Source organism: Thunnus maccoyii, chromosome 4 (assembly GCF_910596095.1).
Source record: "Thunnus maccoyii chromosome 4, fThuMac1.1, whole genome shotgun sequence".
In the NCBI taxonomy this organism is placed as follows: domain Eukaryota; kingdom Metazoa; phylum Chordata; class Actinopteri; order Scombriformes; family Scombridae; genus Thunnus; species Thunnus maccoyii.
Window position 1 is genome coordinate 5,752,562 of NC_056536.1, and position 121,896 is coordinate 5,874,457.

General features: G+C 39.3%; 3 protein-coding genes and 1 long non-coding RNA gene across 8 annotated transcripts; 1 reads left to right on the forward strand and 3 right to left on the reverse strand.

Annotated features, from left to right (window-relative positions):
• The first annotated feature begins 29,286 nt into the window (after positions 1-29,286).
• Positions 29,287-33,474, forward strand: pim1 (Pim-1 proto-oncogene, serine/threonine kinase). The gene is made up of 6 exons (XM_042410318.1): positions 29,287-29,738; positions 30,003-30,109; positions 30,230-30,280; positions 30,461-30,827; positions 31,353-31,529; positions 31,643-33,474. The coding sequence occupies exons 1-6, from the start codon at positions 29,657-29,659 to the stop codon at positions 31,855-31,857; spliced, it is 999 nt and encodes a 332-aa protein (XP_042266252.1). The 5' UTR covers positions 29,287-29,656; the 3' UTR covers positions 31,858-33,474.
• A 27,239-nt stretch (positions 33,475-60,713) lies between these two features.
• On the reverse strand, positions 60,714-99,849 carry LOC121896398 (glutathione synthetase-like). Of its 5 annotated transcripts, none has more exons than XM_042410262.1 (14): positions 99,716-99,849; positions 83,572-83,618; positions 83,335-83,479; positions 75,529-75,674; positions 73,451-73,526; positions 69,021-69,160; positions 68,791-68,907; positions 67,469-67,549; positions 65,566-65,643; positions 65,039-65,105; positions 64,362-64,556; positions 62,166-62,247; positions 61,750-61,939; positions 60,714-61,611 (listed from the first exon to the last, which is right to left on the reverse strand). In XM_042410262.1, the coding sequence occupies exons 3-14, from the start codon at positions 83,467-83,469 to the stop codon at positions 61,488-61,490; spliced, it is 1,431 nt and encodes a 476-aa protein (XP_042266196.1). In that variant the 5' UTR covers positions 83,470-83,479; positions 83,572-83,618; positions 99,716-99,849; the 3' UTR covers positions 60,714-61,487. The 5 variants fall into 5 exon arrangements, with proteins under 5 accessions (XP_042266196.1, XP_042266192.1, XP_042266193.1 ...); XM_042410258.1 differs by lacking the exon at positions 83,572-83,618 and adding an exon at positions 92,410-92,506 and having other exon boundaries at positions 83,335-83,501; XM_042410259.1 differs by lacking the exon at positions 83,572-83,618 and having other exon boundaries at positions 83,335-83,501.
• A 6,250-nt stretch (positions 99,850-106,099) lies between these two features.
• Positions 106,100-107,410, reverse strand: LOC121896191. The gene is made up of 3 exons (XR_006095936.1): positions 107,211-107,410; positions 106,656-106,717; positions 106,100-106,417 (listed from the first exon to the last, which is right to left on the reverse strand). It is a non-coding gene; the product is annotated as an uncharacterized LOC121896191 (long non-coding RNA).
• A 4,073-nt stretch (positions 107,411-111,483) lies between these two features.
• Positions 111,484-121,182, reverse strand: sars1 (seryl-tRNA synthetase 1). Its single transcript, XM_042410221.1, has 11 exons — positions 120,985-121,182; positions 119,906-119,976; positions 119,655-119,735; positions 119,322-119,480; positions 117,487-117,630; positions 117,140-117,295; positions 115,862-116,083; positions 115,458-115,587; positions 113,644-113,801; positions 113,361-113,490; positions 111,484-112,417 (listed from the first exon to the last, which is right to left on the reverse strand). Exons 1-11 carry the CDS (start codon positions 121,118-121,120, stop codon positions 112,257-112,259), a joined length of 1,548 nt encoding a protein of 515 aa, XP_042266155.1. The 5' UTR covers positions 121,121-121,182; the 3' UTR covers positions 111,484-112,256.
• Between the last annotated feature and the right edge of the window lie 714 nt (positions 121,183-121,896).

Genomic DNA, 121,896 nt, shown 5'->3' on the forward strand with positions numbered 1-121,896 from the left:
ACATCTGACAGATACACTTCTATTTTAATTAATATAGCTGTCTACACTGGCCGCGTGTTAACTGGTGTTCTATTGGCTCTATATGTTGGTAATCATGACCCAAAGTATATTTTTACACTAGAAGTCTATTTTCCTCCATTTTACACGTGTAACTACAGTGATTGTGTGTGGGCTCGGAGTGCTGCCAGAACTCAGGCAACCTACACTCAGTACTGTGCCTGAATGCATCATGTGTAGACCAAGTCTGCAGGACTTTGAGGCCAATTTGACATAGTGGCCAAACCGTGTAATTACAACTTCCTGGTCTGTCACATGATGCATACTGGCCCAAAAAGCAATTTTCCAGCACACAATCATTGAAAAAGGAGTGGTTGTAAAATTGTGAATACATTTTTTGAGCGTCACAGCCCTTGTGAAATAACTCAGAATTTGATCCATTTGGTCCAATAACACTTCAAAATCTAGAAGAGCCACACAATTAAATTATTTCATCCCCATTCAAGTGAGCGGAGAGTCAACCAGAAGTTAGCCAGCTCGGCCAGCAGAAAACTCTAGTGGGCTCTATGGCCCCAAAATTCAGAAAGCATGAGGAACTGACTGATGAATAATTGACTCCACTGATGGCACCATACCTGAAAAAGTCATTAAACGTGGTACTGCAGATCAGAAATTATGGATTACTAGGGGTATCTTAAAATCCATCAATCAAAAGAACAAACTTTATAAGCAGTATATCAACAGTCCAAGTGATGCAAATAGAGAATCATATACAAAATACAGAAATAAGGTCACACATGTAATATGACCAAGTAAGCACAGACACTATGCTGAGCTTATTAACACTAGAACCACCAGGGGTCACTATATACCTAAAATCGCCAACGGGTAAAATTTACCCGCGCACCTGACTACCACATTTCTAATACTAAAAATTTCACTCTGTCATTGCATTAAGGCATTGTCTTCACAAAGGAATGTCTAAAGTCACAAAATGAGTTTGTCTAATCGTCAGCTGTGTTTTTGTCCTCTTGTTTTATATTCTAAGTATCATGGCATTTCCGTCAGTATAAATCAGTCTAAAAATACACTGAAATTGGGTATTAGAAGGAAACATTTGCATATTTGGGTGGTGTGATATTATTATAAAATGACATTCATTACATAATGAGATAACCAATGTTATTTAAATTACCAAAGTAGCCTAAATATCCCAAATGGACAATAATGAGTAATAATAATAACAAACAACCACCGCAATCATGGGTGATTTAATGTCACAACAAAATTGACATGACAAAGTTAAGTACACAATTTCACCTAATCAATTATTAATTTTGAATAAGGTTTTGATTTTGAATAAGAGAGCATCACCAAGAAACTTGAGGTAACCATTAAAGCTTTTTTTTTACACTTTTAAGATCATAACACAAATACATATTTCTTTTTTGGTTCTATTCATGAAAACAGAGTAAGGCAATGGACAAATAAGGCTAAATAGCCTGTAAACAATAAATGGTAACATGTCAAAACAAAAATGAATGAAAAATAAATTAACTAAAAATAAGTTTAACATACAATGAACGTTTATGAGTAGGCTAAATCATCTTCATTTGAACACTGCATGTCCCTCAAACACACTTTGAGCAGACATTCAGCATCTTAACTGCATTTTTCACACACAGCTTTCCTGCACTTCAGGCTGACAGATCACGCAGTCCAACAAATGCTGTTGCCTAGCAACTTAGAATGTTTAAACCACGTGAAATTCAATACATTTCATACAGGTTATAGGTATAAATAGTATAAATATATATATGTGTTTTTCATCTGGATTCCTCTTCACTATTTTGAACAATAGGGGATGCTACAAAGCATTATTTTAGGAAAAGTCAGAGACTGGGGGACATGAATATTTTGTTAAAACACAGTAATGTACAATTGAAAAACCACCTTCTCGGGATGATGTCACATCCTGCGTGGACTTTGGTTTTTGGACTTTTTGTATTCTTTTGGGTTTCCGGTACCTTAGAGTATGGTGTTTTTTGGTTTCCTGGGGGGTGTTCCATGAAGCTGGCTAACGGGATAGCCTGGCTTATTTCGATAAGCCTCGCTAATTTAAGTGAAAGTTCCGTTCCATCACTGCGGCTTATATGAGTCCCAGCTCAGTAACCAGCAGAACTAGCCTGCTCTGTGGCAGGCTAACGGTCAAGCTTAACTCAGCTGCATGTCAAAGAATGTCCGACAGACGGAAACAGACTCTCAAAAGACGTTTCCATCAAGTGTCTGACATAAAATAGAAGTGAGGGATTTTTACAAAAACATTTAAGTAAGTCCCCATTTTATTCGTGGTCACTCCTGTATTGGACCGGACCCCTTTATTTAATAGCTTAGCGTTTATAATTTAAGAAATAAAAGTGTGCCAGTGTTATTTTGTAGTTATTTATTTATTCATCCACTCATTTTGTTCAAGATGTGAAGACAAAAAGAAAATTAAATTAAGTCCAAACCATGTCCTTCTGCTGTGTTTAAATGTATATAGTGTTAACTGCTTATAGTAAGCAAAATTCACCGCTCTCTTTGCCTGTTCTGCCGCTGGGAAAAGAAGGAACTTGTCATTGGCAAAACTCAGAACCTGCTGCTTCAAAAATGCGCACAATGCGTTTGAAACAGCTGTACTGCATTTTGAAACAGTCAATAAAATTCAGTAACTCTATATTCATGTAGGGTTATAAATATACAAATGTCAATTAGATGGTAATCTGCATGAGAAATACAGAAAAAGAAATGGTAATGATATTATAGTGATATTTGACCCGGACAGACATGGTCAATATAAACAGTTTCCACTGTATTCATATCCTTCTCCAGTTTCTTCATCTCCAACTGCAACTTAATTTTTAACTTTCATTGACGCTTGTAAATGTACATTTTGTGAAAGAGAAAATGTGTCAAAGAGTACAATAATGTCAGTAATAGTAAGTTGGTTCTCTTAAGTTCCCTACACCATAATTCTAATTACACATCTGATATTATCTAGCCTAGTGATAATATAACCACAGTCGCTGATCTGAATGCTCATTTATTAACAAATAAAGATAAAACCATGAACAGGGACAAGCGCTGCTCTTTACTTTCCCCACCCAGACTCATCAAACTGGATGTGGAATTGAACCATCAACCTTCTAATGATTAGTTCACTCCTCTAACCTTTAGGCTATCACTGCCCACCTACATGTATGCATTTAATCTGTCATCAATTTTGTGCCATGCCATCTCCTTCACCTTTTTAATTGAAGTAGTTTCGCCCTTTTTGGTAAAAACTCCTTTATATTCTTCATATAGTTTCATCAGCAGGTTTGTTCTGCTGCGGAGAAGACCACCACTCTAGTTTTCTCTTCTTCTTGCGACATAGTATCATCTTTTCTACAATCGACTGTTCTGGGCTGCTTATGTACTCGTGCATGTGCACACTTCAAGCTTAATCCAGTCTGGCTAGACTTAGCATTGACTAGGAACAGCTTGAGCCTCAAGTGAAAGTTGACGTTAATTCTATTCAGGCTTTTTCAAGTAAGCGCAGCTTTCTCTAGCTGCGTTGATGTAACACCCCTCTGGTTTCCCTGTGTTTCCTCCTCCTGTGTTTGTGTGCTCCTCCCTTCACCTGCCCTGCATCACCCTTGTTAGTCCTGCCCTGCTCTGTTTTCCCCACACCTGCCCTGTGTTAGCCTCATCAGCTCTGCCCTGCTCCCAGTGTTTCCCCAGCCAATCAGCTTTGTCTGTTCACTCCCTTCTCCTGAGTTCTCCACCCATCTCCACACCTGTACCTCATCTTCTCGTTAGTTCAGTTACTATTTAAGTCCTGTTTTTTTTGTTCAGTCTTTGTTGGATCATTTGTTTTGTTTTGTCTACCCGTTCTGTTCTTGACCACTTCAAGATTAAAGGAGCTTTTCGTCAACTCTGCATTTGGGTCTACTCCTGCTTCCCCAACCTGACAGGTGATCAAAAGCGATTCTGCTTCCTGACACCAAACCAAACACAACGCCAGAATTGCCAGCGATGACTGACAATGACAATCTTGCTAACAGTTTCCATAGGTGAAAATCTCTCTAAAATCTCTTTAACAAAAGCCAATTAGAGGGTGCTCCTTTCAGACAATATCTTCAAGGCAATTATTTGAATTCATTCTTTTTAACACCAACTGACATAAATGAAGTCTCTAAAATTATATTAACATTGATATTATTGATTATAAATATGAAAAGCTCCCATACAGCTGGCGTAGATGAAATCTTTAATCACTTGTTTACTCTCAGTCCCTCTCTCTACTTTGTGGGGTTATGCTTAAAATGACAAAGATTGCTAGAATTGTACTAGTCTTTAAGTCTGGTGATAAATGATATGCACAACTACTGACCTATATCTATATTGCCTGCTTTCTCCAAAGTATTGGAGAGAATTGTGTATAGTAGACTTAGTGATTACTTAGATACATCAAATATTCTTGTCCCATCACAGTATGGCTTTAGAACAAAGAGCACAATTTGTATGGCAATTCTTGATCTCATTGAAAAAAATCAATGACGCTATTGATACAGGCGACTGCAGCATTGGAATTTTCCTTGATTTATCAAAAGCATTTGACACTATTGACTTTGAAATTCTTCTAAGCAAACTAAAACATTATGGTGTCAGAGGCACAGAACTCAGTTGGTTCTGAAGCTATATGTATGGGAGGAAGCAATTTGTATACCAGTAAGTAGATGATCACAAATCTCTAAGTAAAACCACCAAATATGGGGTCCCCCAGGGATCTATTTTAGGGCTGCTCCTCTTCATTCTGTATATAAATGATTTTGTGAATTCCTCTATCATTCTACATAAAGTATTATTTGCTGATGATCACACACAAATGTAAATGATCTGCAAAATAATTCAAATGAGGAACTGGTTGAGGTGGGTACATGACTTAGATGTAATAAATTATCCTTAAATATAAGCAAAACAAACTTCATTGTTTCCCGCTCTAACAGAAATCGAAATAATGTTGAACATATTGTATCAAAATGAACAGTTGAGTTATTCAGAGATTACACAACAGGTAGTTCTGACCAAGCAGTCATCATTTTCAGCCATGTCTGTAACGTTTGAATATATATATATAGTTAAACATGGTGGTCCAACCTATCTGATCTTTACCCAGAGCAGACTTTTGAGTTGTTTCTTTTATGTTTGTGAAACTGGAGTGAACTGAACTGGTTTGGGGTTGTGGGGAAAACAAAACGGACCCTTTACCAAGTGGATTGAACTCTGAGAGTGTGGGACGAGTTACACACTCACACACACTGAAAAACCCGAACCCTTCTCTACTCTTTATCGTTACCCGGCATCCCCACACACAGCAAGACTTAACCATTTTCCCTTCAGTTGACAGTATATCTCAGCCTCCAGTCTGGCATCCTCCATCAGCTGTGCTGTTGAGTCAGTGACACAGCACTACTAGCTTAAAAATGTATGTGAAGTTCACGGATGTAGTAGCTAAATCTGTCGGTTTTTCAGCAGATATCTTAGTTACAATAAGACTGAGCTAGCAAAACAGTTTTGTGTTTACAAATGTGGTATTTATTCAGTTTGGGAAACGCCATGATCACTAGAAACCATTGGCTCAAGTTAGCTGAACACTAGCAAAAAGTTTATTTTTAGAGCGAATTGCCCCACAATATGAATACATTTTTTATTTTGTTGGTAACTGCTGTTTTTATAATCACAATATTAAACTCGAGGGTGTGCTTTACTGTCATTGATGCTTACAGAACTCGGCACAAGCACCTCCTTTCTGACCGTGTCACTGTCGTGCCAACAATGACGGTAAAGCACACCGTTGAGTGTAATATTGCTTAAATGTTGTATATATGCTCAACGACTTTGTGACCTTATTCCAACTTAGTCTTTTTTTTAAAAACCATAACTACATTCTTTTCCTAATAGGCCTTTTTCTTAGCAGACATTTTGACTTGTCATAGTAGGAAAACTTACAGGTGTTATTAATAACATTAACAATGGTTCTGTTCAAGTGTCTCAACAAGTCATGACAGTGGGACAGTCAGCCAGCATGCACAACACCAGTAGCCTGAAACTGAAGCAGCTAAATGGAATTCAGCCATTGCTGATGTTATTTACACCTGCAATTTTGACATTGACATGTCAATATGTCTTCTGTGAAAAAGGCTTAACCAAGTGTTTTAGTCTCCTAGCCCTAACCAAAACTTAACATAGCTTATTTGCCATAACCACTGATCTTTTCAGAATCTGCCCCCTGTCTGTCCCTATTTTTTTTCTTCTTCTTCTTTGTTGCTTTTTATTGGATTAGTCACATTAGAGTGCAATCACAGTATATGGTATGCATCTTAACCAATAGGCTGTCAAACACTGCAGAGAGGTACAATCTTTGAAATGTTGGCTTTGAACATTACAATTTGTTGTCATAAAATATTATCCTCAGACTTATCCATTATCAGCATTTCTATGATATGTGTCCAGATATTTCTCTAGAGCTGATAGGTATCTATCAAAAAATGAAGTAAATTCTATTTACCAACCAAAGGTACCTTTTACATGTGTTCTGTGATATAACAATAAAAATTTGGGTTGACTGATTTTAGGAGAGTTTATTCTGTACTATAATGATGTTAGACAGAAGCATGTATCTTATGCATGTTTTTTTTTCCGTTACAGCCTGGTTGTTGTAGAAATATAAAATAATAAACTTGTAAATTACTTCTTAATGTTATCTCTTAAATTCCAAGTAGAAATCACTCAGACCCTACATTTTTTCAAAACTTTCATGAAATGATTCCCTCCTGCTTTGTCTGTGTACAATGCATGTTATAGTCCATGTTTATCTAATGAGGAAGGGGACTATGAGTTATAAGTCATAAAGCAAAATAACCCTGTTCTTTTCCAAAGCAGGGTAAAGAGCCTTTTGCTTGCCTCTGTTAATATTCTGCATCTAAATGGATTTTTCCTCACTTATGCTTTACAGATGTAGCCTTTAATGCGACTGCTTAATCAAAAAAAATTGGCACCAGGGCTTGGGGGCTCATCACTTTCAACTTAGCAAATACGCTAGCAGTATGAACACAGAGGTGTCACAGGGATGGCCACACTCTTCCAGGAAAACTATATTGACTGCAGGCCACCATTGCTGCAATATTATAAACAAACAGATGAGGATGTGCAATATCAGTCGCCCATAGCACCCCTCCTTCTCTATGTACACACACCATACACGCAGGCACTCAATTACACACAGAAACATGTACGCAGTGGAGAGTGTGCACACAGGAGCAAATTTACACATGTCTATGGCAGAGGGCTGGGGTGCGTTCGTTTCTTTGGAAGTGGGAGGGCGAGATAAAATTGGACTGGGGCTTCCACAGAACAAGTATGACACAGCCACATGGCAGCTGAATAACAGAAAGCGTAAAAAGAGAGGAGGAGGAGGAGGGAGCTGGATGTAAACAAACCCCTCCAGGACCTGTTCATAGTGAATGAGTGGAAGTGGTGCTTTGTTTCTGTGGAAACATTTGACACTGTTTGCTGAGCACATACAGATGAGTTACAATGATGAGGCCAAAATGTTTGCCAGTATGAAGTTTCCTTACAGCTTAGTAAACCTACTCTACAGCTCCATGATCTGTTACAGCTACAAGAAACCTGCTGAGCTTAGAAGTAAACAGTTTAATTGCGGTTGGATTTAGTCTCAGAATGACAAAATATAAATTGCCAGCGATTTGTTGCATTTATTAACAATCCCCATTTGTGCTGACGGTCAACTTGCCATCACTATAATTCAATTATGAACAGACTTGTTTTAAAATAAACCTGTGTCATGATACAACTTGTACCTGTGCTCTGAGCCTTTACTGAGCAGAAAAACCAAAGTGCATTCTGTCTACAACTCTGCTCTGCAAACTTATTTGCATGAAAAAAAGGTCTTTTCCATTGTGATTTATCGGCTATTACATGCGAAATACAGTATATGTCAGAATCAGAATTTCACCCTTTTTTAAATGTATGCAAAGATTCAATTCAACAAAAGGTGACCATAGATTTTGGGGCCTTCCAGCCAACCACTCCTATCATGCAGATCTACTGTTCATCCTTAAAGGACAACTCTGTTTATTTACAACCCAGGTCTTATTGTTATAGTTTTGGCCAGTATTCCTTTCAGGTATGATAACCTTTTACTCACCAACTTTAGTGCTGAGATATGGTGAGGTGGTGACATCTCTAATGGAGGGCAAGAGTGGTGGAGTGATGGCCAAAGACTATAAAATGAAGACCCAGGCTATAAAATACCAGAATTATCTTTTAAGTTGTCAAGTATAGAGATGTATATTTGTGTGTGATTTTGAAGAAACACTGTATGCACACCCCAACTAGCTGTAAATGTGACTTGAAATTATTTATTTTCATGTGTGATGACTGCAGTTAGGTGAGGGAAACAATTCTTTAACATCAATTTTCAAATCAAGTCCTTCACATTTCATATTGGACATTAATTGTGACATAAAATGTGCATGAAAAGGAAAAAGAAAACGGCTGATAATATTAATGTTGTGTCATTCATACATATATTTATAACCAACTTTTTTGACTTCCATTCTGTTGTTCTAATTGTATATGTTGCATCTATTTCCTTACTGGCATGATGACCGACATGATGACTATGTGCTATATTTATTTCCCTCTCTTCTATGTCCTTGTTCTGTGAAGATATTTGATACTCTGTGAAGCAATTATTAACTGATATCTTAAAACCTCCTATACAAATGTGTGTTTTACATATGCATACACAAATAGACTTAATAACTCATGAATACACACTTCATCACTAGAAGTAACATTGATCACATTCCACATGCGCAGCCTGTGCTAATGTCTGCATGCCAGATCTGCAGCACACACTGTGTTCTGCCAACTCTGTCTGGTTATTGCTTCTGGAGTCACACCCAGAACACTAGTGCTGCCAGTCACTATGGTATAACACTGATAACCTTTCGCTCAGGTTATTGGTTTCATAAAATATAATCGGCTTCTATCAAGTGGCTGACAGTTAATGAGGAGGGATTAACTCAGCATCTCTTGTTAGAATGCAGAAAAATCACCTGCAGATTTGTTGATATGCTCTGTGGCATTACAACACTGAAAATTGAATAGTTTGCTTGTGCATCAACTGAGTTCATTAACAGCCTGATTTGAACCAGGGCTAATATCCCCCGAGGAGATAGAGAGAATCCCTCCTCTGAGATGTCCAACTTGTCAGTTGGTAGACAGCAGCGTCCCAGCACTCTCACATTATCATGGCTGCACACATGTTTGACATGGGCGGGCCCCATGCAAATCGATCCTTTGTATCAATGGTAATGATAACACCATGCCTTACCCTACATGCACAAGGTTTCCATGGTCCCTGCTGGCTTTATATAGATGTTTTTATTGGATTGAATAGAACTAAATAAGTTCTATTCAATCCAATAAAAAACTCTTTTTAGCCATGATAGTGACGTGGCTCTTGGGATGACATTGTCAATCTGTCTGTTAGTCAGTAGCTCCGACACTTTGGTCCACACTTAAATATCTCAGCAAATGTCTGCCAGGAAATTTGGTACAGACATTTATGTTCCTCATATAATGTATCACATTTAACCTTAGTGGAATTTTGGTGGAAAGACATGAGAGAACCACTTCTGTATCTGGTGCAAAATCACTCCACTTCCACTTTGGTGATTTTATTAACAAGACCAAACCAAATACTTGTTGCAATATGTGCTGCAATAATCAAATAATACTTAAAATGTCAATATACTTAAATTTAACACTCTCTAACCAGTGGATGTGCCTAAATCACCATTAAAATTGTATGTTTACTGTGGTTTAAATAAGACATCTGTAAAGAAGTCTGTGCAAAAAGTCTGCATTTATCTATAGGTGATTCTTACAGTATCTGTTGTCTGCAGCTGCTGTATACTGTACTTTAGTTCATTAAATCTATGTAGCCTCTGAAGGCTGCAGGACACATATGCACATATGCACATAAATCTGCAGCCTCAAATTTGAGAAGTGCTGCACGGACATCCACTGTGTTTACCTTCATTAAATCACATGAAAATGACACCGGGCTCCTACAAAATATCATCACACAACTTTACACATGAGTCTGATCAATTATAACTCACCATTCTGCCTGTTTATGTGGGCAACATCATATATATAAATCCTGTGCATCATGAGCTGCTTTCAAACTTTTTTGCAGATTTCATGTTTTCATGTGTTTCATGTCATTTCATGTTTTAATTGTTGAAATGCATTGCAGTGCAAGTGCTGCCGTATCGCATTTTACATCATTAAGTGACCTCTGAGAACATGAGTATAATAAATTGATTGACACGATCAGATAAACGGCTTCACCAAACAATTCCCTCGTTATTTATCTCTATCATCATTTTCTTATTCATTTTCTTAACTCTTTCAATAAAACAACACATTGTGTTGGTGTTGTTGTTGAGGATGTGCCGCTCTGAACCATCCTGACAACAATATGATTTCCTGAAGAAGATGGGTGAAATTGTGTTTATTAATCACCACACCATCTGATATATATTCCTCTTAACCCAGCATTTTTGCATTTTAGCTGCTGCATCTATGAAAGCAAATAGCAGGTGTGCTTGAAGATGGCAACACAGTCTGTGCACGCCAGACCTAACACTTTGCATTTGTTGTTGCACCTGTACAATTAAAGTAGTCTCGACTAGTTTGAGATTTTGATATAAGAATGTAAAAGTTCAAGGTTTAATCAGCGAAAGCTCCTAATGGTTTGTTTAACTTTCTATGGTTTATATGCCACAGTAGTATATGAAAGCTTTAATGATTATTTTGCCACCAGCATATTTAAACCTTCACGACTGTATGAACATCTTCAAAATTCCAGTTTATCTTGGAAGTGAGTCTGCAGGCAGAGTAGTGTGGACAATTCCTCACACGGCAGTGTGTATGTGTGTGTTTGTGAACGACAATTAAGTCTTCATCTATTTGCACAAACAAAACATTGGTCTAAAAAACCAAAGTGTGTATCTAAATTGACAAAAAATTTGCCACACCCTACCTCTCCTCTGATTCCTCTTCTCACACTCCACCTATCCCACATACATGTACACACACACACCCCAGGTAAGTTATCCACTTATGTAACTCATGTCCTTTGTTGGCTGGCCCTTTTCATGTGGTTGAAAGGTGCAGATCTATTGTTAACCGGTGCTTTACTTTCACACTTGCACTATGACTCATAAACAGAAAGGGGTGTGTTTATGTGTGTGTGTGTGTGTGTGTGTGTAGCCGTTGCTGTTTTCATACTCGTGGCTGCACATGAGTCACATCCTCTTTATTTGACTGTCTTTAAGTGGACGCTCAAGTGTTGTAGTGCAGTTGTGGGTGTACATGTAAAAACATGAATTTAAAGCCCTTGTGGAGGTCTACTTCTCTATTCCTGCATTCTCAAAGTCTTAAAACCACCTCTGTCTTTTTTTCTGTTCCCATTTCTCTGTCTGTCATTTTCCACCTGCCTCCACCTCCTTCACTCTTGTTTACTCTTAAGTAGGAATGAAGGGGAAACTCTCAGTCCCATTTTCCCCAGAGGACCATTCTTATTCTGCAGGCTTCAGTTTCCTGATTGTAACATATGCATCTGTTTTCAAAGCATTAAAAGGCCTTTTCTGGGTATTCTACATGTAAATCAATAATATTTTGTTCTTCTCTGTTCATTTTAGTCTAACTCTTTGATTGGGGAGAATAAAAGCGCACAGCATGTTCTCTCTCTCCTTACCACATAATGAGCCATCGTTTATACCTGTGCACCTCAAGGCAAAGTGGAAATGATATGATAATATCTGACAATGAGCTTTTTGTTCTCACAGTGCCAGTCTTGTTTTATTTGTCTGCACTGTTTCTAATTATGTCTAAAAGCTGAGATTAGTAAATGCCAGTGAAAAAATAAAAACTTTTAGTCCTGTCCTTGACCTCAACGTGAGCGTCAGTGTTACACCTGATAATAACACCAACTTCCTTTTAACAGTACAGTGTACTCCATTGTTGAACAAATGGAAACTAGGCTGAAAGAAATCCCCATTGACAACTGCTGTCCAGTTCCCTTCCCGAAATGTAGAGTCACTTCCTCATACTGGGCCCTCCGGACAGTCAGTGACCCACTAGTAAGGGTGTTGCTGTTGACTGGGAGGCAGCTGTTCCGCATTGTTCCCCTATGTCACCACAACTTCTTCCCTAATGTGACGCACATGAAACCAAAACTCTATGTTTGGGATGTGTTTATATCTCATCACACTTAGTGTCTATTATAGCTTTTATTTAGTGATTCACTATGTACTAGAATACTTTTTTTCATTTAAATATTAGGAAACACTTTATTTCACAGGGACAATGTATGAGTCTAATGCAATAATATGTTCTATTGTGTTTAACTCTTTGGTGAAATTCTACAACATTCTGTGCTTAATGTGCTTACCAGTTTTGGGTAAGTTACTTGTTAAATGTAATCAATTACTCATTACATATTACTAATTGAAAAAAAAATACTTCACTAATTACTCAATAGCAAAAGTAATTTGTTATATTACTTAAATTATTGTATACTTGGGTTACTCAGCCAGGCTCCGTCCAGCCACCTACCTACCTACTTCAACAACCTACTTCCTCCACATCCTCACATCACATTCTATATTTAACACGTGTAGAAATAGAAAATGGGAGATTGTGATTTAACAAGAAGCCAGCCTACAATTTAGAGGTATTAACTGTGACCAACAGCTAGCTTACTGTTAGCCTCGGTGACTGCATGCAGCAGTTGGGTCCTCACAACCAAGGTGTGCCAAGCTCCCAGGAACAGTGCTGGGATTTGAAGCCAATTTGACATAGTGGCCAAACCGTGTAATTACAACTTCTGCATCCATCACATGATGCACATTGGCCCAAAAAGACTTTTTCCCATAGACTTACATCATGAAAGAGACGTCTGTAAATCACCGGAAAAAAATTTTTGAGCGTCACAACCCAGATCATCAATCAGAATTCGATCCATTCAGTCTAATAACATTTGGAAAGTCTAGAAGACCTGCACAATTGAATTATTTTAACCCAATTCAAGTTAGTAGAGGGCTAAACCAGAAGTTAGCTGGCTTGGCCGGCAGAAGTATCTGGCATGCTTGCTTTATGGGCCACATGATCCTGGAAGATTCAGGTAATTTTATACCCGGATGTCGAACTTTTTTGGCTTCATGCACCACTGAGCAATTTTCATAGTAATGAATGGAGCCCTGCATCCAATGCTGTATCCAGCTCTCTTAATACATCCATGAGCTTGTACCGTCCAGCTCTGAACAAAACCCTGAATGTAGCCTTACCAGTGGCTAACATTAGCTACCCTGCTTAGAAGGCACAATTTATGAGTTACTGACATACTTCTGTCATATTTCCCTACTTCTGGTAGAAGCTAGCCACCTCCAGCTGCTGCGCCAAGCTAACTCATACTGGAAGTATAGCCTTATTTACATAAGTATTTGTATAAATGCACATGAAGTGAAGGAATTTGTGTGCTTTCACTGCTCACCCTGACTCTCAGAATCTCGTAAGAGAATTCACTCTCTTATGAATTACAAACAATACATCATATTAATTCAGCTCAGCTCTGTTGCATATTCGGTATTCAGTTCGATTTACAAAGCCCCCACCGGGTATCCAAAATATTCAACTCCCCTGGTGTTTCGGCAGTACCGTCATTACGTGATTGCCAAAGTAATTGTTGGAAAAGCATCATTAATTGATGAGTTGCACAAGCGACCTGATTCCCAAGTAGTTAAATGGGCTCAGCAGGGTGCCACAGCAGCCAGTAGCACTGAGGCTTCTGCACAGATCAGCATGGAGGCATTGTGGTGCTAACTGTCTGTGATCCGCTTTTGTTGCTAAATGGCCACTGTAACAATAGGTCACATTCCAGTCCTGCTGGGCCCTGCAGCCGGAGCGAGCTACTGTATCTGCACAGGCACAAGAGAGATGTGAGCGCCTGTGTACGTGTATGTGCACGTGCATGTAAGGTTTGTGAGTTCATGCAAATGCGTTGGGTCCTGCGTGCCTGCCTACAGTGTGTGAGTTTGTCTGTGTGTGGTCTGGCTGTGCACTGAGACCACGCTGTCGCTAGAGGAGCTTGTCAGAGCTTCACATGGCTTAACTCGCCCTTGACACTGTTATGGCTCCATGCTGGGTAACCCGTTCATCCGTTGCCATGCTAAATGGCCTCCATCGATAGAGAAAAGAGGTGAGAAAAAAGACAAACTACAGGAAAAACAGCAACGTGATTCCAGGAAAGAGGACACTGCTATTCACGAACCTTCTCCTCAACAACAGGATGCTTTCTTAATATTATATCAAAAGTGCAATGAGTTTTAACTATCCTAAAGAAAAGAAATACCATGATATCTTGAGAGTGTTGACTGTTTGTTGATCACCTGCACTGTGCCATGAATTCCCAAAGTTTTAAGAACCTACTGCCAATCAAACAGAATAGATAAAAGTCATAGATTACCTAAGGCCCTGTTAATTTCTCATCCTAAATCTAAAATTTTGTCTTTTTCCCTGGGACCCATGCTCATTAAATCATATCACCATGAGGGGATCCATCAGTAATAAGCCTACAACCCATTTAGAGTCCTGACCAGGAGGCAATCCAAAAGGAATTTCCCCAGAAAAATGCTTCATTTCCATGAAGAAACACCCCACTGTCATTTACTTTTTGTGATATTCTATTGATCCCGGACGGAGAGATGTTCTGTTCACTTACCCTCCTTCACAGGGAGGTCAGAGGTCAGGGTCAGCAACAGAGCAGCATTGGAGATTGAAGGGATTCAGGGATTCTATTAAAGGACATTTCACCGCTGCCTCAGGGGCCTTGAAACAAGAGGGTGAAATGCAGGCTGCCCACTCACAATGACACTCCTCTACTCTTGAGACCATGTCCACACTAAGGCTGATAAGACAAACATTACAGCGTTCTCATTGATGTATTTTTTTTGTTTCAGTTTAATTTTACTGCTACAATGCAACTGATTGTATCTGTGAAGGCAAAAGTCACTACTTTTGGGAAAACTGGATACTGTACGTTTTCAGATTGATCCATTCTGGACAGCATTTTCAAAAAGCACCATGCCAAAGGATAACGGAGAGGAAAAAATGTTTTTTCAAATATAACCGGCATGGTGCAGATATAGCCTAAGATTTACTGTAACAGCACAAGCACCTAGGCCACTTGACATGCTCTGTCAGTCTAGTTCCTCCTCAGCACTGCACATGTGAAAATCAATATTTCAACACAGCAGGATTTCCAGCATCTGACAGCAACAGCTATTTCAGGTTGACAAGTACTGCAGTGATATAACTCTCGGACCAATGTTCAAAAAAATTAAATGAACTCCTATGATGAGGACTTCTGGTATCAGTTTCACACTCAGGGAATGTTGAAAAGCAAACAATTCTGCAGTGAAATGTGGTGTAAAGGTGGTGAAGAACAATCTATGTCCATTAGTAAACCATGCAATGTAACAGGATAGCCCTGCCCTACAAGTTGTTTCAACTCTTTGAGAAGCATGTGAATGGTAGTTCCAACTGCCTCAGAAGTTTGTGTTAATTTTCTTCAGAAATGTTCAATTTTTTACCTAATGTTCAACAAACTGCTTGATTGCAGTTGTTATAATGATAACAAATGCTTGATTGCAGTTGTTATCATGTGGTTGTGAAGCACACCTGTAGCCAAACGTTATGGTCTGGCCACCAAGAGCAGAAGAAAACATAATTTAAATTAATTGGCAACAATTTTGATAATGGAATAATTGTTTAAAGGGGACATATTTTGCACATTTCCAGCTCTATATTTTTAATGTGGGGCTATACTGGAATATCTTTGCATAATTTACAGTTTTACAATTGTGAATATTTTCTGGTTTTCATACTCCTCTATGGTTATAAAGTAAGCACCTTTGGTTTTTGGAGTGTTAGTCAGACAAAACAAGACATTTTGAAGACTAAACTTGGGAACTTGAGATGGACATTTTTCACAATTTGCTAACATTTTACAAACCACAATTGATAATAAAAACAATCATTTGTTGCAGCCCTACTCATGACCTGTAACTGAGAATCTTTTCTTGGTTCTTCTGCTTTTGTGGACTATTGCATCAAATCAGAAATTTGACTTTTACACAAGTATATTTTAGTTGGCATGCATGAATATCTGTATTTGCTCATTGACTTTCTATATCCACAGTATCCTGTTTGCCTTTTTGTCTTTATTAAATAACCTTCTTATTACTTTTCCCTAAGTAGATTTTACACCAGTATGTGAAAAATGCAACCAAAGCAGCTGCTGGTTACACAGACCCAGACACCAGTGTAAATGTTAACAAGGCTGACAAGTTTCAGTTTAGCTCATTTTGGCTTGTTAATATAGAAAGTCATCTTATCCATTAAATACAATACTCCTAAATGCCTGTCCAGAACACTCTGCCCACTAACGGGGATCATGTTCTTCTATCCCCTTCTGCCTATCTTATCCAACTATGTGTCTCTGTTTCATTGCTCTCTCTCTCTCTCTCTGTGGGAAATGCACACGCTGTTCTGCACAATGTAAGCTGAGTATGGAGATTTTCACTGTTATGGGGAACATCTAGTATCAGACAGAATACAGCAGAGACCTTTCATCAAGGTTAGGGAGTGATGGATAATGTGTTACAGTCACCTCCTGTATCATATATTACGAAGAAAAAATGAAGCAGAATTCATATCTGTATCTGTCTATGTAACTTTTTTTGTAGGAAATGTTGCTTAACCACCCAAATGTTGCATCCAAATACTATTGCCTTTAATTTTGGAAATAAAAAAGGAATTCCTTGTTAAACACAGTCTTCCCAAAACCACAACTCAACATAACAACACCTGCCATTAGGAACTGGGTGTCTCTGTTTTGTTTTCATTATATAACATCTCAAATGTGATGGTACTGTTCTGTAGTGATTATCTTAAAGACCCCCTCTAGACATGTGTAAAAATACTCTGCTATTAACCATATTAGACACAATGACAACCCCTTCTGCTTTTTCCCTCCCTGAAAAATCCAGAATACATGAATGTGCAAATCTTTTCCATTTCAAATGTTTAACTGCTAGATACATTATGTCTCCTACTTCACTGAAAGTTGTATTCTCTGTGTATGTGCACTGGAGGCTTCAAGTTTCCACACCAAACATGTGTAAGTTACATACTGGACCACGATTGGCTCCCGAACTGGTTATGATGTCACAAATGTTCAAATGCTCATAGACACACGTCTTAAACTGTAAGGTGAGCACAGAGAAATTTTCCTCTTCACCAGATGAATGTGAAAGCTGTCTTCTAGTGTCCAACTGCACATACATCATTCTGCACAGAGAAGCTCAGACGTCAAGTGAAGTAACAAGAGGACTAACACAAATTTGAGTGGAGGGGGACTTTAAATACAGTGGTGGAAAGTAGCTAAGTACAGCCAGAAATTAATGACCCACATTGAATACATTTTTTTTGTCAATGTCATTACAAAGTCTGTTTTTCCACTGTCAGTTACATTAATTTGATACATTAATTCCCTGACCATATTACCTTATATAAAAAGGAAAAGTCAAATTGGTGCATCTCTAGATGTGTTTATAAAATAAGACACAAGATATTCTGTCATAGATTGAAATGCCTGGCAGTATATACAGTAGTGAAAATTAGTTCCACCTTGTCCAGGCACAATGTTATTTATATTGTGTGCTTATGTGCTGACGTATCAGTAATAATAACCTTGTGATATTACATATTGTATATAATATCAGTCTGAAAGGCACTCTTATTACCAGGCACTTTTACCTTGTAACTAAGTGTTTTTAAACTGTAGTGTTGCAGCTTATATCCAAACCACTGCCCTTACATGTGGAGGTTTTCAGAGAAAGACCTGCAGAATTAGACATTAGTAAATTAATAGAAGAAATGTTGATGCATATGCCTCCCTCAAAAGGTTTTCTGCTTTTTTAAAAAGCTGTTAAGAAATCAGAGTTGTGTTTAATATCTTATTATTATTATTACTTTACTAAGCAGTGCACTTACATAGACTCAGAATCTCATCAGAAATGGTTTAACATTATAATAGTTTTATGTATTTATATACATTTGCATGACTGAAATTTTTTCTGAGATCTGCACATTGATAAGCTGTCAAACCAAAGTTTTCTGCTTCACCTGACTGAAGTTACATAACCAGACGGATGATCAGCTCAAGGGCCTGAAGTTGTGACAGCAGGTTGAATGAGGAGATTATCATTGGCAGAGTGTTACTGCAGTTCAAGCCAATACAACCTGCCTGTACAGGATTCCTTTTTAAACTACTGACACAACAATGCATGACTAATAGCATAAGGAAGCACACGGTTAAAAGTATGGAATCTGACTTTTTGTGAGAGTTATAGCTCTGACAAGACAGAGAAATGGAGGGTCTGGGTGTGGCTACTCATTCCTTAACAGCTCACCTGCAGTGAAAGTTAAAGGTAAACCAGAAACTTATTGGATGCCCTGCAGCTGTCAGCTTATATTGCATAAGATGAGGCCTCTTTCATGAGAACCAGCAGCAGCAGTAGCACTGTCTTTCCACCGTACCCTGAAGACAATACCTCCAAGTTGAATCATAAATGTCACATTTGTCATCAATATTGATGGAGCTGACGCAGAATAGGCAAGGCCAAAGTAGAAAAATGGCAACAGTCTCACTGCTCCCACGCCTGAATCAGAATAAATGATCCAGGAGGGATGACAGTATGTGTGCATGTATAAAAGGGCATATGTGAAAATGGAGATACAGAGCAGACAGACACACACACACACCAGCGAGAAGTGAGAACCAAAGGGAGTGAAGGGTGATTAACCAAGCTTGGAGTTTCAAAATGGAAATCTCCTGTGTCAGCTGTTGACGTCTGCCAGTGTCTCAGGTTACGAGCTTTACTCGGGCTGATGGGACTTCCAGAGCACTGCTCCACTCTGATGGCCTATATTTGTTTAGCACACCCAGACTGTACAGCTTATCTCTCTCTGCTGCACTGTTGCTCTGAATTCTTCTTTTTGTCACACTGTATTTTTCTCCCACTTCTTTTTGACTTAAACTCTTTTGTTTTTCTTTCTCTGCGTTATATTTTTCCTCATGTCTCTGTCATCTTCTTCTCCCACCTCTTTCCCTCTGCCTGTGTTCCCCTCCTCCCCGTCTCCTGTTTGCTAAAGATGTAGTAGAGTCATACAGTAATTCTCCCAGGTAAGTAAACAAGACCCTTCCGTCCGTCACTGTTGATCCACCAGGCCCTCCGTTCGGTGCTGACGTCAGGGCTGGAGAATGTAAACAAAGGCTGGGACTCCAGGCTGTGCCTCTCCCACGTTCCCCTCACATCAATGGCCTGTGTTTATAGTAGGCTTCCCTGCACACAAGTGTTTGCTGGCGTGTGAGGAGCATGAAAGGAAAGTTACACATCCATGTGTGTTGCTAAGACTTGGTGAGTCCGGCAGTTTTCTGTAGCTTTGTTTGACCTGTCCACATTCTGAAGTACTGCAAGTTTAGCAGGCAGTCACCTCTGGGACAGCAGCAAAGTAAACAGATGGTTTGATGTAAAACAAAGGACATCTTCCTCATAAAATGAAGCATATTTTACATAAAAATGGATATTTCATATAAAACAATCAGTCACACAAAATGCTCACACAAGATACATTCTTGGCATTGTCTTTCCATAATGTTCGCTTTTCCAATATGTTGATTAAATCAGCAACATTGATTTTGGACCCAGGTTACTGAAAGTTATCACATAGTGGGAAATATTAAGCAGATTATGGAAAAAACACAATGTTGCAATCTTTCCTATCTCATCTAAAAAAAAAAGGTTTTACTAGACAGCCACTACTATCATTCATCCAGCCAACCAGCTGTTGTATACTCACTGGATTGCACCGGCAATTTGTGCTTCACCATGTGCTCCCTCTATTATTAACTTCCACAGTGACCCTCAAGGTCACCAGAGCCATAAAGGGTTTAGTCAGTGGCTGAGAATTGAGAGTTGAGAAATGAAAGAAAGAAAGAAATTTGTTTGGTTTGTGCATTCAAGCTCAGTGTCATTCATAAAGCCAAGTACTTCTGAGAAAAAGACAAAGGCATTGCCTTATTTTATGAGCATTGGGATCAAAATCATCTTTTCCTCAACAGTTTGTATAAAGAATACCAGATATTGCGATCCTTGCTGTAAGAGAAAAGAAGACAGGGCGACATGTCTTTCGGGCCTGGCAATAATTAGCAAGAGATGTTTGTTTACAAGAGTTCCATTAAGTGGGTGGTATTCTCATTCATTTCTTTAGAATTCAGGGTATGTATCATCCTGTGATGGAGACAGGATGTAATCAGGAGACAGATAGAGGGAAAAGAAAAGAAAAGAAAAGAAAAGAGAGGGTTAAAAGTAAAAGGCAATGGGACAAGGAAGTGAGGAGCAAAGGAATTTTTGCTGTGCATTCCCACCCTTCCCTCCAGGGACAGCACAGCACACATTAGAGTGCAATAGCCATGCTGAGAGGCCCCTCAGCAGCATGTGCTAGCCACACGTGTGGAGGGCCAGCAAAGGAAGGAGGCCAGGGCCACAGTGGGTGAGGCCAGCAGAGTGATGTCTTGTGTCCCAGCCATTCAAAGGTAAATTCACTCATCAGTGATCAGAAACTGTCAGTCCAGAAAACTCATCTCTTCAATGTGAATGTGACTTTATACAATACATTCATGATTTACATTGTAAAATACAATTCATTTTACAAAGCTGAGTTGATACTGAAGTGAAGAGGGACACTGAATATTCAACATTCTCAACATGAATAATCAGGCTCTTTGTGCTTAAATGGTTTTTGTTGGTGTTGTGTATCAGTAAGGTTTCACTCATGGAAGTACATCCTTTTACTGCACAGTTGCAGGTCAAACACAGTCTTGTAAGCAGAAAAATCATTTTAAAAACTTTATTTACACAATTTGACTAAATAATTCCAAATCAAGATCCACTTGGTAGCTGTTTCTAGAGCTTTCAACTATCAAAGCTCACAGAAAATTTCAAGGTGACCTTTTAAAGTCACACTGAAATTTTGCCAAGAAATCGGTGTATTTGTCCTTTGTGTTTGTTTTTACTTATTTGGTCAAAATTATTATCATCAAAACAAGAAATAGAAGTGTTTTTCTGCCATGGTAGTGTACCTTTGTTTAATTCAGTGGGAGGGAATTTTTGGTTCCAACTGACACTATCAGTGCTGGTAATTTGATTAGTGCAATATCAAACTTTATTTGAATAGCACCTTTCATACAAGTTAGTGCAATTCAAAGTGCTTCCCAGATGAATGACAATCTAATAAGAAGACAGAACAAATGTAGACAGTAAACAGTAAAAAAAAAATTGATACCAATGCACATGAGAAAGAAGAATTATGAAAATGTAATAAAATAATAGATTTAAAAACTTGAATAATAATAGAATAGAGGGAAATAAAAACTAGATTTTAAAATTAGATAAAATATTTAAGACAAATAAAACTGACAAGAGGGGAAAAAATTGTTTTCCTATTTTTATGCTGAAAAATGTTACATCAAGGGCTGTACAATGTTTGAGCTGTAGGATAATTTTCTCACTGCTTGTTGCCCAAGGCTACATGTATACAATGCAGAAAACACAGCAAAACAAAACAATGAATCACACATAAATATCGGTAAGAGCAGTCATTTTTAGTGCAAGGGATATCTTAGCATCGTAGTATTCATTCCAAAAATGATCTGTTTATTCTAAAACAAAGCAATGCAAAAGCAGGGCAGCTGAGCAGTCGAGCCCCGTATTTTGAGTTCAGCGGGTTCACTCTGGCCATCTCAACCGGCAGTGTATGGGAACTTAATCAGAAACCTCACAGTCTCTTCCAGGCTGCTCTGCTATAACAATCAAGGAGGAAGAAAAAAAAATCGTCTGGACTTCCTGATATGGGGTTTCCCAGGGAAGCAGCTTTGAGTAGTTTCTGGGCCATGACATCACCGGCAGCAACACAGAAGTGTTTTGATTCAACCGGAGGAGAGGGAGAAACTGGTGGGAAAACCCCTCTGCCATCACGACAACAACAACTCTTTGAGCTGCAATGCAAATCAACTGTAAACAGTGTAGAGGGGTGGGGGTTGGGGGAGAGTGAGAAAGAGAGAGTTGGGTGGGGGCTGAATTGAGAGGAGAGACAAAACAGAATGTCTGAAAAACTTTAAAATGGAAAGAGAAGGCAAAGCAAAACTAGTGCTAAAGTCAAGGGATTTTTTCAATGTTCCACAAGTTAACCAATGAGACTTATTCATTTGCCACAGGGCTATTTATAGGTGACATCATTGTAACCTGCCTCTCACATGAATAATTGTCCTATTCAGATGGCCTCAAAATGAAAACAGACCGGCTGATTGCTGAACGTAAAGAAAGGGCAAAGGCAAAAACCCCTCGTCTAACCCTGTGGGAAATTTGAAATAGTCCCACCACCAACATTCTTTGACTGTGACTGGCAACAGTGTCACTGGGGCTGTTTGTGCAACAGCAGTTTAATATGTCACTACTGTCTGTTTCCCACGTGGATAAATGTGTACAGACCCCACTCGACAACAACCCCCCCGTGCCCCCGCCCCCCTCTCCTCTTAACCTCCGTGGGAAGGTGACACAAGCAGCCTTCTTCCTGGTTCAGCACATTCCTCATATCTCTTATTCACGTTCCAAAGGCACATGGCTTCCCACTCCCCCCAATCCACCCTCTTCTCCACGACCCTCAGAGCCATTACAACACCAGTGGCAGGGCCACATCTAGGCACAGGCTTTCTAGGCACATGTCTAGGGCCTCATTGCCACTAGGGGGCCAAGACAAAGGGGTAGAGAACATCAACTGCCTACATTAAAAAATGTTTAACATATATTTTAAAATATTTTTAAAATATAAAAATCTGATCTAAAACTTAATTTGAATGTTTATATATTTATTTATTCATTCATTCTTTAAACGTACACAACATTAGGGTGGAGCCAATGTGCAGGAAAAGTATTTCCCGTTCAGTGGAGATCATGCGCGTATGTTAGCAGCAGCGACATATAGGCTAGCAGCTTTTCGGTATGCTTTTGGATGCAGCAGAGCGCAAAAAAAAGAAAAATGAAGAGGAAGAAAGAAAATGACAGAGAGAAGCTTTACACAAGTTTTTCTCCTCTATTGCAGGGTAGCTAATGTAATGCTGGTGTATGTTAGCGGTAACTATTACTTGATTAAATCTATCACTGACAACAAACTTACACTATCTTACACTAGTTATACCCAGTGTTGTAGTTACATTTATTTTTAAAAAGTTATATAAGAGCATCCTGGTAGCCTAGGCCTACTGGTTAAGACTGAAAAAGGATGTTTCTCTTTAGCAAACGTTACGCTATCTGGAGCACAAACATCTCCAGATCCAATAAAAGCAGGACAGAGCTGCTGATTAAACACTCGCTACAGAAGCATCTCACAGGCAGTGTATGTTCCAGTCCTGAACAGGGCTGTTTGTAACATAACCTGTAAAACCAAAACATAATGTGGATAGTGAAGGATATGAATTCATGCTAGGTCACTACTGGAGGTTGTTTAGCTAGTTAGCTGGGCAGCTCAAGTTAGTAACTTACATTAGAGAAGACAAACATGCTGTTTAATCCTTTCCTTTCAATGTTGTTCTTGTTTTCTTGGTTTTGAAAAAACTAAATCTTCTAAACTCTTTGTCAACAGAGCTAAAGTTACTAAAATGGAAATTTACAACTTTTTGACTATTTTATTTATAGGAGCTCATGTAATCATGTGTAATCATTATCAACACCATAGGAATCACGGGGAGGAAGCCTTATTTACTTTCTTAACTTCCACAAGGACAGGTCTGAAGCTGACAACAGTCCTTTCATTGTAACCAATGGCAACCTTAAAAGCATCCTACCCTTTTTAAACACAGATTATACCTACTCCTCCTTAACAAGCACAACAATAGCCATAAACAAACCTTACATGGTACCCTCAGTAGCCAAACCCCTAATTGAGACAAGTGGGGATGATTTCCTGGAAGAACAGTCTGAGTGGCGCTGGACAGGTATGCCAGTAACCTCTGACTCCAGACCAGGCCTGTGTTGACATGAAAGTTGACTCGTGGTGACCCCTAGGGAACTATACAGACCTTCTGTAGTGCTTTCCCACATAGGCCTCTTTGATGTCCACTGGGGCCTTTTCCCATGGCCCCATTGGTCAAGACCTCTCAGGACCTAAGGAGAGGAGGGGGTAAGAGACTACCTGAGGAGAGGTCAGGCCACACCGGAGGTTACCCACCACACAGTGATTCCCTCCTCCTTTAAGACACCTCTAAAAATAATTCACCCTCCCCATCCCTAATACAACCCCCACCCCCCACCCCCTCAACCCCGCCCCCCCTCCCCACCCCACTCCCCATCGACCACCTCCCCCACCCCAGGCACCCCCACACACACAAACATTCACACATGCTAATGCTTTCCTTACTTGGGGAGAGTTAAAAAGACTTTGCGCCTAATTTGGAAGCTTGACAGATAACGTTTCAGCATTTGTGTCTTTATTTGTGTATGTGTGTGTTTTAAGTGTGCATCAGCATGGGGAGGTCGGGTTAGCAACTTCCAGGTCCTGTGTTCAAAGAGTGAGCAACTGCCGACCACAACTTTCTCCTTAATGCAGTGAGATCAGTGCCGAGCGGGTCAATGAGACAACAATCAGTGACGGCTTCAACAGAAAACCAGGAGATATCTTAACCAGAACAACTGATATGTCTTCATCAATGAATTCCTGACTTATCATGTCTAAAGAAATAAACAACGATGACCCCAAAGGTCTCATTGTCTGGCAACCCAATCAACATAACTAACATGGGCAGGTTTTGTTTGTCTGAGAGGAGCAAGGCTGCTCCTCCTGCTGTGCTGCAGGGCAGTTTTAAAGCCCTCCTCTAATTATGGGGTAATCTTTGTCAATCACTGTCAAAGCATGCACAACACCATGAGACACCTGGCTCCATTCCATTTCTGCAGACCGCACTGCCCATCACATCTCCAGGATGTCTGGCTGTCAGTGGAGAGCATACAGATGACTTTTAGGGTGCTGTGAGTGATGTAACGTTAGCGCTTTAGAATGATGGCTTAATGGTTACATTTATTATGCCTGTGTGAAAGAGCCTTTTTGCGGACATAATAGCTTTGTTATGATGAGTGTAGCCTATATTCTTGGTAATATTTCTATTTAAAATCCATGTGTATGTTGTTACTTAAACCTGATGCATGTATGAATTCTAATTACTGCTATCAAATGGTGTAAAAACTGTTTATATGTCATTCAAACCTATCAATAAAGAGAATGCAATTTATCTGCATTACCATCATTACAGTTGAAAGGTTATCTCAGTCTACTGTAGGTCCACAAAGCCTCAAGTAATTATAATATAAAAACAGTAATAATCCTTTAGTTGGGAATATTTATGCATCTGCAGTGCTGAGTTGTATTTATTGTGTGCTCTGAAGTTACCGTAATTAATGACAAGGCTGGCAGTGATGTTAATGAGTGAAATATTTAAAACCATCACAGGAAAATGACAGAGAATGTCCATTAACCTTTAACACAGTCATCACTACTAAAGAATGAGCCTGTAATATTCTGCTTTAACCAGCAGTTAAACAGCAGTTTTACAGCAGTCATTTCCACACAAATAAAACAGCATGTTTCATAATTAGGTTTCCTTGCATATCAGGATGCTATGTGAATATCTGAGTGCTGCTTGAACTTTGCAGTTGCACATAGAGATGTGCAGAGGCCATATAAAAACACATTCCCATGTTCTATCCATTAAACATTGTTCAATCCATTCAGGGTATCCAGAGCCATTAACCCACCCTGTGCAAGCCTACACTTGTCCCATCCACCTCCATAATTGTTTTTCCTGCCACTTACAGAGTGGCAGCAGGTGGGATCTGCAGACAGCTGGAGAGGTGATTGGCTGGCCATCATGATTGATGGACGAGCAATTGTTTTAAGTGCAGACAAGTGGCTGAGCCTTTTACGATATCCATGAAGACAGAGCGGAGTGAAAGAGAGAAAGACAGAGAAACAAAATGCGATAGAAGAAGAGGATTCAGGGAATCTATGAGACCATGCATATAGGGGAAAGTGAATCGTCACCTAATAAGAAAATGTGTGCTTGGTTAATATGTTACATGGAAATGTCATATAAATTTGTGACCAAGAGTGGAAGTAGAGTATCAGGTCAAGGGTGTACTGAAGTGTTGAGCAGATAACAGGGTTTATGGGAAGCTGCACTTGCAAAACAAAGTTGCGCAAAAAGGAGACTAAATTACAGTATCACAGTCAAGTGGAACATGTGCTGCTTACAGTGGATAATGAGTTTGTGTTATCTAGCCATCATATTTTTGTGAATTCATAATAAACGAAGAGATATTACATTTTAAAACTCCATCACAACACAGTAGCTGTTCAAACAGAGTATTACATTAGAAAGAAACATACTTTTTATTGCTCCAAAATGTAAAACCCTATTGAAAATACTGTCAGTTTTTATGCCAAATTACCAAAATGTACATTTCAGAATATGAGATGTCTCTGGGCAGAAACTTGATATATTCCAGTGTATTTTGCATATAATGATTACACTCAAACATTCTACATGGAGAAATGTAATTTGGTGTTGTGAAACTTTCCTGTCCTGTGGCCAGGGTTTCTATTTATCTAGAAAGAGGAAGTAATTCATAGAAATATTATGTAAGCCAAATCTTTTGCCACAGTGCTGTTTTCCCTTGTGACCTCTAAAGTTAATGTTGTGCAGTGCAGGGCAAATATATCAGTGAAAAGGTGGCAAAAACTTGATTGACTGTGACAAAAGCTCTTCAGATGTAGGGTTGCATGGGTCAAAAAACTAGGATGTCCTGCCTTACAGTAAGAACCTGTTGCCATCTCCAGAGAAAACTGAGACTTCCAGCGATTGGACTGAACAGCTGGTCCCAAAGAGAGCAGTGCAACTAATAATCTGCCCCTCTGACACATGGGGTTAGATGGCTGTCATTTGAGCTCTGCTGATCATGCAGGCAGGGATATCTGCAGCCCCAGAGAGATGCACTCACTGGTGGCATTTCATAGGCCTGCGGTCACTGTCACACTCATTGCTTTGGACCTCTCCATTTTCACACACCTCTCCAATGCCCCTGACTGAGCATGAACTCAGTGCACACACCTCTCTGGAGCTTTCAGGACACTATAAAACCACCAAGGATTGCACTACTATTACTGGTGCTGCTACTGTAGCTTAACAAAAACAATAAAAATCATAGACGTTTCACATGCTCAGTAGTATGTCATATGAAAAGCAATAGATGAGCCCTTAAAAGTGACTTAATAGTCTGCTCAACTTTTACACGCAGATTTACAAAAAAAACAGTTCTATTGTTTTAAAGGGCACTTTCAAAGGTGACTAATAGTAACACTGATACTCAGGAGTGTCAGCACCTGCTTTGCATATTGTCTTCAAACATTTACAAACATTACAGGAATTTGCCCAGGGCATCCTAAAAGCAAGTATGAACACTCCCATGCTCTCATTTTCATTATAGTCAGGCAGGGTGACCTGCCAACAGCCAACAAGAAATAGTTCCCATAACCTTTCTTTACAAGTCGGTCTACGTAAATGTCAAGTGGTTTAGGTTTATATTAAAACTATTTATTTCTGTGCTCATGTTGGCAACACAGCTGCATTTTAATAAAGGGTTGCTTATACATGCAACCAAAAAGTAGTGAGTATTAAATAATTGGACTATGGATACAAATAAACTTTATCATTAAATATAGTACATCTGCCAAAAGTCCATTAAAATGAATAAAGATTAATCAAATAAACGTTTATTCCTTGTTAATCATTTCTCCCCCAGTCTGATAGGGGACAATGTTACATTACCCTACATGAGTATTAGTGAAATACACCATATCAGCATTGTGATTGTAAACAATTTACCATAAAAGTAAAACAAAACATAACTTTTAAACTGGAGAAAGAAAGAGAGAGAGAGAGAGAGAGAGAGAGAGAGAGAGAGAGAGAGAGAGAGAGAGAGAGAGAGAGAGAGAGAGAGAATGCCATTCAGACAATAACATGCGCGGGAAAAAGAGGGCTGGGAGAGGAGGAACAGAAATAGGAGGAGGAGGGGGAGTAAATGGAAGGCTTTTTATCTCTAGTTTCCCACATCCTGCGAACGGCTGCAAACGCGGCCACCCAATTAGAAAGAATGAGTGGAATGCGCCTATTCTCCACAGCGCGCTTTGATGCGCAGCCAGTTGAGAGGCATTGTCAGGCAACTCAAATAAAGACTATAGTCCTGATCTTCACTTGGCCAGTAAACCTCTGTGTTTAATGTGAAAATAATCAGGTAAATGGCAGGGGATTAGAATAGCTGGAATGCAATTGATGAACTGCTCTCAGCTTGTGTCTCCTCGGCGCAAAATGTCTTTATTATGCCATGCGGATGCTTTAGTGCAACAGCAAGTCTGTTTCTGTTCTCAATGGCAGACACAACATGTGGAGAGGAAAGCAGAATGCACAACTGAAAAACGCAGTAATGTGAGAATTTCATGCATTTATATGTAAAGAATGTACGACATCTGATAAATGTTATTATTATGTTATATTTTGGACCGGAACAAAATAGAATAAGTTTCAGTGTATAAACACATGATGTATTCCTATTTTGCGAGGTCCACTAGGATTCGTTTCTCGTAGCCTATTCCCTGAGTCAGTTTCCCGCGAAAGGAGGAACCGGGGAGGGAGGGGGATGCACTTAGCTTTGAATTTGCATTTCCCCCAAAGTGAACTCATAATTATTACTTTACTCATCCCTCCTTTTTGGCGCGTTTTGATTCCCGCCACGTTTTGTCTCTGGCCCGTTGGCTTTATTTTCATTCGGTGATTGACGTGCGTTTGGAATGCGTATCTGCATTTCTATTGGTACAGAGAGCGGAAAGGGGCGGTGAGCAACGGCCTCTTACTACTGCTTTAAAAGCATCCTCCCCCCGCCTCTTATTTCCAAAGCCGGTGTCTGAGGGAGGCGTAGGTCTGTACACCGTATTATCTGTTTATATAGTCAATTTTACTGTTTACAAAACACCGCGGGGAACAGCTGTGGTTTCGCGTTAGTTTTTAACGTGAACTCATATATCCATACGCCGGAACGAAGTCTTTGGCCATATTTTCCTGGATCAAAGCGGTGGTTTTTCTTCTATCCGGATGAGAGGATCCCCACCGTATTTTTTGTTCGTGCAACGTGGACTTCACGCGCTACACGGGAGCCGGGAGAGCCGTACTACCGGAATAAAATTACTGTTTTAAAGCAAAAGAACGAAGATACACGTCGTTTACCCGTGGTGGATATCCTCAAAAGGAATGCTTCTTTCCAAGCTCAATTCTCTGGCCCACATCTCCACCGTAGACATGCCGGCGAAGATCCAGCTTCAAGTTCATCAAGGTTAGACGCCCTTTTTTCCACTGTGTTGTCATGGAGGACGAGGCTGCAGTAATGGCTGGCAGCCCGCTTACCGTGACTCAGTCCACATGCTGCTACTCGATCATTTTCAAGGACGGCAATTCATTGAAGCCGTCGTTTCATTTATTTACTATATTAGGAGCATTGTAATGTTTTGATACATTGATACTGCCGTTACTTTGCCACAGATACCGGTGTTTCTAGAGAGATAGCTGGTATTTACTGGCTGTGTTTATGTCGTTACAGTGAAGGAGAGGGAGCCTTTCGAGAAGCTGTACCAGGTCGGCGCTGTGCTGGGTAGCGGCGGGTTCGGCACCGTCTACTCCGGTACGAGGATATCCGACGGAGCTCCGGTTAGTATGCCAGTTGTGTTATAATAAACAATATTTTATTTTTAAGCGCCTGCTTTACGTGTTTGTTTTTTGTACAGTTGAATTTTGTGGTTTGACGCGGTCTCTTCTTTGCCCTGCTAGGTTGCTGTCAAACATGTAGCAAAGGGCAGGGTCTCCGAGTGGGGAGAGCTGGTAAGTAACGTTTTATACGACTGTTGTTATCATTCATATCTACATAATTAACACGATATTATACAATGGAAACGTGTTTTGTTTTTTACATACACTAATGTGAACATATTTGGTTTGATTTGGGCTTATTTTAGCATTTCTGTGTATAATAAATGTTCATTTTTATAATTATTTCTTAAGCCCAACGGCTCCCGGGTCCCCATGGAGATCGTGCTGTTGAAGAAAGTCGGGACGGGCTTCCGCGGCGTTATCAAGATGCTGGACTGGTTTGAGCGACCGGACAGCTTCATCATCGTGATGGAGAGACCCGAGAACGTCAAGGACCTTTTTGACTTCATCACGGAGAAAGGTGCCTTACCGGAGGAGCTGGCGCGGAGCTTTTTCCGCCAGGTGCTGGAGGCCGTGCGGCACTGTCACAACTGCGGAGTGGTGCACCGGGACATCAAAGACGAGAACATCCTCATCGACCTCCGCACCGGAGAGATGAAGCTCATCGACTTCGGATCCGGAGCCCTGCTGAAGGACACCATTTACACAGACTTTGATGGTGAGTTACTCATGCTCAGAACTTCGCATTATTATTATCTAATTTTTATTAGATACAATTGGATGTGTCTAATTTTGAACACCACAGCTATTTGGGTAGGCCAGTGAACCTCCAGTTTAGGATATGATGTGCCCCAGACCCCCCCCAGCACAAATTCCTAGGTTGTGTCATCTCTGACATCCCCCACAGCAGCCTATAAATACAGACTGGGCAGCACTGCCTGCGTTTTGGCGCCCCCCATTGGAAGGAAGTGGTATTTTTACAACTCAAAGTTTGTAAACAAAGTCACATGTCTGCTCCCCCTCCCACACACACTTCTCTCTCACACACACACTGGCACCTGAGCCCAGAAAACAGCCAAAGATACAGGTTCAGCTGATAAATCAGTACTCTTTGTTAATCATTTAACCCCCTCAGCAAGGTTTTCATTTTCTATTTATAACAGATCTAATAACAGATTCTCAGTCAGTCAATATTTTGTTTTCTGTTCATTTTTTAAAGATTTCCTCCTTTTTTTTGTTTCAGGCACAAGAGTGTACAGCCCGCCAGAGTGGATCAAATATCATCGCTATCATGGGCGCTCTGCCACAGTTTGGTCCCTGGGTGTCTTGCTGTATGACATGGTGTGTGGGGACATCCCATTTGAACATGATGAAGAGATCATAAGAGGACAAGTGCTCTTCCGGAGGAGAATCTCCACAGGTAAATTCACACTGCAGTTCATATCTTAGCTTTTTGATCATGGATGTGTAATATTTCATAATCAGTTTATTGCTCCAGACTCATGCGTTGTCATCTTTCTCCTCAACCTCCAGAATGCCAGCAGTTGATCAAGTGGTGTCTGTCTCTGCGGCCGGCAGACCGCCCATCCTTTGAGGACATTATCAACCACTCGTGGATGCAGAGCACATCCTCCTCCGTGGTCTCATCCACAGTGCAGACAGAGAAGACCACCACAGAGATCAGACTGCACAGCATCAGCCATGAGCCCACAGCCTTCACTCCCTCCCCTGTGGCAGTGGCTCGGTGATGGAGGAAAACAGTTCGCTCCGGGCTGGTCTGGTCCGAACTGGACTGCACTGAGGCTATTACAAAAAGACTTAGGTAACAGACTTGAAACAGAGACTTGTCTGCGCCCTTGACGCAGACAAGGTCGAGGTGTAAAGGACCACACGCAAGGTTGTGACAAAACCATCACCCCTTGGTTTCAAACCATGCAGGCCAGACCCAGACCCTCTCCACCCTCACGCCCAACTTTACTTTTTCCCGGACGTTGATCCACGTCAGTGTCAGAACATCATCTTCACTGGACTCTGATCTAGGCAACGGGTGTTTATCAGTCTGTCGGAGGGCGTGCTCTGTATGCACGGACACCTGCAATTGAGCAAATACAGCACACATGCCCACTGTTTTGCTGAATGGCAGGTGGACAGTCCGAGTTATGTAACCTCTCGCTACACTGTACTCTGCTCCCTCTTTCTATTTCTCTGTGTCACAGCAGAGTGGGAAGAGCAGACGTGTTGGCAAAGAGGAGCATGATTTTAAAAAAGTGCCTTCTGTGAGATTGTTGGGGGGGACCCTGAAAATACTTGAATTTGTGAAAGTGAACAGGCTCTTCTTCTTGACGGCCTTTTTGTTCCTTACTCTTCACAAGGCTTTATATTGTTTATTGCTGTTTTTCCTCTCTTCCACTCATGGGCCTAGATCAGTAAAGCCTATGCCATTACAACCACTACTATCACTACTTCTACTACTCCAATGTCATTAGCAACCAGACAACCTCATAGCTCCGGCAGCAACCTGTGCAAAACAATCATAAAAAAAAGAAACACTGGACTTACCTCACTCTCTCTATACTACAGCATCCACCTCTACTCTACTTTACAACCTCCGCTTCCTCCTCTTCTTGTGTTGTACTATATACAGACACACAGCTTAGGTGACCGCTCATTCACACCCACCTGAATGCACACCACAATGCAAACTCAACCATACCAGAATACAACATCTTCTGCTCTTCACTTCAATTTTTTTTAGAACAGTGCCTCACAAAGGTCTTAAATTTGGTGGGGACAAGAATTGTAAATAATAACAATATTTATTATTGCTGTGACACTCAATGAGCTTTTTTTGTCGCAGAATTTATTTATTTATTTATAAGAGAATTTCGGCTGTACGTATATTTCATTCCACAGTCACTGAAGGGCCCACAGATTATTTAAAAGACAAACAAAGATGAATTTTTCTTTTTTCTTTGACCATATTTATGGCTTGAAAATTTTTAAAAGAGCAGATGTGTGTGTGTATGTTTGTGTATGTAATGTAAATAATGTGTAAATAGTCTTGAAAGCACTTCCATCTTAATGTATCTAAACATTGAACGTCTACTGATGGTGACTGGTTTTGTTACTCTGTTGTCCGCTGTGGGAGCGAGTGAATTCTGAATGTTGGAGTGATGTGTGCGTGTGTGTGTGTGTGTGTGTGTGTGTGTGTGTGTGTGTGTGTGTGTGTGTGAGTGAGTGCATGAGAAACTTCTGGGTGTATGATTGTAGCTTGGATTGTTTTTTTTCATCCATTCAAATTAGAATTGTAAATTATGTTAGAAACTATTTTTATACGATTTTAATAAATATTTTTTTAACTATGACACTTGACTCCTTTGCATTGCTTAAAGTGACACCATATGTGAAACCAAATGTCATACATGTATGGAATTAAAACATCAGTGTGCTGGGATAGAAATGCCTAATGAGGTTTAATACCAAACAAAATCTCAACTACATACACTCCATATCAGTTTGTCTATCTTTTATTTAAGAGTTAAAACAACAGCAGCACACATCTTAACACATAAATAGATTTTTTTTCTAGGTTAGAAGGTTATACAATTTTCTCAGCAGGTTTCCTGTGTGACACTTCAGTAGAAAAGCAGCAGATGTGGAAAACAGATGAAGAGATAAGAGACGACGGGCTGGTGGAAGGCAAATAGCAACAGAAAGGGGCAGGGTGCATATATAGAAAAAGGAGAAAACAAGCTCATAACATTCATGAAATTGACTTCCCCTACAAACTGTGAGATATTTAAGCATAGCAAAGACAGGACAGACATCATTATTAATAACATGTTCTTCAGCATGGACTCTTTCCTACTGTGTTTGAGAAGATACTTTATGTAGAGGAGTTACTGTCCTGATGAGTTTGATTTTGCCGAGGTGATCTGACATGGCTGAATGAAAGAACTCACCCAGTGAATTATCTGAATCTATCTGAGAGTATGAAGACAGAGCACATGCTCATTTCAAGAACCAAAAAGAGTCATCTCAGGATTTCAGCTTTGTTAAACAAATCACTCCTAAAGGTTTGAATGGAGAATCTACAATGTTTTTAGATAATAATGTTAACATATGAGCTGTCATTTTTAATAATTTACTAAGCACTGGTTGCTTGTCATCAGTGGTGAAGAGTAACAAAGTGCATTTACTCAAGTTCTGCACATCAGTACAATTTTGAGATACTTGTACTTGACATCAGTATTTAAATTTGATGCTACCTTTATACTTATATTTCTATACATTTCAGAGGGAAATATTGTACTTTTTACTCCCCTATACTTATCTGACAACTACAGTTGGTATGTGGATTCACATTCTAGAGGAGTGGCTGCACTGGGAGTGAACTCCTGATTACATCTCAAACTTGGACCCAAAAAATTGGAACATTTTGCAAATTAACACTCAAAAATCTTCAGAAAGGACTTTATAGCAGAAGTAATATCATTGATCAGCAAGAACAGAAGAGAAAACATCATCTTTGGATATATTTTTCAAATCAGAACAACTAGCTAGCTGTCAATTGCTAACTGCTACCTGCTGTTACCAATATTCCAAAGGAGATACAGCACTAAAGAAGCTAACAGAAGAGTTTTTTTTTTTTTCAAAAATAAGAAGAAAACTTAAAGGATCCTTGCTGGTAATGTAATCCACGCATGCTGGAGCCTCTTTATGCACCTTGGACTCAAGAAGTGATGGCATATAGCTAGGGGTCACTCATCGGGGTGGGGAGATGGTCAGCTCACCCCCCTGCCAGTCCAGGTTTTCAAATGTAAACATCAGATTAAATACCAAATAAGACCATTTGTACATCTATCTCAACATCGAAGGAAACGGTCCTGGCCATATGGATCTTCTGGGGTTCCTAACTGCCCAGATGGCAGCCTTTTCTCCCCGCTGACATCGAGAGTAGGTTCCGGGTGCACCAGGCCGGTGCTGAGGGGCTCAAGAGGAGCTTCTACCTTCTGGCCACTGGGATTCTGGATGGGATTGCTACATAGGACTGTCATCCAAGGCCGTTTATCGTACCACAGGGCATGCCTGTCAAAAACTGCATCAAGTTCAAAGCAGCGTTTCATCAGCAAAAACACCTGGGCTGTGTTTCATGGAGTGCTTTTTGGACTACTGTTGGTACTCATTGCTGTATTGCCTGTATGTGTCTGTCTGGCCAGAGCAATCAACACTGATGGAAAACAACTGGGACACCGAGTGATTGAGCTTGGGACAAATGCTGGCTCATGGCCAGTTGACGCCACTACAGTGAGTTTTCATCATAACGTACTGGGATATTTTGCAATCTATTCCTCTGTCCTGCAGTACGGACGAGCCAAGGTACCAGAGCGAATCACCGATCTAGTGGATCAGTCATCTGCCACCCCATTTCGGAGAATAGCAGGTCTCCTCTTCATGCTGATCCTGCTCTCTGTAGATGTTCAGCTAAATCCTGGACCAGTGACTTGATAGGTCCAGTGTCTCTCTCACAAAACCTGCTGCTGACAGCACTGTGAGTCAAAACCCTGCAGTGAGGAGGCAGAGGTTATTCAAAACCTTCCAAACTGTCAATCACGCAAAAGTCTTGTGCTGTGTTTTAATTGTGGGGGACTACGGATGCAAATTAGCTTCGAGCTAACTCCGGTGCGGTGCATCTTTAATGTTTAAAACTGCACACTGTCCCAATCAATAAATCAAATCAAACGAGTTGCTTTGCAGACCCAGATTTTACATGAAAAACATATTATCTATAAAATGTGATGCATTATTATATGTTAAAATACCCAATGGCATGGCTGAATTAAACTGTTAGAGGGCCATAGGAAAAATTGGTTTTTGGACCCCTACTGCACCCCAACCAGACCAACTAGTACTCTTTGTTCAATTCAATTCAATTTTATTTATATAGCGCCAAATCATAACAATAGTTATCTCAGGGCACTTTTCACATAGAGTAGGTCTAGACTGTGCTCTTTAATATACAGAGACCCGACAATTCTCCTGAATTCCCCTGGTGACAGCGGCAAGGAAAAACTCCCCTTTAACGGGAAGAAACCTCAACCAACAGCCATTTGCCTTGACCGATTGGGTTGAGAGAGAAAGAAGGAGAGAGGGGGAGGGGGGAGAGAGAGACACAGAGAAGCATAATAACAACAATAATAACAATAATAAAGATATCACTAAGTGTGGTAATAATTGTTACCACACTTAAATTAAATAATTAAGTAAATAAGTATAAATTTGTAAAAATGTGCTTAATCTTGGCCAGTTAATTCATTTAAGAATACAATTGATAAACTGTTTTAGGACTGTATCAAACAGCAAATATGATTTTTTTCCATGGGTAAGTGAGGACAACAGAATTAAATTGAGCAACTTACATTAATACAAATTTCACAAAAATTATTCATATATGAAAATGTTTCCTCTGTGTTGCACTAGTGAAAAGTTCAGCTTTCTTCAAGGGCCAAATGTTTTTGCTGGTGGGCCAGATTTGGCTCACGGGCTGCTATTTGCCTGCCACTTTGTTAATGTATCAGTAATAAAAAATGTATAAGCTTAAAAATACTTCCATTTTTGAATGCAAAAATTTGTAATTTGTATATTTTTACACTGTGGTATCACTACTAAAGTAAAGGATCTTTACGTCTTCCACCACTGGTCCTCATAGCATTATTAGGTATAAAGTAATCATCCTCTGCCAAATCATAGATGGTATGTGATCGACTGCTTGTCTTCATGGGTTTAATCCCACTAACACACTACAGACGCTCTTCTGTGCCAATCTAGACAGTCGAGCAGGCAGGAGCCTATCATGGATCTGCTCTCCTGGATAGATAAGACTTGTAGGTTTAATCAGTTGCGATGCTCCCATGGGAGTTCTGGCCTCACCGCTAATCTTCCTTGAGACAGTGCTGAAGGGACCCCACCAACAGAGAAACAAAGATTTACACCACAGCAAATTACATGGAGGTTGGAGACACTGCTGCTCCCATCAGTCCCAGTTAGTGCCTGATAAGTGAAAAAAATGTGTTCACCAGCCGTGATTCCAAGAGATGGATGGGGATTTAAATAAAGAGATGCAGATGGAAGCCACAATGCCTCCATTGTACCAATTCTTTAAAGCGTCTAAAGTTCCCCTCAACTCTACGGAGCTTTTTAGTGTCTTTCATCTCGTTTTGGTTTCTCATACTTTACTGTTATGCTTCACTTCACTGCTCTTACAATTTTATTTTCAGCCATAGCAGGCAGCTGTTTTCAGTTAAATGTTCTGAAAACCCACTGTACACTACTAGCTCAGCACCAAACAGACACAGTTAGTGGTGAACATAACGGAGCATTATGCAGCTAAGGAGCCAGATATTTTGCTCAGGAGTTGGTGGAGATCAAAAACAGAGTGGTAGCCAGAGACACAACTACAAATGAATGCTAATGTTGTATCTACTGGATGTGTCAGTAGGCAACTGTGTGCTAACAAGTTCGCCACATCAAATTAAAAAGGTGATACGTCAATGTTGTGTTCGGTTATAGCACATTTAAACCTGCAATAACTGATAGCATACAGTTAGCATATTTAGCATACAGTACATATCCAGCAGTTACAGAGTGTTATCATTCATTTGGCTTTTTAGCTGCTAAATGCTCCACAATGTTCACCAGCTAGTCTACAACTAACTTTGTCTGTTTGCCATTTGGTGCTGAGCAGGTGGTGTACAGTGGGTTTTTAGAGGGTTTTTAGAGTGAACCAAAACAGTGAAGTTGCAGCCAGACAGCTAAACAATGAGCTGAAACTCACTATAAAAGCTCCATAAAGTCGAGGGGAGCTGCAGAGTCCCCTTGACTTTACTGATAATTCCCTGTAGGGAATTATCAGTGAAGATAATTCCCTACAGGGAATTATCAGGATATATTGTTTAGCCTTAAAATATTGATTAAAGCCACTGTGAGGATAGTTTTTAGCTATGCTATCACTGTGGCTTAATGTCAGCCTGTCGATCCACCACGTTAGTCCAGAATGAAATATCTCAATAAATATTGGATGGATTGCCATGACATTTTGTACAGACATTCATGATCCCCTTAGGATGCCCACTGACTTTGGTGATCCCCTGACTTTTCCTCTTGTGCCACTATGAAGTTGGCAATTTTCTTTTTTAATGAAGTGTTTTGATAATAGTTGATAATAGTAGTTCAATAGTTGGATGGATTACCATGCAACTCGGTACAGTCATGGTTTTGGTGTCCCCTTGTCATCTAAAATTGATTTAAAAAAAGAATTCCTGAGGAAGCCAGCTCAAAATGAAGTCATATTACACTGTTATTACTTACTTTTCAATTTGGGCAGAGCTGCCGAAGTGACACATGGGTAATTAATGTGTACACACAGCATCTCTCATTTGTGATAAAGGCTTTAAGTTAAGATCATCCCAAGGGTTTTACTTACACTCACAGTCAGCCTCTGGGAGTCACATTCCTTGAACACTATCTAATCCTCAGCCTATCCCTGATATAGGTTCCCCCGATCAGCCTGTGCAAGCCTCCAGCCTGTGCAGCTAATATACAGCTTAATCCTTCAAAGCACATCCACGTTTTAAAGTCACAAATGTATCAAATCAATATCCTGCAGTGGTTCCCCACAGCTAGCTGTATGTATTTTTATATCACATAATAATAGACAGAGGTCATCAGAGGAAACCAGCTCTAAATATAAAATGTCGTCTACAGCAGGGATTCAAAAACTATAGTGTCAATCTTCTGTTCCCTCCTCCAGTAATCCTTTGATCTGACTCTGGCTTTCTTCTTCAGGTACTCAGACAACATACAATTTCCCTGAAGAGATTACAGTGTATCAGAGACCACAGGTAGTTTCCACGAATGACACTGCCATTCATTTCCCCTCTCATTCTGAGAACCACATGCCACATCAAATTGCATGTCAGCACGTGTTGTTGTGAACGGCTAAAATACAGCCAAGAAGTTGCTGCTGTTCTAAATGTTCAAAGTATTAAAAGCTGCAAAGAAGGTCCTCCAAAGCTTTTATTCAGTTGGCTAAATGGGTGACAGGTCAGCACTGAATGAAAACTAAAGATAGATTTTTAAAAAATATTTTTATTAACTACAAGTTTGACCCAGTTGTATTTAGGTCTACTGTCTTCTTCCTGTTGTTTATACTATCATTGTTTGTTGACGGCAATTTTCCCCACACATATGGATGAACTAATTACGCAAACTGTCTTTAGAGTCAAATACAGAGTCGGTTATTTGCATGAACAGTGAGTCACTGCCCTCTCCACCCGCCACCCTCCTCCGAGTTCATTTGACTGTTTTAGTTCACCACTGAGTCATCACAAAAATGGGACACATTGAAATAGCGACCAGAGACATTTTAGAAGAACATGGTCTATGTTTAGCTTTCAGAAGAAAAGACACATTGAAAACTCATTTGTGTTTCCGTGATGAGACCCAAATGAGTTGCATCACACAGGGCCTGTGATACAATATGTTCAATCAAGTTTATTTGTCACATTTAATCATATAAGGTACAATCATAGTGAAATGTAATGAATAAAAATGTTAAATAAAAATATAAATGTTCTTTTCTTCTGTGTGTCCTCAAGCAGCCAGAGACTTCTCACTGCCTCACCCATAAGAGCTGATTGGCTTGTCTTTGCCTTGTTCCTGTAAGTCATGTACTACAACTTCTTCCTGGGAGAACGCAAAAGCCCAGCTGTTGCATAATCATCCCCTGTTAGACACAGAACCAGAGCTGTTGGGTAATGTTGTCAGGAACTTCCTTCAGCACCCCCCACCCCATCTCTCTCTCTCTGTCTCCATCTGTATGTGTTGGTCTTCTGCCTATCTGTCTGCTTGATAAATACACCACAGGCACACATTCACATTCTAACGCAAGTACTCACAGATGAATGGGAAATCATGTGTGCACTAGTTTAGCCGGTAAATCACGATGTTGAGAAATGGGCCAACACACATGCACTGTACACCTAAGCATCAGTTGTGAAATATATAGTGTGATGCAATAATACATGCCCAAAGAATGTGTCACAGATCATAAACAATCATAAATCAAGAATGATAACACGCATCACTCTATTTGTAATAATGTCAAATTGATCTTAAGTCATTCCTCCTACTCCTTACCAATTAAATTGAATGAAACCTAATTACATTTACCCAAGTACTGTACTTAAGTGCAGGTATTTATGTTTATATTTTTATTTTGTTCATTCTAGTTACTGCAAAGATAAATATTTTACATGAAAAACATATGTGGTCATGATATTGTTAAGATTAAACTACTGTGAAAAGGTTGCTCCTCTCCCTTTTCACATGCGCCCTGGTTCCCAAACATTACTAGTGTTTTGTGTATTAAGTCACTAATTCCAGTTCAGTGTTTCTGTTACTAGCAGTAACAGAGAAATTCACTGTTGTTCTCTATGTTTGGAAGCTTTGTATCTGTCCAGCTCACCCTGTGGTAACCTGAGTAAATGGTTCCAGTTAGGTGAGGCCGAGAAGATAAAAGGCTGCTCACTGTCAATTGAGGTAGAGTAGAGAAAAGAGTAGGTGGCAGCTTGCTGTGAGGCTGCAGATTTTATTTGTTTGTTTGCTTTGGCCTAAGTTATTTTTGTTGAATTTCCCGGGGTTCATTTTTGCCTGTTTCATCAGTATTTTTGGTAATAAACATCATCTTTTGTTTTGCACGTACTCCTGCCTGCCGAAATTCTTCTTTAAAATCCCTTTTAAGTTTCCAGTGCAAAATAAAATCATCTGCCCTTTCTAAGGGATGGCAGCACTACAACTACCTCGGTTTGATTGAGTCCATGCGGCGTCTATTAGTCCCAACACCAGCTGTCAGTTATAGATGTAATGCACACGTTCAATACAATATGTTACACAAATCAATCATGTTTTTGCTCAATCATCCTAATGGAAAAGTTGGAAAAAAACAAAGTTAAGTTAAGTGTTAAGATTTAGAAAGCTTAACATTGCAGCACTACATGGTGTAAAAATTACATCTAACCAGTGGTTGCACATTTCATCTCCTCTATTCTGATTTAAAATATTTTTACTTCTAATTTATAATGTTTTTGCTTCTTTGGTCTAGACCCAAATGATGATTTTCTGTGTATGATTTGTACATTTTACTAGTAATAAATGATATTTGATATTTACTCTCAGGTGATATTGACCAAAATATAAAGACAGGACCAAAATTTATATATTGTCATATTGTCTACTAAAAAATCGGCTAAGACAATATGCAAATAAATGGCTGTAACTTACTGAGGAAAGATGGATTTGCACCAAATTTCACAAGCAGCTCCAAAACACCTAAATACAACTTTTCACATGAGAAAATAAAAAATTCCCTGGTTGACTGTGGAGTTATTTTTTTTAAGTTTTTTTCACTGGGCTTTTTTCTGGTCAAATATGGTATGCTCACACCAAGGTAATGCATGATGGTGACTTTACACTGCACCAGAAAGAAAGGGCAAGTTCCCCTGAATCATATTATGTATACCACTTGATACTCACTGTAAGAATAAACTCATAATTGGCAAAAATATAAAACTATGTGCTGGTGCTTCTTTGTCTATGTAGGTTTTAGAGGGCTAAATATACTGAATTTTGTCATTTTTCCAGGGTGAACACACTATGTACACAAAACCTGCTTCTAGAATACATGCAATGATTTTCACAGTAGTGCTACTCTTGACTGGTAAACTGAGCTTCTTGTATAAAAATAATTGGTGGACTGCCCCTTTAACTCTACAGCCAAATTCTAACTCTAAACTAACCCTCATTAAAGTGAGAACCAGCAAATTGTCCCCATTTTCGAGAATTCCCCTCATCTCTTCTGTGTACATGAGGTCACTTCAACCTCACAAAGGCAGAAGTACAGGAACAAACACACACACCAGTGGCGGCTGGTGACTCAAAATCATCATTATCATTGTCTCTACCTGATGAAATCGGAGGGGTGGGGGGCAATTTTATATGCCAATAAAACAATTTGCTTTCAAAAACAAAAACCCCTGAGTGGTGAAGACATAGCATATACATATTGTTTCTAAACAAAGAAGTGCTCATTTTAGCCGTAGAGTGGTTCAGAATGCGTCATTTTACCAACAAAGCAAAATTCAAATTTATAGTATTGTTCTATTGTTACAACAGATTTATGTTCTCATCAGAAACAGACAACATATCACATGGTTTACACTTACATGTCTCCTATGTATGTTCTTAGTATACAGAAATATATAAAGTACCACAAAGCTTATAATCTGATACAGGTACAAATCAGTCTTGAATACTAGAAAGATTTAACACTAAAAACATTCACAGATCTAAAAGTGTAGGTACACATCTGAAAGTATTAATGCATGTATCAAATACATGACTTACACACTCTTATCTATATGCACGACATACAAAATATAGTCTACAAAGCTGACATGTTAACACTTATTCTGGGTACTGTAAGCTTATTACTCAATATAGACTCAGCTTAAAAACGAACTCAAGAAATTCTCACAAGCCAGCAGCCAGACCTCCTGCATACTCATTCACAAATCACACAACATCAACAGCTGACTGAACAACCACTCAATTCAAAACGGGATCAATTCCAAATGAATGAGTGAGTCCCGACAGCTCACTGTAACTTCAACAAGCAAACTACCCACAGCACATTATATGATCTCTGCTGCATTCTTGTTAAGGAGATAAATTGACACAACATCCACAGAGATATTTTAACCATCAGAGATGAAATTAGCAACCAAAGAGACAGAGAGAGAAGCTGTATCTGACTCACGTTATCTTACGTCTTCCTCTTTCTTTCATGGAGATGAAGTATTCATGTCATAGCGTCCATTTGTAGCTGTTGGTCATCTTGTTAGTAAACAGAACTTGGTGGCTGCTGCTTAACCAGTCTGATATCATTAGCAACAATGACAAACAAGCTAACTCTCCTGGTTGTTTCTCCGGTTGCTTCTCTCTCCAGCCTCCCCAGTCGCGTCCTGCCGCTGCTGTGCTGCACAGTCCAGATCATTTCTCCCGTTAGCTTAAGAGTCCTTCCATGGATGTATAAAGAGTCCTTCAGGCTGCTTCAGGCTGCTACAACAAGCCTGGATCACCATCTCTGATAACCAGCTACAACGCCTACAAACAATCCAGAACAAAGCACTCAAACTAGCACACAGACTCCTATCCTACATCAGCAATCACTACATACACACCATAACAGGAATCCAAACCTTAAGACAGAGACACCAAACAATAGCACTGAAATATCTGAGGACAGCGACAAACAATCCTTCACTCCAAAGAACCATAAAGGAAGCAAAATTAACAGTTAACACCCCCTCTCATTCATTCTACAGCTAACCAAAGCCCCTCCAGCCAACAACCCCCCATGACTGACTAACCAAACCTGGATACATAGAATATTATTCCACCTCTGCTGCTTAATATCACCCACATGCACACAGTTTTTTTTTTGTTTGTTTGTTTGTTTGTTTTGTTTTGTTTCTGTTCTTGTTTGTGCCTTGGCCCACATGTGTCCTGAAATCTCATGAGTCCCCCCACGTCCTTCTGCCTCTCCTCCGCCGACCAAGACCAAAAGGACACAAGACCACCTACTATGGATAGAAAAGGGCATAAGCCCTGAGCTATCCCTCCAGGCTGATGATCTTCTAAGTCTAAGTCTACAACAAGCTAACTGTTGCGTAGGCAAGGAGCTATCTACTGCTCGTTATGTACTGCTGCTACTCTGCCTCACAATGGAGTTGTTGATTGGTTAGGGAGGATGTCTTCCCTTGGAGCGTCATTTTACATGTCTTGGCCAATCATAAATTAGCATGAAAAAAATGAAGTACATTAAATTGACGTAAGAGAGCCCGCCCTCCGGAGGACAGCAGGCACCCGTCCTCCTCTGCATGGATGTATAAAGAGAACTAGATACAGGAAGAGCGCCAGGCTTTGAAGCAAATTTGACATAGCGGCCAAACTGTGTAATTAGAATGTCATGTGATGCACACTGGCCCAAAAAGACTTTTTCCCATAGACTTACATTGTGAAAGAGACGTCTGTAAATCAGTGGACACATTTTTCTGAGCGTCACAACCCCCGCGAAATGACTTGTCTCACTATCAGAATTAGATCCATTCGGTCCAGTCACAATTCAAAAGCCTAGAAGAGCCGCATGATTGAATTGTTTTATCCCCATTCAAGTTAGCCGGAAGGATAAACCGGAAGTAGCCGACTTGGCCAGCGAAAGTCACTAGTACGCATGCTCTATGGGCTGCACAATGCAGAAGATCCGAGTACTTTCATACTGGGAAGTCGATTTTTTTTTGTTTCATGCGCCACTGAGCAACTTTCAGAGGAATGAACAAGGCCCCGCCTCCGATGCTGTATCTAGTTCTCTTTATACATCCACGCTCCTCTGTCCCCCACTCCCCCTCACTCCCCCTCACTCTCCCCCACAGCCCCCCACCACCACTTCACACACACTGCTCTTTCTCCCCCTGCCCTGCAGGTGTCGCTGCCGAAGCATTTTAACCAGAATTTCAATAATGGATTTTTTCCAAAGAAGAGAGAAAAAATATTTTATAAATAATACTGAGATTTGATAATGATTTATTTCAACCAAATATTCTTTTTTATATTTTGATCTCCCTCTTGCCTCTCAAAAAATAGAGGAAGAGAAACCTCCTCTGCCTCTGTGGACTAGCCTCCACTGACACACACACACACAGACAATAAGTGAGTAATGGATGGTAGCCAGCCAGCGTCTGTGTCACTTGTTCCAGCAAAACTGAGGGTACGGTGCTCTAGTAAAGGTCAAGTAGAACTGTCTCCTTATGGAACAACACAGTGTTCCAGATGTCAGTGCTCGCTTGCAGCCCTGGTCTTCCTCACTGCTCGTCTGGCAGTCAATCCATATATGTGGGGGGAGGATTCCGGGCACCAGACTGTCGGGCCGTCCTGGCTGCTACACTCAATCAAATTTAGGCTCTAAGGAGTATTTGTCTGTTGCCAGATTGACAATTACTTTCCACAGATCAGGAGCTCACAGTTCCATCTCCTCACACTGGAATGAATCACACACAATAACATAAAGGTGGGTGAAACTACTGTATGGCCACCAGTTGCTAATCAAGCCTCAATTTAGCCCATTCTTCTTTAAAAAAAAAAAAAAAAAAGACCATAACTTAAGTTGTTTTTTAAAGATCCCTCCAAACATGCATTAAGACATATAAAAAAATGTTGTGCTTGGAACAATAGAGTGAGTCTGATATGTTTTTTTTCCACAAAAAGTATAATTACTGTGAAAAATCTTTAAACTGGCATTTCCTCCCAATCCCTCATTAAAAAAATCCTGATTCTATGAATATTTGCAGTTTCAAAAGTTTAACTGCTGGACACAAGATGTCTCCTACTTCACAGTAAAGTCCATTCTCAGCATATGTGCACTGGAGGCTTCAGGTTTCCACATCACACTTATGTAGGTTGAATATTGGACCAAGATTGGTTTCCAAACTAGTTGTGATGGCACAAATCATGTTCGTAGGCCTTAAAACCAGATTTCCAATGAGCTCAGGGAAACTTTCCAAATCCAGCAGATGAATGTGAAAACAGCCTTCTGGTTAAACTCTGTACATACAGACAGCTGAAAAATCGGTACAGGCCTGAATGTTTGACCACTACAGTGAGGTGATCTGGTGGCTCTGTTATGCTTTGGGGGACATCTTGCTGGCATGGTTTGGGTCCACTTGTCCCCTTAGAGGGAAGGGTCACTGCAAATCAATACAAAGTTGTTCTGAGCCAATGGTGTTCATCCCTCCAGAAGAGTTCCAGAGACTTGTAGAATCAATGCCATCTCCCATAGGTGTTCAACTGGGTTGAGATGTGGTGACTGTGAATGCCGTAGCATATGATTCATGTCATTTTCATACTCATCAAACCATTCAGTGACCCCTTGTGCCCTGTGAATTGGGGCATTGTCATCCTGGAAGCGACCATTCCCATCAGGATAGAAATGTTTCATCACAGGATAAAAGTGATCACTCAGAACAACTGTGTATTGATTTGCAGTGACCCTTACCTTTAAGGTGACAAATGGACCCAAACCATGCCAGCAAAATGCCCCCCACAGCGTAACAGAGCCACCAGATCCCCTCACTGTAGGGGTCAAGCATTCAGACCTGTACTGGTTTTTCCTTTAATTTGTCACCTGTCTGTATATCATTCTGCACAGTGAAGCTCAAACATCCAACTACAGGAACAAGAAGAAAAACATATTTAATGACATTCCATCACAATGATCTAAAAATGTGGGTCATTAAAAGCAATTTACATGCATTCATTTGGCAGATGCTTTTGTCCAAAGTGACGCACACAAATGAAGTACAATCCAAGCCACAGTAGATCAAGGAGAAGCTTTCAAAAATAAGTGTCACAACACTCAGTTCCAAGTTTTGCCTGACACAAGTGCCATAAGGTTGTAGGTGCATGAAGTAACAGAGAAAGATGGAGAGAGAAAGAGCGTATAAGTTCAACATTTGGGAAATGCACTTATTTGCACTCTTGATGAGCTGGATGAGTAAACTGATACCACAGCCAGCAGCCCGTTAGCTTAGCTAAAGTAGACTAGAATCAGGGAAAAACAGCTAGCCTGACTCTATCCAGTTTTTAAAATATCCTCTTACCAGCACCACTAAATTTGACTAATTCACACATTATGAGAGTATACATTCACATGCAAACCAAAGAGGGCATGTGCTGGGCTGAAAGTGAGCAAATGTAAAAATAAACAAACAGCTCACACACTGCAGGGCTCCAATGTCCACTTATTATTTATTGCACCAAGGTGATGTTTCAAGCACCACTGCTCTTCATCAGACTCAAGTCAAAATTCACACATTGTAATTAGTTTCTTTAATCTGTACACAAATCAAAGCATGTTTCAGGTAAAAAAAAAAAAAAATGTGGTCCACAAAGTCACTGAGCCCAGCTAAGAAATAGTTCCAGCACATAACCGCCTGTAAAACTGCTTTAGTCTTTAAGCTAAGCTAATCACCTGCTGGCTCTAGCTTCATATTTAGCATATAAGCCTAAGAGTTGTATTGATCCTGTCATTAATTCTAAGCAAAAAAGCAAATTAGTATATCTACCAAAATGCCAAACTGTTTCTTTAAACATACATTTCAAGCAGCCAATTTCTAAATAACACAACAAAGTTCTTTTTTTAATTAAATACTTTTCATATTTTTGCAGACTCCTCTGTACAGTGTCAGTTAGGCTCACCCATCTGCTGCCCCAAGCAGACTAAACATAGAGAACAAAAACATGAATCTGTAAAAACAAATGTAGAATCAAAAAGAGATGGACTGATCAGTGTCGGTACAGAAGAACCTGTCTGCCCTGTTACATTTTATCAGATGTTTTTGTAATTAATATTGCATTATCCCTAGGATGTTCATTTGCAATGTTAGCTATTGCAGAAATCATCCTATATATCCTTAGTAAACCTTCAGCACAGAGCAATAAAGTATTCTCAGAGCACCAATGATGATAATTGTATTTTCTGCGAGGATTACAACAGTAGATTGATTGCAAATAGAAAACAGCAGAGTGTGAAATTAATGAAAGCAAACACGGCAGCACAGCATTTGTTCATCAACTGATGTTCCCATGATGGTGTTATTTATTGCCTCATTAAGTAAGAATGTTTTTCTCTGTCTTGTGCATAAACTTCTCCTGTTCAGTTTATCTGCATGAGAAGACAGCCGGCAGTCATTCTCTTTCTCAACTTGTAGTCACATGAAGGCAGTTATGTTGTTGACTTTGTTTTCACATTTTTGTGAATGACTCAGACTTAATAATGAGAGAGGAAACGAAAGAGAGGGCGGACTGCTCTCGGCCCCACCTCAGCACTCTCTCAACGGCTACGCTGGATCCCACGGGTTGTGGCCATCCCTGGCCGTGTTACACCTCCATGAGTAACAAGCCTGGACATGGAGTGAGCAAGGAGGTTTGGCATGGATAAGCTAAATAAAACATACAGATATCACCATATTGTGAAAGCACTCCTTTTGCAACCCTTTTCCCCACCCAGTTTGTGCGTTTTTAGTTTCCAAGAAAACCACCAGAATTGCTGATAAGAGATTATGAGTTCATAACATTGCAGTAATGTCAAAAAGCATGCAGGCCTTTTGACATTACTGCAGAAAATCTCAGTTTTTCTGACAGACAGTTAACATTTTTGCAACAGTGACTTCACTTGACCTTAAGAACATATCAGGTGAATTACAACTTTTTATGATTTTGGCCACCGTTTCTATTGGTTATGATATCATCGTACTCACTAAAGTAACTGTTGAGATTTGGGAACACAACAAAATTTGTTCCAAAAAGAAATACAAGCGGTCAGGCAATCAGACAAATTTCTAACAAGCTAACAGTTTAGCCATATTATCTAAACCACTTTATTCAGATGTAAAACCAAAAGTGAGCACCCTTGAAATGTCTGTAATAATCCTTCACTGCATAGGAACACTGTATGCATGTACAACTATGGTATATACAGTAGGTCAAAGATGAAACATGACATCAAACGGACAGTTTGTGTGATGATTTTACGGTTTTCTCTTCTAAGTTTGGCTTACCTGGGCGTTTGTTTAAAACTTGTGTTTATAAACTTATATTAAGTGATGTCACCATGTTCCCAAATCTCAGAAATTGACATTGTAAGTATTATTACCAATAGATGAAAACAAACAAAACAGGAAAATAAGACCCATTTAGAATAAAACCTTAAACATATTGACAAGAAGTTCAGCATTTAGGCTTCAAGGAAGTTCATTTGGATCTGATAGACAAGTAAGTAGTCAAGCCACTAGAGATGAGTGAAACTCCCCTCTGTCTGCCAGAACAAAAGAACTGATAGGACAGTCAAGCTAAGGAACAAATTAGGAGCTCTTTGCCAGTTGGAGCTTCTCACCGAACACACTTGAACAGCCTCTTCTCTTTTATTTTGTCTTAGTTAAAACATTGTCAATGAGTATTTTCCCAGGCCTGGCTGGTATCTGTGGGAGTCCAGGAACTAACTGTGGTAGCTCAGTGGCTCTGTGTTTGTCTCCAGGATACCTGTTGGGTTTCCAGGGTAGTGGGAGTAACTTGTCTGAGCCAGGGGTGACCCTGACTTTCTCTTTGTCTAATTCCCTGAGCAGCTGATAGGCTGTGAGAGGGGGAGGCAGTGGTGTCTTGAATCTGAAAGGTTATGGGAAGGGGAGGTTGAGGAAGTTCAGCAGAATGGATTCAGACAAAATCACCCCAAAACAGGGTTCTGCTCTGCATTCTTGATGGTGTGTGTTTCAGTTTATGTCATGACCTGTGCCATGTCATTTTCTTTCTTGTACCTATAAATGTCCAATTACTGAACACTGTCACCTTAAAGGAATGGGTTGATATTTTGGCAAATACACTTATTCACTTTCTTGCAGCTTTCTGGAGTTAAATCAAGTAAAGTCAATTTTGTTTATATATATTCCCAAAATCACAAATTTACCTTAAAGGGCTTTACATTTTCTGCAGCATACATCACCCTCAGATCAAAGGCTAGACAGAGAATATAAGCCACACTCATGTCTGTGTTAAGTATGAAGCTGGAGCCAGGAAGCGATTAGCTTAGCTTAGCACAAAGACTCTACACATGTGGAGATGGCTAGCCTGGCCATGTCCAAAGTGCAAAAATACGCCTACCAGCAACTCTATATTTTACCAAATAACATGTTATATCTGGTTTGTTTAATCTGTAAACAAACAGAAGTCTTGCCGTCATTGTGAAGTTGCCAGGCAACCAGCGGAGACTTCAGGAAGTCACTGTGCCTGGTCGCTGTTTGCCAAGAATAGTTACAGCGTGTAAGTCCCTGTAAAACCACAACTTGTTACATTTCTGTTTGTGCACAAATTAAACAAACTAGATATCATTTGTTAATTGGTGAGCTGTAGTTGTTTTGGTAGACATATTGTTAAGCTTTGGAGGGAGCCAGGCTAGCTGCTTCTTGTGTTTATGCTAAGTTAAATGCCTCCTGGCTTAACGGACACATATGAGAGTGGTATTGATATTATCATCTTATATTATCATCAGTCTCTGCAAGAAAGCAAATGCACTTTTTCTACCCAAATGTTGAACTACTCCTTAAAGCAATAAATTAAGCAGTATGTCTTAGCAGCATATATAGTGTCACCTACACCAGCTACAATGATGCCAAAGTCATCAAGACAGAACTGTTCTTCTGAGCTTCAGCAGCATCACCAGAGTGATCTGTCTCTACAGAAGCTGCTGTTGGTATTTGGTTCCTGACTTGCAGATCGAAGTTAGACCTCAGATTATGGGAGTGGCAACATCCAAAGGACTAAACAAGCAGGCTTGCGACCAGGTTGACCTGGTTCAAGTTCCTCACCTAGTTGGGAGAATCTGGGTGGGGCTAATGAGTTGCAAATAAACCAACGATTATGTTAAGGGTCATTGAAGCAACTGCCAGATCAACATACAGGAAAAGGCCTGTGTTAGTTCAAAGTGGAGAGTCCATAGAATGTGTTAGCTCCTGGTTTTGGGTGATTGCTAATCTGCTAAAAGGAGGATTTTTCATGAGAATTAACCGAAAATATACTTTTATGGCCAAAATGTCACCAGAGAAGAAGAAGAAGAAAATTAAAGCTGCAAGCAGCATTGGTTGGGACCTCGCACTCTGGCCCGTCGGGATCAGATCATTTTGCTTTTTAAAAATGAGGGATATTTCTTACAAGTGTGGCGTGCTTTTATTTTGAGAGTTTGATTGAAATGTGTACTGTCAGGTGTGTAGAGACAATAAGTAACTGCAGCTGGACACAGAAAAATACTCATTTGAATGGAGAGTGTGAGTGAACCCACGCCTTTTTGAACATTTACTGTTTCCACATAGTTTTAGATACAAACTTCATTTGAACTTTAAATGAATCATGAGACTTTGACCTACAAATCTTGAATTTACATGTGTTTTCTATCTTTTACTGTTTTTGAGATATCAGAGTGTGAGTTTTAAAGTCTTTTCTTGCAGAATGTTTCACAGCAATAGGGGAGTGACATCACCAGGAGCAGTTGGAGAGCAAGATTTTAGAGTACACTTTTTGTGAAATATCCTTATAAATCCCATGACTGTCAGGTGGAGAAGCAGGAGTGGACCCAAATGCAGAGGCTGGAATGCAGATATGACAAAAAAAATCTCCTTTAATGATGGATGGTCAAGTACAGGCAAACAGAGCTGAACAGAACTAGCAGATGCAACAACACAAATGATCCAACAAAGACTCAACTCAAAACCAGACCTTAAATACAGACTAAACTAACCAGGGAATGGGGAACAGGTGATGAGACACAAAGGCAGGCTGGGAATGATTGGCTGAGGGAAACACAGGAAGCAGGGCAGGGCTGACGAGACTGATACAGGGCAGGTGTGGGGAAGACACAGAGCAGAGCTGGGCTAACGAGGGTGAAGTGGGGCAGGTGAGGAAGAGTACATGAACACACAAGGGAAACACAGTAACAAAACTAAAACCCAGAAAACACAATACTCTAAATACAACCCACACGAACCTGTGCAAGAACCATAATGAACCTAAACTAAAGTATACAACACACTAGGCTAAACAACAAAAGGCAGTCCAAACCCACCACCCAAATATAACAAGAAAACCCATATGAACCGAAGGACTAAACAGAAGTGCAAACCAGGAGACCCCAAAGAACACAAGAACATAAAAAGACCAAAAAACACCCAAAGTCCAGGCAGGGTGTGACAATGACTTTTGCCAAATCTAACATTAAAAATCATATTTTTGTAAGAAATTTTGTTGTGAATCCATTGATACAGATTTGAAAGTGGTCAGACTCATAGTTTAGACATCAGAAGCATCTGTTTGACACAAAGTCCATGCCCAGAGATTGCCTCCCCATTGGTTTACATTGTAAGGTGCAATGTGGCACTTCAACTTTCAGGGCATATAAAATCTAAACTGTTCGAGTTATTCGAGTTATTACAAAGTTTTTAACAACTTTTGTTCAGCACGATGTCATAAGTCATGTACCAAAGTTTGAAGCCAATACCATTAACGCCCTCAGAGGAGTTTGTTCGGTGTCCAAAATTGGGGCAAAGTCTTATTTTGAAAGTGAGATTGCGGACTTCCTGTTGGATTTAGGTCAGGGGTGTCAGCATATGATTTTTAAGTCTTACATAGGTGGCGCTAGTGAGCACATTTTGGCACTTTAGGGGTTAATTTTTACATTTTATCAAATTTTTCACCAGACCTGATGTGTGTGCCAAATTTGATGAGTTTTTGAGCATGTTTAAGGGGTCAAATTTAGGGTTTAAGTGGCGTAATAATAAAGAAAGAAAGAAAGAAACAAACAAACAAACACACGAAAAACAATAGGGTCCTCGCCCTTAGGCGAGGACTACTGTTTTAGAGTAGTCCTCTGCCTTTTGAGCTCGGTCCCTAAATATAGTTTAGCAGAAACAGAGGGTCATTCCTCAAAGAACTCCCTTCTTAAACTCTCCATCTCTCTGTGAGAACCTTTGTGAGGTTTCCAGGAGATGCCAGGGGAGTGCTGCATTCCTTCTGGCTGACTCACCACCTTACACATCATACCGGCTGCTGCCACGTCCTTTAAGGGAGAAGGTCAGCCTGCTCTCCCTCTCTGTCAGAGTGAGAAAATGGACGCAGCAACACCAGATATGGACCTAAAAATACAACCACAGACACTAATACACACACACACACACACACACACACACACACACAGTGCTTCAATGCAGGTTGAAGGGTGAGGAGACTAGAGTCTTTTTATACAGAAAACACACATACACACAGCACTGGTACACAGATCAATAGGGTGGTTTAGACATGTGCATGTCACTGTGAATTCTTCAGTATGTGATTTTGCTCTCTTGCATTGTGCTGCGTCGGTTAACTCATGCTTTCCTTCAAATAGCACATATTTTACCAAGTTGTCATGACATTGTGAAAGAGGACACAGTGTACCATTGCCCCAAGCTACAATAATTCCCTTATTGAATAATCCTTCACTTTTTCAAATAAGACACTGGTATGAAATTTCCTTTCACAATAAGCATCAGGTTTGCCAAGACACCGCAAGTAGTGACAGTAACAGTGATAATCTGAAGGCTGAGTGGGTACACAGAGGCGGCAGAGTGAGTAAGATGAAAAATGTGATTACCCAGCCTAAAATGTAATTAAGGTTTTCCACCTTTGCACTTTGCCTTCCTTCTCGTCCTCTCTTCCTGTCCTAACAAATATTTGTCATAACCTCCCCACCCACGTGCATTCCCATTAGCCCCTCCCTCACACACTCGCTGGCTTCCCGTAAAGATGCTGCCTCACACACTTCCTCATTCCTGAAAAACCAATAAAGAACATTGATGTGGCAATGCTTAAGCTTCTGCTTGCTAGTATTGGCTTGAGGGGGGGTTTGATCAACAGTGACTGTGTGTTTGGAAAAGAGATACTTGGCAGTAATGTTGATACACTACATTTCTCAACCATGTTGTGGTGATTCTTTGATGATTTATGATTAATAATACTACTTGAAAGTGATGCAGGTGCAGTAAAGAGGTTTTATTGAGATACAGCCCAGTGTGTCATAATGTCCTTCACAATGAAAGGGAACACCCTCTGTGTTGTTGCCCTTTGCACAATGTCTTTACCTTTCAGATACTAAACATTTACAATATAAGCCCTGAAATCTCATTTGCCATGGTTTCACATGGTTCATATTTGATACACAGACACATATCCTGGTTAAAATTTGCACTCACTATATAATTAGCATTCCTAGTAATCCCAGTAAAGCTGCACATTTGAAACTCCTTTTGTTTCCCTCTTTAAACACCTAATTTTCCAGCAGTGACGAAAATAATGCAATGAAGTTCCCGCTTATACACAATTGGTGAGCACAGGCTTTCCGGCTCCATTTGGGCTGATGGTAACTGCTGAGTAGGGAGAGCCTGTCAGTAGCCGCTGACCATCAATTATATAAAGCTCCCCTGACTGTACTCTCTGAACTTTCCGTTGGGCTGTTTGTTAATCAGTCATTAACAGCAGAGGAAACTGGGGATTATGCAGCCTGCAGTTTATTGTAATGAAGAACTCAAAAAGGTTCAAAAACAGGAACTGACCTTGACTCTTCCTGCTGGCTGTTTGTGTTTGTGTGTGTGTGTGTGTGTGTGTGTGTGTGTGTGTGTAGCTGTACAATTCTGCTTTCTCTGAGCCAACTCAAGTGGACAAAGCTTTCTGTGTGTGTGTGTTTGTAGCTGGAATGTACATGGAAGTTCCTACATGTTGAAATTGTCTGTCACAGTCTTGACTGTTACTGGATCCATTCACAACAGTAGACAGAATATTATCATCACACGGTGGTGAAAGAGCAGAGGGTGATAATTAACTACAAACCATGCAAATAGGCCAAGTGATATTAGCACTAAAAATATGAATATACACACACATGCACGCTGCACTGTCAGACACTGTTAACAGCGAATGCCGCCACACATACACACATACATGCAGACGGTGATAATGAATGACAGACATAAAAGTCAAAAACCTTTATTCTGATATAAAGGTTGTGCTAAACATTATTATCAGCACTCAGTAGTGTCTCTTGTCAAATCACATAGCACATGAACACAGCATTCTAATCTGTCAGGGTGCAAGCAGAATACACATGCGGGAAAAGTGAGTGTAAATGTGAATTACAACCTTGCATAATCATTTAATAATTGTTTCACTTCAGGGTGACATGTCAGGGTCAGATAGAAAGAAAATGTATCATGACCAGAAGTCTGTAATATGCTGATTGATTTTTTCATTTGTGTGTTTTTAGAAATTTTAGGAACTAACAAATGACTTAGTTTTTTACTTGCGGATGTGACCTTGGATGTGGAAGGTCAAGGTTCAGAGAGTTTTGTAAGCTCATGTTTGTGTGTGTGCAATGAATAATAATAAATTCTTACAATTCAATTCCATTTGAACAAGACTAAGGTTGTGTCTGAAATCACTACTTATTTACTATATAGTGCACTATTTTTACCCTCCGCCATTTTATTTGTGTCCGAATGTGTAAAGTTCCCTCAAACATTCCACAATGGAACAAAAAAAGTGTCAATGGCATGTACATGTGCATGTACTGTCTACTAAAAATCTTGTGATGCAATGCACTGTATTTTAGTGGATGCAAAAATTACCACTGTGTGACTCTACAGTTGACACAAAGTGATGATGATTAGTGACGCTCAATTGCCTGCTAACTACAGAGTAAACCATTTAGTGTCTATTATATAGGGAGTATTGAATGAGTGAACGAGGGAGTGATTTCGGACACAGCGTACAAGTCAGCCATGCAAGCAGCTCTGTGAGGCTGAGACACAGCAGTGCTTGTCAGCACGCTAACAGTGATATGTAATAACACAATAACATAGTCGTATTTAGCAGGTATAATCTTTACTTTATGTGGCATCTTAGTTTAGCGTGTTCACATTTGCTCATTACTGAGGCTGATAAGAATGTGATTAATTTTGGAATATTTGTATCTGAACCTAATTAGACAAGTTAAAATCAATCAATCAATCAATCAATCAATTTTTATTTATATAGCGCCAAATCACAACAAAATTCATCTCAGGGCACTTTTCACATAGAGCAGGTCAAGACCGTACTCTTTAATTTACAGAGACCCAACAATTCCCCCATGAGCAAGCACTTGGCGACAGCGGTAAGGAAAAACTCCCCTTTAACGTGTAGAAACCTCAAGCAGAACCCGGCTCTTGGTAGGCGGCCATCTGCTTTGACCAGTTGGGTTGAGAGAGAGAAAGAAAGAGGGAAAGGGGGCAGAATAACAACAATCATAACAATAACAATAACAGCAGCAATAGCAGTAGCAATAGCCAGGGAAGGATGCCAAAAGGACTGCGAAGGACCACGAAGGCTAGGCCTACAAAAAACTCCGGGGAAGAAGCCAAGTTAGTGACATGCATTGATGTTACATGAATGCATACAGATGGAGAGGAGGAGGAGGAGAGAGGAACTCAGTGCATCATGGGAAGTCCCCCAGCAGTCTAGGCCTATAGCAGCATAACTAAGGGCTGATCTAAGGCAGCCTGGTTGGCCCTAACTATAAGCTTTATCAAAAAGGAAAGTTTTAAGCCCACTTTTAAACATAGAGAGGGTGTCTGCACCCCGGACCGAATCTGGAAGATGGTTCCACAAGGGAGGAGTCTGATAGCTGAAGGCTCTGCCTCCCATTCTACTTTTAAAGACTGTAGGAACCACCAGTAAGCCTGCATTCTGGGAGCGCAGTGTTCTAGTGGAATAATACGGTACTATGAGCTCTTCAAGATATGATGGTCCCTGACCATTAAGGGCTTTGTAAGTTAGGAGAAGGATTTTAAATTCTATTCTAGATTTTACAGGAAGCCAATGTAGTGAAGCTAATATGAGAGAAATGTGATCTCTTTTTCTAGTTTTTGTTAGTACACGTGCAGCTGCATTCTGGACCAGTTGGAGAGTCTTTAGAGACTTGTTAGGGCAGCCTGATAATAATGAGTTGCAATAATCCAGCCTAGAAGCAACAAATGCATGGACTAGTTTTTCTGCATCTTTTTGGGACAGGATGTGCCTGATCTTTGCAATATTACGTAAGTGAAAAAAGGCAGTCTTTGAAATTTGATTTATGTGGAAGTTAAAGGACATATCCTGATCAAAGATAACTCCCAGATTCCTTACGGTGGTGCTGGAGGCCTGGATAATGCCATCCAGAGTAGCCATATCATTAGATAATGTGTTTCTAAGGTGTTTAGGGCCAAGCACAATAACTTGCCTTCATGGAGGATTCATCATTAACATGTACAAACTGAAATCGGTCTGATAAATAGGACTGAAACCAGCTTAATGCAGTTCCTTTAATGCCACTTAAATGTTTCAGTCTCTGCAAAAGGATTTGATGGTCAATTGTGTCGAATGCGGCACTAAGATCTAATAGGACAAGTATGGAGACAAATCCTTTGTCCGATGCAGTTAGGAGGTCGTTTGTGACTTTCACCAGTGCTGTCTCTGTGCTATGATGCGCTCTAAATCCTGACTGAAAATCCTCAAATAAACTATTGTTATGTAGAAAGTCACATAACTGATTAGAGACTGCTTTGTCAAGGATCTTAGAGAGAAATGGAAGGTTAGATATAGGTCTACAATTGGCTAAAATGCCTGAATCAAGAGTAGGCTTCTTAAGAAGAGTTTAATTACAGCTACTTTAAAAGACTGTGGTACATAGCCTGTTACTAAAGACAGATTGATCATATCTAGTAAAGAAGTGCTAATTAAGGGTAAGGCTTCCTTAAGCAACCTAGTTGGGATGGGGTCTAAGAGACAGGTTGATGGTTTAGCTGAACAAATCATTGAAGTTAGTTCAGAAAAGTCGACTGGAGAGAAACAGTCCAAATATATGTCAAGATTTACAGCTGTTTCTAAGGTTCCTGTGTTTGGGGAGAAATTGGTGCCTGTTGAGGGCAGGAGGTGGTGAATTTTGCCTTTAATAGTTAGAATTTTATCATTAAAGAAGCTCATAAAGTCATTACTACTGAGAGCTATAGGAATACATGGATCAATAGAGTTATGACTCTTTGTTAGCCTGGCCAAAGTGCTGGAAAGGAACCTAGGGCTGTTTTTATTCTCTTCTATTAATGCTGAGTAATAGGCGGCTCTGGCATTACAGAGGGCCTTCCTATATGTTTTAAGACTATCTTGCCAGACTAAGCGAGATTCATCCACTTTTGTGGAGTACCAAATCCTTTCCAATTTTCCGCAATGTTTGCTTTAATTTGCGGGTTTGGGAGTTATACCATGGAGCTAACCTCTTATGTTTTATTATCTTCGTTTTTAAGGGGGTGATGGAGTCGAGTGTTATTCATAATGAGCCTGCAGCACTATCAACAAGATTATCAATTTGGGAGGGACTAAAGTTAACATAAGAGTCCTCTGTAGTATTGAGACATGGCATTGAACTCAGTACTAATGGAATTGCTTCCTTAAATTTAGCTACAGCACTATCAGAAAGACATCTAGTGAAGACATTTTTGTCTAATGATGTGTAATCCAGTAATAGGAATTCAAAAGCTATTAAAAAATTATCTGATAAAATAGGATTTTGTGGGAAAATTATTAAATGTTCAATTTCAATCCCATAAGTCAGAACAAGGTCAAGGGTGTGGTTAAGACAGTGAGTGGGATTATTTAGAAACTGAGAGAAGCCAATTGAGTCTAATAATGAGATAAACGTGGTGCTGAGACTATCATTATCAACGTCCACATGAATATTAAAATCACGTACTATAATTACTTTATCTGTACTAAGGACTAAGTCTGATAAAAACTCTGAGAATTCAGATAGGAATTCAGAGTATGGGCCAGGAGGACGGTACACTATAACTAATAGAACTGGCTGTAAAGTTTTCCAGGTTGGGTGAGAGAGGTTAAGAACCAGGCTTTCGAATGAGTTATAATTAAATTTAGGTCTAGGGTTGATGATTAGGCTTGAGTTGAAAATGGCTGCAACTCCACCTCCTCGGCCAGTGTCTCGAGGAATATGAGTATTAATATGACTGGGGGGAGTGGATTAATTTATGCTGACATATTCTTCATGACACAGCCAGGTTTCAGTAAGACAAAATAAATCAATATGATGATCTGAGTTTAAATCGTTTACTAATACGGCTTTAGATGACAGAGATCTAATGTTCAAGAGTCCACATTTAATTCTCTTATTTTGTTGTACTATTGCAGTAGTGGTTTTAATTTTTATTAGATTTTTATGAATGACTCTTCTTTTGTTTACTTTGGATTTAATTCATTTAAGTGGTCGGGGGACAGACACAGTCTCTGTGTGGTTTTGGGTGGGTAACTGCGCAGAGAAGCATGTAGGACTGCAGCTCTGCCTCCTGGTCTCAACTCTGGGTTGTCATGGTTTTGGTCTACTAATAAACTCAGCCATATTTCTAGATATGAGAGCAGCTCCATCAAGAGTGGGATGTATGCCATCTCTCCTAATGTTGATGAAAATGATGAATGATGATGATAAAACATTAAAGGATTCCCTTAATATTTATATTATTACAATTCATCCTAAGGGGAACATGAATGTCTGAACCAAATATCAATGGCAAACCATTCAATAGTTGTCAAGACATTTCACTAAAAAACTAAAATGTCAGCCTCATAGTGGCTCTACAGGAAAAGACTGATCATCTTGCAGCTAGCATGGCTAAAAACAATTGAATTTTTGTACAGGATATCTTTGTTTCAATTTAATTTTAACTGTCAATCACTTGATCAAGTGGGCAGCAGAGTGTTTGTTCTAAGCAAGGGAGATAGGCCTATTTTAGCACAGCTATGAGTGGGATGCCGGTAATTCTGCATTTTCCTGGACAGAAGGTAATAAAGGTAAGCTGACATCAGCTGTTGGCTTATTTCAACAATGTTCTCTGGAATTCAGAGAGGAAAGCCAACACTGATACCACAATAGGAAATTGGGAGTTGTGGTCTCAGTAGAGGATGTAAATGGCAAAGGTATACAATGAGAGCCAGGGGGGCACATGTTCCAGCCACTGACAGCGGTGCTTTTACTTCCAGCTATTCTTGTAAATAGGATGTGGTGGAAGTCAAAAGAACGAAGCATCGAGTGCTATGTGGCTAAAAACAACTGCCTAGCATGCTGCGTGTTTTCTTTGTGTCTCCCCATACAGAGACAGAGGATGAGTACACAAACACACATACACAGATATCCAAATCTTGCTGACGTCGTTGCTCCCTGCCTTCCTTTTTACAGAGCTGGAGCAGAAGAGAGCAGGGTGACTCTGACCCACTTCCATCCTGCCATGACCCACATCCTTACTCTTTTCCGTTGTCCTCTGCCCGTGCAACACACACTGTAATCCACACGCTCTCTACTCACACTGAAGAGAGAGAGGTCATTGGCTAGCTGGACCAGCGCTTGTGTAACTGGCTTATTACACCGCAAATGTTTTGTCTGGAGCTGGATTGTAAACGGTTCAAGCTGTATGCTGTGTAGAAGTGTTCCCCTAACATGACCATGTGAAATTAATCAAATGTAAAAAGGAAAAAAAAATCAGCATAATTTAATCTATCAGCGGGCTGTTAGATTCTAATGCCATTGTTCTCATTTGATACTGACAGTTGATTTAAACGTACAGGGAATAACATGCAGAGGTATTTTTGTTTAGCGGCTCCGGCAGTAAAACAGCTGGAGTGTTTCCTGTGGGAGATGTTGTGGTGCTGATAGCCCTCGCTGGCAATGACCCTTGTTTCTGTTTGATGACTCCTGGACACATAATGGAATTTATCACACTCGCAAGTCAGCACAAAAGATTTCTAATCTCGAAGAATGAATAAAAACAGGAGGTGGACAAAATAACAGGAAGACTTTATTTTGAATCAATGGTAACGTTTTAGTCTGTGTTGTATTGCTTTCAACTTTATGTCATTTATACATAGTATTATTGTGGGTTTTTTATGGTTTGACATTTAAATAGAAATAAAATCATTCAATTCATATTGATACAGAATGAGTTGCTGCATATACAGTAGGTCATAGAAAATGTATGACTAATGACATTATTACAGGGTTTTGTTTGCCTTCACAGTTTACACAGTTCACATTTGAAATCAGAGTTGTATACTGTCTGTGGAAAATCTTATGATAATGTTAAAATCGAAGACACATTTAAAATCAGGTTCAAAATGTGTTTGCATTAATATGTAAATGGTGTATGTGTCCTTCTTGCCCTGTTGAATCTCAAAGTATTGGCATGTCGCATATCTCACATGAACCCTGTTACCTCCTTTGCCTGGCGTGAACTCTGTAGATCTGCTGGTGGGTGTTTACTTCATGTGGAAGATGCCTTTGGCTTTACTGCCACCTAGTGTTGAATCTGGCAAACTGCAAACTGCTACATTTTTATAAACATATTTTCTGAACATGAATGAAAAAAACACTAAACTAGTTCTAGCAACAAATAAGCATGTTATCAGTTAACAGTATGGGGGAAGACAGTGACAGAATGATGATAACATAAAACTCATTTCTGTTCATTTGTTTCACTTTGTGTTCCTGCCTTTAGGTTGATGGTGCTCCACAGCTCGTGTTGTATGTGAAGCCTGGCAGATCACATGAGACAGGGAGTGTTCAGCTGATGAGTGCATTGTCAAACACAGTCACTCCACCAATTACCCCCGCATCGTTGTATTCACTGTTCTTTGTCCTCAAAGTGTGACCGCAAACCTCGTTGAGAACCATTTCTCCTCCATGCCTGTATAGAGTTACAGGTGCATCATGATTACATGCAAACAAGACACATTTGTTATGATTATCAAGCAGTCTGTGTCTTTATATGATTCTTTTTTCATTTATGCCACAATCATGCTGTATGTCTCTGTGTGTACTATACCTCACATAGGCTCCGAAAACTCCTATTTCATAACAAATAGAAGCAAGTGTGATTGGAAGGTCTTTCCTTAGCAGGATGTTTTGTTCTGTTCTGGGTCGGATCCTATCCATTAGAATATAGGCAGCTCTCCTTTTATCACTTTTAACCTCCTGTAGTAGTCTCACCATGTCCTCTTCAAAATAATTGTTCCCTGAAGTTAACAGAGATACAGTTTGTGAGGTCACGTGTAGTGTTTTTGCAACAATAACTAATACAGTGTTACATTGAGTGACTTGTAAAGATGAACTATAGAAAACTGTACCCCTGTTGCATACAGTATAAGTCATTTTGTGGGAATACCATCAAATGGACATCTTAAAGAACACCTAAGAGAATACCAACACACATCACGTGAGGGCATGCTGATGTCACCTTACCTCCTCCTTCTCTCTGAGGCTTCAGTACAAACTTATCCGGGTTGGCCAAAGCCATGGCCACTGTTCGGTCACCTTCTGGACCCTGGAGCCCAAAGAAGGGAAAACTTATTCATTCTAATTTTGTGACAAACCAGAAACAGGAACAGCACCAGCATTTCTCTCTCTCATTTCTCTGCTGCATAATTATTTGAGTGCAAATTAGAATTTTAAGATTTGAGCAAAGACAACATTTCAGAGAGCATATTTGATTGAGATTCTATTTTTAAGAGTCTATATAAATACCCCAAACTTAACATTGTAGCATTGTATCTCTTACACAAGGACACAGGGGACACAGTACACATTCCTGCTGAAACATTCATCCTATTCCACAAATTGACAGTTGGTGGCAGTAATATGCCATCAAATGTAGCAATGCCCTATCAAAGGCAGCAAAGAAGAAGACTACTAGCTGACATACTCTGAACTACAACCATGGATGTATCATAAGAGGTGGATATGGTGCCACCGCTCAGCTTTGAAGCCAGTTTTTCACAGTGGTTACTTGCAGTATTGCAGTGAAAAATCCCCATGCGCCCCAAAAAGCATTTTGTGCGCCACACACCCCTGCCCTTATAATATATCCATGACTACAACCAGCAAGGAGAGGATCACGTGACCGACAGAGACAGTTGAAGGCGTTAGTGGGCTAGTTTTGTTTAGCTTTGCTAGCTTGTCTAGTAAGATAAACACTGAAGAAGCACAAAACATGACTGCCACTGGAAAATGAAAAAAATCTTTGCAGCAAAGAGAAAAACAGCAAAGTTTGTTAATCAACCTGCTGCATTTCTTTATTCTTTCACCTCTGGTTTGGATGAAATGTGATTTGAACAATGCAAAACATTTACAAATGTTTAAACAGAAACAAACTAAACACTTAAAGCAGCCAACCCCCCATAACACATTTTAGGATCCTTTAGCATTCATTACTTTCTCATTTCTGTATCACAATCTTAAAAACAGAATTTTCCTTCACTCTTTTTTAATGTGTGGATCTGTTGCCCAGTAAAAGACTTCCACCAGCTCTGATTCAAATGACTGTTCAGAGAAATGTCAGATATGAATTCTTACTTAAATATGTCTGTTGTAAAATTTTAAATAAATGAACAGCAAACCCACAGTCAGTGTTATCTATAAGATAACCTATCGGCTTGCACAGTGTTTAGTTGGTAGTAAACAAGCTAGTAGATTAGCTTGCTAACAGAAGTGCTGGCTCAGCTATGCTTGTCGGTCATGTGATCCTCTCCTTGCAGGTTGTAGTTATCCATAAAGAGTCTCTCGATGCAATCATGGGGTTTGCTTATCATGTTTCCCCTGACCTCGCTCCTCCGACTTTGGGCCTGTAACCCAAAAATTGATCAAGGATGTTTCAGTCCCTTAAATAAGTCTTAGTGGAGACGAGGAGCGAAAGGCAGTACTCTAGGTCAAGGAAACGGCCAAACCTGCCAGTGGAAACAGGAATAACTAACAGCAGCTCTCATGTTATTCATGTTTATTCCTAAAATAACATTGTCAAGATGTGTTTTTAACCTGAATTATGAATCTTAAAAAATACTCTTCGAACTTTGACTACTTTTACTTCATCAGGCTTTCCCAGTGCATCTTGGCTCCTTTGAAAAAAAAAAGGGTTGTGATTATTATCAGTCCAAATCAGTAAAAGGAAAGACATACTGTTCCTGCAGCATTTCACAACTGAAATATAGATTTTATTTAGAGTACTTATATCTTATTTTATTGCCCGCTTACATCCATTTTGTTCTTTTAGTAATAAACATATTTTACTTGCCTATTGGTGTTATTTCTATTAGAGATATTCCATGATGACCAGATGTAGCAATAGATCTACAATCGGAGCAGCAGTTATCAGATGTTTTTTCATTATAACTGTTATTTCCACAAATTACAGGACAATTGGGATGCTGGGCATCATTAGTAATTGCCGTCACCTAATATATGATGCTGGATTGAGTGGGGATGTCTCATTTGGTATGTACAATTCCGCCATTCTCACATCTCTTTGCAGTTTTTTTTATGATGAAGAAAGTGTGTCAATCACATTTGTCAGTCCTCAAGGATACATACAGTGCATTTTGGTGAGAAACAACTATGACCTATAACAGGATTGAAACAACTGTGTAGTATGTATCATTCTCTCACCATGTCTAGAGTGTAAAGGCCAGCGAATGTTGCTCTGATCTGCTCCACTACTTGGGGCTTGTCAGGGAAGAACTTCTCCAGAACTCCAGGTCTGGTGAGCACCTGCTGGACCTTCTTGGTTCCAGCCAGCTGAGTGCCGACATCTGGACATTTCACAGCCATAGAGCGCTCCATCAGAAGACGAGCCTCCCAATTCTACACGTACATGAATTCTGTTAGAAATTACTCACATCTGGAAATTAAACTTCTCCAGCCCCACTTCTGGATGAGCCACTGTTCCACTAGTGCTCATTGCTCAGTATATTTTCTGATAGATAGTTTCTTGTATCATTCCTTCTGAAAAGATGAAATATGATCTTGGAGATCCATACTGGACAGAACATCTAATCATTTGAAAACTAAAACAATAATTTTGTTAGCATTCAAACTGTGCTTTTATAAGCACGTTTGGAGACCTTCTGACCCCATTTTGTTCAATTCAGCTTTAAAGCTGCTCTAATCAACATATATATTTGTATTAATTATGAATTAAAATAAGCAACTGTGTTTGCCCTATCAGCTGTATAAGGTGATAATATGTGAATGTATATGGCTTGTTTCGGCTTCCCCCGAGATGCCAAAAAATTTGTTAGTGCAGCTTTAAAGTAATACAAATATTAGGGAATATCATATTTTACCTGTTCAGTGTAGTTGTCTGGTATGTAGCCATAGCGGTAGTACACAACAGCTACCTCAAGCCCATCTCTGCAGAGTTACAGTTTGACAGTGTTAAGACCTGCCAGAAATGTCTTCAATACAATTAAAGAAACATACATATCATGGCTTGATCAGAGTAACAGACAAACTAAAACATGTCAAAACATGTGACCAGTCACACTTGATAATAAAATGTTTGTAACAAGTGAAAGTTAAAGAAACTGTTGCACATTTTGGAAATGCACTAAATGAGAAGAGCTCAATTTCAGTCTCATATCAGTGCATTAACTAGCGAGCCAGAGCCAAGAGGTGGTTAGCAGTAAAAAAAAAAAAAACTGTGATTATTTTTACATTTTGGTTGAGCTAAGTTAACCGCCTGCTACTTTTAATTTCATATTCAGCAAGTTTGGAATATAATCAAATGCACAACATACAACAATTCAACTATACAGCATGTAGTTGAATTGTTTACATGTTTCACAACTATAAAACATAAATGCATACCCACATAAACAATTTTTTGTCACCATCAAGAGATCCTCCTCTATACACCTCCTCAAATCTTCTGCGGATAACAGGAATATTTCTGCACAGACAGAGACAAAATTGTCTGCTTAGTGTTAAAAATGTTAATTATACAGTTTCTGCTTAAAGATCCCCTCCAGACATGTATTAAGATGTATTTAAAATGCACTACTTTGAAAAATATATAGTAATATATTTGTGTCTCATATTTGTGTCTGATATTGTTTTTCAAAAAAAGTTCAATTATTTTGTTAAAATCCTTAAAATTACATCCCCCCCTTCTCCCTCATTAAAAAATCCAGAATCAATACATAAATATTTTTCACTTCACAAGTTTAACTGTTGGACACAAGATGCCTCCTACTTCACTGTAAAGTCCATTGTCGGTGTTTGTGCAATGGAGGCTTCAAGTTTCCATATCACACTTATATACTTTGGATATTGGACCAGGATTGGCTTCCAAACTATTTGTGATGTCATGAATCATGCTCGTAGGCCCACCCCTTAAAATCGGATTTTCAGTGAGCACAGAGAAACTTTCCACTTTCAACAGATGACTGTGAAAACAGCCTTCTAGTGTCACATACATCGTTCTGCACAGTGAAGCTCAAACATTTAACTGTAGGAACTGTTAGAGGAGAACAGGGGTCAAGAGTGCATTCTGCACTCCCTGCAGAGAAAGAGAGACGAACCGAGAAGGAGCTTGCTCTGCTTCACAGACTGAAAAACCACTTGAGATCTGAAACTGTGATATAAGCATATGTGTGACGCGCTGTGGTTAAGGTTGTTGAGAACTTATGCTTAGGCGCTGCTGTGTGAATACTTTTTACTTTGTCTGTTAGAGCTGTTGCTTAACAAGGACGCACCTGCATAGATTCTCAGAAAACAGGATTTTTGCTCATGTAGGTCACATGCTTTGTGCATGCATGCTTCATGCATTTTTAGAATAGCCTTTTTTGGTGCTATCCTTTGTTATTATTCATGTATTTTATTTATATCCTTTTTGGTATTATCCACTTACATATAACCAATGAAATGTTTGAATTTAATATATATATCATGTGTAGATTTCAGATAGGACAAAATAGTGAAGACATCTCTCAGCTGCAACTGTATTGAAGGAGATGTAACCCTGAGGAGAGTTTCAGTTTTTTGTGAGATTTTTTACTTTTCTGGATTTTTACTCTTTTGCTTTTTTGTGCTGAATAAAACTAAGTAGATCACTCTGATTTATTGAAAAACAAACTTCCCATCTTTTTTGGTCCCGTTTTTTCACTCATCCAAGGCTCCTCAACTACATTTTTGGTAAAGCCCCTTGCTGTCTAATAATTCTCTAATATGTTAGAGATGCTAATCTGTGCTCCTCAAGAGAGGGACCAGCGGTAAAATTGTTAGGACAGGAGCCATTGTATCGGGGGAAAGCCAAGAGCAAGGGGCATACCTCGCTTGGTGCTGGGGCTCTCTGTCAGATACTAACAAATTTCTAGGAAGAGAAGAGACCTCTTTAACACATACTGATTCCACCAATAGTAATAAGTTACTGTATTACTATTATTATTATTATTATTATTATTATTATTATTATATTATTATTGTGATTAGAGACACTGGAATAAGGTATTCAGTCTTGCTCACCCCGTTGTGTTACTACATGGTGTAAATCCTTGACAAACTTGACAACCTAGCTGATAGGCAGGAGGTAACGTTGTAGTCCCAGTAACTTGAGCCACATAGCAATACTTGCAAACAGTTAAATAGCACCAAACCAATAGGAATGGGACTTCATTGGATCGTGGCCTAGGCTCCTAAGCAGTGCCCTGATTGACACTTTAAGAAATATAAAACCCTTGATGCTTTCATTATGTCGTCATGTCCTTTCTCCTTACCTGTTCCAAAGCTCTTTCTCAATGCAACGATGACTGAGTTTGCTAATCTGGACTTCCTCAACCAGAAACATAATTACTGCCCTGCAGAAAGAGAATCAAGTTTACTAGTGATTTGTTAGTATACAGTGACAAAGGTAAAAACGTTAAACAAAAGACATCTCTTGACAATGTTCTTCTTGGGCAAAATAATATAATGACAGCCCTAAAGGATATAGGTTTACAATTTTTCAAGTCTGTCTAAAAACAATAGTAAGGTGCCCATATGAACATTGAAAAAATATTTTGCTTGCTTTATTCATTCCTCCTGTTCATATGAGTAACAAAATCCACAGTCCTCGTTCTGTGCAAAAATGTATGTAATAGCTTATCTGAAGATAAAATGAGGTTTCAGTAGTCTAGGTTAGCCAAATCAATTGGATATCTCCCAAAGTTCCTGTGCTTTCAGTACAAAGTCCCTCTTTGTGTTACTATCCCTCCCCTGCAGCTCAGCAGAAAAGCACTGGTCAAGCTTCCATTCAAATGTAGCACAAATTTTAAAAGAAAATTCCAGAAAATCAGCAGAAAAAAATGCAAATTAATGTTTCCATCCATTACTGTCAAGTGAATATTAGGATTTGGGCTCATTGAGATAAACATTTGGTGATGCTAATTCTTCGGTCAGTGCCATTAAACTGTTGCAGAAGAAGAGGGCACTATGAGATGCTGTAATTAAGAAGTGCCAGTCAAACCTCAAACAATAGAAATATGGAAAATATGATGAAAATAGGGCATTTATGTTTGTTTCATGTATTATCTTGAGAAACGTCTCAATCTCCTCATCTGTCCACTGATGTTTTCATATGCTGCCATTTTTTGTCTCTTCAGTAGTAGCTGGAGTGACATTTAAGTCACACATTTCATGTACATCATAATTTATTCACTAAGTTTGTTTCCATTGCACTTTGTTACATTGCACAAAGAGTTTCTATGTTCATATGGGTACCTGTTTTAAGATAAATGAAAAATTGTGAACCTATCCTTTATATATCTTTAGTTTTAATATAGAATAAACACTGCACCAAATGAAATCAATATGTATTGAAAAAACATGGGATTAAATGAAAGAAATGCTAATTTGCATATTTTTATAAACTTGTTTATTATTAATTAAAAGAAATTGTGCAAAATTGTAGTTAGTAATTATGTGTTTCTAATAATGTATGTAATCAACCAAAACCTGCAAGTCTTAATGGCTATAAGATCTTCTTCCCTGAATTTTTTTTTGACACAGACACTTTTTTTGTCACATACAGTGCGTTGATCTCCACCATCACCACACTTACTTCTGTTGGCCGTAGAGCTCCCAGGCCTTGGCAAGAGCAGCACTCATTGCAGAAGTCCTGTTGGTGTCCTGGATACACTTGCTCTCTTCAAAAAGCCCGACAGACTGCATTACATGTCTGACAAATCAGAGGGAACAACAGAACTCTTATTAACATACCACCTCCTTGGTTAAACTGATAACCAGTTAATTCACTGGTTCACTTCTACATATGCAAATGTCCTCAGATACCTGTGCACCATAGACAGACGGTCAGTTACGCCAAAACCACCTGCAGCAATAGTGTTGACCTCTATTTGCTTCAGAGAAGGTGCTCCATCTTCCCTCTGGTCCACCATGTAGTCAGACCGGTTCAAACCCAACACAATGGACTAGGAAGAAGATGGTAGAAGTTAATTTCCCGCCTGCCCATATTCCATTGCGATGATCCTCTCACCACTTACCAAGCCCCATTCATTTCATGTTAACATTTTGGTTTTGTTTTTAAGCTGACAACACGGACCTCACATCACTGATGCTGAATTTCACACCGCATTGCATTTATTGTTGTTGCTTACTTTAATACATTTCAGTTTAATTTCAGTTTATTATTATTAAGTTTGGTGTGCGTCTCTCTCCACTTCAAATTCCTCACATTCTATGATTCTATGGCACAGATAGTTTTTAATTGAATTGAATTGGATTTTGTTAAACGTTAAACATGAATTTTGTTAAATGTTATATTGATTTCAGCTATCTGTCTCAAGTTTCACCAGAAAGTTAATGTGAAACTCTGGCTTGCTTTCATCTTAAGGAATAGTGTAACATTTTGGAAAATGTGCTTATTCGTGTTCTTGTCTAGAGTTAGATTAGAAGATCGATGAAGTCCACCACACATCAGAGAAACTCTCCTAGATATTAAGGACCAGTGCATCCCTAACTGTACTGTCAGTATGAGTATGAAGTTCATCTAGCGCAAGAAAGAGTGTTTGGGAATACTGTGTGCCTGCTATACTTGCTGGGTAACGGCTTGTGTGTGTTAGATAGTCTAACTGGGCTCATGTTCATGTTCTGCTCACGGTGTGGCCACATATTAGCAGCTAACTTTGTTAGTGTTTCTAGTTTGTAAAACCGTAATATGATTTCTATGTAACTTTATAATATCATAGTTCATTCTGCTGTTAGTTAGCAGTGTTACTGATATACCTACTGAACAGCCACATGGTAGGTGCACTGGTCAATTAACGACGTGTGCACAACACATGTAGCCACTAGTAGAAATGTCATAACATAATTTATCGGCCAGTAGATGGCAGTGCTGCATGGCTAACGGACATTAATCTACTGTTAATCAGTCCCTCCAGGATTTTGCAGTTTTTATGTTATTTTATTGTGGCCAAAAATGCTTGATTTTGCAGCAGCTTTTCTCAAAAATTGTAATAAAATTTGCAATGTATTATGTGTAAAATTGCGGTAATTGGGAAAAATTGCAAGCACAGGAAAATATTGCGATTTTTTAAAAACTACTACCAATGAAGACTCATATGTAATCACTTCCTTTGATAAAAAGCATACTGCATATCACAGAAACAACTATATTTCATTGCTAATTTTAAAACGTATTTTCTTGGCAAGTGCATGCATTTGTTTTGGGGGCGAGCGAAAGAAAGATACTACTTAATTTTAATACTGTTTTTCTTTTTTAACACAGCTGTTTGCAGGATGCATTGTGATGAGGTAATGTATCTGTTTGTGGCTGTGTAAGATTAATAATTGTAATGGAGGATGTTGAAGCAAAGTTAAGTTTGTTTTAGCACCGTTCATACAGCGAGGTTACATGTACGACTGCATTCACACCAAATCTGGCAATGCAGCACCTTCCCACAGGGTTGTGTGGGGGTGTGGGCGTATTTATTTGTTCAATAGAACGTAACCACTGTGAAACAATTAGAAAAATAACGTTTTATTGATCTGATTCAATCTTTTGTTCTTGCTACACCGTCACTGGCTCTCTTCATTCACTCTCTAGCTCGCTCAACCACTGCTGCTGTCTCTCTCTCTCTCTCTCTCGCTCATGCTCTCAACTCGCTGCGCTCTCTCTCTTTTTCTTGTCTTTTTTAAAATGAGCCAGGAAGCCAACAACAAGTCTAACTTGAGAAGAGAAATGTTCTCCCCTCGTCCTAGCAACGTCTTTGTACTCCCTCATGCTACAATGCGACATGTAATGTAAACATGGGCTCTTCCAGTCTGCGTGTCATAAATTATGTTTCATAATTATGATTCTGATCTGCAGGGAATCTGACCCGGTGGCTGGCATTTAGAATAACTATATAGAAATAGCCAATCTTCTCACTGATGGTCTTGTTTACTTATGTAGGTCATATAGAAGCATCAGAGGCATCATAAGACTGTTTCATAACAAATAAAATCAGAAAATAATGCCATCTCTCTTTATAAAGCAAGGAATCTCTGTCTGTCTCTCTGTCTGTATGTTTGTCCTTCACATATCTTTTGAACCATTCATCCGATCTACTTCACACTTGGTGGGTGCATTGCTGAGGACCCAAGGAAGAGCAGTGTCGAATTTGGTGCAATTCTGACATGTGACATGTTTAATATGAATAAACAAGAGATCAGAGAGCCACTCCACTCTGCAGCAGCAGGGCAGGGCTTCTGGGCTCTGTGTGCATGTCATGATCACAGCTGTAAAAACCTGCCATGAGAGAGAGGATAGGACCACATCTCTTCATTTGATTACAGAAGTTAGACTTTGTTGTGGGTTTCCCAACTTATTTTAAAATAGACAAGAGAAAAAGAGAGGGAGAGCTAAGAGCATGAGCGAGCAACAGAGAGACAGGCTGGAAAGCTTTCTCTGAGAGAGAGACAGCTCGTGAATGAATACTTTTTTCATTTTCACAATACATTTTCTGATTGTTTCGCAGCGGTTATGTTCTAAAGCATCAACAACCATCAAACACTCGACAAATGATTTACTGTGGAGACAGATGTTTTTTAGGTGCAATTTGGGCACGTGACATGTTTAATATTAATAAACTGACTCGCTGAGTGGGACAAAGGCACACTCCTCGCTCGGTTAAACTGCCCAAGAGAGAAGAACGAGGGCACACTTGAGAAAAAAAAGAGGCAGAGGCAGTAAAACTAGCCAATAGGAACGCAGACACATTTGATTGGCAGCAGAATCAACCAATGGAAGGCCGTAAACTTCTATCGTTCACGGATTAAAACCATTTAATTTATGAAATCCTTATCATCTTAAGTGCGTTTGTCAATTGATGCATATATATGGGGTTCTCGAGAAATAACAAGCAATCGGCCCGCTCCCAACAGGCACATTGTAACCGGCACAGCACAAGTTAAAATAAATCCATTAACATAAAAATATTGTTTCATTTCCACAGCCCCCATTTTTATGTTTGAGATAGATTATGTCCATCCCTGCTGTCTGAATAAAGCATCAACTTGTATTCTTCTGACTAAATCAATGCAAACTTCATTTGGGAACATTTGGAAATGGTTTTTGCATGGTCTATGTCAGTATTTTTTGTTGGCAGGTGAGATTTGTCCACCTTCCACTTGGATGTGGGCCTGAATCCTTGCTGAATGCGCGCTGCGATGACTTACATTACCTCGACATGAAATGCGACAATTGGCCCAAATCACAAGCAACCTGTTGATTTGGCCATTTCATGCAGAAATGTTGCAGTAATTTAGCAAAATTGCAAGCTCTCACAAATATTGCTGAGATTTCTTGAATTTGAGTCAATTATTGCAATTGTAAAATTTTGCAATTTCCTGAAGGGACTAGCTAAAGAGGGAATAGGCTGTTTCAGCTTCAGAGATGACTGTTCATACATTGTCATGTTATTTCTCTGCTGTTGGCCAGTTTTGTATTACATTGCAGTGTGATTTCTACATTTGAAAGAAGCAGTGGAGTTTCTATATATGTCTGTTGTATTTTTTTTCTTATAAATTCACCTGTTTATCATACATGTTCATTCTTATTTTATTATGTTCATTTGCACAGAACCACTGAGTCATTGAGACAGTTGTGTGAAAGGCTTGTGGTTGTGATGGTGAAAATAAACACATTGGAATAGAAGATATCTGTGTGACTGACTGATCACCTGCAGCAGATTACCATCTATAGAAATAGCATGGAAGCTACACTTTCCTCACACTGTTGCACTGGGTGACATGTTCCTTGACATGTATGATGAAGACAGGCACTGTGTTTATTTTGAGTCAATCTCACACACACCGTCCTGCTGCTGAAAAGTCATTAGAGCACCAAGAATGTATTAATAAGGGCTGAAAATAGTCCTAAACAAATGCACTATTCACTACTGTCCAATGGTGTTTGCTAAAAACTACAGTGTCCAGATGTTTAAATAAACTGCTCAGCCTTTCTTAAAAATGAAACTATATTTTTGTGACCTGTTGTTCAAGATTTACATCTCCAGTAGGAACCAATGGGCTTGGGGCTGAGAACCACATACAGGGTAGGGAGGTCAGTAAGAACTGAGACATGGACTACCAGTTTTGGTCTTTTTATGGGATTTGTTGACAGTAAGAAAAATGTCACTAGCCTTATCCTGAGAGTGCAAATACAGTTTCAAAGCCAGGTTATCTACATTGTTAACACTGTAAATCAAGTTTCTTACCTGTGTCCGCCCTTCCTGCTGCACTTGTCTGTATATGTCATACAGCTTAGCTGCAAAGTCATCTGCCTGGATTGTACTGCAATGTGGAAGGAGACAAATCATTGAACAATATATATGAAGCACTGCACTTTTGAATGTCATTCTCTGTTATACACCTAAGCCTGTAAAAAACAAACTAAAAAAGGGTTTTAATGGTGAATTCCATTTTTTCATCTCCATGCAAATCATGGCTGCTAAAAGTATAACAGCACAATTAGGGGAGAATGGGGTAAGTTTTGCCAGTGGGTAAAATGAGCAACCCCCTGTATCTAGGTAACCATAAACAAAAGTAATCATGTGACCAAAGCTCAACGAAGTATAGTTCCCCCCATCTTAATACATCTTGTACTGTAGCACATGGAGAGAGTGGTAAGTAAAACAGAGCAAAAAAATATATATATTTTTGTCATGCCAAGTGAATTCATCATGTTACTGAAGTTATCAGTCTTGTATTCTAATTAAAATAGATACATTTTGGACATTATTACATGTTAATTTAAGTCAGTGTAAGCTACAAAACAAGGTCATAAACTTAGCATAATTATGGATCTGAGCCACTATGTGAAACTGTTTTGTCAAAATGGAGGTTGCGGGGTAACATGTGCCAGTGATGTTGGGGCAAGTTGAGTCAATGGTTCAATTTACCCCCAAAAGTTTAAATAGGCTACCTATGCACAGATTAACCTGTGTATTTAAGTATTATTTTCTGATAGTTTAGAGAAGAGAATAGAGACACTGTTCATGTTAATGTTTGATGTTACAAGTGTTAGAATGTTGATGAATAAATACCTAATTGTTGACTAATGTTAAGTTTAAGCCATACACAAACATGCTGTACATACAGAAGAGTGACAAATTAAAGGAAAAACCAACATGAAGTGTCTTAGTAAGGTGTTGGGCTACCATATGCCTCCAGAACAGTCATTGATTCTACAAGTATCTTAACTCTACTGGAGGGATGAACACCATTCTTCAATAAGATATTCCCTCATTTGGTGTTTTGATGATGGTGGAGATCGTGGAGAGCGTTGTCTAACACGTCAGTCCTAAATCTCCCATAGGTGTTCATTTGGGTTAAGATCTGGTGACTGTGAAGGTCATCGCATATAATTCATATGATTTTCATACTCATCAAATCATTCAGTGACCCCTCGTGCCCTGTGAATTGGGGCATTGTCATCATGGAGGAAACCACTCCCATCCGGATAGAAATGTTTCATCATGGGATAAAGGTGATGACTCAGAACAACTTTGATTTGCAGTGATCCTTCCCTCTAAGGGGACAAGTGGACCCAAACCATGCCAGTGAAATGCCCCCCAAAGCATAACAGAGCCACCAGATCCCCTCACTGTAGGGATCAAGCATTCAGACCTGTACTGGTTTTTCCTTTAATTTGTCACCCATCTGTGTACACAAAAGCACATTTACACACACATTCTTTCTGTAGTTAACACACAAAGATCACAGTTTAATATTACTGAAAATGTTTAGGTTGTTTTACATGTTGTTCAACAGGACACAAACATATAGTTTTTTTATTTAAAAGTATGAATTTTGTATGAGTTTCATTAATGGCATTACTGAAGTTCAAAATTATCTCAAAATTGTTTGATTTTGGGTCATTTCTGTATCAGCATTCAACGGTGGCACTATTTACAGTGCTTACTTTACCCCTATCTTGGGGCAAGTTGTGTCATAGGACTAACTTTATTTGATGGGTCATTGTTCTAAAACCATAATAATTAGATAACTTGTTTAAATTTCCATGGGTACACAACAACCTGAGGTATTTATAGTAACTATGATTTGAAACAAATACACTTTCATTTTGCAGTAAAATCATCAAATGTAAAAAGTGGCTCATGTTACCCCGTTCTCCACTGCTGTCACAACCACCCTCTACATCATCCAGAGACACAGAGTCATTTTATCTGTGCTTTCTTGCTTTGTGGCTGTAGGATTCAAAGGCCAGAATTTACATAGAATTTTATAGAAAAAAAAACGTCGCCATTAACAACATATTCTAATCCATATCAACCTTGCAAGAGCCTCCTCCAGAAAGTCTGGGTCTTGGCCGATCTTGTCCATCAGGGTATTGAAGTGAATTTGCACTTCCAGAGCCTGGACGAGGGCAGCTTTGGGCACAGGAGTGGGGAAGAGTGTGAATGGAATGAAGGTCACAACCTGAAAAAAGATGACACAAATGTATTGGCTCATTGCTTTTAGAACGAACAAGGAAAAAAGAGCTTTCATTAGTACATTCTTCATTGTTCAAAATATGTCTTTCATGTGAACATGAAAGTTACAAATCAGTATATTGTTTGTTTTTTTTATCTGGGACCTATTGTTTTAAGTTGATTTAACAGATGTTTGGCTGGACTGGCCACTGACCAGCCCTATAACCACAGTTGTGAGTGAGTGAGTGAGTGAGTGAGTGAGTGAGTGAGTGATGAAGTTTCACCATTGGTCGGCCGGCCGAGTGTTGGAGTTTTGGCCATTGGCCGTTGCTCTTTCAAAATGAATTGGTGCGAGATGATGGAAGTGGCGGACAGCAGCGCGATGCAGAGTGACTGTGTTTCTGCTCTGAGCTCTGACACTGTTAAATGCAGAGAAGTCAGCTAAACTCCTATTTAAACAGATGCGTACCAGCATCTCTACCATCTCCTCCTCTACCATCCAGTGTGATCGACTCTCTGGCTAGAAGCGCTGTCAGTAGCCGACAGGAGAGATGCTCTGTGTTGCATTTGGATTTTATAACTGAACTAATACCAGGATGCAAGTTTTTTATTACTCTGGCGCTTTCACATCACAAACAATGAACAACAGCATTAAAACATGAGTCTTGCTGGTAAAACGTGCGAGTCATGTAGCTGTCCTGTCAGTTTAGTGTGGGGAGGCTGCTCTGCAGGTGCACTAGATTTGACTGTAACTGCAGTAACTGGGCAGAGATAACCTGAATATGCACCCAAAATGCTGTCAAAAATTTTATTCACAATTTCCACGCAGCACAGTACGCAGGCGTACTGTTGAATGACTTCATTCTGAATTGTGTCCGAGAGCCCGTTATCTCTCCAAAAAATCCATTTGCTCTCTTTTGGGAGGTGACAGGACGTTAAACCGGGGCAAGCGTGGAGTAGTGCGAGCTAGGCTAACTGCTAACCCAAACAAACCAGCAGTTCCAACAATCAAGCTGGCTAAGTTTGTTCTCTGGACAGCAAAATGGATACTATCAGACTTTTGAGAGCTTCCCAGTGCAGTGTGAGGGACTAATGTGTCTGTGTTTACAGAGATATGGCTAAATGAAAACATCATGGACACCGTGGATGGGCTAACACTCCACAGAGCAGACAGAATAGCCTCACAATCTGGTAAGCTCCAGGGAGGCCGCCTGGCTGTTTACATCAACAAATGGTGGTGCCATGATGCCGAGGTGGTCTCTACACTCTGTTCACCATGCATAGAGTTCATGACAGTGAAGTGCTGACCCTTTTACTTGCCGCGGGAGCTGATGGCGATTGTCATTACAGCAGTCTATGCACCACTGAGTGCAGGCTATGAGTGCACTCTACAACACCATCAGCGAGCAACAGACGGCTCACCCAGATGCATTCAACCAGGCAAGTCACATGTCTGTTTTACCAAAGTTCTACCAGCACATGAACTTTGCAACAAGGGGCAATAACACATTAGACCATTAGTTTATACAAACATCAAGAACTCCTATGAAGCAGCTCCCCTCCCCCACATTGGTAACTCTGACTACCTAACTGTTATGCTAACACCTGCATACAGAACTTGGGTGAAATGAGAGAAACCAGTTTTCAGAAGACAAGGTGGCCACAGAAGGCAATTCCATCACTGGAGGACTGCTTTGAAAACAAACAATGGGACATCATTAAAGTGGCAGCAACATATGATAACTAGGGTAGACCAGGGACAGTTGTAACATGAGATGGTTGTAACACCTTGAATTCCTCCAATCAGAAATAAGCTACAGTGATTACACTCATTCTACACATGCTCAGTTAGATTGTCTTCTTGCTTACAAAAACAGAGCCACGTTTGAAACTCCCAGAGGAAGTTACCGGCAAAAGTGTTTTTCTGAGGTAAAAATGTAACTTTTCTATCAGATGTCTTTTTTTGGATACTGTCCTGAGATCAAATGTCTAGGAATCCAAACAAGTATTATTAGAATCACTGTTTTGTAAGCTAAAAATAGAAAAGGCTAACATGTGTCAAACTAGCAGTCAAGCTAGTTAACATGAGGTGAAAGAATGGCTGGTGATACTGGGAGTGTTGTAACGCCTTGTTACAACCATCCCTGAACCAAGTTTCATTTATATAAGGCCTACATAAACTGGATGGATGGATGAATGGATGGATAGATGGATAGATAGATAGCAAATTAAATGTAAAATGTCATAAAATTACATGCTAAGTTAATAATAATCAGTTGCATGCTAATAGTCAGTGGAAACATGTGTTTGCTTACAGCATGCTAAATGTCAGACAGAGGAAGACAGACAGAGGAGTCCCACTTCCTTTGCTGAAGAAGGCTTCATATGGCATAAAACAGGGTAAATCAGTCAGGAAAGTGGCCAAATCATATGGCATTTGCCATGTGACCCTGTACTGAATGTTGTCCTCAAACTAATCCATTTTGATTTCATATTTAAACCTTTTTGAGGATGTGCGTACTACCCATTAAATAATTTTCTTGCATTATAATTTGATGGCTTCTCCTCTTTTTTTGTCATGTAGTGTGAAAAAAGTTATTCATTATTTTTTTTCAAAAAAGAAGAGAATAGTCACAATAACATGAATGTTAAATAATCTTTTTCATTCTGAGTATTTGATTGATTAATTATGTATATTTTTAACATGTTACAACCATCCCTGGCATGTGTTACAACTGTCCCTGTACACTGGGACAGTTGTAACAGTGGAATGACTGTATTTAAATCAATTTTGCAACCTGTACATATTTCATAAAACCACTTAAATACATTGTTTCACTAGTTGACACACTGACGTTTATAATATAGCAAAAATTGCCACAACTGTCCCTGGTCTCCCTTACGGAAGAGGATTACGGCCAGATGTGAAAAATTTATTTAAGTTCTGAGTTTAAAGTCAGAATTCTGAGATTAATGTCAGAATTCAAATAAAGGGGAGGGCAGGGATACTGCCACCACCACCCAGCAATTAGGTACTCCAGCTTCCACAGCTGGAGCTGGAGCCCACCTAAGGCATGGGCCTTTGCCAGCAATGACCCACGCAAAGCCACAGGGCCAGACAACATACCTGGGCATGTTCTTAAGGACTGTGCAGAACAGCTGAAAGATTTGACATCTTCAACATCTCACTCAGTCAAGCAGTAATGCATACCTGCCACCATCATTCCTGTACCCAAAAAGTCAAACCCAGCCTGTATGAACCACTTCCATCCTATGGCCCTCACCCCCATAGTTATGAAGTGATTTGAGTGGTTTGTCATGCAAAAAGCTTCGCATTTAGTACCATCATACTACAACAGCTGGTGGAGAAGCTGTGGTTTCTGGACGTGTACACTGGCACCTCATTTACTTGTGGCAGCCCGCCACAATATCAACATTGACCACCACATACTGATTTTATTTTCTTTCTTTTTTTTTTTTTTACTATATAAAATGGATAAAATCTTATTTCATAATAGAGCGCATAGCCCCTCCTCTCTGTGCGCACATTTTAGTTTAGAAAACATAATAAAATACTTTCTTGTTTGTTTTTTTCTCTTTGGGATTTACATGTTTTCATTGTTTTTAAGGGAACTTTTAGATATATATCTTTATCCTTTCTGTTGTACTGCTGTGGGCTAAGAAGAACAGCATTTCATTTTTTTGTGTATGCATGTACACCAGAAAATGACAATAAACTCAATCTTGAATCTTGAAGAGCACTGACCTGAACATTGGTTGGTTGGTTCCAGAACATGCCTTGCTGTACTCTGAGCTTGCCAGGCCATGTCAGATAAAAGGGCATTAATTGGGGTGTTTTTTAGAACAGACATTTTTTGAATGGCATCACTGTGAAGCTTAAACTTCTCATGCTTGTTAAATTTTTCTGTGGCCTTCCACCAGTTTGTGAAGCCTCCCTCAACAAAACGGCCTTCACAAAAACTGAAGCTGGTTGGTTGATGCAGTGCCTCTGAAACATTAGCATTTTGACTTGCAATGTTAGCTTGAATTGCGGGGGCACATCTCCTGTCAATGCGTCCATGCTCATCAAACTCTGGGGAGGGTGCGTTGGTCATTTCAGAGTTGCTCGGACTGGATTAAGAGTCTGCCTCGACCAACTCACTGAATCTTTTTTTGTTTTGTTGAGGCTTCCCAAAAAAATTAAAAATGTGTTTTTGTGTGTTTCGATAGGTGGTCAGTTAGCTACGTCAGTGACGATAAGGTCAATAGCTACGTGACTAGTCACTTGACATCACTATTAGGACTGGTAGGAGTGCATTTGGTTATTAGCAATAATTCATAATTATCATAAATAATTGTGAATTATGAAATCAAGAAATTATCAATATTAATGAATAATATGGGCACCAACTGTTAAACAGCCTCACGGGGGGACACAACTGTCAGATCTGTGAGGAGCACGGTTGATTATTAGCAATAATTAATGTTTATCAGAGATTATTATTAATTACAAAAATTAACAAAATTATTCATATGAATTTATAATTATGGGGCACCACCCAGAAACCGGGACCAATAACCAAACAAGGTAGTCTCATAAAAAAGTTCACCTAGAATGTTAATATCTGAGGGATAGGCTATGAATATTCACAGGTAATGACAAAAGACTTCTCTTTGAAGATATAACAGTATTTACTAAACTTAGCAGAATTAACAAAGTTAACAAATGCTTCATTCAATAAACCACTGTCCTAAAATCTAATTCTACTTAAGCAAACATACAGCTATGTACAGTGAGAACACATACAAGTGGGAGCATGTATGTATGTGTGTGTGTGTGTGTGTGTGTGTGTGTGTGTGTGTGTGTGTGTGTGTGTGGGCGGCAAGATGGCGACGTAATCTGACATGATGATGTTGAGGGTTTAGATGCGGACGTGACTATGGGAGGAAGTCACATCATGCGAGAACCAAATAGTGGAAGTGACGGCATTGTCTTGGTTAGAGAATAGCAAGATGGCACCACCTGGTGGTCGGCGTCTTGCACTCACCCAATTCCGTGTAAAACACACGTGTCTGATGGCAGATACGGACGGATAGAGCAGTGCTTTGTCCATTATCTGACCGTCAGATGTGTAAGAAGATGTGTGTGTGCATGTGCATTAGTAGCGAGAGGAAAGAGAGAGGAAGGAAAGCGACCATGGGGGGAGAGAAGTGGTTGCCTTGTCCACAGAGAGCATGCGTACAGACGGCAGTCTGTAACGCACGTTGTCTGGTTTTTGATCATAACTGTGAATAACTCACAATATACTAACTCTAACACGAACTCTGCCCAGACTTGAACCTCTTACTTGGTCGCTTCAGAAAGCAAGCAGAGTGTGTGTTTCAATCCGTCTTTCAGTCCAGCTCAGTTTCTCGGCTTGAAATGTTCCTGTCTATTTATGTTTCAAAAGATAGTTGCCAGTTCTTGAATTTCAAAGGATCTCCAGTGAATCATGCAGGCTCTGGTAATGGAAGACGATTGGCACTTACACCTTCTGTTAGCACGTTGACCAAATCAGAGCTGTTCTGCTCTTGAGGCATGGGCATTGCAGTTGATGGAGCTTGAGGTACCAGACTTTGGGGACTAGGAGCTTGACTTATAACTGGTAGGGAATGAGAAAGTAATAGGGGGCTTGAGACATGGAGGAGTTGGGCTGTGACTGGCAGAGATTGAGGAATGAATTGAGAAATTGTGAGGTTAAGAGCTTGAAGTTCTCCTGCTGGTTCAAAGTCATGCAGCAAATCTGTTTCTTCAAAATTTTCTTTGACTTCATCGTAGACTTTTACTCGAATCCTTGCGGTGTTCAATTTCTTCACTTCCTCTAGACATTTGTTTATCTTTAGCTTCTAGCCTGTGAAGTTCTGTCGCTTCCTTTTCTAGTTCATCCAACACTGCTGAAACTTCCTGTGATTCATCAGCTTCAGCTACAGCCTCATTTATTTTGACTGAGTCGATGCTAGACCTCCACTTCTCATAGATGATTCTGTACCGATGTTGTACACTCTTCAGCCTTTCTTCTTGAATTTTTCCTTCCTTTTCTGTTAGGGTTCGGGTTCTTTCACTTTTTCATAGTCTCTCCACTACTTCTGCAAACTTGGTGTCTGAAGCTTCAGGTTGAGCAGTTGATTTGGCATTTTTATGGCAGGTCTCAGCGTTTGCATCAGACATTTGAGATACTTGAATGGTTACGGAATGTGTGTAACTACTGAGTTTAAATTGGATTTCTGTTAGGCTATGTGTAAAAGTAAGCTACAGTAGGCCTACATATGAGAACCCAGGAAGGTTGTTGATTACTGTTTTCTAAATATAGACTTTAAAATGGCATCAAGACAACTGTATGAGCATTGAAACTTATCTAGTCTTCAAGTTGATTTCAATTTCAAAACAAAATAAGAAGACTGGAAATTACCTTGGCACAAATTAAAGTATAAACCATAATTACAGAGGGAATAGGCTTAGAAATGCATTAAATCAGTTATCCTTTACAAAAAAAAGGTTTTCACATTAATGGAGTTACCCTTTAAACTTTGCTCGCACTGCCCTATAAGCTCGGTTACTCTTCATAAAACACAAAATTTTATGAATCTTAGTTTCAACTTGTGATAATGTCCTTTTCTTTAACCTTTACTAAAACCTTGTTCACTTGCTTATGGGTTTAACTTCTACTTTAAACCTTGTGACATGTAACAACCACAAACATTGACAAAAGACAATGTTCTAACCCATTTACTCTTCATTTTATGTGATGTAAATTAATAGGCTAATAAATGTAATATATGTGAATCAAATTCCAAAAATCACCAACAGCATAAATCTTTGAGTTGACTGATCTTCATAAATAAATAAAAATAAACTTAGCTTCAGTTCCCTTTCTACTACTTTCTTTCTACTTTCTCATGTTTGTTGACTGTTTGCATAAAACAGGAGCAAACAGGTAATGCCACTTCGTTCTCTCCTTGTTCCTCATGTCGAGTCTTAACAGTTTTCATTCTCCTCTCACCTTAAAACACACAGTTTTCTCCCGCAGTGATGGTGACGTACCACATGATCAGAGCTGATGGCTTATACTCGGGTCCATTCAGATACACTCAGATATTGGATATAGACATACAGAACCAAGGCCTGCAGCAGTAAAATGAGATCTGACATGACACAATTAGAGTGGAATTTGGACCCCACCCGACTCGGGTCCTGGGTCTGGTCTTGGTTCCTCAGAACCCACTGGACCTGCGAAGACCTCTGGGTGCACAGACAGTATGGGCATCTCCAAGTGCACCTGCTATTTTGGTTCATGTATGTACTGAAGCGCAAAGTGCCAAAGGACTAGGTGAAGGTGAATATAGATCAGCAGGTGTTGCTGGCTTTGCGCTGCTCAATCTGAATAAACCTCCCACCTGTTTGCGCCTCTCCCACCTGTGCACCGTGTGCTCTTAATTGGTCACCAAAATACCAAACTGACGAACAAAGCCAGTTTCAAGGTCAGAAAAATACCAAACAGTTGGAGCGCTGCTTGCACTCAAAAATAGGGCCCTTTATGTCAGTCTCTGATGGAAACCAGTTAGTGAGAATGAATTCAAAACATATACAGGTATAAACAACAAAGCAAAATCTTTGTGGTTGCCCCTACCTCAGATGAATTGGGGGTCTCATGTGTCCTCATTAAGAGCCCATGTTGAAAAGCCATCTCTTTTGCATCATCCACTAAATTGTTTAATCTATCAGGGTTTGAGATCAGCTGCTGGAGAAACTCTTTTGTTGCCATCGCTGTGAGTCTGAGAGGCAAAACACAGCAACCTTTAAGAAAAAAAGATAATATATTTCACAAAGGAAATTAACAGAAGAACCAGTAATCCAGTTTACAAACCTAATGCAGGGAGGTCTCCCGTTGCCACTGATGTCTCCCACAACCAGCTACTTGTAGGTAGACCCACAGTATTGTCAGTCAAAATGTAGTCAAAAGGCCAGATTAACCTGTTAGTCTGCCCTGTAGTAAAAATTCTGGTGCATCTGTCCTAGGAATTTGTAAAACAGCAAAACAACTGATACTGGGGCAAAAAGTGCCAGCCTCCTAAAGCTTTCCAAATAATCTTACATCTCAAATGCTTATCCAAATGGTCCAAATGGAATTTGACACAGAAAGAGCCCCTTGGTTTAGCTATGTATCATTTTTGTTGTTTATTTTTGTTTTTTTCTTGGACACAGTTTTTTTGTTTTTTGTGTTATTTATCTATTATCTGTTATTTTTGTCTGTTTTTGTTAACCAAGCAGAATAAAATAATAATAAAAAAAAACATCTGGTAATAACCTCACAATGACCAGACTCTGCATCATTTATATCATTGATACATATAAATAAAGTAACATGACTCATACGAACACAGAGTAGCTCCCTTAAAGGGCTGGTATAGTGGAAAATAAGAAAAATTATCTTTGGGATGGATTAGGGTGATGGTGGGACCTCCTGTGCTGCAAAATTACTCAATTCTATCTCTTTTTTAAGTTATTTGAAATTTTGAAATTTGCAGCTTAAAAGTTAATTGTTACTATGTCACACCAGAAAGTCAAATCAAATATGCTAGGAAGCTTTGGCATGAGCCCACCGCTGCCAGGTACATAACTTCTGTAGTAGGAGTTTGCATCTCAGCTGGGTGATGAGCAAAGCAGGACGCTAGAAGTGTTGCTGTTGCTGGTTGTTCAGCAACTAAAAAGTCTTTACAGCCTTCCAGAGGATGAAAATTTACATTTGGAATGGCTGAAATTCAATTTTTGGAGACAGTCTTCCCTCCATTATTGGTAAGTGGTTATGTGTGTGTTCTGCAAATTTCACAGCTGACTGTCTACTTAACAAGACTCAGTATTCTGCAGGATTTTCAGCTTTTTCACCTTTAATCTTTTGATGACGTTTTAAGACAAGTGCACTCGTAAACATTGTTTCTTTCTGTTACTCAGCTAACGGCGTATGTATGTGTCATGAAGCTAAGCTAGCAACATACAGCTACATTCTCAGAGGCTGCAGATTTAAACATATCAGTCCTGCTGCCTTCAGATTCTGCTGGGATTTAATGAATTTGAGGAGAAGCTTTTCATACAGTATAAACAGCTGTGGACAGCAGATGGAATCTCTCACATTCATTTATCAATGCAGACTGATTTACTGATTTTCCTGCTTTAACAACATTAAACATTATTTTCTGTGCCAATTTTGGTTGGAGAGTGTTTAATTGACATACAGTATTTATATTTATATTTTAAGCATTAATCTGTTGTTGCAGCACGTCTGAAGCAAGTATGTAGTTTGGTCTGTTACAAAGTGAGTTGAGCAGGTGGACCCAAACGCAGAAGGCGGCAGACAGGCAGGATCAGATGCAGAAATATTTATTGAAACTCAAAAGACACAGGAGACACCAAGACTCAGCCACAAGGAACACTGACCAGAGGGGTGTTCCATCAAGCTGGCTAACGGGATATCCTGGCTTATTTTGATAAGCCTCGCTAATTTAAGTGAGAGTTCCGTTCCATCTCTGCGGCTTATATGAGTCCCAGCTCAGTAACCATGGTAACTTCGTCAGCAGAACTAGTCTGCTCCATGGCAGGCTAACGGTCAAGCTTAACTCAGCTGCATGTCAAAGAATGTCTGACAGACAGAAACAGACTCTCAAAAGACGCTTCCATCAAGTGTTTATTCGCACTCGCAACCCTTTTACTCAAAAGCTTAGTATTCATAATTTAAGAAATAAAAGTGTGCCAGCGTTATTTTCAAGTTATTTATTTATTCATTCACTCATTTTGTTCAAACTGTGAGGACAAAAAGAAAATTAAATAAAGTCCAAACCATGTCCTTCTGCTGTGAATTTTAGAAATCAAGTAGCCCGACTACAGTATTCATTTTGGGTCTTTTCATACATGACAACATATGGCAAAACATTTTAAACCATGTAAATCTTTTTTTGTACTTTACTCCTATGATAAGCGGCTGCTGCTGCGTGCACACTGAAATCATGACAGAGAAAGAAAGTCATCTTCTCGCAATGAAAAACGAAGTCTCCCTGAAACTTATGACAATGGGGGGAGGGGTTAAGTAAATTTCACCGCTATCTATCGCCTATAATAAAGGAACTTGTAATTGGCAAAAGTCAGAACCTGCTGCTTCAAAAATGTGCGCACACTGCGTTTGAAGCAGCTATATTGTATTATGAAACAGTCATTAAAATTCAGTAACTTTATATTCATGTAGGCTAATAAATATACAAATGTCAATTAGATGGTATTCTGCATGACAAATAAAGAAAAAGAAAAGGTTATAATAATCATCCGCTTATAGTGATATTTGACCCGGACAGACGTGATCACCTTAAGCTGTTTCCACTGTACTTATATCCTAATTTTAGATATACATCTGATATCATCTAGCCTAGTGATAATATAACCACAGTCACTGATCTGAATACTCATTTATTAACAAATAAAGATAAAACCATGAACAGGAACAAGCACTGCTCTTCACTTTCAGCATGCAGACTCATCAAGCTAGATGCGGGGATTGAACCGTCAACCTTCTAATAATAAGTAAATAACCTTTAGGCTATCACTACCCACCTAAAAGGTATACATTTAATCTGTCATCAATTTTGTGCCAAGTCATCTCCTTCACCTTGTTAATTGCAGCAGTATTGCCCTTTTTGGTGAAAACTCCTTTATATTCTTCATATAGTTTCATCAGCAGGTTTGTTCTGCTGCTGAAAAGAACACTGCTCTAGTTTTCTCTTCTTTTTGCGACATAGTGTTGTCTTTTCGACAATGGATTGTTCTGGGTTGCTTATGTACTCCATGCACACGCACACTTCAAGCTTATTCCAGTCTGGCTAGATTTAGCATTGACTAGACACAGCTAAGCTGCGTTAGTGGAATGACTTGAGCCTAAAGTGAAAGTTGAAGTTAATTATAGCCAGGCTTTTTCAAGTAAATGCAGCTTTCTTTAGCTGTGTTGAAGGAACACCCCTCAGATACGTAAACGACTCGACAAAAACTGAACTGAGAACAGGACTTCACTACACAGGGTCTGATTACAAACTGAACACAGGTGAGGGAAACAAGACACAGGTGAAACACGAGGCAATCAACAAAGGTGGGAAAACACAGGAATTAAAGGTAACAAAGCAGGAGAAAACATTTCAAAATAAAACAGGAACTAAAGTAATCAGACAAGGAACCAGTGACACAACACAAGGCTGATAGACTGATAGACTGGGGAAGACATTAGGATCAGGGCAGGGCTAACACCTGGGACACACAGCCTGCATGAACATCAGCAGTGCATGTGCATCGCTGAACTGCTGCATCTTGCATGCTTGCAGCGTCCACACAGACAGCGTTGCTGCTGTGGCACTTCTGCTGCCAGCTCTATCTTTCTACATAGAGTTTGGCTTTGATAACGGCCATCAATAATAGCATGTTTTATATCATTTAATTATAAATTTCATTTATATTTAGTTTAGTCAGAAAAAGATTAAGGAGCGGTGCTCAATTGTTAAAAATAAATAAATATGTGAGGTGAAAGCGGCTTTCTTTCTGACGAGCGTGGTGGGGTCTGGTTGTCAGCCACATGCACTCCTCACAAAGTTCATTTTTTTTTATCCATTATATTAATCATTTCGCCAGTTGAACCCCACTTCTGTCACCACTCCAAGTGAGGCTGACCCGCAGTGGTGACACTTCATGTCTGTGACATATTCCACAGATATAGACATTGAAATTATAGTGAAAGGTGTGATGTTGCTGGTGTGATGTCAATATGACAGATCATTTCCTCTGAGAACCGCGCGTGTCATGCCAAAGAAATAGGCGAGACCCTGAATCTCTGAGTAATGCAGGGCAGGTGAGCACATGAACACAGGAGGAGTGAAGGAACACACAAGGGAAACACAGAGAAAACCAAATCCCAGAATACACAACACAATCCAACCGAAAATGCAATAAAGTCCCCCAAAGTAATATATAATATAACATAAACAAGCTCAACCAAATGACCAGAGGGGTGTACTACAAAGCGAGATTAGTGGGTTAGCGAGTTATGTTGAGCCTAAAGCCAGGGTTTTCAATGTCACGAAGGTGGCTCTCTTTTAACCTGGCTAGATCACCATGGTAACATATGCTGCAAACTTAACCTGGTCCAGAGCAGGTTATGTTCCGAGTTTCGACTTAAATCGGCAATAAAAAGCGCTGCCCTTTCACTAACCAGCTGATTTGCTTCCAAGTCCGTTTAACACTGCCCATACTACAGCTATTAGAACACCAATTAGAATATTGGTATTTATCACAGATAATATTCAATCTATAATATTAATTTTACTTTGATTTGGCCAAAAACTAAAGTGATTTCCACTTATCCTTCATTATGGGACAGAGTCAGACTTAAATGCACTTCTTGAGTATAATGTTTAAATCTGCAGCATCAAGTTTAAGAGCTTTGGGTGTGGGGGGCACGGAGAGTGCATTGAGTGGTAAAACAAGTATATAAACTAATTACGAAATTAATAAATTAATGAATTAGTGTTTTAATTAAAGCTGCAAGCAGCGTTGAACGGGCCCTCGTGCCTACGTGCACGTCAGGCTGCGGCGCTGTCGCAAGGCCTCTGTGACAGGCATGTAGATGTCTTTAGACCCGGGCTGTTTTCAGACAGTGCAAGAAGGAGATAAACATCATTTCCTTTGTCCACTATTTTGCCTGCTGCTGGTGCTGCTTCGCTGTAATTTCGTGGGGGGTGCTATTCAGCCAGTTTGCATCACTGATGGAATATTGTCATGTAGACGTGTTCAGGCCGGGACTCTTATCAAACATGTAAAGTTTGGGACAGACTGGAGCATTTACAATAAAGTTATAGCAACTTCCTCTGTCATGGCGAAACATCAAATCTCAATGGTGTGAGGATGAGAATTTTCTGCAGGGTGAGACATGTCTGTCTTGCTCACACCTGTGTCATCAAAATCATGCAAGTTTTGGGCCCTTTCACTTGAATTTCAATTAGTAAATTGAAAACTCTTGATGAGTTTGTGTGTAAAACAAATTAATTTCCTAATTTTCTAATTAGAAATTAAAGTCTATTTTTAGAAAAGTATAGACTTTTAACCCACATGATCTGGTCAAAGTTTGATTGAAATGTGTACTGTCAGGTGTGTAGAGACAATAAGTAACTGCAGCTGGACACAGAAAAATACTCATATATTTGAATGGAGAGTGTGGGCGAACTGCTAGGTGCTCGGGCCCTAATGAAGGAAAAACTGCAGTACAGAGCTACAAATTTTAGTTTTGATGGTATTTTTCTACCAGTGGCGGCTAATGACTCAAAAAATTGGGGAGGACAGGAGGAAAACCAACATAGAATCTTACAACAAACTGCATCATACTATATCACTGTCCCCCAGCTGATGAAATCGGAGGGGTGGGGGCAATTTTATATGTCAATAAAACAATTTGCTTTTAAAAACAAAGACCCCTGAGCAGTGTAAAGGCTGCTTCTTTAAAGACATTTAGCATATAGCCTACATATTGTTTCTAAACAAAGAAGAGCTCATTTTAGCCGTGGAGTGGTTCAGGATGTGTCATTTTACCAACAAAGTGAAGTTCAAATTTATAGTACTGTTCTATTGTGACAACAGATTTATGTTCTCATCAAAAACAGACGACATATCATATGATTTACACGTGTTTCCTATGTATTTTCTTAGTATACAGAAATATATAAAGTACCACAAAGCTTATAATGTGATACAGACACAGATCAGTGCTGAATACTAGAAAGACTGAACACTAAAAACATTCACAGATCTAAAAGTGTAGGTTCACATCAGAAAGTATTAATGCATGCATCAAATACATGACTTACACACTCTGATCTATGTGCACGACATACAAAATATAGTCTACAAAGCTGACATGTTAACACTAGGGGTGCAAGGGATCACAAACTCACAGATCATATCACGGATTTGAGTCATAAAACTTTATTTTCCATTTATTCTATAACACACTCACAGCAAGAAACAGCAATGAACTTTTGCCCATGGTCTTAAATGAAAACAACATTTAATATGTCCAATGTTTAAATAAAATAAAATAAAATATATGAAATATTCAATGCTCAATTATTGCAATATGAGGCATGATACCTTCCTCTTTTAAACACGGCAGTGAATGAATCAGCCTCTGTCCACATCATCAAAACTTGATGATAACTTGGAAACATGAACACACGTCCTGTCCTGCAGCTTGTTGAATGGGCCACCAAACAAACATTCATCGCTAACATCAGTTAGCAGCTAGATGCTAATTAGCTGCTCAGCTGCAGCACATCAAACAGCATGTAAACATACCTACAGATGTCACTTCGGACCCGTTAGATGCTGGTTTGATCGTTACCCTTCAAAATCCCTATTAGCAACACGCTGTCTGCCCATGACTTGTACTTACAGCAGTTTGTTTACTTTGTCTTAAATGAGACATTACATTTTTGCAATTAATCCGCAGTTCATATGCCTGCCGAACCATACGGATCAACTACACCACTAGTTAACACTTGTTATTCTAGTTACTTTAAGCTTATTACTCAATATACGGCTCAGCTTAAAAACAAACTAAAGAAACTGTCAGAAGCAAGCAGCCAGACCTCCTGCACACTGGTCATACAACATCAACAGGTGACTGAACAACCACTCAATTAAAAACGGGATCAATTCCACATGAATGAGTGAGTCCAGATATCTCACTGTAACTTCAACAAGCAAACTACCCACAGCACATTATATATATATATATATATATATATATATATATATATATATATATATATATATATATATATATATATATATATATATATATATCTGCTGCACTCATGTTAAGGAGATAAATTCACACAACAGCCACACAGAGACATTTAACCATCAGAGATGAAACTAGCGACCAAAGAGACAGAGAGAGAGAAGCTGTATCTGACTCACATTATCTGATGTCTTCTTCTTTCTATCATGGAGATGAAGTATTCATGTCATAACATCCATTCGTGGCTATAGGTCATCTTGTTTGTTAGTTAACAGAACTTTATGGCTGCTGCTTAACCAGTCTGATATCATTAACAACAATGACAAACAAGCTAACTCTCCTGGTTGTTTCTCCGGTTGCTTCTCTCTCAAGCCTCTCTGGCAGTGTCCTGTTGATAAAATCACAAAATCGGCACCGATTGATGTTGCGCCACAACTAGATGTGGTTCTGAGACATCTGTTTTAGCATTACATCTATGACCAAATTTCAACCAAAATACAACTGGCTTTGCGCTGCTCCATTTGAATGAACCTCCCACCTGTCTCTGCCTCTCCTCCCACCTGTGCACTGTGAGCTCTGCACTGGTCACCAAAATACCACAAAGACACGCAAAGCGAGTTTCAAGATCAGGAAAATACTAAGCAGTCTACCACCAGTAACTGTGGCTAGACAAAACCATAAGCAAGGTGTTTTGACAATTTAATTTTTAAGTTTTAATTTAATACAACTAATAATCCAAATATACACAAATGGGGGAATTGCTCAAGTGTGTTCCTAACAAGATACAATCTCTTTTCACACATTTTGGCTTTTTCACAAAAAAAATAACAGATGCATTAGTCCCCACCTCTTTACCACATCTCCAGCATGTATCATTGCCCTTTAGTTTTACTTTTACCAATTTACAGGGAGTCCAGTAACTTCTATTGATTATTTTATAAAGTATTAGCTGAGACTGAGACTCATGTGAATAAGTATGGCAAGAAGCTATAAGGTTCTTCCAAGAGCCATCTGGGATTCCTTGGCCAGTATCTTTTTCCCAACTCATTTTTAACCCTGCCAATCATAGCAACTGAGTGCCTCTAATATATTCATAAAATTTTGATGCCCCTAACTGTATATGTTTTCTTTTTATGAAGAGCTCCTACATTTCAATGATACCACCAAGTTAAATTTTTTATACAAAAGCATACAATGTCTAATTTGTAAGAATCTCTAGAAGTCTGAGGTAGAAGGTTTATGCTTATTTTTAAGATCCATTAAGAATCTGTATGCCTGAGTTGACCTATCTTTCCCAAAATAGAGATTTTCCATATATTATCACTTCCTTGTTGTACCATACAGAGGCACTTGTGGTGGAGACAGATGTCCCCAACAATCAGTTATGCTAGTAACTGTGCAACATGTTAGTAACTGTGCAAAGACAACATTTACATCAGTAAGAGACAGTTCCCAAGGGAATTTGGAAGGGGATGATCAGTAATGTCACATTTTGATTTTCTGTGTACAATGAGTGAAGGCCGCTAGGCCATGTCTATTATGAGAAATGTGAAAACTGCCAGGTACAATTGATACATGCTAGAGAGGTTTGAGACACCATTTTTTCTGAGATGAATCATGTCTAGATTATGACCAAAGTGTCAAGGTCAAGCAAGGTGGAGTTTAGAAAATAAGCTCCGCATTAGGAGGGGTTATGAGAGGTATATAATTTAATGTTTTATGATTTTGCATTGGGTTATTTGTCCCGGGTCAAAGCCTCAGTTTGCTCTGTATTTCACTTTAATGCACAGTAAACCTATTCACATTGAACTCTTTCAGCTTCCAGTGTATTCTTCTTCTGTATTTTTCAACAAATGGTAAATTAATTCCTAAGTTGTGGGTGACCTGAAGATCTCTGGCCCATCTGAAGATTTCCCATGACAGCTGGCAAGCCGAGCCAGGAGGGTAGTGATGTGGGGATCCTGGGGTCCGGACAGGGCATCTGTTGACCAGAACCAACAGTGGCCACCATTAAGAGGTAAGCAGAACCCTTTACCAAATCCGCTAAAATTGTTGTTTCTGGCATCGGATTGTGTCTGCCCGGACTGCAGGTAACTAACACTCCTCCTCTAGAGAATCTAGTTTCCAATAAGGTGATTAAAAAAAAAGAAAATTATACCAATAAGTGAATAAATTAATAAAGACAGTTGAATCAGAATCGCACAGTATCTCCATCCTGAACCATTCATTAAGTTGAATCTGGTAGATTGGAATATTGTGGGATTTAACTGATTTAACAGTCTAAGTGATAATTGCACAGTGTCTTCATCCTGGACCATTCATTAAGTTGAATCTGTAAGACTGAAACATTGCGTGATTTTTCACATAATAGTTGGAAAGAGTTCAATGTGGTGTATGTATGTGTGAATGGAGCTATACTAACATTTTGGTACATGCAGAGTGAGGCAATTTTATGATTTGGTAATAATAGTGAGTTATACAGTTTTTTCTTGAGGTTGTTATAAGAGGAGATGTGTTGTCTGTGTCGAATTGTGTTGTGTTACAATGTAAGCAAAGTACACTATGAGTATTTAACTGCAACACCATTTGGCTTAAGTCGAAGACCAGTTGGACACAGCTACATTAAAGTGGAGAAATTGCCAGGGAGCCCAAGGGGACAGCAATTTTAGTGTACATATAGACAATAGAGGAGTGGAGTGTCACTAAGGTGATTTATTTGAAATAAAATAAATTTAAAATTGTAATAAATTAAGTGGACTAATTTGAGACAGGTTAGGGCTTATTTTCCTAACATTTTGTGGAACAATTTTTGCAAAGATTGTGAACAGCTTAGACATTAGAGCTGATATTGAGGAAATTCTGCCATGATCCAGAAGGAATAGCAACTGTACCATTTAATCTATTTTTCAGGGTGCCTGGTGATCATGCAATATAGGGGGAACACAGATCACTAGTTAACCCTAGATTGGATATTACTATAGCTCCTAGAAAGGTTAGATGGGAATTAGGTAAGTAGGGAGATAGTATTGGATATCCCGATTTTAAAGGAGGCTCGGTGTGATTGTAGTTGAAGTTTGATTCTCCAAGAAAGTATAAGCGATGGCCAGTCAAGGGTACATTTGACATTGCCTGCTGTGATGAGGTAGAGGCTAATATTAAACACCATAAAGCTTCTGACACTAGTAATACAAGAGTGGGGAAGAGGCAAAAAGAGAGAGAGGTTTTGGGATGGTTTGTTCAAGAAGGAGAAAAAATACCAGACAGTCAATTAAAAAATTAAGGGAGATAGTGAAAACTGAGATGGCTGAGAAAGCTAAAAATGGTGAAATGATGGGAGTAATGCAAGCAGAGGGAAGTGGCCCACCAATAATTGATCCACCCCCATACCAAAATGATATCTACCCTCACAAGCTAGATCAAGCAGGACCGTATGTAATGGGTGAAGTAGCAGACAGTGTAGAGGGAGTATTAGATATCCAAGGGGAACTATCAGGAAAGATAAAGATAAGAGTGACTAACAGTGAAGAGTCTCCCACAAGCAGCCAACAGGTCTTGCCTCATTACAACCACCACCACTGTATGCCAGCACCACAAACAACGCATGCAACTACAAGCAAGAAGATGGTGTGATTCAAGGGAACGGGAAGAAAGAGAAAAAGAAAAAGAGAGAGCAGTCAATACAGGGCCAACACACACATCTACACCCAAGGTAAAAGAGATGAAAGGAAAAAAGAAGGATAAGAAAGAGAAACTGATAGGTAAAAATTACCAAATAGACTGAGGTTGGTTGAAGTCAAGCGTCTCTTTAATCCAAACCAAACATATATTGTAGACACGGAGAGTCCGCAGAGTCTCCGTGGAGAATTCTGACAAGACAAAGGAAAGTCACTAGTATATATTGACGGCCTTGATGCCCTGGGGAGGCACCTCTAGTTGTTTACAGATTCCTTCTAACAGACCTAGACAAAGCTTTACAGAGCTCTCACTTTCACATGATGACCATGATGTCCATATGTCTATTATAGTGTTCCCCTCAAGGCCCTGCCGCCAAATATATACATACATATGACCATACCTACTTAACTAATACATGGATTTTTCTATCAGAAACATCTCATAGAGTTGGAGGATAGTAATAGTGAAGACAGTGAAACAAGCAGTGGTAATGATACTGAAAACATTGATGATACAGAAGATCAAATGCTGACTTTGATAAGAGATTGGTGACAGTCATGAAAATAGAAACCAAGAAAAGAGACAAGGAAAGAGAGAAAGAAATAAAAAGGAATTGGCTGAAGCTCAGAGAATGTTAAAAGAAACAGAGGAACGACTGAGAGAGTCTGAAAGACAAACTGAAAGAGTGTTGCAGGACTGAAGAATGTTTGAAGAATTGGACAAATCAATAAGGGAAGCCGCTGGAACAAAACAAACAACACTAAATGCACAACAACAAAGAGCAGTATTGCAAAAGGAGGTTGACAAAATGGAAAAAGGAAGGCAGGAAGCACACAAGCGACTGCAAGAGTTGCAGAGGTGTGAAGACTTGATGCCAGAGGGTTGTAGTGTGTGGGAGAACAAGAAGTCAAACCACAAGTGAACAGAGATTGAGTGAATTAGAAGCGGACCAAGACATGGAAGAATTAACCAGACATCAGTGTGGGGAACAGTGTAGATCAATACATGCCACAGACTTTTATGGATATGGTGGGACTAGTAGACAGACTGTCAGAACTTACTGATGGTGCTAATAAGTGGATCTTGGCACTGGAAAGCACAGCAGGGTATAAGCTAGCCCTTGGGGATATTAAGGTTCTGTTAATGCAGGTGGTGGGAAAGCATGTTACAGAGTACATTTTCTGAGCAGGAAAAATGCAGGCAGTGGCCAACGGTAGTACAGGAGATAGCTTGCCTTTTGGACACTGGAGGAATGATGTGTGGAAAGAAGTTAGGAAGCAGTTCCCAGAAAAGATGGATGCCTCAAAACTGGAAGGAGAAAAGCTGGAGGACAAAGAATGCCCAGCTAAGTTCCTGTGCAATTTCCAGTGTAAATGGAGAGAAGAAACAGGAAGTGCTTGGGATGCAAACACTACAACCAAAAACTTCTTTAAAATAATGGTAAAAAAGGCCATGCCTCTAGAGGTGCAAAAGCGTTTAGACTCTGTAGTGGGTTTGATGAAAATGGATTGAGAGTTGTTTTCAGAGTACACAGTACACTATGTAGAGCAGTACAGAAAAGAGAATAAACAGCATGAAGAACAGAGCAAACAAGTGTTACAGAAGTTAGCACAGCTGCAATTGGGAGAGCTGACTGACAAGAAAAAGAATAAAAGCAAAATCCAAGCTCCTGTAATTGCGGCAACACTCCCACAAGAGGAAGAACCAACTTACAACCAAACAATGCCTTTGCAGGCAGCTGCACCACAAGTAACAGCACCTAACTATGGTGGTCAGCTGCAACTTACAGTCCACAGCCTGCTAGCCCAGCAACACAAATACCACCTATAAATATGTATCTCAATCATCCAGGTGCAGCTAATCCGGTGCCCCAGGGGGATTATTACAGACAACAACAGCAAGCACAAGGGCGTGGAGGACAAGCACTGAGAGGAGGTCAAGGCTCCATGAGGTGAGGAAGAGGTAGAGCACGAAATGCCCCATACAATGGACCACCTTGGGCACCACCAGAACAACAGAGATGCTATTCCTGTATAGGAAAAGAAGGCTCTAATCTCCCCCTTTCACAGTCTTCAATTAAGACTGTTGGCTTCTCTGGGAAAAGACAAGTAATACCCCTAATAGAGCCTGTACCTATGCTAATTGGTGGTAAAAGAGTAATTGCATCATTATTGTTTTCAGCAGACACACTTTGTTCATTGGGAGCTAGTATCATGTGTACCGCTGACAGTGTTCATCTTGCATTCCTGGTCAATCAGGTGACCAACCTGAACTGACATCCTCGAACCAAAGACTGATGATGTCATTGTTTGATGAATGTCATCACTGTGGATGTGCAGACATGTCTGGCTATCTACAACCAGTAGTTTACTGGATAACTTTGAACCCTCAACACTCGATGCTACAGCAGCAGTGGGAGCAATGGAAACCATGGATTCAAGCACAGTTCAAACAACCATCACAATCACCATTGCCATTACACTGCATGATGAAGTTTGACACCCATGGATTGGATTAAGACTATGAGGAATGTTGGAATGAGCGGTTTAGCAGAAGACAAGTGTTGCTCACCGCAGGGGACGTTTATGTCAGACCAGAAGGAGCTGCAGCCGCAGTAACACTTCCACAATATCTCACTGAATGGTTTCAGGTGAAAAACTCAACTCCACATGTGACATTGATGATAGAAGAAGGATATGAGTCACAGGACTTAGGTCCCATGGTCAAAAGAGCACTACAAGTGCAGCAATGGTTTCCACTTGGCAACCCAAACATTCACATATCAGCAGATAAACAGTTCTTCAGAACACCCCTCTGCTCTATGTGAAAGGTGCCCTGAGATGACTTTTTGTTGTGATTTGGTGCTATATAAATAAAAATTGATTGGTTGATTGATTGATTGATTGATTGATTGATTGATGAGCTGTCTTTAAATAGTGACACCGCAACCACCATTTTGTTTTTCCTCGTGTAATAACGAGGAAGGATTCTTACATTAAGTGAGGAGCTGGTTTTACTGTGGCTAGTTTTCACAGAGGATAAACAGTTGAATGTAAGATGTAAGTGTATTTAAGTTCATATTGGACTGTAAGAGCTGTTTTTTTTCTGTGTGCTGTTTAAATACAGTTGATTAACTAATTGAGTTAAGCCATTTATACAGAGAAAGAGTAAGAGAAATATGGTTATTTAAAGTAATGAAATTATTCAACAATAGTGATGAGAGATATTTTCCCTGCCGTGTGCAGGTTGTTTTTTTTTTGAGTCTGAGGTTGTTTCCGAGGAGGTGGTCTGGTTTTGCGAGTCAGGATCCATACCAGGGGCGCAGAGAGAGTATTCGTCCTGCCTTTCTCAAAATACCTGGAATGACAACAACCTTACTCCTGGACTGATAAGCATATGAAATCTCAACATACACATTACCTGGGTAGCAACAACAATATTCGCACAGACACCGGAACTGAGGAGAACTGAAAAGAACTGTGAATTGTGGATGACTGAACTCTTTCTACAGACTGATAAACAAAAAAGACTAAAACAACAGCATTTTGCTGTAAGAGACAATTTGAGTTAAAAGTTTATTTTCTTGTTTTTTTGGTTGTGTTGTAATAAAGTTAGTTATTTTCTTTAACCTCTCTTAGTTGTGTCACTCACTCCTGAGTCGAAATATAAATGGCCTAAGTGTCATAAAGGATCATAGTTGACTATAAATTCATGAGTAGTTGAGTACACCATGTTACACATGCATTTATCTTCAGTCGACTCGACTATTGTAACGATGTCTTTATAGGTCTCTCTAAAAGTCAATTAGACAGCTGCAGTTGATTCAGAACACTGCTGCTTGACTCCTCACTAAGACCAAGAAAGTAGATCATATCACTCTAGCTCTCAGATCTTCACACTGGCTTTCTTTCTGTCAAATAATTGATTTTAAAATACTATTGTTGTTTACAAAGCACTGAATGATCTAGGGCCAAAATACATGTCTGATCTACTGCTATGTTATGAACCATCCAGACCTTTTTGTTTGCCGCGGCCTTTGTTTAAATCAAATTTGAGGCTTTTGATTCATATCTTGCACTGCATTGTAACTGCACTGTAACTTTTATTCTCCTATTTCATCTGTCTTATTTTAGCTTTTCCTATTTTCCATTTAACCCTTTTTAATTGTATTTAAATGTGCCTTTTTATAATGTATTGGTCTATAGCAGAATGGATGACGTACTATGTTGATTAGGTCTTGATGTTTTATCCATACATAAATCCCTAACTTGATTGAAGTGTCATCTGATAATTACATTATTACTTCCAACATTACATTACATCACAGACTTCATGGAAAAATTCTGGAGACGCACAGTTTGGTGCATAAATATTTGCAATAGTATAGACATCTACCCTCCACAGTGGCATCTAATATGACCCATCTACCTTCCATGTGTGAGAGGCAGGTATGTACAAAAAAATCAACATTTTGTTAAACCAGAGTTATAACCCCTCATTTCCTTGAAGTAAACACACTGTAGTAAACATGAGCTACCCAGTCCCTCTACAGTTTGGCTGATTCTTCATTATTTAAATGTCTTTCCTGCATAAGAACAATATCAGTTTTTTTTCTGTTGGAGATATGTCAGAATCTTTTTCCTTTTCACCACATTATGGCAACGATTTTAAGCACCTCCATAGCTTTTTTTTTGCAGTGTTAATTGCCACGTCCTAAAAAATGCAGGCATCTGACAAAGATGACTAGGTCTTCTCAGCAATTAATACATTGGAACAACAAAAATGTGACAGTAATGTTAGGCTTTTTCCTATTAACTTCTGAGCTTTTAGGACGCAGCATCTACATTAGCCATTAGAACTGTAACTTAAAAGACACTTCTACATTCAACCACGGTATGTATATTGCTGGTTGAGCATTAAACCATTTAGAAATCTAAATGATATAATACATAAAGTAGTCACATCACACAAATTTCCAGAGAGCTGCACTGAAGGCTGTTAGTTATAATAAAAGTGCGCACCTACTGTATAATTAGGCTCAGGCCCTAATTATACAGTAGGTGCGCACTTTTATTATTAATTAGAACAACAGTTGGCTGGTTGCCAACTGACTAAATGCATCCATGTGATAAATATCTTACATTACCTTTTCTGAGTCCTTGATTATTTTACTGTATGCTGTCAACTTTATAGTCAGTGGTGAATGTATTCCTGTAAAGTCAAAAACTACATGTATACATACAGTATATACCCACTTCCTTTCCATGAAAGGTTACTTTAATCTTCTTGATTATCAATCTTTGGCATTCTATTTTTATCACTTGTATTTTTCCATTTCTTTATATCGTGCTTCCCTCTAATTTTGAAATCATTTTAAATCACTTCTGTGTCTTTTATGTGACGCACTTTCACATTGTCTCTTGTCTCAATTCAGCTTTCACTTTGTAATTGGTTGTAAAGTTATATGTGTTAAAACTCTCTCAGTATATGAATTGCATCATATAAATAGACTTACCTTGTATTGTGAGGAAGGTCTTCCAGGGTAATCGAACTTCTGAGAAAATAGTGCTGCAGAGGCACAGTATCACACAGAACCACAACAATGTGCAAAGAACTTGCACATTTAAACTACGCCTTCCTGTAATGGTAGTGTCTGCCAAAACTCATTTCTACAGTACTTAGTGAAGGCTGTGGTGTAGTCTCAGTCTACATTTTCTAAGCCACTCCCCATGAGCTTCAGTGGAAAGGGAACATTACAGCCAGCTCCTTCTTATACAAATTAGCTATATGCATCTATATTACAAATGCTATGTACTGTATTTTCACCATAAGTTTACTACATACTTAATAAAATACAACATTGGCAACAAAACAGTGCACCATTACATTCATTCAAGCTGTTTCATTACATTGTAGAAATTTATTATAATTTATTATTTGGGTTAAAACTCCGGAGGGGTAGAATCCTACTGGGTTTATGCTGGTTTATTATTTTTAGGGCCCAAGCAACAGGTGGTGCGAAAGTCCTATTGTATTTGAAGGAATTATTATTATGATTTTTATTTTACGGATTCAAAATGCATTTTTGAGGTGCTAGGGGTGCTCGCAAACTCACGAAACTTTGCACATGCATCAGAAGTGGCGAAAATTGATATCCTATATGGGTCTTGGGCTTGGGTATGGCAAGTTGGCTCCCCTAACAATTCTCAGTCATTGCTCCTACCTTTGAATTTGATGTAGATGAATGAAATTTGGTAGGCAGATGTTACATCTCCAGACTTATAAAAAAGCCTCTTGGAGCCATACCTTTAGTCCAACAAGAAGTCGGCCATTTTGAATTTACTGGGCAATTTTTTTGCAGTTTTTGCCATTTACAGGTGTTGTATTTTTAACAAACTCCTCCAAGAGAATTAACCTGAGCAACTTCAAATTCAGTCAGTGTCATCTAAAAACTTTTGCATTGCTAAATTGTGAAGCTTTTGAGTTTTCATGGAACGCTTTTCCGTGGCAACAGCGAATTTCAGTGTTTCACCATGAAACAGGAAATTGTTGTAACTCAAATGTATATTGTCCAGTCAAATTTTTCATGCTCGATAAGAGTCCCGGCCTGAACACATCTACATGTCAATATTGAGTCATAGTCATAGCGCCACCTACTGAGAACAGGAAGTCAGCCTTATGTGACGAACATCATCCGATTTACATGAAATTTATGTGGTGGGATCTACACATGATGTACAGCAACATGACGTATAATTAGTGGGTTTTCTCTAGCACCACAAAGTGGACACAGGAAATGAGAGTTAACTCCTTTGTGCAACATCCAATGAAAGTCCAGGCCTGAAGACATCTACATGCCTGTGAAGAAGAATACCTTTTGGGAGCAGACTTAATCATCAATAGAGAACACACATTTGGTTTGGAGACTTGATAATCAAGTGACGTCTGAGACAACTCTTTGATCAAACATATGCCAATTGTCCTTTCCACCTCATGACCCCTGCTGATTTGACCCCTCCTGTCTTGCCCCTGGATTTGCCTTGATCTTGTATGTAAATACCCTCCCCTCCTATCTTTTGTTTACCATTTGTTGGTCACTACTTTGATCCTTACTGTATAAAGTCTTTCCATTTCTTCTGTTCTGGGTCAGTCTACTGTATCAGACCAGCTCTGTGTCAGTATGCTCACCGCATTTCCGGAATGCTATTAAACCACTTCCACCAGAGCAAACTTTGAACAAGGACTTGAGTGAATTTTCTTCAACACCTGCAATAAAAGCCCTTCAACTGCAGCACGCCCCAACGTGCACAAAGGTGCGAGGGCCTGATCATCATTGCTTGCAGCTCTAATTCTTTTTATTTCTTCTTCCTCTTCTTCTTCTTCTTGTACTAGGTTGTGAAATGCTCTGTGTTCCTTCCTTTTCCTGTTGATGGGATGTGCCCATATGTGGTGTCTCCTTTGCTGCTCCTGCACCGAGCATGCTGGTATCTTGCTTCTGCTAAAGGACATGAGCATAGTGAAAGGAAGGAAGTGGCAATTTGTCAATTGCGATTAAGAATTTGAGAGATATCCAGGAAAGCATTGTTGCAGTTAATAGGAATGCACGAATGGAAATGGGTTACAGAGGAAACAAGATATGGGAAAACATCGCAAGATATTTTGGGGGAAATTCTGTTTTAGCTTGGCTGGTAGGATTATGTGCCCCCATCATAGGCATTGTGTTGATAGTAGCCATAATAATGGGTTGTTGTTTCCCAATTTTCCGTGCCTTAATCATGAAATCCGTTTCTTCTGTTTCCAAGACTATACTGGTCCAGAATCCAATCAGAAACACCTACATCTACGCTCCACCTGAGATGAATGAAGACGATGACTCAACGTCTGTTTCATCCGAATCGTCTGAAGATCCAATGAACAACGTGGACTAAGGACTAAGAGACATTTTGTAATAGTCAGAAATGTGGAGAAGATGGGGATAATGAGATACATGGAAACTCTGTGTATGAAGAGACGCACATGGGAGCATTCTCACTTGCTTGCTAGTGATTTGGTGAAGTCTGGTTAAAGGGGGGTCGGAGAACCAATAGGGGCCTCGTCCCTGATGCCAGTGAAGAGTTGTAGCGAGGACACAATGGTAGCCAGGTCACTATTAGAAGTGAGGGAGAGTGAAGCAGGTGTAGTCTAACATAACAGAGGATAATAAAGACTGATGTATTCTGCAAACAGCATGGTAACATGAAGAGTTGAGGACAAGATGGAAGGGAAGATTTTACATGTACTATGTGTATTTTTAACATGTGTATGTAAGATGCTACATTTATGGTCATATATGTTGATTTTATAATATCCTTATGCAAAAAAAAAGGGAAAAGAAAAAAGGAAAAGAAAAAAAAGGGGGAATTGTTAGTATGATTTTATCTGACCCTATGTATTTTACTGATTTTGGATGTTGGACGTGTGACAGAAACATTCCCTAGTCTGCATGACACCTTGGGTAATATGGCATAGCCCTTCTGGGGGGCCTTTTAGATACAAACAATGGATCCATGGTCAAGTTTGGAACTGTTCCAGATGTGGGTATGTTGTGACACATAATATGTTGTGAGATAGCTGTCAATCACTTGATGGACGGCTCCCAACTGAGGTAGTGCCCCTGGAAAACATGTTATTCATATGATAAGATACAGATGTGTAACCCTATATAAGCTGTGCATCGACAGTGGTACATTGCCCAGACCATCTTTGTATATGGAATGGACCCGATGGCCATCGTCTAATAAACGTCTACAAAACAAGAACTTCGCCAGCTCTTCCTTTGAACGATATCATCACACATCCTTCCTTTCACACAGAGAAAGTAAAGACAATTAATATATGTCCAAGTGCCCACACTGTATCCAATCCATATTGTATCAAAATTGCTTAGATACATGCCTCCACTACCAAAGGGCATTTTGTGCCTAGCAAGAGAAAGGTAAGTGAATTGGAGTGTTTCACAAAGCAGGATTGGGTTCATTGAATATGTGAATTTAAGACTGATTAGTAGCTAGTTGCTAGCTAGATTGTAAGACTACTCACTTATTCTGACAGTAACTGACAGTTATTCAATATCACTCTTTATTACAAATTACAGTATATATAGATACTATCACAGGGTACAAATCACTAAAATTTGTCATTCTTGCTAAGGAAATGATTAAACTTAAAAAAAATTATGTTAGTTATGAATAAATAACTTAGACACTTACTCATTTGCAGAGGGAGAACAAGCAGCGCCAGAAAAAAAAAATCTCATCCCCTCCTTGTGCTGTGACATCAGCCAAAGTTCACAGTATGTTAGGAACAGGTGATACACAACTGCTGTCGCAGTCCTCATACATGAATCTCAGACAGTTTTTACCAAATGATTACATTTTCATTCGGTTTACATTTTCATTCACTTCACCTTCACTAAATGAATAGCCATAAACTTGTATCAGAAGATTTTCAGCATCAGGGTTACTAATGAGCAGGTCAGGATAGCCCTTAGATGCATAAGTGGGTCAAAAATGACCCGCATGCATTTCTATGGAATCCAATGGGAACCTTTGATTCTTATCAACTGTGGCTGTCAGGAATAAATTAACTGTGGACCACACAGACTATATCAGAAGTGTCACCCCTCAGGAAGATTATTTTACACAGCAAGAGCTGATACGTGTAAGTATTATCTTCATATAATATTGTGTGTGTGTCTTTCATGACTGTTGTTATTATTATTTATCAACAAATTAGCCTACTTTATAACTAGCTAATACTAGCTAGCTAACTAAGTTAGCTAACATTACTATATGTAGTGTGTGTGTGTCCTAAATATAATACTAAATATTGTACAAGTGATTATTCTTAACCAAAATGACAAAAATGGTATAAAAACAAATTGATTCCAATATGGGTCATTTTTGACCCAGTTATGGAAGAGTGTAGGGTCCAGTCACTCATGCATCTAAGGGATAGAGTAGTTCTCTTGACTAATAGAGGAGCAGGAGTGATTGCTCTAATCTGTACAAATCAACCGATGCAACCGCTTGTCAGCTAGACAGGTTGTGTGTGAGGACTGAGAAGGAAACAATGTATTCATTTATTTAGGGAAATATTTTTGGAACATACTCAGCAAAGACATGTGGATCCTAGGAGGAACACTGAGTTTAACATTTTTAAAACCTGATTTTTCTGATGACAATAAAATGCAGACTTGTAGTTTTGGGAAGCACGAAAATAGTAAAATGGACCATTTTTTTGGTTTCTGGCAATGTGTATGGAGGTAATTAAACAAATTTTTTATTTTTGGTAATAACACTGAGCCCCGGCACTAAGCGGGTGGTGTTCTGGATTCACAAGGTAACCTAGATGAAGGAGGAGCAATATATTTCCTTCTACCTGTGTGTAACCTGCCCATTGACACATACAGTAAGTTAAGCTATCCTTTGATCATTTTTCTCATCTTTCTACAGCTCTGAATAAGAGACACAAAGAGCTCCGGAAACACATCAGATGTCTATGTATCTATCTAGTATATGGACGGCTGGAGAAAAATCAAGGAGGACATTCACATCTAACGTCACACCATCTTTGAACAGAGATGGGGTATTTATTCAGAAAAATGCCATAATCTCTTTTTCCAAGGAGTCTCATTTGATCACATTTAAGCTTTACCACTGAGTTATTTAGAGTTTATTTTTGTGTATATGGTATAGGGATAGTAGTATTGCAAGTTATGCACAGCAAGTTGCATACATATAACCAAAACTCAAACAATGCATTGAAAACATTTGAAAAGTAAATCACTGATTCAGTCAGTATTGTAATGGTGATCCAACTGCAAACTAGGTTATAATATAATTGAATGCACAATGTACACAGTGTAGAATTGTAATTCAAAGTTGTAATTTCAATGCTGATTTGCTTTTGTTGGGACGGGTAGGAGTGCATTTGGTTAATAGTAATAATTCATAATTACCATAGATAATTATGAATTATGAAATCAAGAGATTATTAATATCAATCAATAATTCGGGCACCAACTGTTGGATCTGGTCCGTCGGGATCAGATCACTTTGCTTTTTAAAAATGAGGGATATTTCTTATTCCTGTAAGTACATGGTAACAACAGGGAGCGGGCTGTATTATTAAGTTCACACTGTTCCCCAGTCCTTACTCTGTAGGTACGGACTAGTTACCCTGTAAGTACATGGTAACAACAGGGAGCGGGCTGTATTATTAAGTTCACACTATTCCCCAGTCCTTACTCTGTAGGTACGGACTAGTTACCCTGTAAGTACATGGTAACAACAGGGAACAGGCTGTATTATTAAGTTCACACTATTCCCCAGTCCTTACTCTGCAGATACAGGCTAGTTACCCTGTAAGTACATGGTAACAACAGGGAGCAGGCTGTATTATTAAGTTCACACTGTTCCCCAGTCCTTACTCTGTAGGTACGGACTAGTTACCCTGTAAGTACATGGTAACAACAGGGAGCGTGCTGTATTATTAAGTTCACACTGTTCCCCAGTCCTTACTCTGCAGGTACAGGCTAGTTACCCTATAAGTACATGGTAACAACAGGGAGTGGGCTGGATTATGTTCTCCCATCCTTACTTAGCTGTTTGGTTCTGTTACCTTTCATGTCACAATCTAACAACATGCAACGTGTCATTAACAACACACCAGACCAACATTTTGAACAGACCAAACATTATTGAACATGATTAAATAGAATATATTTCATTTATAACTTCTTAACTATATAAACTACTATTTTACAATATAAATATTCTATATAAATTGTACTATATAAAACTTGACAAAAACTATATATAAAACTATATATAAAACTTAAACAACAAAATAACTCTTAACTAATCTATCAAAATGTAGTTATAAAATGATTAATTTTAGTAAAAAAAAAAACAACAAAACAAGAACAAAACAGGAAACTATGTTTAAATTGTAAATGTAACAGACCAACAACAACAACAAAATTTTCAGGTACTTTGTTCCTATGTTCTACATCGCCACTTTAGTGGGAGGAGTTCATCATTTCTTTGCAGTCTTTTTTATTTTGTTCTTCAGCTCAGGGCAGGAATCCTTTAAACTGCAATGTGAAATCTTTTAGGGTTGTCCCTTCAGTGTGGGTGGAGACACTTAAGTTTTCCCCTCCTGAAGCTATATCCACCTGTAATCACAATTACTGAAGTGTATTACAGTATAGTGAAATCTAAAACACACATGCACACAATTGTTACATAACAGCATTCATTATATTAACCCTCCCCCATCCACAATTAAAAATGATATTTACAAGTTATTCTGATATTATGTAATTTGTAGTAGTGAATAACAGTTTAAAAAACAAGCACGATGGCACCACAAATACAGGTATGACATTTTCACATGCAGTGCACATACTGTACCTAAGCAATGATGCTTGTCAGAGCCATCGTTGTTCTGTCCACATGATCCATGGTTTCAAGGCCTGGGAAACACAGAGATTGATTTTGTTTTTAGATTTGATTCTGTATGTTTTTCAGGACATACTCATACCTGTGTATGGCCTGCTCAGGTGTAGTCAAGTGTTATATTTCTTTCCCGTACTTGTTAGGTGTTAGGTAATAAACAGTACTGTGCTCTAGGTTTAATATACAGTACAAACTATAACTCACTATATATTAAATAAAAACAGATATTACTCCCTAAAGTAGAGTAAAATATGCTATCTAAGGTAACATAGTCCTTCAGCATTTAATTTAAAACAGCATGGACCATGTGAGTTTACATTCTGGACACAGAAGTAACTTGTACAACCTTCTTGCCAAAGTCCGCCTAGCATGGTGGCTAATTAGCGATTAGCATAACTCGCGATTAGCATGCTAATACACATGACTTTGGTTGTTAAGACTTTACCATAACGCAGGCAACATATTACGATAAGACACACAATGTTGCACATCATTAATATGACTGCTGACCTAACAGGAGAATATGACAGAAGAAAAAAAACGCAAAAAAGAAAAAAACGCAATCCACGATGTTGATTCACACGTGAATAAACTCTGAAATGCCGACTGGTATTCTGTCTGTTTGGGGCGAATGAACACACATGATCCTGCGGTCAACCTTGCGCAAGTAGCGAGGCGAAATTTCGCTTCGTGTTTGGTATGAAATTGACAGGTACCAAGCTAAACGCTGCAGTGTGATGCAGAGATATGTCTCAGAAACATTTACAGGTACATAAATGTCTGAATCAACTCATTGATAGAAATACTATAAATTCATCTTACTTTTTTGTAAACTGTAACCGCTGAACTGGACTGAATCACCTTCTCAAGGCACTACAAATGAATGGGCGATGTCTTTTGAGGAGGATATGTCTGAGGATGTGAATGATGTTGAGTATGATGTTGTGGGAAATCTTCAGATGGGCCAATAAATCTTCAGGTCACCCACAACTTTGTATTAAACTCAAAACTTATACGAGAAAGACTCAAAGAAATACACTGGAAGCTGGTAGAGTTCAATGTGAATAGGTTTACTCTGCATAAAGAGAAATACAAAGCAAACCAAGGCCTTGATCCCGGGATAAAGAACGTAATGAAAAATCATAAAACATTAAATTATATACCTCTCATAACCCCTCCTAATGTGGTGCTTATTTGCTAAACCCCACCTTGCTTGATCTTAACACTTTGGTAATAATCCAGACATGACTCAGCTACAGAAAACAATGGTGCCTAAGACTTCTCTAACGTGTATCAGTTGTACTTGGCATCTTCCGCATTTCTCACAATACACAGGGCCTACTAGATATGCAGTGTCACATGTCTGAGACATCAAGACAGCATTTGAGCTGTTCATACCACAGTCTATTGAGATGATCCTACTTGAGATGACGAACATGGAAGGGAGAAGGGTGTTCGGCAACAGTCCGTAGGAGATAGACAAAACACACCTGGATGCTTACATGGGGCTGTTGCTTCTTGCTGGGGTGTACAGCTCGCCGTGTGAATGACAAACTTGCTCCCATTAAGGATGTTTGGGACAAATGGGTGGAGAACTTGCCATACATCTACAATCTAGGTCACTGTGGATGAACGGCTAGTCCCTTCAGGCAGTGTATCCCAAGCAAACCTGGGGAATACAGCATCAAAATCTGGGCGACGTGTGACACATGAAACAGTTATGCATGGAACATGCATGAACACACAGGGAAACCTGCCAGTGGAGTGCCAGAGAAGATCGAGGCATGCGGGTGGTGCTTGATATGACAAAGGGTCTTCAGGGACACAACATACCATGTGACAACTTTTTAACTTCTTATGCCCTCGGCCAAGAACTGCTTCGGAAAAACTAACCATGGTGGAAATGTTCAAGAGGAAAAAAACCTGAGCTTCCTCCTGCACTGCTCGGAACAAAGGACAGGGCCCCTCTCTCCTCAAAGTTTGCGTTTACTGAGATCACCACAACTGTGTCATACTGTCCCAAGAAAAACAAAAATGTCATTGTGATATCCACTCTCCACAAGAACGCTGCTGTGAGCAGTGGGGAGGATCCTGGATTATAACAAACACAAAGGAGGAGTCCACAATCTAGACATGGTCACTGGCACATACACATGCAAACGGATGACCAAAAGGTGGACAATGGCTTTCTTTTATAATATATTGGATGTCTCTCCATACAATGCATTTGTAGTGAAATAAATCCCAGATGGAACACTGGAAAACCCAGCAAGAGGAGGCTTTATCTGGACGAGCTGGGGAGGTCTCTGATGAATCCCCACATTGAACGACAACAGCGGCTTCCCCGGACTCCTGCCTCTGCGAGTTTGGTGAGAGAGCTTCTGGCTACACCAGGGGTGTCAAACTCAAATTCCTGGGGGCCGCTGGAGGCAGAGTCTGGGTGAGACTGGGCCGCATCAGGTAATCCATAAAAAAAAGCTTAGCAGGCGCAGGCTAGGATACCCGCCGTGCTTTTGTTGTTGTAAACGTCGTCATAGAAACAAGTGAAACAAATGGCATCATAAAGAAATATCTTTATAATGTTTATTGTGCAAGGCATTTACTATGGAGTAAAATGTTTTGAGGAATAAATCTCTTTCCGCAAATGATTCAGTACATATTCACCCAAAAGATTTTTTCGAATAATTTGTCCGTGAATGTCACATATTTGCAGAGCAAACGTGGAGAACATGAAGCTGCGACAGTGGGACACCATTATTTCATTGTTTGCACCTCCATGGCTGCAAACCATGGGATGCAGCCATGGAGGCGTTATTTATTGGCTTTTATTTTCTATAATAACTCCGTGGATGCAGCGGGCGCAGCGAAGCTAGCGGCGTTGTCAAATCAAATATGACGTGTGGCACAGCAGCATCAGCTGTATGGTGTTTTGTTACACTCTGTATTTATGATCTCTGTCGGATTAACATAAGTGTGTTCATGAAAACGTATATATTAACTTTTAATTCACTTCACAACGTGGCATTATGTGACAGAAATATACACATACATTATTATCTGCCAGACTTATAAAGACACAGATACAACTGGTTCTGTTTTTTTAATGTCACACACTGTGGAATCACATGCAGGAGCCTCATTTGCTGTCACAGTGAGCCAAAAATGGATGTAAACGTCTTTAAACCTCCGTTTGTACGTCAACAGTTGTGTCCGTTCCGCTCATCAGACCTCAGTGAGAATTACGCACAGGCTCTCCAACAGCTGATCATTACGCACGGCTGCTGTGGATATTTGAAACGACTTTACCCCCAATTCATCACATTTTCTGCAAACCGTCACCACTGTGAAGTGTCAGTCATCATTATTAAACATCAGAAGAATGATAAATGATTTATTGATAGAGCTCGTGTTGAAACGGACTTTACAAAGTGACTTTACGGACTTTACACATTGATGCTCCACATTGCTATGGCCCTGAACCCCTATGCCATTATAATTCCCTTTTTTAAATGTCAGTATTTAAGTTCTTCTCTCTGTCCCCACAATTGCCCATTGTTCAAAAACCAAAAAAACTTGATCCATGCAGATGATGATGCAGAGATGTGTCTCAGAAACATTTACAGGTACATAAATGTCTGAATCAACTCATTGATGACAGAAATACTGTAAATTCATCTTACCTTTTTGTAAATACACTGTAACTGCTGGACTGGACTGAATCACCTTCCTAAGGTACTACAAATGAATGGGTAAAGTCTTTTGGAGTCAAACCAAAAAGTCTTCCTTATCACTTGTTTATCAGATACACAATGTGACTTCAGTTTAATTGTTACATTTTTTATGACTCATTAAAGGGCGTTTCCCCACAAAGACACTGAATAGAAGCGGGAAAAACTATTTTTAGACTGCAGTAATACATTTTAAAACTTTAGACATGTTGTTGTCTGTTGTATAGTATTTATTGGGACAATTTACAGTTTTAAACATAAATGTTAACATTTGATGTACTGCACCAGAGTTAGCTTACAGCTAATTTTCATCTGCAGTCCCTTTCAATTAAAACATATAACAGCACAATAACAAACAGTGCAAAGCAAAAAACACACAGGACACACTATAAAAAATACAAAGCTACACACAACAGCACATCACATACCCCCACAATATCAACTAGAAATTAATAATGTAGCTTGTCAAATTAAAAGCAAGATTATTTGCGTTCATGAGAGGATCATGAGATGAAATTTAGGTTCAGTAGTTGCAGAGCTGAGTAGTTTTTAGAAGATTTTTGAATTTTGAACATACTGATGGAACTTCAGCTCTTCATATCATCAGGTAGGACATTCCACTGAGTTATGGCTTTCACAGAGAAGGCTGACTGCCCAAATGCAGTGCAACGAAATAGTATGGTACAATCTTGTATAGAGGATATTCTGGAGGATCTAATAGAACTTATCGAGCGAGTGTACACAAAGTCACATACTGGAGGAGGGGCCAAACCATTTAAAATTTTATAAACTAGGCACAAATTTGAGAATTATCTAAAATTCTCAAAGCTCAGTAAATTACATTTCTCCAGTACCCTGCATGATGGAAATGCATTGGCTTTTTGTCAAGAGTTTTTAGAGTTTGTTTGAATGAGGACTCAAGAGGTTTTATGGCTGTTTCTCCAGCCTGCCACCAACATGTGATGGAATAAGATATATGGGAAAAAATCATAGCATGCATAAATATCTTGGCTGCATTCAAAAAGAAACTCATTGAGAAGACACACAAACAGAACTTCCATATCAACTGTTTTTAATATTTGTTTACAGCGAGTTCCACTTCATCAATGCTCAATCATATATATACGTTTACATTAGCAAGTAAATACAGACAATGTCTCAATCATAACATACTGTAGTGAACAGCATTATGGTCAACTGTGACGTCGAGCAACAACGGTTGGAAATGATGATCGTGGTTAAAGGCAACATGAGCCGATGAATGAAGATTTCAGACAGTAATTGATCAGTTATACAAAATACAAATCTTCAGAAACCACACTTTTGTATGATAATTACAGATTACAGTGGTTCATCTGCACTATATACCAGTCACAGACACTACCAACTGCTATGAAGCCAGACAGAAGCTGTTGATTCTGCATATATCAACATGCGCTGTCCCACATGACCAACTTAAATAGTCTTGTCTGTTCGTTTAGGCTCAGTGTTGATGCTGATGTGAGAAAGTGACAGACAGGTGGATAGTTTCTGACTGAAGGTGGCTGCAAGCACAGAGCGATCCCTTTTTCGGTGTGCCTCCTATGAATGAGGGAAGGAACAGCTGAGATGATCAACACCATCCATTCAGATAGACACAGATGGGATAGAGCCAGCCTTGACTATAAGGTAAGTGCCTACTTCAGAGATTTGTTTCCCCAGGTTCTAACTTTATCCATTTTACTTTGTGAAATTACCAAACTGACCCCAGTTTAACCTCCACGAGAGGCTCTATTCCATCAGTTTCTATCTGTGAGATTGGTGAAGCGACACTGTTGTATGCTGGAGTCTATGAGTCGTTGACGGACATGCTCTCCATGCAGTTGGGCAGGTTCTGATCTCCCCCTCCCTGCTTCTTCTTCTTCCCTCCGTCCTGCTGTTTCTTTGATTTCTTAGACATCTCCTGATCAATTGGAGCGGGCTTGACAAACTTAATGATCTCTGACAAATCTGGAGGATACACAGCAAGGACAAATGTATGAATTTAAATCAATAAATACAAAACACAAAGCTCCAAGATATGAATTGAAGAACAATTAATTTCTATATTGCAAACTTCCTAGGAAACCTACACCTAAATTTGTGGTTATAACAGTGAGCAGATGAAAACAATTCTACTGTAACGCCACTTAAAGAAATAGTTTGACATTTTTGGAAATATGCTTTTTGGCTTTCCAAGAGTTAGATGAGAAACTCAATACCTCTCATGTCTGTACACTAAATATGAAGCTAGAGCAGCTGGTTTGCTTTACTTAGCATGAAGACTGGAAACTAAGGAGTACAGCTGGCTTGGCTGTGTCAACAGTGCTATCAATCTCCTCATCTAACTCTTGGCAAGAAAGCATATTTTCCAAAATGTCTGAATGTTGCACAAACAACTGGCATAAGCACAGAGGTAACATATGGGCAATCATGAATGAACTATATAAAGGCCATGAAAAAAATATTAATTTAGTATTATTCTACTTCTGATAATTATGAATTTATCATTTGTCAAAAATACCTCTCTCATAATGAAATGATGTCCGACTTGATTGCATCAGTTTTCACTACTACGCCAAGACGTTTGTTAGTCTGAAATCAAGTCTTTGCTGAATATGAGAATCAACATTATTCACACTCTCATTAAGAGCATTCTGAGCATCTTTTGACATTCATGGCTGAATATTTTGCCCCTGTACTTGTTCTGTCATCAAACAAGTGTTTTTCCATTTTATCTTAGATTCACACTGTTCTGTCTTGTTAATGTGTGAGTTTGATAGATTGGTTTTCAGTATATCATGCAACATTCAAAACATTTATATTTAGGCACTTTTTGAGCACCCATGACAACAACTCCTCTTTGTCCAAAACTGAAACATTAGCAGTAAAAAATTAAGCTAGCATTGCTTACCAGGAGGCATGAACTGCCTGAGCACCTCTGGAACAACAATGCCTTCTTCAGTCTGGTAATTCTCCAGGATGGCACACATCACACGTGTAGTGGCACACATGGTTGCGTTCAACATGTGCACAAACTCTGCCTACATAGCAAACAGAGAGAGAGGAAGTATATTTAGCAATAATTCCAAGCAATACTATTAAAAGGGTTCCGAATAATCTTATATTGTAAGCTGTTTGTAGACTGTTCAAATGATCTCATTGTGGCTGTAGTGGTGTGTTCCAGCTGCACTCACCTTGTCCATCATCTTTTTGGTCTGTCCGTAGCGGATGCGAAGGCGTCTGGCCTGGTAGTCGGTGCAGTTTGAGCAGGAGACCAGCTCTCTGAAAGCACTGGAGCCAGGGAACCAGGCCTCCAGGTCCAGCTTCTTACTGGCTGCGTGATTGAGGGCGCCTATGATGAATGACAGCAGTAACTGGTTAGCTGATATCACAGTCTGATATTCACACAAGCACTTACTGCTCTGACAACAGTGGGTGAAGCTGCAGGTGCCCGTTAAGAGGAGGGGCTGTTTCAGCCAGTAGCTAAGTTTACAGGAATTTCATAAATTTTAATACACGTTACAAATTAAGCTAAACACAAACACCTACAAGACAGACCTGTCAACCCTGGATGAATTTTTTGAGTGCCACTTCGGCGACCCAGATGTGTCAGATGCGAATCACTGCTGTTCGCACAATGAATTATTGTACATAATTTGCATAGAGACGCATTACAGTACATTATTTGCATACATGCAGCAGTCAAAAAGAAGAAATAGTGAGGGAAGCACTATGAAAATTACTGATACCAATAGCAGATTGTTTACAAAAATATCTGCAGGTGCCAATACTGTATGTCATTTGTGCCTGTTGGTACATTTGTCTTTCACCTGCCTAAACACAGCTTACCAAGGAACACAGTTTCACTCAGGCTACACACTAACCTACCACTACTGCTGCATTTATATAGTTTCTATTGTTTACACCTCTACAATAATCAAACTTTAAGCCAATTAGATTTTTGAAAATATGATTTTCAGCTAATTTGACAAGGTGATGACAATGTAGCTGTAAAATCCAAACCAGCGTAGACAGACTATTTTGTGGCTATGGTGAAATAAATACTTTAGAGCTGGTTAATAAAACTGTTCTTATCATAGGACGGCTATTACTTAATGGTATGATGACTTAATAACAATACAGGCTGAACATATCTGTTGAAACCGTAGAAGTCATCACATTCCTCCTTACATATTGTACTTAATTTGCAATGGGGCTTTTTTTCCTTTCCTTGAAATTTTCCTAGAGTAGGCAAAGTTATAGACTACAGTGCCAACACAAGCTAACGTCACAAGCCAACGTCATGGTGGCTACGTCCATTATTTTTTACAGTCTGTAGTTGTATTCTACTGTAAATCACTATTGTACCATCACTGTTTTTCTAAAGCACCAGGAGACATCTTAACTTTCAAACAGTCCATAACCCAAACTCCATAACTCAATTCACTATTTTATAAGACAGGAAAGCAGCAAATCCTCACAATTGAAAAACTGGAATTTTTAGCATTTTTGCTTGAAAGGGCTCAATAATTAATTAATTAGTGTAACTAATTATTATTGTGTTTGTATTTTGACTGCAGGGACTTCTTCAGAAACATTTTCCTGCAATCAGTTACCTCTTCACAATTTCTGCCCCCTAAAATGTCCTGCTCCTCAGATAGTACTTTTGAATGACGAAGGAACATCTGAGGTTAATTTTGCAGTAATAAAAACTGCTTACATATCAAACACAAGCCTCTCTACTGCCACACCTTGTGTATACCATTCATTCACACTGCAAACAAGTACTAGTTACTAGTATTAGTATTAGTACTCTGGATGGGAATTTGGTTTTGTTATAGAGACTTTCTGATTTGTCTTTAAAAAAAAAAAAAAAAAAAAAAGCTCAAATTTTCTGGAATTATTCAGTTGAAAGACTCAAAGTGTGAATTAAAGTTTCTATTTATCAGTTATTTATCAGTTATAACAGCTTCAGATGTGATTCAGTATGAATGTGTGTCAGACCTACCAGAGACAATGTTGACGATGCGATAAGGAATTCCAAGAGACTGGTAGAACTCCTCTGCTGTGCCGATCATCTCATCAAACATCTCCCATGATTTGCCATCATGTGGAGAGGCATAGACAAACTGTTCAATCTGAAAGAAGAGGAGAAAGAGAAATTATTTATTTTATGGATGAAATGCAGCCTGTTCTGTCATGGTACACATCAAAAAATGACAAGTATACATTTAGTTATGTATTAATTATTCTCAGTCAAACTACTTTACTGTGTGCCTAGCATCTGGTTTTGAATAATTTAATCTAATAATTTCAAAAGTGATAACGAAAAGCAAACATTTATTTATTTGAATCTGTATTTCACGGACGATGAAAAGTTATTTAAAACACCACTTTTGCTCCACAACTGACCTTCTCAAACTGGTGTACCCTGAAGATCCCGCGGGTGTCTCGGCCATGGGAGCCCACTTCCTGTCTGAAGCAGGTGGAAAAGCCGGCGTAGCGGATGGGCAGGTCCTCGGGTTTCAGCCACTCATCTCTCAGGAAGGCTGCGATCGGCTGTTCGGAGGTGGCGATGAGGTACTTCTCGTCCACGGAGTTGTCGTCTGACTTCTCGCTGCCCTTGCCAATGACCTGAGATAAAAACGCATACAGGAGTTGAGAGAGAGGAACCATGGACAGACAGCCAGTTACAGGGTTTGTATGCTCATGATTTTCCAGACCTAATCTGTATTAATCTCGAAGTGGATAAGTAGCTCAAAAGTGTAGCATAGTAACGCTAATGCTAACCGTTTCATGTAAGTGAATGAAAGATGCTAAAACACTTAGCTTCGTAGTCTGGGAGGTATAGTTCAATAAAAACACAGTTTCAGTTGGTTTAACCTAGTTTGTTAGTTAGTGGAGGATGCTAAAACGATTAGCGTCATACTCTGGGAGGTATAATTAAATAAAAACAAAGATTTGGCTAGTTTAACCTGTTTTGCTAGTTAATCGATTAGTCAAGCTTTCTAACCAAGTAGGGTCCATTTGATAGATTTGGTAGTTTATTCCATATCAGCAAAATGTTTTAGTGAATGAATAGAAAATAAAACGGTACTTGAACTGAAAATGAGCTGTCAATCAAACGTGATCTGGACATGCCCACACAGTCCTGAGAAATGGTTTGAGCAGCCAAATGAGCTGTTTTTGAGCTAAGTTTTCTAATAGTTATGAATGTTTATTTTCATTCAGATTTTTGTGGATGCTTAATGAGACACTCAGCTTTGATATCATATATGCATTTTTATGATTTCAAGCCATGTTTCCAGAGGCTTTAAGATCCAGACGTCCAATGACTAAAATCCTTCATCCATTTAAAAGATACAATTAAAAACGACTAAGATCTAAAAAGTTTACACAGAATTCACTGAATGTTCAGTCATGACAATTGGTCTAAAAGTCATGGAAAAGTATGTGGACACCAGAATATCTCATTAACTCGGGTTTTGTTTAATTTTCAAACAACGTCAGACTTATTTCATTCATATACAGCTCAACTTTGGAACAATATGTGTTGGGACTCCTTGAATTTAATGAAGTGTCCTTCCTGAACAGATTATTCACAGTTGTAGTTTAACTGCAGTCAGATCCATGACTGCATCATGTTTAGGTTAAACACATCTTAAACACAAAAGTTGAGGAGTTGATTACCTTGTACAGTTCTTCGTCAAATTGGCTGAGCTGGGCGACTTCCTGCATGACCTCTTTCCTCATGAAGAAAGGTGTGTAGAGCATGGTGTAATTTTTGCTATGTAGGATCCTTAAGGCGTAATTTATCAAAGCCTGTTCCAGGAACACCAGCGGCCCCTGAAGACAACAGAAGAGAGGAAAACAACTTAACAGCTGGTTTCTTCTATTTGCAGGTCAGGAAGCAAAACGGCAGGTTCCTTTTTGGGTTGGTCTGTGCAAAATTATTACAAGGAGAAAGAATTTTGGCCTGTTTGTGCCTTTATGTACTCTGTGTCCCTATGTGTGTTGCAAATTATGTTTACACTCACCTTCAAAAAGTAACCTCTGCTCCCGGCCACAACAGCTCCCTTCTCGCCTTCAAACCCATCAATCATGACCACCAGGTCAACATGGGAGTACTTCTTCTGGACGGTGCAGTCGCCCCAGGTACGCTCCACCTTGTTGTCTACATCCTATTTCATATGATGATATAAATCATATAGTTATTTAGCAAGAAAAAAATGCCAGACATTATCTGCTTCCAGTTTCTAAAATGTGAGGTTTGCTTATCTTTCTTCGAATTGTATCATTGTAATTTTGTTGGACAAAACCATTTCAAGTTCATTTTTGTCACCAAGCTATAAAAATACAGTTAAAATGAGGCATGATCATCTAAATCTAAATCTATTTCTCCAACATTTTAATCTGAAAAAATAACTCATAATGAAAATAATCATTAGTTGCATTCCTTCAACAAAGTAACCACAGACATAAGTACAGTTATTGCTTTATGTAAGATTTAATTTTCTGCATTAAAATAAGGTCCCCAGCCATGTAGATGGGTAATGGAACGGTATTTCATTGAATTAATGCAAAATTAGGGGGCATCATAAACCAAACCATTTAAAATATAAATTTCTCTCTTTTGGTTTGAGATTTTTTCTCAAAGAAGAACACGATGCAAGTGATTTAATGAGCAGATATATAACCTGTATTAGACAAAAAAACAACACAGGAAACGCACAATTGAATTTCAGTTGGACTTCCAACATTAGCTTCACACACAGGGCAAGATGCTTCACAGCTCTGAATCCTCGAGGTCCAGATTCACAACTTCACAGTGAGAAGCTCAAAATGATGATATGTAGCTTTCAGGTTCAACTCTGTTCACCAGCTGTCTGACATTTACACTGCACAACTGCCAAACTACCCACTAGCTACCGGTCTGAAAAGGATGTGAGGCAATCACCTTGTTTATTTATATAGAAAAAGGCTTTTTGTTGTTGGTCTTTAATGAACTGCAAACAGACAACCCTCTTTTTTGATTTTTTTGAAAAAAAAAATCTAAATGGTACTGAGTGATGTTTCTTCTCTGACAAAATCTTTGGCCAAGCATAAAGAGCGACAACTTCTTTTTTTTTTTTAACAAATAAAAAATGTTTTGGATTAATGTTTCTTAGATCATATCGGCTAAGTCAATCACTGCTCAAAAGGTGTTGTCCTGTACTTGTATTTTTACAACTTTAAGACAGCTACACAGTTTAGACAGCTGCCCACAGAAACCACCTTCAACCATTAACTATCTGGACACAGCACTTTCAGCTGCTGGATGCTGGAGTATTTCTGTTTTGAAACCCAGCAAACTGAATGAAATACATTAGAAACAGCAGCAGCCTGGATAATTATACAAAGGCAGAAAATCACAGGTTTAACTCCTCCAACTGGCCTGAATTCATGTGTGAAAAACCAGTAAATACACTGCAGATTCACAGCAGCTGACAGAAAGAGGAGGTCATATTACACAGAGAAATATTAGCTTTTTCTGGGTGAAAAAATGTTAATGTGACTTATAAAAAGGGAAACTAAAGGGCAAAGAGAATGCTGAGCATTCAAGTATCATCAAGAGTCATTAATAAAACCGTCAAGCACATAGGTTAATCTTTGTGCAGTGTGAAGGACATCAGTAATTTTAAGGGTCAGGCACTAACATTTTAGCATGACATGTCCTGATAATAGCTGGTTGTAATCTGATCCATATCACTATATGGATGAAGATCATGTCAATCGATAAGACAATATGTAGAACAACAACAGCTACTTCAAATGTCTTTTTAAATCATATTAATGTAATTAATTTTTACTGTTAAAAAAAAAAAACACCCACCTCATCATTGCTGATGGGTACAGATGGGTGCAGAAGGTTGCCAATCTCCCTCAGGTACTCGAAGCGCTCTGCCTCCAGCTTTATCCTCTCACTGTCAGTTTTCTCCATCGCCTCATCCACCAACAAACGCACCTTCTTGATCTGGGTAACTGTCAGGGCCTGATACAGTGGAGGAGACATAGAAAAAGGTGAAATCAAACAAAGCAAAGCAAGAAATTAAGACATTTTTTTGGCTTTAAGTTCTGCCTGTCTTTTTACTGATTTGTTTAATGACATGCAAAAATGCTGCCATACAGGTGGGATAGCACTTGGAGCAGACACACGCAGTCATACCGATAGTGTTTCAGCTGTTAGGGACTCCAGGCTCTGTGCTTTTTCAGGTACAGATTCATCCTCCCCAACTGGTTCCTTCCTCTGTATTCACAACATAAGGGGTTTAAAGAAAGAAAATACGGTTTAAAAATTTTACACTCCCTCTCAGGTATCTCCATTTTTAACAATGTCTAATGGACACATACTGTCACCTCCTTTCTTTCATTGTACAAGGCTCAACAGCATCTTCAGTCATTTTGTGTGCTTCATACCTTCATTTTTTCCCCAATGCTCTTGCTGCAGAGGTTCTTTGCTTTGTTGAGGTTGTCTGCAGTGAAGCGGCCTGTTGGGAAGTAAATGACAGAAAGTCAGTGCATCATGGGACTGTGTGTATGAGCTACAGTAGCAGGACTGGTAACCTGATGACAGGTGTTGCTGTCAGGAGCAATTCAGCCTCGCACAGTCAAAAGCCGTTATCAAGATATAAACAAACTATTTTTTTTCACTTAAACAACAATGAACTGACAAAAGCACTGACGTTATCATGCTAGATCAGAATGATACAGTCAGTAGCTATACTGCAGGGCGAGGCTGATTTGACATGGTGCTGGCTGGGATTGCATCAGATTGCACGCTATTAACCGGCAACGCTAAGCTAACCCAGCATTAGCCGGCATTTCGTATTATACGTGTCAACAAAATGACAGGAATGTGTAGCAAACAAGAGCATGGTATGCTCTAGTAGAAATTTAGTGTTAATTAACTACGGTTAACTATATGGAGGATAACCATATGGCTCATTTTGGTATCGTTGAATGGTGCTGATTTTGCTAACATTAGCCCCATTGCGTGCTGCGTGCTATACTGCTCCTCTTGTGAGAACGTCAAACCAAATTCCATCCAAATCTGGCGATACAATTTTTTTCAAACTTAATGACAATCATTCAAAACTGTTTTACGCCCTGTTAAAATAGGGTCCACTTGTATATTCGGAATGGATGAATCGCTAACTTTCTGAAATGAATTATAGTCCACTGCAGTGTGGCGGAAATTAACATCACTGTGGGGGCAGAGCGCGGTGAGTAAGAAGTTAATTCATGATAAATGTGCATTTTTACGTGCTGTTTATTGCATTTGAAGAAGCCGAATAGAAGACCAAGTGCTAAAAATGTGTCTGGTATTTCAATCTCGTAGTAAGGTCTTAACAGTTGGTTGTATTTGCAAACTAACATTGCAAATGGCCAAATTGGTAACGGACTTTGGCATGAGCTGATCTCCAGCGGTGAATACATGCTGACGTGACGCTACGATTAGCTAGTGACTGAAACAACATGAATCAAAGGGTGCTTACATTTTCTCCACTCTGAATCTGCGGCGACCAGTTTATCAACGAGTGTGACATCTTTAAACCTCTTCTTTTGAGTCTCACGGACGATTTCTGGATCTCCGCCTTTGTCGGTCCGAAACAGGTCCAAGTCGAGCACCATCTTTCCACGCTGTCCGTCGGAGAAAACCTGACTGAGCTCACAGCGATGACTCCTCTCACCGGGATGCCAGATCGTGTTAAAGCAACTAAAACGCACAACTACTTGATTAGAAAGTTAATCTTTTTTTAAGTTTATGATTAACAAACCCATCCCGGTCTTAACAACAATTTAAAACTCCATCTATTATATTTTATTCATATAAGGCTGATATTACACTAAAATATTTTAAACACAAAGAGATCGGGGGTTGTCTTCCAGCCTGGCAACCCCCAGCGTCAGCAATAGGTCTTTTTCGGCAATGTCATGATGTCGTACGTAATATATTTGACAGTGGTAGAAGAAGTCTCCAGATCCCTTACTCAAGTAAAAGTCATCAATGCATCAAAGTAAAAATACTCCATTACAAGTTAAACTCCTGCATGAAAAATACTATTTCAGTAAAAGTACATAAGTATTATCAGCTTGATGTAGTTAAAGTATTGCAGTAAAAGTAGTGGTTTGGTCCCTCTGACTGATATATTATTATATATGACGTCATTAGAATATTAATACTGAAACATCAGTATATGAGCAGCGTGTTACTGTTGTAGCTACTGGAGGAGTTAGCTAGTTTAGTCCAGTGGTTCCCAACCTATGGGTCAGGCCCCTCCACAGGGTAACCAGATAAATCTGAGGGGTTATGAGATGATTAATGGGAGAGGAAAGAAGAAAAAACAAAGTTCTGATGTTCTCTAATCTTTGATTTTCTTCAACCAGCATTTGTTGGTTTGTGGGGT

What these genes read in the sequence shown, in the direction of transcription:
- sars1 (XM_042410221.1), bottom strand. Translation starts at nt 121,120, where the DNA reads ATGGTGCTCGACTTGGACCTGTTTCGGACCGACAAAGGCGGAGATCCA. An exon ending in GCATTGGGGAAAAAATGAAG is followed by an intron (nt 119,736 to 119,905) that starts GTATGAAGCACA and finishes TTGTGAATACAG; the next exon opens with AGGAAGGAACCAGTTGGGGA. An exon ending in TAACAGCTGAAACACTATCG is followed by an intron (nt 119,481 to 119,654) that starts GTATGACTGCGT and finishes CCACTGTATCAG; the next exon opens with GCCCTGACAGTTACCCAGAT.
- pim1 (XM_042410318.1), top strand. Translation starts at nt 29,657, where the DNA reads ATGCTTCTTTCCAAGCTCAATTCTCTGGCCCACATCTCCACCGTAGAC. An exon ending in TCTCCGAGTGGGGAGAGCTG is followed by an intron (nt 30,281 to 30,460) that starts GTAAGTAACGTT and finishes TTATTTCTTAAG; the next exon opens with CCCAACGGCTCCCGGGTCCC. An exon ending in CCGGAGGAGAATCTCCACAG is followed by an intron (nt 31,530 to 31,642) that starts GTAAATTCACAC and finishes CTCAACCTCCAG; the next exon opens with AATGCCAGCAGTTGATCAAG.
- LOC121896398 (XM_042410258.1), bottom strand. Translation starts at nt 92,506, where the DNA reads ATGCCCTGTCCGGACCCCAGGATCCCCACATCACTACCCTCCTGGCTC. An exon ending in AGCAGGAAGGGCGGACACAG is followed by an intron (nt 69,161 to 73,450) that starts GTAAGAAACTTG and finishes TCTTCTTCCTAG; the next exon opens with TCCATTGTGTTGGGTTTGAA. An exon ending in CAGACAACTACACTGAACAG is followed by an intron (nt 64,557 to 65,038) that starts GTAAAATATGAT and finishes ATGTACGTGTAG; the next exon opens with AATTGGGAGGCTCGTCTTCT.